At 55.0% G+C, this 126,299-nt stretch overlaps 11 protein-coding genes across 17 annotated transcripts; 4 read left to right on the forward strand and 7 right to left on the reverse strand.

Annotated features, from left to right (window-relative positions):
• The first annotated feature begins 2,969 nt into the window (after positions 1-2,969).
• SOX10 (SRY-box transcription factor 10) lies at positions 2,970-13,806 on the forward strand. Its single transcript, XM_076337902.1, has 4 exons — positions 2,970-3,032; positions 4,171-4,629; positions 10,640-10,905; positions 11,311-13,806. Exons 2-4 carry the CDS (start codon positions 4,220-4,222, stop codon positions 12,024-12,026), a joined length of 1,392 nt encoding a protein of 463 aa, XP_076194017.1. The 5' UTR covers positions 2,970-3,032; positions 4,171-4,219; the 3' UTR covers positions 12,027-13,806.
• Positions 13,807-16,981: 3,175 nt separating this feature from the next.
• POLR2F (RNA polymerase II, I and III subunit F) lies at positions 16,982-21,128 on the reverse strand. 2 transcript variants are annotated; one of them, XM_076337923.1, is made up of 5 exons: positions 21,067-21,128; positions 20,853-20,922; positions 20,542-20,672; positions 18,879-18,950; positions 16,982-17,169 (listed from the first exon to the last, which is right to left on the reverse strand). In XM_076337923.1, exons 1-5 carry the CDS (start codon positions 21,084-21,086, stop codon positions 17,079-17,081), a joined length of 384 nt encoding a protein of 127 aa, XP_076194038.1. In that variant the 5' UTR covers positions 21,087-21,128; the 3' UTR covers positions 16,982-17,078. The 2 variants fall into 2 exon arrangements, with proteins under 2 accessions (XP_076194038.1, XP_076194030.1); XM_076337915.1 differs by lacking the exon at positions 16,982-17,169 and adding an exon at positions 17,549-18,134.
• A 122-nt stretch (positions 21,129-21,250) lies between these two features.
• C1H22orf23 (chromosome 1 C22orf23 homolog) lies at positions 21,251-25,555 on the forward strand. Its single transcript, XM_076337970.1, has 6 exons — positions 21,251-21,431; positions 21,782-21,844; positions 22,238-22,414; positions 22,900-23,034; positions 24,222-24,322; positions 24,637-25,555. Exons 1-6 carry the CDS (start codon positions 21,251-21,253, stop codon positions 24,739-24,741), a joined length of 762 nt encoding a protein of 253 aa, XP_076194085.1. The 3' UTR covers positions 24,742-25,555.
• Positions 25,556-25,683: 128 nt separating this feature from the next.
• MICALL1 (MICAL like 1) lies at positions 25,684-46,969 on the reverse strand. Of its 3 annotated transcripts, none has more exons than XM_076337938.1 (16): positions 46,812-46,969; positions 40,609-40,657; positions 38,598-38,739; positions 37,371-37,474; positions 36,503-36,639; positions 33,553-34,133; positions 32,972-33,035; positions 31,473-31,864; positions 30,675-31,153; positions 30,055-30,189; positions 29,600-29,726; positions 29,163-29,253; positions 28,703-28,776; positions 28,268-28,382; positions 27,887-27,933; positions 25,684-27,565 (listed from the first exon to the last, which is right to left on the reverse strand). In XM_076337938.1, the coding sequence occupies exons 1-16, from the start codon at positions 46,955-46,957 to the stop codon at positions 27,444-27,446; spliced, it is 2,805 nt and encodes a 934-aa protein (XP_076194053.1). In that variant the 5' UTR covers positions 46,958-46,969; the 3' UTR covers positions 25,684-27,443. The 3 variants fall into 3 exon arrangements, with proteins under 3 accessions (XP_076194053.1, XP_076194071.1, XP_076194061.1); XM_076337956.1 differs by having other exon boundaries at positions 40,396-40,657; positions 46,812-46,859; XM_076337946.1 differs by lacking the exons at positions 40,609-40,657; positions 46,812-46,969 and adding an exon at positions 40,177-40,360.
• A 3,599-nt stretch (positions 46,970-50,568) lies between these two features.
• EIF3L (eukaryotic translation initiation factor 3 subunit L) lies at positions 50,569-60,830 on the reverse strand. The gene is made up of 13 exons (XM_076337983.1): positions 60,731-60,830; positions 60,591-60,639; positions 60,250-60,460; positions 59,305-59,384; positions 58,960-59,021; positions 57,521-57,590; positions 56,748-56,821; positions 55,569-55,740; positions 55,151-55,305; positions 54,183-54,353; positions 52,674-53,171; positions 51,567-51,647; positions 50,569-50,823 (listed from the first exon to the last, which is right to left on the reverse strand). The coding sequence occupies exons 1-13, from the start codon at positions 60,761-60,763 to the stop codon at positions 50,785-50,787; spliced, it is 1,695 nt and encodes a 564-aa protein (XP_076194098.1). The 5' UTR covers positions 60,764-60,830; the 3' UTR covers positions 50,569-50,784.
• A 390-nt stretch (positions 60,831-61,220) lies between these two features.
• ANKRD54 (ankyrin repeat domain 54) lies at positions 61,221-69,291 on the forward strand. 2 transcript variants are annotated; one of them, XM_076337995.1, is made up of 8 exons: positions 61,221-61,497; positions 61,948-61,995; positions 64,421-64,519; positions 64,983-65,054; positions 65,462-65,509; positions 65,634-65,758; positions 66,636-66,743; positions 67,428-69,291. In XM_076337995.1, exons 1-8 carry the CDS (start codon positions 61,221-61,223, stop codon positions 67,500-67,502), a joined length of 852 nt encoding a protein of 283 aa, XP_076194110.1. In that variant the 3' UTR covers positions 67,503-69,291. The 2 variants fall into 2 exon arrangements, with proteins under 2 accessions (XP_076194110.1, XP_076194118.1); XM_076338003.1 differs by having other exon boundaries at positions 61,429-61,497; positions 64,426-64,519.
• Positions 69,292-76,676: 7,385 nt separating this feature from the next.
• GALR3 (galanin receptor 3) lies at positions 76,677-79,526 on the reverse strand. Of its 2 annotated transcripts, XM_076328722.1 has the most exons (3): positions 79,155-79,522; positions 77,640-78,560; positions 76,677-76,966 (listed from the first exon to the last, which is right to left on the reverse strand). In XM_076328722.1, the coding sequence occupies exons 1-2, from the start codon at positions 79,502-79,504 to the stop codon at positions 77,669-77,671; spliced, it is 1,242 nt and encodes a 413-aa protein (XP_076184837.1). In that variant the 5' UTR covers positions 79,505-79,522; the 3' UTR covers positions 76,677-76,966; positions 77,640-77,668. The 2 variants fall into 2 exon arrangements, with proteins under 2 accessions (XP_076184837.1, XP_076184838.1); XM_076328723.1 differs by lacking the exon at positions 76,677-76,966 and having other exon boundaries at positions 77,547-78,560; positions 79,155-79,526.
• A 2,646-nt stretch (positions 79,527-82,172) lies between these two features.
• LOC143155755 (noggin-1-like) lies at positions 82,173-83,075 on the forward strand. Its single transcript, XM_076328724.1, has one exon. It carries the CDS (start codon positions 82,173-82,175, stop codon positions 82,947-82,949), a length of 777 nt encoding a protein of 258 aa, XP_076184839.1. The 3' UTR covers positions 82,950-83,075.
• A 2,719-nt stretch (positions 83,076-85,794) lies between these two features.
• GCAT (glycine C-acetyltransferase) lies at positions 85,795-91,573 on the reverse strand. The gene is made up of 9 exons (XM_076338040.1): positions 91,372-91,573; positions 91,163-91,293; positions 90,445-90,546; positions 89,784-89,930; positions 89,328-89,482; positions 87,666-87,748; positions 87,114-87,285; positions 86,564-86,685; positions 85,795-86,149 (listed from the first exon to the last, which is right to left on the reverse strand). The coding sequence occupies exons 1-9, from the start codon at positions 91,571-91,573 to the stop codon at positions 85,998-86,000; spliced, it is 1,266 nt and encodes a 421-aa protein (XP_076194155.1). The 3' UTR covers positions 85,795-85,997.
• Positions 91,574-93,166: 1,593 nt separating this feature from the next.
• Positions 93,167-94,058, reverse strand: H1-0 (H1.0 linker histone). Its single transcript, XM_076338089.1, has one exon. It carries the CDS (start codon positions 93,926-93,928, stop codon positions 93,350-93,352), a length of 579 nt encoding a protein of 192 aa, XP_076194204.1. The 5' UTR covers positions 93,929-94,058; the 3' UTR covers positions 93,167-93,349.
• A 5,538-nt stretch (positions 94,059-99,596) lies between these two features.
• Positions 99,597-114,084, reverse strand: TRIOBP (TRIO and F-actin binding protein). 2 transcript variants are annotated; one of them, XM_076338031.1, is made up of 14 exons: positions 114,039-114,084; positions 110,081-110,137; positions 109,656-109,724; positions 109,113-109,202; positions 108,159-108,268; positions 107,150-107,708; positions 106,393-106,503; positions 104,211-104,358; positions 103,688-103,799; positions 103,055-103,214; positions 102,591-102,704; positions 102,195-102,281; positions 101,119-101,282; positions 99,597-100,038 (listed from the first exon to the last, which is right to left on the reverse strand). In XM_076338031.1, the coding sequence occupies exons 1-13, from the start codon at positions 114,042-114,044 to the stop codon at positions 101,121-101,123; spliced, it is 1,785 nt and encodes a 594-aa protein (XP_076194146.1). In that variant the 5' UTR covers positions 114,045-114,084; the 3' UTR covers positions 99,597-100,038; positions 101,119-101,120. The 2 variants fall into 2 exon arrangements, with proteins under 2 accessions (XP_076194146.1, XP_076194140.1); XM_076338025.1 differs by having other exon boundaries at positions 99,597-100,400.
• Between the last annotated feature and the right edge of the window lie 12,215 nt (positions 114,085-126,299).

The raw sequence follows: 126,299 nt of genomic DNA on the forward strand, positions 1-126,299 counted from the left end.
GAAGACAAAAAGCAAGAACTGGAGAAAGGCAGAATGAAGGGAAAAAACCCTTCCCTGCCATTTAAATGTGAGCAGATACTGAGACTGCAGGTTGCAAAGACTGTGTGGCCGGTACACGCTCCTTTGAGGATGTCCCTGTCTGCATCTGAGGCACCCACAGCTCTTCCAACAAGGCACAAATGGGACCTTCGTGCAGCAGCCCCTGATGGGGATGGTGAGCAGTGGGACAAACACTGGTCCAAAGCCCTGTGGGTTACAGAAATCCCTTCTGGGTTTGATCCCTTTCTTGCCCCAGTTGGGAGTGGTGGGTCAGATACTCTTCTGCTCACCCGGACTCTGTGGGCATGCAGGAAGATGTGAGCCCCACCACTCACTGTCTTGGTGGGGTCAAGCACCGTCTCGTTCTCCCCACAGAGCCTGCCAAGAGGCCGCTGCATTTGGGGTATGAGCTGAGCAGGCTGTGAAGCTCCTCTCAGTGCCCTGTGGGGCTCCTTTGTCTCCCGATTGGGGATCTTATCCATCAAAGAGCTAGGAGAACCCCCAGCCTCTTGCTCCCTACCACTTGGTGCCCAGCACCCTGTATCCCCACTCTAGAGGGAAATAGAAATCCCTGCCCCATCGCCTCTTTCCCATGGGGTCCACAGGAACTAGCCACCTGAAGGGAGGGCAAATAAACATCCTTTTCTGGCCATTTTCTGTGGCATTCTTCCTCCCTGCCCCAGGTTGGAGGTTGGTTGAAGCCAGGGGAACAAGCAAGGCAGTGGCTATCTCCCTGTGGGACAGGAGACCAACCCTCCCCTCCCTCCAGTTCTCCCACACCTCATATGCAGGGTCCCTGCAGCTTGAGGATGACCCTTGCTGGCTGGGGGGAAGATGCCATGAGCTCTGCAGCATCATTGACTGCATCCAGTGGGCCATGGACAACTTTGTACGAAGCAACCTTGCCCCGTTAGTTTTTGCTGGTTATCTGTCTGCCAGACAGAAGGTGAGCTGCCAAACTGCCCCTGTCCGTGCTGCGAGAACCCTTCTCGTGACAACCACAACCGGGGTCTCTCTTGGTGAGAGAACTCATCCCATACTGCAAGACTTGAGGTTCACCAGCCACTGCTTTGGTTGAGGAAGCAGGGCCTCGATGCTGTTTTGCTAGACTCTCCATCGGGTTTTCTCGGCATCCAAGAGAAAGGCACCCACATTCCTCTCTTCCAAAGGGAAAAAGGCATCATGTGAAGAAGAGTATCTGAGCTCATCTTTTTTCTGGAATAGGTAATGCTGAAGAGAAGAAAGGTAGGAGATGATGTCTTGAGAGTTTTTTTTGAGGGATGCAAGAGGCACCTTTAAGCACTTCTGCCTGCTTGATGCCAATGGTATGCAGCCGTTCCCTCTCCCAGCTCTGTTCAGTAAATAATTCTCACTGGGCTCTAGTGAGGTTTTCCCTGCAGCCACCCTATGGTTTCAGAGCTTTACTTAGTCCAGACAATGGCAGATGTGCAGGGAAATGGTCCTATGCTGTCAGCCAGGTCTGCAAGGGCAGTGGCCAGCCCCACAGGTTTGCTCTGAGGGCTTTAGCTCAGGTGCTCAGCACCGTCCTTGGGACTGGTTCCCTTATGCTGCATGTGGTGAGAGCCAATGGTTTTGCTGGGTCTTTCTAACACAAAGATTCTGGAGAGTGAATATCTGCTACAGGAGTTGAAAAAGTTCTTGAAATCCCTTGAAGCTGGTTCCCTGGGTCGCATCCATTCATCTCTTTTCGTATTTTCTGACTTAGCACTGAAGCGTCTTCAGGTTGGCCCTCCAGCGAGGAGCTGGGGCAGGAGCTAGGTTTATCTCATTACTAACTGAGGAGGACATGGGAGGATCATCAGATTTGCTGTGGGTGACCTCTCATGGTTACAGAGTTGGTGTTGGTCTATACCAGCCCCAGTGACAAAGGAAACTGAAGAAGCCAACTACCAGAGGCATCTGGGAAGGAAAGTGAGCTAGAAAATGGAAGATGTGATGGAGAACATCCTAACCCATTGAGTGCTGAGATCCTCTACGTGTCCCAGTGCACGAGCAGCAAAAATGAGGGTGAGTATGAGAGACTCCTTCTCGTCAGGAGGCCTCCCTTTCCTCGTGAAAGACCCCTCATTTGCCTTCAGGAGCGATTCAGCATGTCAGAGGAAGCAGAGCCTGCTTATCCTGGCAAGACCCCACAGAGACAAACATGTTGTGACAAGTCCATCCCCAGGGTGCAAAAGTCCTAAGAAGGTTCAAACTGGTATCCGCTGTCCAGCAGCACGGTATTTTCCCTGGACCTGATGTCCTCCATCCTTGGGACACCTGTGACCTCCTGCATCCCCTTCCCCACCCTGCAGACTCAGGTCTGAATAAGGATGCCCTTTTGGCAGCGTCTTGACCCCGGGGTCCCCAGCCATCTTGTTGCAGCACAGTGGGGTCCCCATGAGACTCTGACGGGGACCAGGGACTCATTTGGCACAAGGCGGACACCAGACCCTGCAGGAGCAACCATGCTAGCAGGGGGAAGGAGGGGGATCCCAGTCCTGGGGTGCACACCCATCTCCCCAAACCACTCCAGACCACTTCCAGCACCCCACCCACTCTAAACCCCCTGGGGTTGAATCCTCCAGCACCATCTCTGGGGTGGCCACGCCGCCGAGAGCAGCCCAATGCCGGCGGCTCTTGTGAAGAAGCCGGCACCGGGGGAAAGCTGGGAATGTGCTGGCGGCCGAGGTGGTGTGGGGGGCTGCCTGCGTCCCCTCCCCGCCATCCCCGAATGACCGTATTCTGGCTCTGAGGAGTGCTTGGCTCCACCTTCCGCCCTTCCCTCCCCCGGTGCTAAGCAGCAAAGCCAGCTAGAGACATCCAGCTGGGGTATTAGTAAAAACCAAGCCTCCCTCTAGGAATGGCACTCGCCTGAGAGCCTCCCTGCGCCGCGCGCCCCGACGCCGCCGGGGCTGGGAGGGAGGACAGGGGGGCTATTGGGATACAAATCACAGCCCTCGCAGGATCTGCCCAGCACACCGGCCAGCAACGTAAGTTTTCCCACCTGAGCTCACTCGCACACGGGCACACATTCGCTTGCGCTTTTTCCCCCTACTTTCTCTTACTTTTTTTGATTTCCCCAGCGAGGGTCCGTCTTGCCCTCTGAAACTGGAGGGATAGCAGCCCTTGCTCTGCACTGGCTCTTTTTCAGCTAAGCCAGATGCATGCTTTTCTATCACTTCTTTTTTTCTTTTTTAATTTCTTTCTTCTTTTTTTTTATTTCTGGATGGGGGGGACAGTGAGGCCTTTATTTTTAGTGTTTCTTTCTCCAAGGGGGGAATTGCTGTATGGTGGCAGGGACTTTTAGAGGTGACTGCAGACAGAAGGAGAGAGGAGGAGTGCGTGGGGCAGGCAGCCCAAAGCCTTGGCTTGTCTCAAAGTTAAACTTGGTTTGTGTTTGTATCTGTTCATATATATATATATATGAATGTGAGTATGTATATGCATACATACACAGACAGGCGTGTGGGGGGATGCAATGTAGATGTATTTTAAGTCTTTGGTTTATGAGCTGCGAGAGGAGGGTGAGGGATGGGGTGTCCCCGCAGAGGCACTTTCCCACAGCCGGGATCAGGGTCTCCGGGCCGCCCGCTCAGCTTCCCCGGTAGCCAGGATATAGGTCCCTTCTGGTTTATCGATAGGGTGCCAGCGCTCCCCCTCCCACGCCTCCCCCCCAGGCACCATGCTGGCATTTCACCACACATTTCGGAAGAAAGGGACTCTTCCCCACACAAGTTTTGTGGCTCTCTCCCTCATCCCGCTCCCCGTTGGGGGCTGTGCCCAGGCAGGACGGTCCGTGTCTCTCTCCTTTCAGGTCCCCAACACCCCCTTATCGCTCTTGCCGCAGGCCCCTCTGCACATGTGAGCTCCAGACAATTGCAGAGATAGGGAGCGATACCCCAATTAATCAGGGGCCCTGACCCATCCCCACCCCCATCGATCACGGGTTTTGCGGTGTGCACGGCAATTTCTTTGCTTGCGCTTTTATCGAGCAGCCCCTGTCTCGTGGTCAGCTCTTCAGAGACCTTGGAGTCCCTTTCAGATTTGGTGGTTGCTTCTCCTTTTTTCTCTCCCCCCCCCCCTTTCCTTTCTTTCCTTTGTTTTTGTCTTCCTCCCTCCCCTCCCCAGTGAGAAGAAGGACACCAAGAAGGAAGAGAGAGAGGGCTCCAGAGCAACGATGGCTGACGACCAAGACCTTTCAGAGGTGGAGATGAGCCCGGTGGGCTCTGAAGACCACCACTGCCTCTCACCAGGACCCTCCATGACGTCGGACAACTCGCCGCACCTCGCCGGCTCTGGGAACGGGGAGATGGGGAAGGTCAAGAAGGAACAGCAAGACTCAGAGGCAGATGACGACAAGTTCCCGGTGTGCATCCGCGAGGCAGTCAGCCAGGTGCTGAGCGGCTATGACTGGACCCTGGTACCCATGCCCGTTCGGGTCAATGGAAGTAACAAGAGCAAACCCCACGTCAAGCGGCCCATGAACGCCTTCATGGTCTGGGCACAGGCTGCCCGGAGGAAATTGGCTGACCAGTACCCGCACCTCCACAACGCTGAGCTCAGTAAGACCTTGGGGAAGCTCTGGAGGTAAGAGCGGGCAGGCGGAGGGGGAGCACGAGGGCTGAGGTCCGGAGGTGTCCTGGTGGTCACATGGAAGGATGGAGACTTTGCTGGTTGGAAGGGGTGTCCCTTGAGGGGACTTCCTTCCCTGCGGGGAGCCCCCTCGCAGGAGGCACGGTCAGTGACTGGGGCAAGAGTGGTGGTCGGATGTAGTGAAGGCTTCCTCAGCAGAGCTCACCTCCATCCCAGGCGGCAGCCCTTTCCACGTGTTTCCCACTAACTTCCCCTGTTGTTCCTGACTAGGACACTCTCGTCCTGGTCCTCTCCTGCCTGACTGCTAGGGGAGATCCTGTTTTCTTGGCTCACCCGCTCTGTTGGGCCAAGTTGTGCACTAGCAGGAACCAGGCTGAGCCCCATCCAGCTTGACTCACTGGTGGCTGCCTCAAGCCTGTTTGAACTCGGGTCCCAATGCCAACAGGGGTTATTTTCCACATAGTGCTGCAGAGCAAGCGGGAAACCAAGTTACAGCTGAGGAGGAAGGTCAGGGGAAGGGAGCCAGGCGGTCGGAGCCCCGCACCCGTCCTTCCCAGGATGGTCCCAGTTTTGGCAGGCCATGCAGGTGCAGCGAGATGGACAAGGAGAGACCTTGCTAGAAAGGGGGGCTGAGGCTTAGGAGAAAGGAAGAGACCTGCAACAGTCCCAGCCTTAGCAGGCTGTCTTGCAACATGCTGGCTCAAACCAGCCCCATCTCCCTTTGCACCCAGAGAGATGCCCTCCCTTCTTGTTGGCACACACACGCTCGTCCTTCTAGCCCCCACCAGTTTGTTGCGCCCAATTTCATTTTGGCTTCGTGCAGGTCCCCAGGTCCTTTACATACCCTCCCCAACCCGCTCCTCTTTCCTCTGGCAGACCAACGGGCGGCCCCAATTGAGCGCAGCTGGCCCATGGGTGTGCAGAGAGCCCTCATGCCCAAGCCAAGCATGTCAGGCTGGCTATGCCACTTCTTTCCCATCTGACGGTCTCTGCCAATAACCCCATCAAGTGTTATAAACACTTTCTGCCACAAGTCCCCAGCACCATCCCCCCCCCTTGCCTTGCACCAACCAACGCAAACCAAGGCTTGTGCAAATGGGCCCTCTCATTCTCTCTCCTGCCCTGACGGCATTTCATGGAGGAAGCCCTCAACCTTGGGTGGGCCAAGAGACATTTTTCCAAGCAGAAGCAAAACACACCCCGTCCAGCAGCTGACGCCCAGGTCTCCTCCTGGCTTCAAACCTCCTTGCTCGCAAGGAACTGAGCCCTTGGGCATTAGCTGCTCCCTCTGCTATGTCAGCCCGTTTACCCTGACCCATCAGTGCCTAGCGTAACCCCAGCAAAGGGATTTCTTTGTGAAGTCGAAGGCAGGGCGTTGATTGCAGATGTCTCGTCTGATGCTCTTTCCTGCTTTGTTCCCCACTGCCTTCCCTTCCCTTTACCACAGCACTTGCTCCCGCCTGGGGCTTTGCTGCCAGCCTCTGGACTGTGAAGCTGTGCTGGAAGGGGTGTGTGTGTGGGGGAACCCATCTTTTTTGTTCCCAAAGTGTTATTTCAAGGTATTGCTCCTTTATTGCAAAATATTGCCAGATTTTAGAGCAACGGCCTCCGTCCGGACACGGCATTTCCCTTGAAAATATAGCAGAACAGTGAAACTCTCCATAGATATCGCATTCAGAGCGCAGGGAGACACAGCCCGTGGCCACATTCATGCACCCGACTGCCTCCCTGCTCCCAGGGCACGGCTCCCGCCGCCGGCCGCACGGGACTCGGAGCAGGGGGACACTGCCACCGGGCTATGGTCAAGGTCCCCAGGTGTTTCTTAGGGCACTGTGCAGCCAGGGAGCATGGGTCAGGCAGAGAAGCTTGCGGGATCAGGCCTGGGGCTGTGGCATGCTGCTGGGTTTGCCAGCCAGCTGCTTTTCTTGAACACATTTTTCTCTCCAGGTATCCCTAGTACAGGCTACAGCTCTCCAAGCCGTGTCAGCCCCTACAGGGACCGTACAGCAGAGTAAGCTGTGTTATGGGTGCAGTCAGTGTCTGGCCTGGGTAGGACCACATGCGTGTGTCTTTCTGTGAGGCTGGGGGGAAATATCAGCCCACAAAACTCCAGGGGAGTTGGCCCAAAGGTTACCAGGGTAGTAGCCCCGAGCCTCGCCTTCCAGCCACGGTAAGGTTGGGTCTTCCTCTATTGAGGTTTCCACTGCCCTCATCTATGCTGTCCCCAAGGTATAGCTCCTACACGTCAGTACAACTGCAAGCAGCTGGGTTTTGCTCTGGATGGCTTAGCCTCAGACATTTGACGAGGGTCCCTGCAAAGGGCCCTGGCTGTTCGCATATCCCCACCCTTACAAGGTGGCCACCCAAACCCTACAGCCTACATTGCTAGTCACTTTGGAAAATGTGGGTGACACATATTTCGACGTGGGCTGCTCTGAGCTTATATAGGTAAAAGGCACGTTAGGCAGAGAGACGAGCACTGGTGAGCACAGAGGCTGCCTGCAGAACACCATTAAACCAAGCATGTCCCCAGCGATTGGCGCTGAGTGGGGACGGCAGAGGCTGGGAAATCTTCTTGAAAGGCAGCTAGCAGATTGAGCGATAACCCCAGTGCCGTCCGACGTGCTCCTCTGCAAAACGGGCTGCAATGGCCTGGGCTTTTTTTTTTAAGCCCAGCGTTCGCTCCGGCTCTGTGCCACCGCCATGTCCTCCACGGGCCCCAGCCCTCGTTGGGAAGGGCTGCAGGACATGCCCTGATGGCCGCACTACCTGCCTGGCCCCAAGTGCAGTGCTGGGGGGCTTACGGCCCCATCCATCTCCCCCAGTCTGTACACACTTAGGGTGTGTGAGAGGTGCAGTCGACGAACTGAATGTACTAAAAAAGAAGAAGGGAGGGTTTCTGTGCTTGATGGTCATGAAATCTCAACTTGGCTGCTTTCCTTCCCCGGGGTGGGACAGGGAGCAGCTCTCAAATGGAGGCCGGCTGCTGAAAAAATGTCGGCATGACTCTCAGCCAAAATGCCAGCCAGCACCACCTCCGGGGCCGAAAACAAGTGAGGCATGGGACGAAGGGGAGGAAGGCTCGTTAGGGAGGAGTAAGGGGACCCAATGGAGGGATCTTTGCATGGGGGTGGCAGCACCCAGGGAATAGGGTCATGCCCACAAAATCCAGGGCTGTGGACGTGTAGGAGAGCCCGGCTGGCTGCTTTCTGCTCCCAGCCAGCCCTTGCCTTGCATCAGCCCCAATGCCCAACCCCATCACCGCACTGACTCATCAGCAGCTGAGTCCCGGCACAGGGTCAGGCCTCTGGCCGCCGAGCCAGTCGCCTGGCACGCAGCGCAGTGCAATGCCAGGCGGCAGAAGGGGAGGCTGCAAGAGGCGGGCAGAAAAATTTTAGCCCTTCTTTCTCCTCCTGGAGTGGGGTGCTGGATGCTTGCCCCTCTCTCGGCTCGGGGGTGAGCATTCAGTGTCAGGGAGGGTGGCAAGGGGTCGGTTAAGCCCCATGAAAGCTTTGCTCTGTGATCCATAACTTCTCTGTCCGTGTGAGATTCCTTTGCATTATGGCCTGGGGAGTGTGGGGGGCAGGAGGCGGGGGGGCAGGAAGCAAGTGAAATCCAAATCCCCCAAATCTCCTGGCCTTTGCCTGCTCGCACCAGTTTCACTTTGCTAAAGCCGATTTGAGCTCTGATCCCACTGGGAGGGAGGGAGCAGGCAGCCTTGGAAAAGAGAAGGCAAAGATGCGGGGAGTGGACTTGCCACTGTCCTGCTGGTGGCACTGCCCGTGGGCTGCTGTCAAGGGGAGAGGAGGTGAAGCACTCCGGCATAGCTCAGAAGGCAGGGATCTGACTCCTGCATAGCCTCGAATGGCTCTGGTTCATGCCATCCATGAGACAGATCTGGGAGGCTGAGCTTTGGTCTCCATGGGAGCCTCTGCTCTGAGCTCTCCATGTGGTACGCCCTGCAGATCAAAGCTGGGTGTGCAGCCTACAGCCCTCTCGCTCCAAAAGGTGCCCACGTAGAAAGAGATCTTTCATTCCCAACCACAGCATCTTATTAGCTTTAGCACCACCTGGGCTGGGAGTGCAGGGACGCCGGAGCCTGGCTGCCTTGTAGTGAAGTGTCCCGGGTTGCAAAGGCTGCAGGTTTTGCCTCTATTCTCTATCTCCCATGGAGATGGGGTGTTCTGCAAGGATGAATGTTTTGCCAGGGCAAGGTCACCTCCCAGTCCATGATGCCTACAAGGGTTGGCCATGATGTCCCTTTGGACCCCTTGGAGGGCCGTCTGGAGCAGCGCAGGCTGAGGGATTAAAGATCTCCAGGACGTGTGAGTGTGGTGTACGGTGGCAGGAGGGAGACAGGAAAGCTGGTGTTGGATTCACGGTGGCTCAGTTGCTTTAATCTCTGGGATTAAGGCAGTGGAGGAATGTGGTGTGCGGCCACGACCTGCTCAGGCTGCCTGGAGTGAACCCAGGTCAGCACCGTAATGGGCTCCAGCCCGTGCCACATACCTTCTGGCTGCTGGCCGAGGGGACGCACAAGGAGCAGGGGGAAAGGGGGTGCTTAGGTACCAACCCATTACTTGTCGGCGACCCCTTTGATCCCCTGCCAGATTTATCTGTGTGCTCCCTGAGCCATGGCTCCTCTTCGTCTTCAGTTTTTCAGGATAGTTCAGGCCTTTGTATCTTCCTCAGTGCCTACAGCTTAACAGAATTGGTCACATTTTAGTGCTAAGGGCTTCAGGGGTACGAAGGTGCTGGCACAGCCCCATCCCCAGGTAGTTCTTTTGTTGGGGAGAAAAAGGCGTGGACATTTCATAAATGGAATATTTTTTGCTGTTTGGGAGCCCTGCCATTTCTAACGACTGTTGGAGTTGCAAGTCATGGGAAGACTGGTCCCTTTTGAGAGCACTGGTTTCTGGTTGAAAGCAGGATGACCTTGAGCCACAAGAATATTTGAGGGGAAAAATCATAAAATGAAACTGAAGGGCTTCCAGCCAACATGCTGCTAAAGGCTTGAGCAATGAGGTTGATCTCATCTTCAAGTGCTCTGAGCCATCCTGCCCGCGTATTTCACCATTTCCTCGGAGAGCCTATCTTAACTAGAGCAACCCATGATCTGGCAGGAATACAGAGAAGGAGCTTCCATTTCTGCAGCGCCTTCCATCCAGAGACCAAAGCTCATCTATTTCTACAAGGCTAGCAACATAGCAGCTACATTTTTTACAACTGCTCAGCTAAGTTCAAGAAGGACTGGTCCTTTGTGCTTCAGCCTTTTGCATTACCCATGTCTAAGGTGAGCAGGAGCTCCAGGAATAGCAGAATACACTGTTTTCCCCCACTTCGAAATTTTCATTAATTCCCTTCTAGGATATTGCAAGATGCTTAAAGGCCCAGCAAGCTCCATGCAGCAACACGGGTACTGTGGAACCAACATCAATTGCTGCCATTTATGCTCAGTAGAGCCTCAAACTTGGAGCAGAGCCTATGGAAGGGCGGGAGGTTAAGCTGGAATAAATACAGTCTGGGGAAGAGCAAGAGACATGCGGGAGGCAGCACTACAGCTAGCAAGGGTGTGCCACACTGCCTTAGTCCGAAGGATGATCCCAACTGCCCTTAATTTGCCCAAAATCTTTGAAAGCGGCTTGTCCAGCCTTATTTTACATGGCTGTGAAAGGCTGCGCTTTGCCTTTGGGCAATGTAAGAAAGGGTGTTGAACTTACTGAGGTGAGAAGCATCATGCAGCTGGGGAAGGGGGACCCAGCACTGGCACCAACCAGTGTCAGGGCTTAATAATGAATGAGGAGGAGGAAAACATTGCTGTCTCCACTGAAACGCTTCCAAGCTCTCCCTTGTTCTTCTGGGAAACAACCCTTGATGGGACAACATCCTGACATCTGGATTTACACTGTGTCCCACGATGCTGTGTATAGGTGCTTTTTTTTTTTCTGATGTACCTGCCCCTCTCCTTCCCCTCTTCTCTTCTTTACCACCTTGGCCTCTGCAGGCTGTTGAACGAAAGCGACAAGCGGCCCTTTATCGAAGAGGCGGAGCGGCTGAGGATGCAGCACAAGAAGGACCATCCTGATTACAAGTACCAGCCCCGCCGGCGGAAAAACGGCAAGGCCACACAGGGCGAGGGTGAAGGCCAGGTGGAGGGGGAGGCTGGCGGGGCTGCCGCTATCCAGGCCCACTACAAGAACGCCCACCTGGATCACAGGCATCCCGGCGAAGGGTCGCCCATGTCCGATGGGCACCCAGAACACTCCTCAGGTGAGTCCCAGGTCTCAGTGAACCTACTGAGAGGTTACAGCCAACGCGGAGGCTCAAAAAAACCAAGTCATCATGGTGAAAGCCTTAGCGATGTGGCTTACACCTTGCTCGTGACCCAGCAAACTCTGCTGGAGTCAGCGGTATAGGGACGTGCCTGAGTTTCACAGGCAATTGCATTCCTCTGGTCAGGCAGGGTATTGTTGCACCCTCCCTCTTTTTCCACAAGATGATATAAAAAGGTTTGGTTTTGGCTGGCTATTTCTCTCTCCCTCCACCGAAGTCTTCAGCTAGACAGTTGCTGGCAAACTGGGAGGACCGCAGCTGGCATGTGTATAAAGCCCAGGCATAAAGCGGTAACTCACCTCTTCTCTCTCTTTCCTCCTCAAAATGTTTTTCATGTTGCAGGTCAGAGCCACGGGCCCCCCACCCCTCCTACCACCCCTAAGACCGAGCTGCAGGCAGGCAAAGCCGACTCGAAACGAGAAGGGCGTTCCCTGGGGGAAGGGGGAAAGCCACACATTGACTTTGGCAACGTGGACATCGGGGAGATCAGCCATGAAGTGATGTCCAACATGGAGACCTTTGATGTCAATGAATTCGACCAATACCTGCCGCCCAATGGACACGCGGGCCACCCAGGCCATGTCGGGGGCTATGCAGCAGCGGCGGCTGCTGGCTACGGCCTTGGGAGCGCCCTGGCTGCAGCCAGCGGACACTCTGCCTGGATCTCCAAGCAGCATGGAGTCTCCTTGTCCACTGCCACTTCATCGGTCGTAGACTCCAAGGCCCAGGTGAAAACAGAGGGGTCCGCCCCTGGAGGTCATTACACCGACCAGCCCTCCACCTCCCAGATAGCTTACACATCCCTGAGTCTGCCCCACTACGGTTCGGCCTTCCCCTCCATCTCCAGGCCCCAGTTTGACTACCCGGACCACCAGCCCTCGGGACCCTACTACAGCCATTCCAGCCAAGCCTCTGGCCTCTACTCTGCCTTCTCGTATATGGGACCTTCCCAACGTCCCCTTTACACTGCCATCTCTGACCCTGCACCCTCCGTGCCACAGTCCCATAGCCCCACACATTGGGAACAGCCCGTGTATACGACTCTCTCCAGACCGTAGGGAATGAGGAACGGTGACCGAAGCAGCGACGGAAAGGCTCCGAAGAATCAGCACAGGCAGAAGAGCCTCCGAACTCCGAGGTCACTCAGTGCCATCCAGCCACCAGAACCCACTGAGTATACAGAAGTGCCTTTCTTGACCCCGGCTATCGCTGGCTCACCCGCCTAGAGGAAGGTTTTTCGTCCTTTCGCCCTTTACCAATTTCACGCAGGCCACGCGACTGGCTTGCAACACCTTATTGGCCTTCTAGATGAGGAGGATTCTAGACATGGAGTGACTGGTCCATGGTGGGTTTCGTTGTGCGCACCCTGGACTGTACAATGAGAGAGATTGTCCTTTCCTTCCCCTCCCCAAACTGCTCCAGGGAGTTAGCAAGTGTTTCCAACAGGCCACAACGGCCAACACTTTGTCACCTGCTGTAGGTGAAGGGTGGTTGCTCAGCCTTGGTGAACATGTTATGGGAGGAGTAGTAGGGAGGACGGCATGGCCAGCTTCCTTGTGATCAGTGTTGTGCAGCAGTCCTGCCTAAGATTCACACATGCATGAATCTTGAACCCCACTGGAAGACCAACCTACGCTTGCTTCCCTGCTGATTTCCACAGCTGCGTCCTAGCTTTTCTCCCCACTTCTTCTCTCCATCCTGTCTCTGTTTAATCCCACACTCTTTCCTACATGGAGATTTTAAGGCTTGCCTGAACAACGCGTAGGACTCAGGAACCGTGTTGTTGGTCTTAGCGTTACTCATATCATAGCCTGTGTGTGCACGCGTGTTCACGTATGGAGGTGTAGGAGAGGTGGGGAAGGACCGGTGGATCATCAAAGTGCTGTGGGTGAATCCTCCCTTCTTACAATTATTCTATATCATTCATTTATGTCTGGCATTTCTGGCATCTCAGTCCTTTCTAATCTCTTCAGTATCCCAAACAACCTCTGAGCAAACTAGGTCCTTGCTCTTCCATGTCTGACTGTGCCTGCCTGAAATGAAGAGGCACCAAGAAAGCTACTATGCACTTGCCAATGCCCCAAGTTGATTCCAATACTGTCTTTGAATCTCCACTCCAATCTCAGGCTGATGGGGTGTGCATCTCCGCTTGTTTGTTCATCATGTCTTCCAGTCAGTCAACACCTCCCTCCTACCCACGCTGAAGATGGAAAGATCCTCCTGCAGCTTTAAGCAAGGCACATACGCACCCCATCTTGGATGAGCGTAAAGAAAACAAGCCTATTTAGGTGCAAAAGAATTTGTTTTCCCCTTTGGGTTTCAAACTGGAAACAACCAGCTCTCGCAGTCAGATCAACCTCCTTTTTTCAGCTCAACACCCGAGGACAGTCTGCTTACTTCTCCTTTGTCACCCCCAGGACTGGGGTGGTTTGTCGTGCCAGGGAGTGAACTGGCACAAAAGTTGTTGCAGGAAAAGATGACTCGTGGCTATTGATCGCAGAGACATGTGGGACCTTCCAATGGATATTCCAGCCTAAAAAGATAAAATACTTTGACCAAACATGGACTGTGATCAGTGCTGCTGTTTCCCACTGCTGATATGACTGTCAGATGCCCCTCCTGCCTCCCTTAGCTATGGATGACTTCTCCTTGTGGTGTCTGAAAAGATCATGTAGAATGTTTGCTCCCTGTACACATGTAACCTCTTCCAGCCCTGTCCCCTTATTTATGCAAGTAGCACCTTCCTTCCCCACCTCCCTTTCCCCAGTCTCTATGCTGTCCTAGCACCATTAACTCTGCATTAAACATATGGAATAATAAACTTAAAAGTTTCATTTTCATGTGCCTTGGGTTTTTGACTTCTTTCCTGAAAGTCTCTGTTTTTTCCCCAGTAAGTGTATGATGGGTCACACCACCACCACCCGGATCCTGTGCACAGCCTTCCTCTGCCTGTCATGGAGAGGACACAGGCAGAACTCTGACTGGCTTACCAGACTCCTTCACAGAGATGAGACTCATCTTCTGTTCACGCCACAGCTCCAGTCGTTTCTTCAGTGAGAAAAGTAGTAACACTGATTTCTGGTCTTCAGTTAAGATTCAGCACGTGCAATTAAGAAAAGTGCTGTTTTGCATGTGCTTCACCCAAGAATTTCTTAGTGTGACTGTTAATGCTCTCCAGAATAGGAGTGTGGGGTTTCTCATCTTGGTTTCTCATCACCAGGTGGCAGATACCATACCTTCAGAAAAAAAACTTCCCCATATACACAAACGTGTATTTTGGAAGCAACCATTAGTTTCCCTGTAGAAACTCCCCCCGCCCCGGTCCTCTTGCCTTCCACAAGCAAGAACCTACATACAAACACACACAGAGAGTATATTCAAGAATAGATGTATACACCTTCTTACTTGTTGAAGAAGACATCCTGGGTGTAGTCAGGTTCTGGGAAGCTATCTGAAGATGTTTGGAAAGAAAATGTACAGCAGATATCAGTCTGCTTAAGAACATCTCTCAAGGCCAATGGTAGCAAGATAGGACCCCAATTAACACAGAGACTCCACAACAATTACAAATTGATTCCAAAGGTTTCAATGCAGATGCATGTGATCGATCCAGTCAGTTTGTGTTCACTAAACGCTTTATGGGTGAGTAGAGTAAGCAGGACATCTAGGAACCGTGGAACACGTTCAAAGCTTTTTAAAACTCACAGCGTTATTTGGATGAAGTCCTGTATAGGGCCAAGAGCATCAGTAGCAGAATGGCTTAATGGATCTTACAATGGTGATGCCAGCTAAAGAGCTCCACGCAAAATAGGACTGTGGCCATTCACTGGAGAGAAGGAGAAATCTCTACCCCAAATTACAGGCTCTGGGAAGAGTCCAGAAGAAACTACTGCACTGCTGAGCAGGTCAGGAGCACACGTGAGGAAGAAGGGAAGCCATGGTGGAGTTAGGGGTAGAAGAGCTGATCACAGGGGTGGGAGAGAGAAGGGACATGGTGTGGAAGAACAGAAGAGCAGGAAAAGAAAGTTCTTAACCACACACAAGTACCTTCTCCAGCCCTTCAAAAAGCAAATTAAGAAAGTGAGTGGGCTCTGCCTCAACCATTCTCTAGTGGAAGAGGATGCCTCCTCTCATCTAGGAGGGTCCTGACAACTAAGGCAGGACTGAGAATACCACTGGTAACAGAGGGGTTAACCAGTCCTCCTGCAGCCTAGCAGGAGCTGGCCCGGCATCCTTCCCTATCCCTTTAATCGTATCTGATACAGATGCAAGGCTGGGGAGGGGAGGCGGGTAGGGAACAAAGAAGCCATTTAAAAAAAAAAAAAAAAAGGACAAGAAAACGACCCCCGCGCTCCATGGCGGACGCCAAAACCATTGCACAAAGGCACCATTTCAGGGCTGAAATTTCACCGCACCAACGTGATTAAAGGATTCCATGGAGGGTGGGGGGAGAAGGCTGAAGGCCACAGTGCTGCAAATTAACCTTTTCTTGGTAGGGATGGCCTAGACCAGGAAGCATTTGTGTTCCTCACAGTCAACCCCCTTCCCACACCTGCAAACATCTCCACATTCCCTTTGACCTGTCATTTTGCCCAGGGACCCATTCAGCTCTTGCATTCTCGCCTCCAAAACCAGCCCCTCCTGTGCACACCAACAGAGGAAGCATGGAACGGTGCTTTTACAGGGAGCAGTAAGAGAATGACATACATGGCTAGTTATGTGAGCTGAGTTCCCAGGCAGGTGGATATAAACTCTCTTTGGAACGTGGATGCTCATCCACAGCCACCAACCACACATACAGCACGGAGAATGCATGCTTTACATATAAGCACAAGCTTTAACACCAACTAGTTGGAAAGATTCTTCCTGGATCAGTGTAAAGAGAAAAATCAGTGTAAAGCAGAAACCATAGGTGCACCTTCCCTCTTCTTCTCTTTAAATAAACAAAAATTCCATGGGCACTTTTTAATAAGACAATTGAGAAAGACTCAATGTTTTCTGCCCAAGAGCTCAATCTTCCTCATGCAGAGCAAGAGCTTTGGAGTACACAGAAGATCAAGAAGTGGAAACCAGGTAGTGGCTGGCTGCAGGCCCTTGCAGATTGTAATGCCTCCACCCAACTCTTCTTGATTTGAGCATGTAACCTCCCTGCACATCAGAAGCAAGAGTGCAGGTGCCTTAAGGGGACAAATAACTGATCTTTCATCACACTACAGATTAAAGGAACTCTAGGATTTAACTACTGTTTTGCCACTGTAAGAACCACCAGAGTATGTACATCTGAGATGTCTGAAGAGCACCCACACACTCGGGACCATCAGTTCCAATCTCGCATGTCAGAGAACAGCTGGAAGAGAAACAAATGCAGAAAAAACCTACAACTGACGAGCTGGTAGGACTGCGAGTGGCGACCACGCTTCCGGCTGGGGCAGTGCCACTGAAAGGGGATCCCCACCTCTGATAAGCAGCAGGAGCAGGGAAACAATAGGTGATTTGATGAGAGCTGCTCTACGATACTCCTGAGAAGCCCCACAGCCAGCCCCGGCCAGAGAGGAAATTGGGGGTTTCCACAGCAACCTGCTCAGGGCACAAAGGCCCAACTGTCTAGAGGGAAGCAATGGAGGTGTCTCAGCACTCCCATTTTAAGAAGGAACAGGGGTGGAGGGCCGGAGTCTTTCTGAAGCCAAAGTACCTGCAAGAGCATTTTTGTACAGCAGGAGTTTAATTGGCTATTGGTCCTATAGCCGGGGAGGAGCAGTGCTGGAGGAGGAAGTAGTTACTGCAGTCTTTGGCCTAGCTAAAAGGTATGGCCTTCACAGGTGAAAAAAGGTACAAGAAAAGCATGGCGCTTGGCTCCCTAATCTTATTAATGTAGCCCATGGCACAGAAAGGATAATGACCAAGCTGGTAGAGATAAGTAAGGAAGTCTTCTCTTGGGCATGTAGGACTGAAATGAAAGAGAAGGTGTGAGGAAAAAAAAAAAACCACCCAACAAAAAAACCCCACACTTAACTTAAAATGGAGAGGTTTATAATTTATTTACACAAATATAAACAAAAATAGAAACATCTCTGCAGAAGGAAAGAACCAAAACAATGGCTGGAGGCTGATCAGTCTGTGATAATTAACTCATCCACACCCCAGTCTTCATAGCTCCCATCTGGTAGGTAACGACGGATGATTATGGGGATCTTGCGTGCTCTGAAGGGAGGACAGAGAGGTGAACAGAAATACCAGAGCCTTCACTATACCACTTCAGCAGGCAACGGGAACTGAGGGGCACTGCCTTAGTGGCTTCAGTAAGCTCATCAGGTTTAACTGAGATCTGTGTAGCACCTGTGATTTGGTATTACATAGCAGAGGGAAGTCCCAACAACCTCCTCTCTTTTGTAGGTGCAAAACACTGAGCGCCCTTAGACTCAAAACAACCAAAAACCTACAGAAGGTCAGCCCTCTGTTGCCACTGCAGGAATTGAGCCCCGTGATCTGAACCCACTATGAGACAACACCAAGCATCTAACTAAGATTGGGGGGGGGGGGGGGGGGGGGGGGGGGGGGGGGAAATCAAGGGACTCGAAGAACAAATCCACTTTTTATTTGATGGAAGATTTTTTCCCCCACAAGACACTACAAAAGTGGCAGAATTCTGAGAACCTTCATGAAAAACTGATATTTACAGAGTCTTTTGCACCCTGAGAGCAACAGTTACATTTCAAGAAGGATACATGAAATAAGGACTAATCAGGGACCAAAACCTGGTACAGCTGGGGTGGAGCACAGCATCTGCTAAGAGTGGTTCCAATTAGAAAGCAAGAAAATGCTGAACACAATTTAACCTAATGGAAGTAGATTTAAGTCAGCAGACTGTAATCAGACAGTCTGGAATTTAACCAGGGCATCAGGTTTCAACCGTATCATACTTGAAAAGTAATACAACTTCTTTAACGATCACTTTCAGGGCCATTGTTTTTCCAGTAGCAAAGTACCTCCCTCATGCCAAGAATTACAACTGAATTTTGGCACAGAACAGGATGCCACTACACTTTGTCACACCCTGACTTACTTTCTAGAGCTCACGCTCAGGCAGTGACCAGAAGCAACTCAGAGTGAGCTTGGAGATCTGACAGGAACATGACCTAAGGAGCTTTTGGCAATGATAACGGGAGCTGTAATAGATATAAAATCTGCAAGAGCAACTGCAACGTACTGAGAAACTGGGGGGGCAGAGGGACAATTCAGTTCAAGAACAGAGACTTAATCAGTAATGGATTCTAGTTGCTCCGCTTGAAGGATAACTCCATGTGATCTAGGTCACCGACCATGCAGGCAAACTGTGGGCCAGCAGGGAGCTCTGCTGTGGAAAGGTGGGCCTGTAAGTGGTCAGAGAGCTGCCTCTGCTAAAGACAGAAAGGATTTATTTATCTTTCTGTAAGCAGGGGACATGCCTCCCTGCAAGCACAATAAGCCAAGTGTGGAAGGGTATGGGAAAAGAACATTCTTAACAGGGTCTCCACACCACCAGCCTGACCCTTATTTTATTGTTTGCCAGCACTACATTTGAACACAGGTCAGTTCAGAAGGCTGCTTCAAATCAGTTCCATTCAGGGAATTACACTGATTCCAGAAAGATGAGGATCTTGGGTTCTCATCATAGAAATAAAGAACACTTGGACTCCGAAGTAAAAGAGGTCAGAGCACTCCTCATCATCAGTACTTTGCACAAGCAACGAGGATGGGAGAGAGCAGCTGTGGAGAAGTCCCAAGGTGAAAAAGGGGAAGGCAACTGTAGTGCTCACTGTTATTGAGGGAAGACAAGGTTGTCTTGGAATAAGCTGCTAAATGCTGGGACGAGGAGAGGACTGCTTGCTTTATGGAAATCAATATGCTCACCGTCAAAGTCTGGGACTTACTTGAGTTCTTTCATGGCAATCAGCAAGGGGTCTGTCTCTCCTTCCAACTCCACCATCACAGGGGCACACATCCTGGGACACAACAACAATCATTTGAGAGCGCGTACAGAGAAGGAAAAGGGACAGCTAGGCATGCGGCTACCTATGTCATCTGGACAACGGCCAGTAAAGTAGGAGGGTGGGACACCACCTTGGCAGGTCTGATTTGCTCTCTTACACACTTTGGGAAGAAAATTCCCCCAAATGGTTATGGGCTGAGCTTTTCCTTGCCTGTTCTTCTTGCCCCATCCCTCAGCCTCTGCTGACCAGCTGGCGCTTGAGAGCTGGTCAGATCCACACCCTTCCAGCCACCCTCTGCTGTACTTAAATGTAAGGAAGAGTGGTTCTAAAATGAATCCAATAAAGAGGGTGGAAAGACTGTAAAATGAGTGTGCCTCCTACAACTCCAGCACATCTCTTACATTCTGATTTGCTCACACCTTCCAGGCTTTGTTTGGGGGAAAGTGAGGGGCTGGATTTTACGACGCACGCTACCTCTAGGAAAAAAGAAATTAAGCATTTTGCAGAGGGTTGTAACAGCAGAGCAAACATGGTGATGATATCTGCCCATTAGACAGCAGCAGCAAAGAAAGTTCACGTTATGCGTGGATAAGGCCACTGGGGGCTGCTGCTGGCCTAGGTTCAGCACTGAAGGCAGAATATGTAGGTGAAGCAGAACCAGGCGCCAGAGTGTTTTGGATTAAAGGCCTGGCACGGGCCCTTCTCATCTCCCCCATTTTTCTGGCCTTCCACCAGTTGAAAGAATGTGCACAAAATAGCTTCACAGAGTGAAGACTGTGCAAATAGCTTGGCAAAGTGATGATTAAGGAAAGATCTGATCACCACCTATGAGCTTCTAAACAACATAGAGGAGAGGCATTATTTTGAGGGTGGACATAACCAAGATGAAACTCAGATGTGTGCTTTCAGACAAACCTTGCCACAGCCTAATAATCTCGCTCATAAGGCAGTTTTTCAAAAAGTGCAAAAAACTTTTTGATAGGTATTATTAAAACAAGTCTAGACAGGTAAATGGATTAAATTGAGAGCAGCCAACCTTAAGAGCACTTAAAATAGGATTTAAATGTTATTACCTATCATAAATGAGGCCCCACTATTCCAAATACTTCAAAAAACTTACAGCTTGCCACAATGCAACTTCATTTAAAACAGATTTCAGGTTGGTTACTCCATTCCCAATTCCTACAGCCCTGTGGTATCAACTGAAGACACTCTGGAGCATCCCTCGCTCCAACGTTGGCTTTTGCAAACTGGTTCTGAGCTTTCTAGCCCACACTGGCTCCCTTATGAAAGGCAGAAACCAGGATCAGCTTGTCACACATCCCCTACTCATTTTGCCTGTGACCTAGGAAGGTTCGTTGCAGCTGCTGAATGCCCCCCTTTCTAGGCACAAGAACCACAGCGTCAGCGAGGGAGAGAATCAGAGACTTCACACGCAACTAAGAGCTCCACGGTCCTGTGCTTCAGTGCTGACCAAGATAGTGATCCGCAAGCTCAGCAGTCACGTAAGGGATTACATGAGATCCAGGAGTGTTTAAGGAAGGAGGAAAGCAGCTTTAACAGGGAACGGAGGAGGAGCTGTGGCGATGCTCGGGATACTCACGCTATCTGGAGGGCACGAGTGCCCAGGACTCTGGCTCGCTCGTATTTGGTCATGTAGGGGGTAGTGATCCGCTTCTGGTTCGCCTGCTGCCGCTCTCCTGAGGGGAGGATTTCCACGTTCTCCTGTCCCTCCTGGGGAAAGCAGACCAGCGCTGCAGCCCGGCCGCGGCCACCAGCGAAGCCCCGCGGTGCCGGGAGCGCCCCTGAGGCCTCCCCAGCCCCAGCGACCGCCTAGTCGGGGCGCGACGCAGGCCTGCGGTACCGGCAGAGCCTGCCCGGGCCGGCCGGCGCGGCGGCCCGCGGGACACCCACCTCCTCCGCGTTCTCCAGATCCTCCAGGCCCTCATCCTCCTCCACATCATCGAAGTCGTCACCGTCAAAGCTGCGGGAGGGACACGCACGTCGCACACCGGGCCGGGCCGCCCCTGCCACGGGATCCCCCCGACCCGACGCCCCGGGACGCGATACGCCGCCGCCTCGCCTCGCGTCGCCTCCCCTTCCCACCCCCGGCCGACCCCGCTCTCACTTGTCCTCGTTGTCAGACATGTTGCCTCCCCGCCGCCTTCCTGCCCGGCGGAAGTAGAAACCACTTCCGGGCGCCCGCCGTGACGCCGCCGGAAGTGCCCCGGCGGCGCCGTTGCCGGGGCGACGCGACGCCGCGCCTCCCCCCCTCCGCGCCTCCGTCCCCTCCCGGGGCGCCGCTCGTCCCTATGGAGACGTCGGAGCGCCGCGACGTGACGCCAGCGCCCGCGGCGGCCGAGCCCGGCGGGAGGCGGGGAGGCGGCGGGGTGCCGGGCCGCGGCGGGAGCTCGGCCGCGGCGGGGGGAGGCGGCGGCGGGCGCGCCGCCGGGCCAGCCCGGTACAGCCCGGGAACGCGGGAGCTGCTGAGAGGTAACGGGGGAGCGGGGCGGGGGCCGGGCCCGGCCTCCCCGTACCCCGCGCACCGCCGGAGCGCCGGGATCCGGCCCGTCCCTCCCCCACGGCGGCCGCTGCAGGGAGGAGCCCCCGCCCTGGAGCGAAGCGTCCCACCGCGGTTCCCTCGGGCGGGAGCGGGGGAACCGGCCGGGCCCGGCGCTGGTGGCGCCGCCCCGGCTTGAGTCTTCTGAAGCTGCATCTTCCCCCTGGGGTTTGGGTTGCGAGGAGGGATTGGCCGCGGGGTTCCCCAGCCTGTCCCCGCTGCCGGAGGGGAGGCGTGGAGCCCCCTCGGGCTGCCGTCTTCACCCACACGTCATGTTTTTCAGCGATGATGGAGGAGTCGAAGCTGACGCGTTTCCAGAGGCGATACCTGATGGACTTCGTGAAACGTGAGTGACGGCCCTCTCGCTCTCCCGCCCGGCGCTGCGCTGCGGTGAAGAGCTTTTTCTGCTCACCGTGAGACGGGGCATTCGCCCACAGCCTGCTTGGATGGGCAAGTGCTTTAAAACAGCAGCATGGCTGCTGCTGACACGCGGGGACGCACGGGGCGAGGTGTCCCCAAGGGTCATCCAGGGAACAAGATGCAATGGCGTGGCTTGAACCACAGTCTGTGTCATGTCAGCGCGTACCAACAGCCAGGGTGAGACATCTGTGGCACCCGGGGTCTTCGCTTGTGGTGCTACAGTGGATCAACAGGCAGATCTTCTGCTGGTGGTAGCCCAGGGCTATCCATCCAGGCTCCTCTCTGTCTGACTTACCGTTATTTTTGGTTTGTTCTCCAGGAGGACATACCTTGCCCCTCCAGTGCCACCCCACACCCAGGAAAGAGCCAGCGCCTGCTTCCTCCCCACCAGTTTGTCAGCCGAGCAGGCTTTCAGCTAAACCGCATCTCCGACCTGCCAAGGTCTGCCAGGCCGGAGATGCCTACGCCAGAGAGAAATTTAAGCCACGGGCAAGGCGTAAGTCGGCAAACACCGCTGATAAATAAATGATGCCGTCCAGTCCCTCTCTTCCCCTTATGTCCATCCCCTGCCTGCAATCTCAGCAGCGGCAAGGGTTATCTTAATTGCTCTTCATCCTCACACGTCCTGTCTTCAAAGATGCTTTAAAAATGGATCTCTGAGGGAATACCTGCTGTAAGTGCTCGCTGACTTCTGCCTGCTGGCTAGGGGGGTGACAGGTGATAGGGACTCGCACAGTCCTTGTGAAAGAAGGGAGTGCTGTGTAATTTTCTAGTTTATAAACACGAATCAAAGCTCTGATGCCAGTTTGGTTGGCTCTTCACCATGGGTACACCTGTGCGGTGCTTCCACAGTTCAGTCTGGGGATGGGCTGTCGTCAACGTCACGCTTCCTCTAGCATCATTATCAGAGGAGTAGTGTGGCCAGGCTCCTCCCTGAGGAGATGGGCTGCTAATCATTTATTTTCCCCTTGGCATTCACAGGAGATTTGGAAAAGGAGAAGCAAAGGCTCCAAAACATCTTAGCAACAGGGAAGGATGTGGTGGAGCACAAGGTGAAGCAGACGCTGGTTCAGACAAAGGAAGAGGAGATAGCTGAGCCTGACCGGTTTGAAGAACGTATGTCTTTATGTACCCTGGAGGAAGGCAGGCAGGAACCCTGGGAGGCCGGCTCCCTCCGAGGGCTGGGGTGGCAGGCCGTGTTGCCGGTAACCTGAAGCCCGTTGCGGAAGGAGGCACAAAGCCCAGTTTCCAAGAGAAAGGACTGGCTGCTGTGACGCCGTGATCCAGCCGTCCTCGCCAAGCTTATACTGCAGAGGTTTGCTGGCAGATTCAAGCTCCCTGGGCTGCCCGCACAAAATGAACTCTGCTGGCAGGGGAATACCCTGGAGACGCGCAGGGTGACCTGGGCAGGCAGCCCAGGTACTGCGGGTCCTTTTTTCCAGCCAGCGTGACTTAACATAGACTAGGATGCTTGCCAGCCTGACCATGGTTTGGGCTGTTTTCTTTCACTCCAAGATCAGAGCAGTTACACTAGCAAAGCTTAAATGTCGAGCAGAATTTTAAACAGTGAGGGACTTTGGCCTGCAGAGTATTCTGGGATGGCAAAACCCTGCCTAATACCTCTCTGTGCTTGAATCTTCAATGTGCGTGTACACCCCAGCCAGCCCTTTGCTAGCGAGAACAGCACAAAGATGGACAACGCTAGAATAACGTGTAGAGAAGTGGTGCTTTGGTCCCTGCTGCAGGGAAGCCGGTGCGGCTGGCTTCACGCATGCTTTGTATCCTCTAAAACTTGTTGCAAGCTGAGTGTTGTCCTTGACACATCTGAAATACCCATGTACTTTGTACATGCCAAGATTTGGACCAGCTGGCTGCAGGTCTGTGCTGCAAAGCGGCAGCTAATACTCTGTGCCTGTGCTGGTCCTGGGAGCAGAGATGGTTGTGGTCACTGGGTGATGATGCATGTCAACGGCTTTAAGCAGGTTCCGTCTCCACCCACAGACCGGTTAAATTGCCCACAGGCAACACAGAATTGTCTATACAAAGAAAACTAGAAAGTTACCGTTCCTGCAAGATGAGGAGCGGTAAGAAGATGGGCAGGGGGGACATTTCTCATTGCGTAAGGCACTACTGAGGTATTCTGATGACATGCTCAAGAGGAGTGTTACAGCAGACATCACCCTTCCCCTGGTGGGACTGCTGTTCAAGCAGCGCTAGGAAATGGGGTTCAGATCTAGACAGAAACGTGTTTTCTTGCCTTTCGGCTGAATCCTGTTTCCACAGTGTTTTCTCTTATCTGTCAGTGGTGAATGAAGTTCAGGAGAGGAAGAAGTTCCTGGCAGAGATGGAAGCTCTAGGACAGGGCAAGAAGTATCAAAGGATCGTCCTCACTGAAATCTCACAGGTAAGCGAGGGCCCTGGCGACACTGGCCGTGCGGTGCGTGGAGGGAATCCCTAGTGTCAGAAACCTTAAAGCAGAGTCTCTCTCCACTACCTGAGCAGGGAAGGAGAAAGGGGGGAGAACCGTGTTTCCCTTCATGGCATGGGACAGACAGGAATTTGGGCAATGGGGAATAGAGGCTTTCAGCCTTTTTTTCCATGCCTGCATGTAACTTAATCAGGGAAATAGAAGCTTTGTTCTTGGGGTTGGCAAAAGAAGAAAAAAAAAAAAGCTGCCGGCATTCTCCCTGCTCAGTCCTTCCCCTTTGTACTTTGCAGAAAATGCGTGAGATGGAGATCATTGACAAGAAGAGAAGTGAGGAAATGAGAGAGGTCATGACAAAAGACATCCCTGGTGGGAACAAATCCGATCCCCACGACTAGGCCAAGGGAAAAACACAAGCGCAGTTTGTTCCCACCTCTTCTTCCCAGACTCTCAGCATCGGAGTCTCAAGAGCTGGTCTGTGCCTGTGCCCGAAGAGGGGGCAGCACCACCTGTTGCCTAAAGCCAGAAGGCAGGAGCAATTTGTACATAACTGGTAACAGAAGAAAGCTGTCGTAAAATCCATCCCATGCACTGGATCCCTTCTTGCTCAACGATATTAAAGAGATGAAAACACACAGCAGCGGCTACCAAAACATGACAAAGCAGAGCCTTCTTTTGCCTATGCAATGCCTCAGAGTACAGCAATCCACCAGTAAAAATGTCACTCCTTTTCATCCACCCAGAGGTGGAGATTTCTCATGACAGTACGATGGTAACAAACACGTGTGTTGCCACCCACATCTACGACCCGCTCCTGTCCCCACGACTCTGGGAATGGCTGCGCTGGCAGACGGCGGGGAGGAAGATGCAGCGGCGTGGCCTTGCGCAAACACGAGCCTCCAGCATTGCTGCAGGTCAGCACAATTGTGTGCATCAGCAAACTTCTTGTCAGCAGCTAAACTGGGCAGGCTTTCAGGAACACAGCTGCGCTGAGGAGGGAGAGGGGATTTCAGCCCAGCACATCCTGCTTTTTGCTGCGGGCTTGCTGTGGTTTTTTGGTTCCTGAAAGCATGGTATGCAGAACAGCCATCGGTCTCCCACAGAGCCTGGAAACGGCTGTTTGCTCACCTCATACATACCCCCACCTCTGTCCTCCAGCAGGCTGAAGCACGATGCCCTGCTATTCCTGCATAAAGCCCACCTCCCAATTTCCTTAAGATTTCATCATCTGCTTCTTAGCAATACTCAGCCACTCGGTCAGCCACTCCCCAAAGCCAGACAGCATGCCCTGTCCCCAGAACAGCATGGATACAGAAAGGAATCGGAAACCTAAGCCGCGATCGGTTTTTAAATCCAATGTCTCTTTTATTTCTGTTCAGGTGAATGGAAGTCACGGAGTTAGTACAGTATAATTTACAAATCAGAGTTCTGACCGGGCGCGGGGCCAAGGGGTGTCAGGCTGCAGCGATCCCGATGGCCTTTGGCAACAGTGACATGACTGCAGGCTCTAAAGCGGATTTGTTTCTCCTTGGAGAAGAGTTGTGCTTTGGGATCTCCCCTCCCCTACCACTGCTCCTCATCAGCCTGCTGGGGTATGGCAAGAGTGAGATGGCAACACCAGCGCAGGGCTGAGCTTGCCACCTCCCAGCCACGGGGGCCACGCTGGGATTGAGGAGGGGCTCGGGTCCCTCAGGTTTTGGGAAACAAGGGTCCCTTTCCAAGAATGCTATGCCAGCCACCTTGCAAGGCACTGCTCCAAAAGCGTTTTGGCTAAAGCCTGTTGGGTTTTTAGAAGGGACTGCAGCAGTTTGCTAGGGGCTGGTTATGTCTAATTTGCTAATGAGAAGGCATGACGAACAGCTGACCAACCAAACACCCATGAAACTCTAATTCGGACTGATCCAACAATTCAATAAATAACTCCTCGCCTTAGAGGAGAAGGCAGGAAACAAAAATGGAAGGAAGAAGGGATGGTTGGAAGAACATCGCCCCCCCCCATTCCTTCCTCCGTTGTACACACACGCACACACACATGACAAATAAAATAAGGGATTTAAAAAGTTTTAGGGTGGGTTTGAATTCATCTAGTAAAGGAGGTGTAAAAAATAACCAGCCAAACCCTGCACACTTTTAAAGTATACACAGATGAAGCTGGGTAAAGGTCAGTTGTGACCGTGCCTCTCTCCCCAGCCGCTCAAGGATGGCACTGGTGAGCAGGGGCACAAGCTTAGTGCCCCTTGCCGGCACTGAGTCAGTCTTGAGCTTTTCTGCCCTTGCCTGGAAAAGGAATGTTCCTCTCTTCCCCCGAAGGCAGCAGAGTCAGCGGTGTTTAGCAGCAGCGGGGAGTTAGATGTCCTGAGTAGGGCTACATCCTAGCAGCTGTACACTGTCCCCTTGGGTCCTCTCAGCCCTGTAACGGAGCCCACCCAGCCCTGGTGCTCGAGGGAGGGGACAGCTCAAAATAAATAGGGCACCAGTTATTTTTTTGGCTATGGCTCTAGAGCCTTGTGATGCGGGAGTGTTTTCTTAACGTTTCAGTTTAGGCCAGTAAAACCCAAAGAATCCCGATTCTAATGCCAGAGCTTTCTCCTGAAGTTTAAAGATGGGACAGGAAGGGGACAAGAGCGGGTGGGCAGGGAGGGACAGGCAGGCCCAGTCCCCTCCTGGCAGAGGTCAGAGGCACGTGGAACTGTCACAGTTAGAGCGGGAGAAGGGACGGGGGGGCAGTTAGTGCAAGTTTTCCCACAAACACCAAACTCCTTGGCTTGCTTCTCAGTTAATAGCAAGAACACGCAATGGGGTAACATATCCAAAAAGCAAATCCATCTTCTCCCCGCCTCGTTAGCAAGGCTTCATGGAGGGGACGGTCAGGCTCCTCCGCAGCCTTGGGAAGAGGAGCGCTTTGGTCGGACTCCCCCGCTCTGGGCAGAGGGCTGGCATCTCCCCGGGGTGACAGCTCCGTGCCTGGGGAGGGAGCAGGGGGAGAGGCAAGGGGAGCGGAGGGAAACAAGCCCCCTTTCCTGGCAGGCATTCCAGCCAGCTGTGGAGAGGCCAGGGCAGTCAGGCAGCACATCCCTCCCACTGCTGGTGTTCCTCTGCTCTAGCTTTTCTCCTTGGACGACTTGCTCTTGGAGTCATGCTTGTTGCCCAGCAGCTTAAGCACCTTCATGGGCTTGAATTTGCCTTTCTTCTTGCTCTCAGTCTCCGCCTCCTTGTGAAATTCTGGGGTTGCAAAGGGAGGTTGTTACTGCGGGATGCTGATGGTTGTATACACACACACACACGCGTGCGCAACGACAGGGGTAAGGGTGAGAGCCATGAATCAAAGCCCTCCACCGTATGCATGCTTCTTTCTGTGATAACAGGGGTGCGCAGCACAACTGTGCCCCAAACTTTAACAGCCCTACAGGAAAGGCTCCAGAGTCTACACAGAACAGATTCAATCTCTCCTTCTGCACACAATTTCATGAATGGCTCATGCTGCCCCTCGCTGCGGTCAGCAATGAAAACATCACTCCAAAAATCTTCCTGATTGATTCTTACCTTTTCTTTTAATCATGGCTTCCAACATTTTATCCTCCTCCTCTTCTCTGAAAGAAAGAGTGGGAAATAGGTCAGCAATTCAGCCCTGAAAACAGCTGCTGTATTGTTTAAGGCTAGAGAATCTCCTACTTATAAACTGTGGAGGGGCAGATCCATCACTGTCTTGTGAGCATTTGCTACCAGCAGGATAAATCCCACCTGCTGCAAGTACTGCCCTGTCCTTCCCACACAAGGCATTCAAAGAGACAAGAATTGGGAAGACTGGGAAAGGCGTCAGCAACAGGGACATCTTGGGACACCCCCCCGAACCGCTACTGTGGCACTGAGTCAGACGGGCCACACTTTTCCCCTCTCCCCCAGCCCACCCCACTCCTCACTCACCTCTGCCGGTCCTCGTCCAGGCAGTTCACAATGGCATTCCTCTGCTCAATGATGGTCACCAGCTCCTGCATCAGCACCTTCTCCCTCCCTCGGTCCTCGTCGGTCCAGTCCTTCTCTACCCAGCCAAACCCCGAGGAAAGACAGGCAATTGATCCCCTAGCACGATCCCCTGCTACCCTGCCATGGCTGCAGGGCCAGTTGGGCTAGCGGTGCTGTGGATGGGGAGCCCTGTAGGTGGCATCCCATGGGGATAAAAGGAGCACATCCCTGCACAAGGCTGGGGCATGCAATGAGGTGGGACAGCAGCTCTAGAGCCAACTGATTGCGCTGGCATCCCTAAAGATCTGTCTCTCTTCACCTGAGACCCACCTAGACAGAGGGGAGATGAAGCCCAGGGGAAAAATGGAGGTAACTGCACCCAGAAGGATGCTTTACCTGGCTTGTTGAGGAGGCAACGCAGTTCATACTCCACGTCTGACTGCCGCTGCTCCAGGTTCTGCTGCTTGAAGCTGCAAGGGAAGGGGGCACTGCCAGGAACCACTGCAAGGCTCCAGAGAGGCAGAGCATCATCCCAAGGTACAGGGTGAGCTTGGAAAGAACCACCGAGATGCTGGTCTTATCCTGTATAGCCAAAGGGCCAGGGAGCCAAGCGCCAGCAGGGACCAGCCCTGGCTGCTTAAGGCCTTCCTGGAGGAGATGCTGCAGGGGCTCTGGTGACTGGCAGTGGGTCAGTTCTGAGTGTGTTTGGATACATTTGTCCGCTTGGCCTCTTTCCCTCCCTTCTCCAGGCAAGGAGGCCGTGCCAGGCTCTCCCTGGAAGCACAGTTTCAGGAGGGCTGAGACAGGGATCCCCGCAAGAGCGTCAGTGCCTCCCCACATGCTTGCGCACACTTACATGTAGATGAGCTCCGATTCGTGGCGCACCAGCATGTGCTTCTCATGGATGAGTTTGAACCAGTCCACCAGCAGGCTGTCCTCAGGGCCGTCTGCCAAGCAAAGGGACAATTCAGAGCCATCCTAAGCCCTCCAGGATCCCACCACCCTGCATCAGGATGGGCTCTGCCAAGCCAGGAGACGGGCACTGGGCTGGAGCCAACCTGACCTCAGCCTGTTCCTGAGCCCCAGAGAGACCTTATCTCTTCTTCCACCTGTTTCCACTCTAGGGACATCTCCATGTCCAGGGTATGGCTGTTCTTGGAACCCAGCACAGCCCCTTGTGCTCTTCCAACACCAGCATCAGCAGGGAGGAAGTCACCACTGCTATCTCCTTGGACACAGAGCAGCCCTAGGGTCTGTCCTGCCCCACACCCACAGACAGCCCACTCCACATACCATTCTCAGCGCTGCGAAGTTTTTCCTCCAAGGCCACCCCACAGTGTTCCAGCTGGTCCAGCTGGTGCTCGATGGCATCCATCTCCCCATAGATGTCTTCCTCGGGGATGTACTGATCTGTCTGCACCTGCCAAACCACAAGGCAGAGACTTCCGTTACCATCAACCTCCAGTTTCCAGGGATAACCCTAAGGCTGGTCAACACTAACGGGGGTGGAGGGACAACAGACCACTCCACCTAAGCGTGGATCCAAAATCCCCACCCCACTCTGGAGCAAAGGGAGACCATGGTGCTGCCATCAATGGGGTCTAGCCTAGACACCATCCTCCCCAGCCACAGCCATCTGCTGCAGTCCCTACCCCCACATGGATTACCAAGGTGCATGTATACAGCTATGGCCCTGGGGGATAGTACAGAGCTGGCTTTTGCTCCCCTGCTCCCGAGGGCCCTTTTACCTTGCGTTTGATCAGTGGGAAGCCGTGACCCGGTGCGGGAGGACGCACTGGCTTGGAGCCCCTGGGAGGTTTCTTTGCAGAGGGGGAGGCGGCAGGCGATGGCTTCCGGTTGAAGGGGTTCTCTTTGCAGGAAGACTGGAGAGGGGGGACAAAAGGAGATAGGTGGGGGTCCAGGAAAGGGAAGGGATATAGCATCCCAACAGCTGGGACTGAGCAGACAGGGTTGCCCTAGGGTTTGTCCTGCCCCACACCCTCCTAGAGGAGGAACACAGCACTGATCTCCACCAGCAGCCTAGCCACGGGGCAAAAACCAGCTGTGCTCCTGTTTGGCATCAGTTCCCCAGCTTCTCTCTAACAAGCATGCTGAATTATTTTCCTTCACAGTTCCCTTCCTATTTGCTCTGACCACGCGACATCCTGCCTCTTCTCTAGCATGTGGGGCAGGCAGAGTAGGAGCAGAGCCACCATTTAATGAGCACATGCCTGAGGCTTGCTTTCAGGGGGTCACACACCAAACCTACCTAAGGGGCAAGCCTGGACTCATGATCCCCATTGTGACTGAGTGATGGACGGGGAACAAAAGCCCCCTGATCTGGACGGGAGGAAGGTCACCATCTCACCTTCAGCTGCGGCTTGGGCGAGGAGGGGGTCTTAGGGCTCCCAGCACCCCCATCTGAAGCCAAGAGGATGGGTGTAGGGCTAGCCCCAGCAGGAGGCTTGGGGGGCAGCCGGCTGGGGCTGGTCTTTAAGCTGCCAGTGGAAACGCTCCTGCTGGCATGTGGGGTGCTGGGCTGCGCCTCCCCACTGAAGCTGGCCAGCTCACTGGAGGAGGAGAAGGAGGAGTTGGTAGAGAGGCTGGCTTGGGCAGCAGGGCTTTCGCTGGAGGAGACGCTGGCCAGCGGTGTGTCAGTGCTAGAGGTCTTGGTGGCCGTCGGTGTGTGGACAGTGGGCTCGGAGGAGCTTTTGGGCACTGAGGCCTCATCAGTGTCACCCAGCACCTTGGCTGAACTCTCAGAGTTGATGCTCTCGAGGCTGAGGGCTGGAGATGGGGTGGAGGATGATGGCTCGGAGTGTGACAGCCTGGAGATGGGGTGCTGGGCTGCAAAGCAAAGGGAGAGCTCAGGGAGGAACAGGGGGGCAGCCGGGAAAGAGGTATATACTGGAGGCAGGGGCAAGTGCAAAGGGAACCAGTGTCTGTCTATCTTCAGAGAAGACAGAAGGGACCCTCCAGTGCAAAGGTCATGCCTGCAAATGCTGTGCTTCAGCGGGTAGAGAGGACATGGCTAACACAAGCCCCAGCACAACCATCACTGCATAAAGGCCTGGCAGGGTGATGCAGAGGCGCCTGGGAAGGGGAAGCCTCCAAGGGGCTGCACAGGGGTTGCGGAGGAGGGATAAGGGAGTGGGGAGAAGCTCACCTAGTGGGGAAGCACTGGGGGCTCGCGGAGCTGGCCGCTTCTTCGCCTTTGGGCTGCTGGTGGGAGTGATGCCGTACCAGGGGTGGAGAGACTTGGCAGCAGTCTCACTCTGCTCCTGCTCAGGTGTGCTCTTTTGGGTGGCAGCACTCTCCTCTTCCTCCTCGTCCTCCTCCTCAAAGGGGTTGTACGGTTTGGGCTCTGTGGCATCAGACCTGCTCTCCTCACTCCTGACTTTCCCCACCTCCTCCCCATCCTCCTCCTCCTCCTCTGAAGTCCTACTCGGAGTCTCATGGCTGCTGCCCGGGGGAGGAGGGGGAGCTGGCTTCTTCCTGGGCTCCGCTTGCACTAAGGCCATCCACGGCGGGTCCTTGGCTCTCATAGCAGCTCCAGCACTGGCAGAAGAGAGAGATTGAGGTGGCAGGGAGCAGAGACAAGCTGGGATGGTGAGGCACAGGAGAGGGACTTAGCCCTCAGGGGAAAGGACGGATGGAACAGGATGTCTCCCATGCAGAAACAGCTTTCTCATCCAAGGGTGGCCCTAGTCTTCCCCAGACACAAAGTGTCTTGTTCTCTGCAGGCAAACCTATGGGTCTGAGGGAAGTACAGCCTGCCTGACTTGTCCACTGGGCCTAGCGTTTTGGTTTCTGGATATTACAGCCTCCATCTGCTAAGCAGCGGTAAAGGCTGAGCTTTATGGGCACAGCTGTTCTCCCCTCCCCGACACCATTCCTACACCCAGCTCTGCTCCCCAGGCTGTGGACGGAGGGGGAGTTGAGACCAGATACCTGCCCTCTGTGGTCTGGCTCCCCTCCTACACTTCAGAGGGCTGTTCGTCACCTTATCATCCAAGCATCCCAGGGACAGACTCCTCTTTGCTAACTCCCACGGCTGGAAGCGCCGCTGCTCCTCTCTGGGCACAGCCCATGGCAAGCCTGCACCATGGCTCAGTGAATCACTGCTCATCAGGAAAAGTGGCTGTCACTTGCTGCACACACCCACTCCTTGGCCATTGCGAATGCGGGGTGCTTGTGCAACCTCTGTCCCAAGAGCAGGCAAGAATGAACTAATGCCAGCAGGCTCCTGGGTAAGAGCCCAGGAGGCGTAAAGGCTGCAGCCAGGCACTCACAATGTCCCTGCACTGGACCTTTCCCGGGACAAACCCTCCACAAGGCAGACAAGTGTCCCCTTCTCAGCACCCACAAGCAGGGCCATTTCAGAAGGCACTTGGCGGTCTGCATGTGCTACAGAAATGCTTTTCTGAAGCCCCCAAACTCTTTACAAACCCTAAGAGACAAAGACCCTGGGAGGTACGGACTAACACTATCAGCCTGACTGTACTGGGCTGGCACCCATTAGGTAAGGGAAGGGACCTGGTCATAGCCTACATCCTCCTAAGAGCAGGAGCTGATGGAGGTGGGAGAGGAGACCACAGCTGAGCCGTCCCCACAGCCCCACCTCACTATGGGGTGTGCAGGTGATCTGCAAACAGAAGGACGTACCGATCAGAGGAGCAGGGTCTCCCTCGGGGTTTTGGGACAGGGGGGCTGGGTTCAGGTACCCTACCTAGAAAGACACAGGGTCAGACTGTCACAACACCAAAAGGACATGAAGAAAGAGGTTAAATCAACACGAGGCACCTCTTACACATCTCCCCGCGGGAGGCTGCTATTCCCACTCTCTGAAGACCTCATGGCGTTTCTCCCACAGTTGGTGCAGTCAGTCAACCCCAAACATCCCCCTTGCCTTTTTCTCCCACCCCACCCTGGGAGCTGCACCTGGAGAACTCACATGCCCCTCTGTCCCCACAACTGCAAACTGCTCTAGCACTGCCACCTTCTCTCCACACTGGCAGCACCCTCTGGAGAAATACAAGGGAGCACGCAGGCGTTAAACCTAGTGCTGCTCTCTCCACTATGGGGATGGCTGACAGACGAAAGCTCATTGTCTGAGCCCGAGATCTGTTCGGAGGCAGAAGGGCGCCAGGCTGCAGAGAAGGAACGAAACTCATCCAACCTGCAGCCGACCACCGTGGCCGCTGCGGAGGTGGAGGGTAAACCTTACCGCCACTGTGCTCTCTTACCGTTCACCATGCCAGGGCCACACTCGCTGCCCTCGCCCTGGAAAGTGGACCTGGGCCGGGGGACAGGGTGAGAGGTCGGAGGGGAGAGAGCTGACCCATCAGTGGCCCTCCTTGGGGCAGGGGTGGGCCGCGTGTCTCTGAGCCGTCTGTCCAGTGAGTTGGCTTTGTCCTGGGTGAGCACCATGGGCTTGCTGGGAAGGGGAGGTCTGGGGGGAGTCTGGGAGACAGGCACCCCGCTGCCTGCCTGGGCAGGGGGCACTGCTGTCTCTGCTTTGCTGGGCATGCTGTCCTTCTCCGCTGGGCTGGCTGGCCCCTCTGCAGGCATATGGGTCTCTGCCGTGCCCTCCAGGGAGTCACCGTCATCTTTCCCGACCTCCGCTCCTGCGGGGAGGGTGTCCTCACCCACGCTGTCAGCCCCAGTTTCAGTTCTTAGTTCTGGCGACTGCCGGTCTGGGCTGGGCCTCCTCTCTGCCTTTCCGCTCATGGCAAATTTACCACGATGCTGCATGCAGATGAAAGTCCCTGCCTCCGACCCGGGCTTGTATGACCCCGGGAGCAGCGTGCTGGAGCACTCCTTACACCTGCCAATGAGAAGAGAGAGCCCCGTCAGATGGGGGACGTCATCCTGCCCTCAAGAAAGACAACGCATCTGGGAGATCCTTACAGGGCCATGGAGTTAGTTCCCACCCCTGCTACTAAATCCTAGCGCTGTCATGGGGAAGTCATTCGGGAAGGGAGAGGAACAGAGAAACATCACCACGCCACTGTGAGAACCCATGGGGAGTTCACAGCTCAAATACTGCATGCATTTGGGTTCCTCCTTCAACTTGGAAAGAATTTAATAGATGTGGAAGGGCAACAGTTGGTATTGGGACACAGCATGGTTTCCAGACCTGGAAAAGTAGAAACCCACAGTTTTCCTGGAAAAGATGCAGCTGGTGGGGGACAGGAGAGAGAATTACAAGATTGCAGGTGGCCCTGGGAGGGGGAGAGGGATCGACCATTCACAGACATGAAACAGGGAGTATCAACTGGAATTAGGGAACAGCTGGTTCAGAACCAGCACAGGGAAGCTACGGGCTGCCTTGCAGGGGCCAAGGGTCCAGGCGGGTTAAAGAACCGTCAGACACATTTGTGGGGAGAAAAAAAAAAAGTAACCTCTCCCCCCCCCCCCCCCCCCAAAACTCTGAGTATTAAATAAAATGACGCCACTTCCAACTCAGGAAATCCCTACACTGGAGGCTTGAAGAGTAGTCAGGAGAAGCAGCATACAAGCCTAGCCTGGTCTCGTGCTCACCCTTGCTGGTGCTGACCATGACCCCCACCAGGGTCACGGCATTTGGCTGGAAGGACCAGGGAATGACGCAGTAGGGCCATTCTTGCAGTAGGGCCGTGCTTACACTCTGCCTTGCCTGTTGAAACTGGGCTAATAGCTTCCCTGTCCTTTGCTGTCTGCCACATCTCCTTGGATCATCCACTCTTTCCCAGCTGAGCCTTTGAATCCTCCCTAATGAAGCCCTCCAGGCGCAAGTGTAATACACAGCACCGTCAACCACGTCAGCCCTTTTCCACCTGGGAAAGGAGGCGGATAGCATACATGAAAGAAAGCCAAGGGCAAGGGGCTGATCAAGCACTCCCATGAAAACCAAGCTTGTTCCTTCTTGTCTGAATACCTGGCGCTCACAGCAGCTGGCTGCCCTACACTGCAAGCAGATAATTTTGGTGAGGAATTCTGCTCTGGGTGTCCAGTTGACTGGGATTTCCTTTGAAATGAAGAGCAGAAGCGTGAGAACACAGGGGCTCTAGAGAGAAGGGGTATGATGAAATGAAGAGGTGGCAAGTCTGGACAAGGGGAGAAAGAGGCTTGTTTTGGTTTTATCTCCGTCAACCCACAGAAAACATTGCCACGGGACAATGCCCACCAAATAGCACCCATGAATCAGCCGGGGGGGGCGGATACAAGAAAAGCATAAGGAGGCAAAACACTTGGGATAAAATTATTGGGATCTCACTGCTCAGTCTGAAGGGCCATGAGCTGTGCCAAGGCAGGCATGGCACCTCTCCTACTCCTGGCCCATGAGCAATGCTGCACCTGCACCCCAAAGCTCCTGCTTTTGCCCCAGCTGCAGATGGGAAGTTTGATGGGCCCCAGCCCAGCTCCCCTCCTGAGACAGTTTCTATGATACATCCCCAGCTGGCTTGGGCAGGAACTGTTTATACAAGTGAATGAGGCCTCCTGTATCTTCCCAGTGGCTCAATATTTCTGTCCTCTGATGCCAGCTGCCCACTTGCCAGCTCTTGTCCTGTGGCCCACAGGAGAGATCTCATCCCTTCATTATCAGAGCAGGGAAAGCAAAGTGAAATGACTTCACAGGTGCTGCAGGTAAGGACCTGCACCCAGGGAGTAACCACAGAGTTGCTGACATCTAATCCGTCATTCTTTGGTTTGGTAACAGTCTGCAGCTCTCCACATGCTCCCCTGAGAGCTCAGCACCACCCCAGGCAGCGTGGGAGCCTGTATATCCAGTTGAGGATGTGGAGTGTAGGTGGAAGGAGGTCTGTAGGATGATGTCGTGGCTTAGACCTCATCAGAAGGTGGTGTTGGGGGTTCTGGGTAGGCAGGCGGTAAAGAGGCAGAGCATCCTGGTTTATGGAGGTGGGAGAAGCACAAGGGGCTGGGATCCCAAGTCAGTGAAGTGGGAAAATGCAATAGAGCAGGGGAGGCAGGGAGTAGGGGAGCCAAGCAGCACAGGGCTGGACACAAGGGGCTAGACAGACCCCTGGGACAGGGGGCTGGCAGGCAAACAGATGCTCTTCAGTACCATTTCGGGCACTGTCGATGCTCCATGTTGCCCAAGGACACAGACACACAAAGACGGGGTGCAGCTGGCCACAGACCTCCAGTTTGCCAAGGAGACCGGCCGCCCCACCAGGCCTGGCTACAACATACCTAAAGCACTGGCGGTGGTAGAGCTTGCCCTCAGCCAGGTAGCGCTGGACCAGATGGACGTGCTGCCGGCAGGCCGCGCAGGTACTGCTGAGCGTGGAGCGCTGGGATCGCTCCAACGGGTCCAAGGGGGCATCGTCCTGAGGCAGAACACACGGGGAGCTCAGGATGGGGGCCATGAGCCGCTCCCCAGCCCACAGCTCATCCAGAGCAGCTGCTCCCTGTGCAAGGCCCATCACTGAGTGCTTGTGGCAAAGCTCAGGAGCTGACCTCAGGGTCTGACAATGCACAGAACAGCTGTCCCCAAGCCCAGGCACAGGCAGGCTGCCTCTTCCCAAATTAGAAGGGGCCACTCCGAAAGGTGCCTTGCCCCTATCTAGGGCTGATGGGCTGTGGAAGGGACTAATCTAAACCCCAGGCAGCAGCAACCTGCAAGAGGAACCCCCTCTCTTTGGAAAATGTGCCATCTCAGACATCTGCTGAAACCTGAAATAAAGGGCCAAGAAAGAAAAAGGCATCTTTTCTGCTTTTCTAATCCCACATTCCTGCTCTTTCCTCATCTACAGGGTTATCCTCCCATAGGAAGGAGGGTGCTTGTGCCCTGGGTGGCTCAAGGAACCATCCGGCACAAATCCACGCAACCTCTTGCCTGCCATGGACAAATTTCAGTCCACAGACTCCTAGAGAGAAACCACTCTCTCAGCTGGGTCCCCCAAAGCACCAAAATCCCAAACACCCCTTCCACCCCAAAATACACAGGTAGCCCCCTGCAAAGATCTATCCCGGTGTGACGGGCTCTCTCCCGTCTCCTCACCCGCAGCGCAGGGAGCACCACTGCCTCAGGCCGGCTTTGAATCAAGAAATTAGGTACCTGTGGTGCTGGGGGACTCTCAACCACAGCCACAGGCTTCTTGTGGGACAGCAGAGGAGGCGAGGAGGCAGCAGCTGGGTGCTTCATAGGCGGAGGGACTCTGGCTGGAGGCAGAAGGCAAGGAGGATCAGGCACAGAGAGGAACAGTGACTCACACCACCCGTGTGGGGGAAGGGGATGGGAGGAAAAAAAAAAAATCATCTAGCCTTGTGACATAGGACAGGACTTGCTGCTCCTGACACTTCAGCGCCTATTTTAGGTGGAAGAGACAAACACAAACTAATAATGGGTTGGCTGCGAGGCTGCCAGAGAGCCTGGCACTGCTGTGGATCCCCTTCTATGGCCCAGGGACACCAGCCTCTCACTGTGATTTGATTTACTCATCAAATGCTGCTTGGCTTCCTTGGAATCAACTCCCTAAGCAATGCTTAAAGCCCAGAGCACCCCGGGTAGATGCTGATATATTGTGGCCCACTGGGCCCCAGGGCTTCCAGGCCATCAGCAGGTCTGTGAAGCATCCCTTGACCGTCAGGGCTGGCACTCACACACCAGTCCCCAGTGGGAGTCCTCAGTTGGGAGGTCAGCATCCCTGGAGAAGTATACGCACGTGGAAGAGATTTATCTGACGTTGTGGCTAGAAAGCGGAGCAGAGGAGACCTGGAGCCCTCATCCCCACCCAGGAGGGATGTCCTAGAAGAGCTGCCTCAGAGCAACACTCAGCTCAGGTTGCAGTTGCAAGGACAGATGAGCTGATTTGAGACACTCCACCCTGGCTCCCCTCCCTCTGTCCTCCAGTTGCCTTATGCTTACTGATGTGATAAAAATTAGCTGTGGTAAGCGGGTTGCCTATCTAGCTTTCTCCCATTTTAGTGGGTTAAAGCAGATCACAAAGGGGTCTGATGAGCACCAGAGGTGGTGGCCCAACCCAAGTGGTAGGAATGCAGCGCGGAGGGAGGAGAAACAAGGCGTTCTTCTTTCCGCAGCCTGAGCTGTTAAATCACTCCCCACCTCTTGTGAAACCTCGCCCTGCTCCACTCCTGGTTCCAAGCCTTCCTCACCAGCACCAGCAAGATCCAGGAAAGGCAGGTACTACCTGCTCCTCTCCCCTTCCCCACAAACACACACGGCTCCCATTTGCCATAGAAAGGAAGAAGCACAGTGTAACGCTGGATTTCCCGTACTCAAGTGGAGGCAAACTGGAAGCCAGAGGGGTGGGAGGACACTCACCTTGGCTGGGGTTGTTGAAATGGTTGTAATACTGAGACACGTAAGTCATGATGCTGAGGCAGTCGGGGACTCTCATGGAGACCATGTCATTGGGATCTAGCAGGGCTGGGATGCCCAGCTCCCGCTCTGCCAATTCAAAGGCCTGCAGGAACAGCAGAGAGAGGTGTTAAGGAGAAAAAACTGATGCTCTCTGAAAAATAACAGAGAAATCAGGTTGGAAGGGCCCTGGGGAAGGTTAAGTAGTAAACCTATGGCATCCCTTACAGACAGAGAGGCTCCCAGACATGCCGCTTGACTGGAAAGGTGGCATCAGAAGCAAGGGAACAAGTTGCTGCAGCTGCCCTTTCCTCCAAGTCATTTCAGCTGCCTGTGCCCCTGCAACTCCCACCTGAGGGGTCTTGGCATTTGGCTGCTGCACTGGGACAGGGAGGGTAACTCCCAGGACGATTCAGTTTTCACTGGAAGAAAACCCCAGTGTTTTTTCAACCCATGAACGGGCATACCACCAGTGCCCTCACGCAACAGCCCAGCAGAGCCACTGTGAAGGGCCTAGGGCTGGCAGATACTTCCAGCGACACAGCCAAACACCAGCTCTACTGAGCAGTGTCCCTGGTCACCCCAAATGCTCACCCCACAGAAACACAGACTCTGCCCGTCCTTTCATGCTCTGGGGTGCCACATCTTCTCCTCCCACAGTTAACATAGCCATCCCAGCTCAACAGCCAGCACCCTGCCACGCACAAGCCACTTCAGTGCTTTTCTGTGTCTCAGCAAGCAGAAATGACAAGGACATCGTGATAAGAAGCACACAGCTCCTACAGTTGCATACACGACTACTTGAAAGGAAGGCGTGAAGGAAGAAAATAGCTGTTTGAGAGCTTCCCACTTAGCAGTGTATGTGAATAACTGGCTATATATCAGCCATCCCGCTGTTGTGCTGAGGGCAGCGTACCCACAGTGATCTCCGAGGGAGAGGGGATGCAAGACTACAGCAGGGACTGAAGAGAAAGTGAGTCAGGAGGGGATGGGAGTGGTGTGGGCACTGAATGGTGAGGTACCAGGTGCAGGGTGTGGATAAACACTGAAGGTGCCTGGTCTCTGGGGCACAAGATGCTGTGCAGGCTGTGGGATCTAAAGAAAAGGAATGGAGAAATAAATGAAAACAGACATTTGCAGTAACTGGGGGTGTGAAATGCCCACTGTAGACACCCAGCTCTGCTCAGCCTGGCTTTAAGACGGTTCTCTGGACTGAGCCTTGCTGAACACAAGGCTGCAAGCAGCAGGGAGCAAGGAGAGACCCCAGCTTAGGGGTCACTAAAAGGACAAGAAACCTGTTGCGTGGCTCTCAAGTGGGAAAAGACAGCTGCTAATGGCTGAAAGGGGCCAACTGGTCTAGGAAAGGGCATGGCCAGGACCCAACTGGAGAGCCCCAATCCTGAAAAAACCCAAATGACCTAGCTCAACTCGTCTTGGGAAGGTGATGGCCCATGTCTCTCCACGGACTATCAGATGGGGCCTGCAGCAATTAGGTCTTTCTCTCAGAAAAAAACCAAGGCTATTGCTGCTCTGTCCTACCTACCCCTAGCCCCTGGGGTTGGGCATCTCCCCATTCCCCGCTGCCTGCTTCTGCTGTTGGCTCCAGCTGTCCCAAGCAGGAGGGGAACATTGCAGACCAGCCTACGTCCAGCATGACCTTCCTCTCTTCTTATGCCTGGAGTAAAACTAGCTTCCTGCTTCCACTGCCTGCAAGTCTGGAACAGCTGAGGTCAACAAGGTGTTGCACCATTTTAATCTTCACCTGAGATGTTGTCTTGGCAACTGTCAGGATAACCATCTTCTCTTCTCTTCAGTACAGGCTGGAAACTGATGTTTCAGATTCCCTTATGTTTCCAGAGAAGCTCCTGCCTGTTACTTACAAACACAGATTTTTCTCATGCCCTCACCACATGACCTCCATCAAGTCATTCTCATGTCCCTTCTTCCTTCTGTGCACTGCATAATGGGGACTTACCAAGCGGTTATTCTCATAGACATCATCCTTGGAGAGAGAATCAAAGTCTCTGAAATGAGAAAGCACAAAAAAGCCACATGATGTGCAGAGGAAAAATACCCCAATGCCACCACACGCAGGTTTTCAGGACAGCCAACCTTTCAACTCAACATATAAGACCCTAGATAAACAAAACCTTGGCAAAGCAGATTTCAGGTTGTAAAGGGACAAAGAAACCAAAGGGAAATTGCAATTAAAAAAAGAAAGCAAGTCCCAAATGGGTGGTGAGCAGGAAATTAAAATGTCATTCTCGTCTCTTGTTACCCGCTTCTTCTGCCCTCGCGATTAAAGGCTGCAGAAATACCAGGGCCACGTTCCGATTAGCACAACACACCGGTGCACTGAAGGGTGCATGACATCACCCCGAACTTGCCCCTCCAAGGCCACCAGCACAACAGCAGGAGGAGGATGGGGAAGCAGATCCCCTACCTCAAGAGAAAGAGCCCCTGCACTAGATCTCTCCCTCCTACGAGGGTCCTTAGACAGACCTCCCTGCACCACCTTCAGGGATTTGAGGTCACCCCAGGATTTGGGGTGACACAGAAGATCTTAAAACTACAATTCTGTCCTCGCTTGCCCCCCAACACTTGCAGTACACAGCAAACCATCCTCGGCTGCAGCCTTTACAGCGAGGCAGCTTGCTGAATGCAAGGCGCTCAGGGCACAGAGAGGAACCCCAGCAGTTCCCAACCCAGACATGTTGTGGCATTTCACTTGCTCCCCTGGATCCCTTCGGGGGATCAAATCAGCCCGGCCACAGGGATCAACTAGCTGCCTTTGTCAGAGGAGCAGAGGGTAGAGGGTTAAAGTGGTCTGCAGGTTTTCAACACAGGGGGAGAGATACAGGAAGGAGTTAGTTATGCCTTTTGCATGTGCGTATGGGTATAATGTGTGAAAACAGCATCACGCTAAACTGATTACAGACCCTTCCTGCCAAGGATCTCAGCTTCGTTACCAAAAAAACCTCATGCAGCAGCCCGGTGTGCCTGTGAGCTGGATTCACAGAGGAGGACACAGCCCAGAGACGTTTAGGGTCAGGCGAAGCCACCCCAATAGCCCAGAGAGAGGTGCCAAAACTTGGGAGGCCAACCCAGAAAGACAATTCAGATTAGAGGGGGGGGAGCATGTTCCCCACCCCAAAGGTGGTGCGCAGGAATCGGGCAAGACGGTGAATCCTCAGCCATGCGTCCACGGAGAGGGGCTCCGGGAGCCTCCCTTCCTCCATCCCCCTTTGGATTTTATTGCCTTTTCCTGTAAGAACAACGCAACCCGCCCCGGCACCGCACCGCGCGGCAACCAGCCCCTTCTCGAAGCCCCTCGCGCGCCTTTCCCAATGCTGCAGAGGAAGTCCGTGATAAGCTCAGAAAGATTTTACCAGCTGCCTGTGCCACCATAAAATTACACTTCCTCCATGCAAAAGCAAGAGGCTGCTGGTGCCGTTCCCTCCCAGATAAATGAAACTGCAGCCGCTCGCTGCTGCGGGAGCAAATGCGGCAGATAGGCAGAAGATGGGCTGGACGTTCAGCTCTGCGTTAAGCACCTTTCTGAAAGCCCATGCAAATACATGCACGGAGCTCAGCCTGTACAAAATACTGCAACTTTTCCCTCTCTACACGCTGGTGAGAAAAGACTTCAGCCGCAGCGTTCCCTTTGATGTGAAAACTAGCGCCTTTTTTGTATTTATGACTAGTTTCCACTGGGAGATGTTTTTTCCCTAAGTCTTTTTTCTTTTTTTTTTTTTTTTCCCCTAGAAAACCCCTTTAACCTTGCTGTATTTTTTTCCTTTTAAAGAAAATACCAGCTTGGGAACACAGGAGAAGTGATGACAGCAAAGTTATATATCAACTGCCTTCTAAACATTCATGACCTTCATTTTGAATGCCCTCACGTTCAGGATATGGGAGTGGTGCAGCTGGAAGCTTGAAGACTCCTTGGTGGCCTGGGCTGGGATAGTATTTTTTGACAGACAAAACAATGTCCAATCCACTCTGCCCCAGCGAACCAAACCTGTTTTAGTAAACCAAGGCAAATCTGCCTGGGAAAGCAGATGCCAGCAGAGAGGACGTGAAGCTCAAGAGGTAACAGGGGAGCTCCCAAGCAGCGAGGGGACAGAAGATTTTTTTCTTCCACTAACGTAGGATTGCAGACTCTCAGCTTTTACCCGAGATACTGAGGTCCATCACTACGAGGCCCCAGGGATCACAGTTTATTCAGTTCCTCTCCGCTGCATTTTCCAGCTCTCTCTCCGAACAAGCCAAGCAGGACTGCGCTGATCTCCGTCACTCCCGACATGAGCGCTCCCACGTGCCACTCTTGCCACACAGCATCCCTGCGGCTCCGGGCACATTCCTTGTACCAATGTGCAAGAAGCACGGCCTCCCAGGCATGGGAGAAAGTCACTCCATTCCTCTCTATAAACCGCCTTCTCTGCAGAAAGACCAGAACTTGCCATCCCACAGCTCCGTGACATGTGGCTGCATGTCACATTATTTCCTTGCCCTGATCTCAGCAGCCTTTCATCCAGCCCTGCTCAGGCTCCTCTCCTGACAACATACCAGTCCAAGGGATCGGATGTAAGAATAGGCAAGACTCTGGCTATCCCAGTTGAACAACTGTCTTGACTCAGCAAACCCCAGCGTCGTAGCATATCCTGGAGTAATGTTTCCATGCAAATAACATCCCAAGCGCTTACCTAATTAGGTACAGAGCCACTAAGCAGTCCGGGGTTTAGGGCAGCTGCCAGGGAGCACAGCAGACCCAGGGAAGGGGGAAGGGTGTGCCGTACAGCTAAAACCAGAGCAAATTCCTGGATTCCTCAAATATAAATCATGAGCACATTAACGGCAGTGCCGCATAACAAGCCTTCAGCTTTCCAGGCCTTGTCAGGGAAATGCAGGCAGTACATGGGAAGGAACAAATTAGATTTGTGACCCTGCCTGTAACCGAACCCACAGTTCCAGGTACACAAAACAGCATTTCTAGCGCACAGCTCATCTCCTGTTTTCCTCAAGCCTCTGCCTCTCTCTCGGCACTTGAAAGGCATGTGCCATGCTCTCCTATTCTTCTCATCCCCGGATGCCAAGAACCTCCCCTGAGCTCCGTGGAGGCTGCACAGCTTGGGACACTGAAAGATGCTTTTTGCTTCACTAAGCTGTGGCAAATGCCTTGTAAACACTGATTTCGTGCTTTAGATTTCCACAGCACTGAGCAAACAAACTCATTCATCCCCACAGTCCACTGCCAAATTTGGCTTGGATGCTTCCAGCTTAACTGACAAGGGAAAAGAAGAGATTAAATGTCTCACCCTGAGATCACACAGTCAGCGGCTAAATCCAGGTTTCGCATTTCCCCGATTGTGAGAGAGAGGCAGTGAAACCAAGCGATGCGTGTACAGTAGCAGAGCTAGAGTCAGGGACTTTCAGCTTCATGGTTCAACAGACAGGTCCCGCAGGTATGCACCTCATCCTTGGTGGTCAGTTCAAGACACCTTTAGCCAGATTCAGTAGACACTGAGCACTTCCAGTCTGCTTCTTTCAAAAAAAAACCCCAAACCAAAACCTCTAGTGTTTCCAAGAGCTCTGCAGGAGCTGCTTCAAAGCTCTCCAGGGGAGCATCCCTCTGATGCCACCTGCCTCATCCCAAGGCGATTGTGTTCAAATCAGAGGCCACGCAGAAAGCTGTCCTCAGCCTCACTTACCCGTATGGCTTTTCACGACAGCCTTTTCCGCAGTGTGTCACCTACCAGCACAGTAGTGCAACAAGGGGGCCTCTGGGCAGGGTCAGACAACTGGGACAGACCAACAGCCACCACAGAAGCAAAAGAAAGCCCGGAAGATCAGGGTGCCAGAGGAACGGTGCTGCACAGGTAGAGAAGAGAGGTCCAGCTTGGCTCTTGTATGGATGTGCTCATTCCTCCCCTCTGCGACCCAGGGAAGTGGGGAAGCAGCTGAATACGGAGGAACTTCAGCCTTCAGGGAGCAGCACGGCTGTCTCACGCGGGCCAGGACAGCCCCGCACAAAGGAAGACCACGCAAGGTCAGAAACGTACTCGCAGATCCCTGCCAAGTCCCATTATCGGGCTGACTGAAACCACTTTAGAAGAAAAGAAGGGCAACTACTTTTCCTCCGCCATCAGGAGATTTACTGCCTCTGATCCGATCTTCCCACTTCCAAATCGGGACAGGCTGAAGAAGCTGGAATCAGATGAAATGACGCTACTCTCCTGACCACCCTCTGAAAATCCTTCTACAACATGCCATGTCCTTGTAAGGCCCTGGGCTTTGTCTCTACACTACAGCTCGTGCAGAGGACCTGTGAAGCATTTAGTTAGGACATCTGCCAGGAGCAGATTTAAGCCCACTGACAACTTAAGAGCAGTTGCTGCTGCTTAATGGGATGGTAAATACGGTTAACAGGAAGCCATCAAGTGGTTTTAGTGGTGTTTATTGTAAGCTTTTGCTGAACCTCTCCTTTTCAGTTCCCAGTTACTGTGCCACTCACCAAAAAAAAAAAAAATTTCAGAAACACAGTAATTGCAAGTGTTCCTGTCCTTAATTTGCCTCTTCCCCTCCAGCAGCCTTGCAACTGGGAGTGTTTTCAGAGGCTCTATCCTAGCTGGTCAGAGCAAGCTACACCGCCCGGGAGCTGCTGGGACACAAGACCATGCAGCTTCCTTAAGACCCAGAGCAATGCAAAGCCATCGTACGTCTCAGCTCTCGGTGGTTCCCGAACGCCACGCTGAGGGTTTTGTGCCAGCCACCTGAAACACAGCAGGCAGCAGTTCGGTTTCTAGCCTACCTGGTTCAGCCTCTGCTTGTAAGAAGCAGGCCTGTTTTGCCCTCTTCGTGGACACCGCAGCTCCACAGTGGAGTCACTGTCAACCCTCTGCCTGCTAGAGGTTGATGCCATGGCAAAAGGCCGTCCTGGGGCCAGCTCAGAAAAGAGGATTTGGTCAATTCAGGCAACGTCAGAGGAAGAACCACCAGCCCCGGAGCAGAAAGCAACAGGGTACGCACCGCCGGGCTTTGCTGACAGGCGAGGAGCGCATGCATGCCAGAGGCACGGCAAGGTGGGGCGATGCCTACCTGCATTACGAGGGCTACCAAAGATTAGAGCAGACGGGAGGCAGATTCCCAGCAGCGCCGGGGCACGCAGGGTTACGGTGGCAGGTCGGGGCAGATTCCTTCCAGTAGCTCAGCCAGTTTCTCCAGCCTAACACCATGCCCCCGAGCAATCCCAAACTCACTGGCTGCCTCTTGAAACTCACATTCCCCCCTCAGAGTCACCCTGCAAAAGGGAGACTGACTGAGGAAACTCAACTCCAAGCCATTTGCCGGGGGAGGCTAGCAAGGATCAATATCCCTCCTGGTATTTCGTACCTCCTGCTTTCACTGCGGCATCCACAGCAAACAAGCTAGAAGCAAATACATGAAGCGACCTGGTCCAGGGCTCTGCATGTTTCGGAGTGGCGGCCTTTGGCAGCTGAGAATGTCCCTGTGCCAGGCAGGCCTCTGGTCCTCAGGAAGTGGGAATGCCCACCTCTCACAGAGGCAAAACACCCCCACATCCAGCTGCCAGCGCCATGCCTCTTCCCTGACAGGCACCGCTCCCAGTTGGGTGTACGGCAGTACCAGTACACTAGCTCGAGGCCAGACCTAGCCCACCTCCATGCTCTCCTCGGCCTTAAACCACACAACTCCTGCTAAACCTGACCTTGACAGGTCTCCGAGCTCGGGTCAGAAAGCCACTCACTGAAACGCAGCATCCTTCATCCCCATACCCAATTATTTCAGAAGACAACAGAGCCACTGCCCCACTCTCTGCTCCCAGCCCCCCCACGTCCACGCACAGGGAAACTGTCCCTCGCCGCTAGCCAGCCCGGAGCCGTTTCCTACGGCGCCTCCATCTCCCCCAGCTCCCTGCGAGCCCCCCGCCCGCCCTGGCAGCCCCCGGGAAAGCAGCAAAGGGGCACGGACGGCTCAGCCCCTCCAGAAACGGGGCTCCCGGCGCACCCCAAACCTCCAGGCCTCCCCTCCTCCTCCTCCTCCTCCCCCTGCCCCCGGCGACCGCGGGCCGGAGCCGGGCCCCGCGGCGCCCCGTCCGGCGCGGCGGGCGAGGCGAGGCCGGTGCCGCGCGGCCTGCACCGCCACCGCCGCTACACTCACAGGAGGTCGGGCCGGTGCCGGTGGAGGATGGCGCAGAAGGCCAGGCCGTCGCGGAAGGAGGCGCTGAGGTCGCGGATCTCCACGCCGCGGTACCCCTCGCACTGCCGGCGGCACCAGGCTTGCAGGGCGCCCCGCGGGCCCGACATGGGGGCGGCCGCTCCGACCGCCGCCGCCGTCGCGAGCCCAGGGGCGGGGCGGGGCGGGGCGGGGGCGGTGCTTGCAAGGGCGGGGCAGCCAGGGGGGCGGGGTCCCCATGGGGCGGGGCCTGCGGATCCCGGGGCACGCGGCGGCTGGGGCAGGCCGAGGCCCCCTTCCGCTCCCCGCCGCTTGCACGGCGCCTCGCCGGTGCCTGCCCGCTCCCCTCGCCGGGGAGGAGCACCGCGGCCTCTCCCCGGAGAGGAGGGGAAGGGCTGGGAAACGGGCGGCAGAGTCAGACCCCGACCCCGAGCAGCTGGCGGGGCGGGTAGGAAACACGGGAGAGAGGAGGGACAAAGCAGTCCCCCAAAAAGGGGACCTGAACGCTCCAGGGAGCAGGGCCAGACCCCAGGGCTCCCTGCTTCCAGGTGAGTAGGGCAGCAGCCTGGCGAGACGCACCCGCCCCGTGGCTCTCCCCAGCTCAGGGAAGGCTGAATTCTCAGAGAAAAGCCCTGAACCAAAGTTGCAGCCTTTTTTTCCCACTCAGTCCTTGAAGGAGGAGGAGGACTGCAAGCAGGAACTAAAAAGAGTTGGGACTGAACTCGAGCTTAACGTCAGCTAAAGGAAAAACAAAAACCCAGGCAACCTCATTTCTGGATCCTCTTCAGGCTTCGACGTAGGCTGCTCTAGGCAGAAGCAGTACTCGGCCATCCTAGGGGCAAAAGCTGCAGCGGCAAAGGACCTGGAAACATCAGTGGAGTACATGTGGGACGTAGGTGGCTCCCGGGGTAGGCACGGGGCCAGGGAGGGCTTTGAAGATAAGGACACTTGGAGTTGCAGGCGATACTTCACAGGAAGCCCTGGAAGAAGCGGAGGAAGAGTGCGATACAATCTCAGGAACCCACAACATCGAGGAGATGGATTGTCACGAGAGCTGGCTTGCACGTTTAGTGTGATGGTCTGACAACGAGGGGCTGGGGGGAAACACTATTAAATGTGACTTTATTTTGCTAAACATTTTTTTCACTTCCAGTTAGGCAAAGGGGGGCAATAGCTACCTCTGTGGAAGGCTGATCCATCACACAGATGTTTGAGTTTATTGCTGCCAGTCCCAAATTGGAAGGAGTCCCCTCTCTCCACTTTTTTTTTTTTTTTTTTAATGGGCTCTGTGTTCCTTTCTCCAGTCAGATCTCATGCTTAGCACCCTCCTTCCTCTATTCCACTGTTTCATTCTATCGCTCCATGGCCCCAGAGCTGTAAGAAGTGAAAAATAAATTCTCTTTGAATGGCTCGCGCAGCCTCCCCCTTCAGTGCCCGAGATAAGCTGTGGTATAAATCACAAGAAAAGCTACTACTAGAGAAAAAGGAAATGAAGTATTGTCTCGGTTTTGTAACGACCGAGCTGGCTGTTCAGGATCCCCCAGGCCTGCCTGACAGCGTCTTCCTGATGTATCCCAAGGGAGAGCAGGATCCGGGATCTTTTCTTGACTGTCTTTTCCAAGGTCCATAATCACACTCACCCCCTTCACAACTGTAGGTCAGAGTCAGAGACACAGAGTGGATAACCCTGTGCTGTGGTTCCCTCTGATAAAACCGTTTTGACCAGAACCACCTGAGAACGCTTCCACTAACTGAACCCTGCTGCGGCAGGCAAGGCTGGAGCTCTAACAAACCCACCCCGCCTCCCTGCAGAGCGCCTTTCCAGCAGCAGCAGGGCTCTGCTGATGCTGCTGAACGCCCTGCATTCCTCTAGCTTCAAGCAGTGCCAGGCACCGCAGCTCGCTGAGCCCGTCTTTCCGCCCCGTGAGAGAGCTGCAAGCTCTTCCTGGCTTCGTTCCACCAAGTGCCAGTCCCGCTCAGTTAACCTTCAGCGGTCCCTCAGACACGGCGTGGAGCCAGGCAGACCGGCAGATGGTCTCTGTACATCCTCTGGAAGCCGTTCTGGCAGACACAAACATAAGCAGCAGCATATTCACATACCTGAGAACAGCCTGTAAGCGTTGGAGGGTTTAAGATGATACGTACATGCATTACAAGTCTGTCATTCCAACATGCCAATCACAGATTAAAAACAGACCAAATCCTAGTAACAGATTGTGTTCCTTTGCTATGCTATGAACTAGAACTGATCATGCAGATACCGCCCTGCCAGAGGTTCTCCTGTTGTACATCACATCTGTCTTAGCACATGTTCTGTGAAAGATTTAGGCTTTGGATAACAAGTAGGAGGAGAGTTGCTGTTGACAGCTACGCTCACTGTGCTGCTGTTGGTAAATATACACAAGCAAAAGTGCCAGCCCTAAAAATAAAAAGGACCAGATTCTCTTGGTACGAACCCAGTCCCTGTGGGCCGCTGCAACGCAGTGGCATCTTAGTCCTTTAATTTCTTAATGATGTGGCTGCCTCAAACCCTTCAGAACTGGAGGTATTAAGTTCTTAGCATGCATAACACTAACGGCAGCAGCTAGAAGGCCAGCAGGAGTTGCCCATTTAATCTCACTCTGGGCTGCCTGTACTGTGCCCGCCCGAGTTACACAACTTTGGGATGGGAAAGAGAGTTTACTTTTGAGCAGTACCTAGGACACTAGAAACCTGACCCTCATTCAAACACGGTGTATAATCCAACAAAGGCTAATTATTCCTGACTTCTAAACAGAATCGCATACGAAGCCAAGCTGGACTGCCAGGACCCCTCTCCTCAGTGGAAAGGAATGAGAGGGAGGGGTACAAAGAGGCAGATATGAAGCATGCTTTGTGTAGCTTTCCTGTGACACACGCAGGTTTTCCTCTTGCACCTGTTTCTACCACTCAAACACCAAACTATTTAAAGACAGCCTGCAAAAGGAGACAGGAGAGAGGGTGTGGAGGGTAGATGAGATGGGGTTCATTCTTTGCATTCTTTTCCCCAGTATTTACAGGTCCTCGATTCCCCTTTATAGGACTAGTTTTCAACTGTTTTTTCTCTTTCAAGGCACTGCAAGTTTGCCTTGAAGAATCCAAAGTGGCTGGAGAGCTGGGAAAATTAGCATTTAAAGGGTTTTAATAAATTAAACACCCTTAGGGAGTTTTCTGGAGAAACTGAACTCCATTAAATTAAGGGCCAGGACTTGGGCATCACTTGTGCTGAAATAAAACACAACCTCCAGCAAGGACATCTCATCAGATGACCAAAGTTAATATTGGTTGAATGTTTACAAAAATCCTCCCCCTTCCTTTAAAAACGTGTCAATCCACTTTGGAGCATTTCTACTACATAGCAACTGAAAAAAAAAAAAGAGAGGGTGGGAAGGCAAAAATGCTACCTTCTAGGAAAGCAACTACAACCCAGGTTTATTCAATGTGTGGGGCAAGAGCTAAAAGGAATAATATTAGCTTGCATCTCCTTCCATATCCTGTGGAAACACTGTGGAACAGCTAATTTTCTCCCTGTTAATCAGTTCTGCAGCCTTCCCTGTTCACTGTGCGCAGTGCCTTTACAGAGCATGGAACGAGATCTGATCCCCACTGTTATCTGCAACAGCATGGACCAAAGAGAGCACAAACCAACAGCAGCTGCCCACGTCTCCAGATGCAATTATATTCTTCCACAGAGGAAAAATAAACGAGTACATCAGATACTGAATGCTCACCAGGAAAATTCCACTAATTTATTAGATGTCTTGTCCTTCGTAGGATAGTTTGAGCCAAACGAGTCTGCTTATTTAAGTATGAAAAACCTTCAGAGTCACAGGAGATTCCAGAAATGCCAGAACCACTGAGCTCCCCTCCCTCGCCACAAAGAGAATAATCTCTCCCACCCACTTCTCTGCTCGGGCCAATCACTGCATCCACAGAAGTTTTAGGGTCTTTGGCCCATCTTCTTCAGGGTTCGATTCAGCTGGAATTAGAGAAAGCAAAGGTCAGAAAAATACACAGTGATTAACATACACTACTGTTCCCCTCAGCAGCCTTTATCCAATGCCTCTACTCCTTCCTCTCCAACTCACTGACAAAAAGAGCTCTCACGCCAACTGCAGGCAGTGTGCGAAGTAGAAGGGGAACTAGTAAATCTCCCTCCTCATCTTCCCCTGCTGTCTTGGACAGTGGGGGAGAAGAGGGGGTGTTAACTTCTAGCAGTGGTATCGCAACCCTGTATTGCTCAAGTCTCCACATCTCAGGATTTTGGTTTCCAGTGCGCAGCAGCCTCTGTCAGGAGAGTGGAGCAGTGACAGAACGTCACCTCCTGGCTGAGCACAATGCTGAAGTCATCTATGCTCCAGAAATCTTTAAGGCCACTTTCTAGAGCCATAGTTATGAGGGTAGAGATATGATTTTGGTTGTGTTACTGATAGGAACACCACAATTGTCTAGGGACAATGGAGTCAGCACCCTTACACAGTAAAACCCTCCTCCTTTTCCACTGTAGCTCAAGTGAATGAGCACAAAACATACCATTCCTCAAAGGCCAGCAGCTGCTGCTTAAACCACCTGCCTTTGCCCAGTGCCTCACAGAGCTGGGGCTCGCCCCAGCAAGGCATCGCACAACTGTCTCGCCAAGCATGCCTCCTTCAGGCCCTGCACAGCCCAATGCTTGCCCCACTTTTCCTACAGAGATACACAGCTCTCCCGCCCAGGCCTCACCTCCTCGAACTTGTGGATCTGGCGGATGAAGAAGTCCCCATAGCGTCGAGCAACCTTTGTGTCCGCGATGTGGATCATGTCCTGGGGAGGGAACAGCATGAGGTCAGGAAAAGGACTGCGCTAGCAGGGAGACAGCAAGCACTGCCAAATGGGAAGAGCAACCAAAGGGGCTTCACTCCAGCCCTGATTCAGCATCACACGTACCTGACCAGTGCTAGTCCCACAGCAACCGTTCAGCTCTCTGTGGGCTGCCTTCCCTATACCTTTGCCTGGGATGGGTCCCAAATTCACATTGTATTCACCTCCCACATTCTTGCACCCTCTGCCTATTTTCGTCTCTCTTTGCAGCAGTTTGACAGTCCCAACCCCGATTCATGCTCTGCTTCCCTCTACCAGCAGCTAAGAGTCGTGCTGTCTACCAGGAGAGCTAGGCTGCAATGCAAGTCAGTCAGACGCAAGTCAGTTTGGTTCAGGTAAACAGGGAAGACAAAGCATGAGACCTTGCTGGAAGAGATTTGCTCTAAGGACAGGACCAAGATCAAGGGGCAATCTGGTCTCCTTCCCAGCAAGAAACCAAATGCTATCTTCTTCAAAAAAGTGAAGTCCTAGAAGACTCTTTCCAGCACTTCCTACTGCCTGGAGCTCCAAGGACAGGATGGTGAAAGGACCATACCTTGTGTTTAGATTCCTCCTAGAGCAGACAGGGCTAAATGCTGCCCCAGTGAAAAATGGACCTGTTACATGACTGAGCAAGATCCCTGCTTTGTCAAGCAAAGGAGAGATTTGGGGGAGACCTACAAAGCTGACAATCCCACCTGACACACTGACAGCACTATGTCACCCAACTGTCACCTCCCGAGAACACTGACAAACAGTTCCCTCTGTCCTGGGGAAGACGTTTAGGACCTTTGTTTTCTGGGTACGACAACTGTCAAAGCTGCTTGCGATATCCCATCGCTGTTCATTCACTGACACTTCTATTAAGCAGGGCTACAGCTTCACTGTGGGCAGCCAAGCCCTTCACATGGCAAAGAAGGAAGGGATGTTTTCACTTCCAGAATTTCCTGGGTGAAGGAATTTCCTAGCCGGCAAGGGGCAGATACCAACCTTATCAATATAGAAGTCGACCTCAGAGGCAGACTGGAACTCCCCGTCCAGGGCAGATATGCCACTGGTCCATACCAGGTTCTTCATCTTGTGCTTGAAGACGAGCAGCTGGATACGAAACTCCTGCTCCGTGAGGTCTAAGAAGCCAGCCAGCTTCGCCACGGGCATGGTGGTGTAGAGCTTGAGGAAGCTACGGATGGTAGAGAGCTGGGCTTGCTGCTGAACCTCATCAGCAAAGACCTTGAGCTGCTGCAGGAAGGGCTCCTTGTGGTAGTTGGGGTGCACGTTGTCATAATTGGGCACCACGGGGGAGAGGAACTTGGGGCAAGCGTAGCTGAAGAGCTCCTCATAGACTTGTGCGTCACCCTTCTGCATGCGCAGCATCTTATCCCCGTATTTCTCTCGTAGCTGCAGGTGGATGCTCTCGTCTATGCGCATGGGGTACATGGTGAGGGCGATGGCCAGGAGCGCATGCATCTGCTCGTTCTGCTTGTTAATCTGAGATAAAGAGGAGAACCTGTTAGCTTGTCAAAGTGCCCAGGCTTTACGGTGCCAGAGGGAGCTAGGAGCTGGATTTTTCAGACAGACCCTTTACCCAGAGCACTGATGGTCCTAATGCTCAAGGACAAGCACAAAGAAGCAGTGCCTCTGGGCAAAGCAGATAGATGAATGCTGTATCAAGGCTCTCATCAATGAAAAAGAGGGCTGGACAAGAGGAAAGTACAGAGTGAATGTATGCAGGGCCATACAGAACCTGGATGGCCAGAAGCAGGTTTGGCTGCTTTGGTGCAAAAAAGTGCAGAGGAGAAGGGAAGGCAGACAGTTTAACAACCATCTCCTGGCAAGGGACAGTTATCAGGGAGGCCAGTGAAGAAAAGACTGAGAAGGAAGATTTATCTTGAGTGTGGGATGAAATGGACAGCTGTGTGGCTGAAACAGATATACCAAATTTTTGAAGTGTCATGGAATTAGGAACGGCAGGATTTGGCTACACAAAGAGTTATAAATGAATAATAAGGGTGAAAAGGAGACAGCAGCAGCAGGGGGTAAAACAGGCACCAGAGACAGCTTAGGTGGAAAGAGAAAGGAGCTTTGTTTCAGCCATGCTGAATTAAAACAGTCTGTGAATGATTATCTGATAATGGAAATATAGCCAACAATGGCAGTAAACTGAATGCAGGACTGGACTAGGAACAGGACTGAGTTTGAAGAAGCATTGACAAGAATATCATTAGCAGCTGACATTCATTAACAACATTGCCTAGAAGGAGAGTGCAGATGGAGCTGCGGCAACTGTATGGTGAACAACCAAAGAAACTAGTAACACAGGAGAAAATATTGCCACACACAGCAAAGGGAGTTCAAAGGCTCCCCAGTCACCACCACCAGCATAGTCCAGGAAAATAAGGCTGGACTATTAGATGTAGGTTATCAGGTGACAGAGGAGGGGCAGGAAAGAAGACAGCAGCTTTTTCTTTTGGGAATTCTAGACCTATTGTATTCTCTTACCATCTCGTACTTGTAGGTCGTCCTCTGAAACATGCTCTTGGTCCTCTGGATGTAGAGGAGGATGTTGGCAAACACACGGATGGCATCCTGGTAACGCCGCATCATAAGGTATGCGAAGCCCACGTAGTAATAGGTGGTCACCTGGCACTCAGGCACCCGGGAGTACATGCTCTGAGAAGGAAGGATCAACACGCTGCGTTAGAGGGGAGACAACCACCTTTGATCCAAACAGCTCGTTACCCGTAATTCAGCCACCTCTGCTTTCACTCCCATCCCAAATACAGAAAGGAGAGGGTTAATTCAGGATACCTCACCTCCCACCCATCCCTGCAGCAGCTTCTTCACTGTTTATTAGATCATCCCATTTCCTATGTTTTCCAGTTTCAGCTTCCTGCAAGCAGAGGACTCTTGCACCGTGCCTAATACTGTTTTGCTCAGTTCTCTTTCCCCCTATTTCACTCCACGTCATGTGCCAGACAGCACATACACGGATCTGTGTCGAGCCTTGGGCCAAGCCCATGTTGCAGCTGGACTTTTGTTAGCCACTGTTACCACAAGTAGCACCCAATTCTAGGGCAAAAACATGCAAGGTGGGAGTGGGCACAGTGAGAATGAGAGTCAAAAATAAAAGAACGAGCCATTGACCAAGGTGGGAACGATGTGTTCAGCTAGCTACTGCTGTGCCACCGCTTACAGTTCAAATAATATTCCCTGTAACAACACTGCTTTGCACAACACAGCAAACCTCCTAAAAAAACAGGCATTTGTGCTGCAACAGCACCAGGCATTATCATATGGCTTGATTTAATGCCAAAGCTCCAGCTGTGTTCAACTACAAACTCTTGACAACTACAACAGCTACAAACAGCTCCTCAGCTGGAAGATTCGTTATGGCAATCTTTCACCAGCATGTTTGAATAGAGGCATTTGGAAAACTGCAACGGAGGGTTTAAAACATGTTGTATTACCTTCTTGTTGAGCTCAATGTTCTCCAGAACCTTGATCGCTTGGTAGTAATCCCCCAGCAGAGAGTGCAGACGCAGCAGCCCAACCAGGCTGAAATAGCCCAGCATCTTGTAGAGGGAGTGGCGACCATATTCACCAGCCACGCTTTCAGGGTCACCTAGGAAAAAAAGGAACCACGATGCTTTCCTCCAAGGAAGCAAGCTCCTCTTTCAACACCCCTATGTTTACAAGCACAGGGAGCAAGACCTCAAGTGTAATCACCAGCACTTCTCACATAACGCCAACAGAACCTGTTCCGAGTCGATCCATCCACTGATTAAGGGTTTGGTCCAGCTCCCAAACAAAGCTAACCGAGGTCGGTCAAATCAAAGCAAGGCAGCACGGACACCAGTCTTCCTTGGCATCACCCAGCTAGCTCACCTCCACTTGTATAGACCTCCAGCTGTCGGTTGATGTTGGATTTGTCCACCAGAGAGTGCAGCACATTAAGGACACTGTGGACGTTCCAGATCTTGGGGTTGGAACGAAGGAAATCAATTTCCTCTTCAGACTTCTTGGCTGTCTTGCAGCGGTACTGGCTGAAGGACTGGAACTACAGGAAAAAACAGAGATTTGATGATGAGAAGCTAGTTTGGAGATGTTCATTTAAGTGCACTAAGCTCGCAAGTTGATCACACAAATGCATCACAATAAGCTACAAGTCGCATGAAAAAAAAGAGAGTTTCATCTGAGATCACTTGGCAATCAAAATGGCAAATTATACCACCTTTAAAGCACCTAGGGAAAAAAATGATACAGTGCAGAGGGAAAAGGCCAGAAGACAGAACGAAGCAGAGAAGGATCTCTTAGACAATCAGGACAGGCAACTAAACACAAATTTGCTGTCTGCACAGGTAGCAAAGAGACCGACCAAGTTGTAAGATACGTCTGCATACACATACATCTTTTTCTATATATGCACACATCCTTTTTCATCCTCAAGCTTGACAAGACTGCACTTGAGGAATTCCAGGCAGCTCTATAATAAAAAGTTACAGTGAAAGGAATCTATAAAAAAAACACAATAGCATTTGAGATCTGTATTGCTGCACTCAGAACAGTAAGTGGAAAAATATTTCCTAACGTCAAGATCTTAGACCATAGATTATTTCAAATCAGGTCAGCAATCTCCCAGTGCAAGCATAAAGGCCCTACTGACTAAGAAATACAAAACTGAAGTAAAACCATAGAACACAATAAAATTAGTTTGAACAAGTATCTTCATAAGGTCTTTGTGATTATAGCAGACTTCAGTCAGGCTGCTTTGCACAAATCAGGCAGAAATGAAGGCGAGTTAAAGAAAATCCCCTAAGGGGCAACTGAAACAGAAATATCAATAGAAGTCCAGGACTCTCCAAAGAGCTCCCTGTAACTTAAAAATCTGCACATTTACAACTACTTCATCTACCTGGTGACCCAAGAGTAACAGTGCTCACCAAAGTTTTTTGACCTGCAATGGTATCCTAGCTATGAAAATCACAGAGAGGGAGGAGATGGAAAATTTATAGCACTAATAGAGGCAAGGCCACCCCAAAATGGCCCAGTCTTATAGTCATATACCTGGTATATGAATTCATCAATGATATCCCAGAGCCACTGGTTGGGCAGTTCCAGAGGAGCAGGGCCATCAGCATCTGCAGAAGAACATAAGTAATAGACGAGAGGCTTAATACCTTGAGCAAGAACAGTGGCAGAACTGGAGGAATAGAGAAATTAAAGAACACAAGAACTTCCCTGAAATGGGAGATGCAGCAGCAGACGAATGAAGCTTCCAGTAGGGCGGTGATATGTAACTTCGGCTACCTCAACTGCCTTCACTTTTAAAGAATACGAGCATGTGTGTGGTTAATCTCTAGCGTGTGACTGCTCAGCAGCAGTGATTCTCAGAAGCTGCGCACAGACTGTAAGGGTTTATCCTAACTGATCTGCTCTCCGCAAGAAGTCTGGCAGGGCATCACCAACACTAAAATTGGTTCCAAGCTGAGTCAATAACAGTAAGCAGTTGTGAAACACTGCAAGTTTTCTCTAGCTTACAGCTTCATTTTGCTTTTTAATAAAGATAGGTGAAGCAGTTCTCAGCAAGACAGAAAGCTAAATAAGTTTTATTCTTTACAGTATTTCAGAAAGCATTGGAAACTATTTGTGCTTTTTGTGGTTTTAAATGCATAGATGTAAAGTGCTCTTCATTCAACAAACTCAAACATATGGAAAGCTCGTAGACTACTTCACCCTATATGATCTATAAACAAACATGTTCTAGTTCTTCTGACCCCCTCTCCATCCACTCTCCCTCTCCAAAATTCACAAACCAGAAATGAATTGCAGCAACTCACTGAGGATGTAGTTGAAGAGATTGCAGTAGTTATAATAGGATTCAAATCTCTGCTCCAGTGTGGGCCCCCCCTGCAATGAGAAGTCAGCACAGTCTGTTAGTTTCAAGCACAGCAGGAGTGAGTTTATGGGCAACAGCTTACAAAGGACAGTCAATAGTCACAGCAGTAGAGGGTCTATTTCAGAAATGTTAGAGCCAATATTGAACCAGGACACCCACCAGCACCACCCAGAAAGCCTGAGATTGTATCACTATTGTCCCATAGAACAGGGCTGACTTTTCATGTACAGGTAGCTTCTCCCAGGACGACCGAGCATTCAAACCTTCCGTGAATAGGGTGCATCAACCTTCCGTGTCCTCTCTGCTGTCCGGACTTAAGAGCCTCCTATTACCTTCACCAGCTTTCCTTCCTTCTCCCCTCATGAGAGGCCTTAATAAATCAACAATTCTCCTTCTGGACAGTATTTCTAAATGCTTTGAAAGACCAGTAAACATAGTAGGGAATTGCTCCCTTCCTAGAATCATCTTCCTCATTTCACCTGGAGGCACTCGAGGGCAGTCTGAGAACCACTAACAGCACAGCTTGAGAAACCGCCCTCTCCTGTTAAAGCCTGACTTGGGTTAATACAGCAGCCTTTTTAAAGTGCCCATTTCTCCACCCTCTGGTCCGCACCAAAACTGCAGCTATTACGTATTTACCCCATAAGTCATGCCTCTGTTCAGCTTCTTTCCTTAACGAACCAAGAACTACTGTGATTTTCTCACCGATTTCAAATTAGCTTAAGAAAAAGAAGTGGGTTTGTTTTGTTTTATAGAGTGTTATTCCTTCCATTTCCTTCTCCTGTATTCTTTATGGTGCCCATGTTTCCCTCTCCGCAAGGCACTCTGACCCTATGTGGTTTTTTAATCACAAATAATGCACCTTCCCTCTTGTGACACCCCCTCTCATCCACCTGCTAATCTGAAGAACAAAGAGCCACAAAGAAACACACAAAACCAACTCATCTATAGGTCTTGCAATTACAGCTCTATCAAAAAAATAGTTCAATTACCTCCCAACACCTCCTTCTTCCCTACCTCACTAACCCCTACATGTGATGTCAGTAACAAACTTTTACGTAGCAGCCTCCTGAAAACTCAGACCAGGTCTTCTGACTCATATAAGTGGGCACTTACGACAACCAAGCTTGAGGAGACAGCTAACGAGCCTCAGAAAGACAGTCAAGTCTTTCTTGCTTTTCAGCAATCAGCAAATCCTTACTAAACTAACAAAAGGCAAGAATTTTTATTTCCCTTGACTTACAGCTCATAAACCTATCCAATCCTGTCTTGCAAAAATTATGGAACCACTGATACTGTGGTGGAAGCAAGATTTTGCAAGTTTTATGGCACAGAGGAGCCAGCATGCAACCAACAGGAAGACACAGGACAAACACTCACGCTGACTTTGGCGTAGATGTGCCTATAATACAGCTCCTTGTATAGGATGAGGAAAACAGCATCTGGAAAAGATGACAGAACCGGACATTAGCAAGCCACAAGGCCTAGGCAACTGGATCTCTCAGATACAACAGTGGTGCTCCTCCTGCCACAGTAATAAAGGAAGGCACAAAAGGATACTTCGTTCAAGTTTGACTTCTTGCCAGGCATCTGCTGAAGGAGTTGCCAGAGTGAACAAAGATGACTGACTCAGGCGGCAGGACACTGTGCACCTGCTCACTCATGTATCAAGAGTGATTTAGTTCCTTCTCTCTCTGACAAGCAAAAAGAAAGTAAAAGACTTACCGTTTCCAACCTGAGGGGCAATGGCCTCGGCCTCTGGCCATGGGGTATTCTTAAAAAACCTTTCTGTCAGCTTTGTCCAGCTGAAAGATAGACACACATGTGGTATTAGAAACCATTTGTCAGTATGACAGTGCTGGAGTTAGAGATTACATTATAGAGGCCTTGGACTTGGTTAAAGTAGAACATCACCACCATCCCCTTTTACCAAGTCCAGTGTTGAAACAAAGAATGAGAATTGCAAACTAATCAAAGTCTTCAATTTATCCCTGAAGTATGGGACAGTTGTGTATGTTACTTTCACATTCCCTTTACGGCAAGGTGACGCAGCTACAAGCAGGAGTGGGAATCATAGAAACATAGAATCATTGAGGTTGGAAAAGACCTCTAAGATCATCGAGTCCAACCGTCGACCCAACACCACCATGCCCACTAAACCATGTCCCTAAGTGCCTCATCTACTCGTCTTTTAAATACCTCCAGGGATGGGGACTCAGCCACTTCCCTGGGCAGCCTGTTCCAATGTTTCACCACTCTTTCAGTAAAGAAATTTTTCCTTACATCCAATCTAAACCTCCCCTGGCACAACTTGAGGCCATTTCCTCTCGTCCTATCTGTAGGGAACAGACAACAATTACACCTCACAGCGTTCTGCAAACTAACTAGCACTACTGAGGTCACTTTTTGCTGCCTCCATCCCTGTTAGGCACAGGACCGGTATTTTCCTTCAGACTGGTCACAACTCACCTATACTTACATAAGCCTAATGGTGTGGAAATATCTGGGTTTTTTTCCCCCAGTAATCAAATCAAACCTCATGCTCTATTTTAAAGAAAGCCCAAGTTTGGAACAACACGAGTAGCAGCCAGCCTTTTCTTTTAAGAGCAGGGTGCACTTTCATCACAGTTTAAACAGTGATTCCCCCTCGCAGGAAGGACGGCTTTGTACCTGTTTTCATAGATGTCCTGGATCTCGTACACCTTCTGGTCAATAACATCACTGGAAACACGGCTGGCCTGGAGCTCGTACACCTTCTGGTCAATGAGATCCGACACCGTCTTGTGAAAATACTGAATGAAGTTTTTGATCACTTCGGGGATCACCTGGTAGGTCTGCTGCTCGTACTGGCGCTCGTAGGCCAGGTCTTGCTTCGGGTCTCCTGAGGGGAAAGAGGAGCGGTGAGGCAGCTGCCGCACGGCCCGGCCCGGGCCTACCGGCCCAGCCGGGCGCCAGCCGGCTCGGCGCACCCGAGGGGCCACCCTGGCGGCGCCGCCGAGGCCCGCACTCACCCGTGTGCATATCATAGTCGTTGGAGTAGGCGTAGGGGTCGTAGGCGGCCTGTGGAGAGAGGGCGGCAGCCAGTCACCGCGACCAGCCCGGACGCGACCCCCCGGGTGCCCCCCGCCACCCCGGGACCCCCGCCCCGCACCTCGTTGTCGTAGTCCTCCCCCGGGTAGGCCATGGCGGCGGCGCGGCGCGGCAGGGAAAGGACTCCGGGCGGCAACGCGGGCCCGGCGCGGAGCGGGCAGGAAGAGGGGGTGGGACCGGGGGCGGGGCTCGGGCCGGCCGCGGCGGCGGAGCAGGGCTGCGCCCTCCCACTGGTTGAAACAACTGTCTGTCTTCAGCCTGCTGAGCTGCCATGGGCCTGGTGCGGCCTATGGCCTGCCCCTCCCTCTGATTGGAAAGGGTGCCTGCCCGTCAGACCTTCCTGGGCACCGCCTCCCCCTCCCGCCTCGCCTCTCTACTCGCCTTCCTTCTGCCCACTCCCTCTGCCTCCCTATTGGCTGCACACACAGGCGTGCGGCGCCTTCGATTGGTCGAGCGGACACGGCCCGCCCCGTTGCTACAGCGACGACCCTCCCCTACCCTCTGCCCCCGCACCCCGCGCGACAGCCCGGCACGGCACGGCCCGTGAGGGAATGGAGGGCGGCGGCGGCGGCGGGGCTGCAGCAGCGTCCGACGCGGGGCCGGGGCCGGGGCCGGGGCCAGGGCCGGAGCCGGAGCCGGAGCTGGAGCCGGAGCCGGCGCTGGCGCTGGGGGCCGGGCTGGCGCTGGGGGCGGCGGCGGACGCCCCCCTCGGCTACCTGCACGTCCTGTGGCAGCGGGAGGAGCCCGCGGGCAAGATTCCGGCCCGCCGCCTGCGCAGGGCCGCCCGCCTCCACCGCCGGTTGGGGCCTACGGGCAAGGAGAGCCACGGTGAGCGGGGGGCGGCGGGGGAGCGCCCCTTCCTGGGACGGCCCTTCCTTCGGCCGGCCCCGCGCGGGGAGCGGCCGTGCTGCCGCCCGGGCCTCGGCGGGGTGGAGAGCCTCCGATCTGGGGAGCCGGTAAAGCTTCGGCTTTCCCGTGTGGGGGGCTCCGGAAGGAGGTCGGATCTGCTCGGTGGGCGGCTTGGGAAGGCACCCTTGCTCCCGCCAGGGGAGGGTGCCCGTCAGGAGTGGGAGGGCCCGTGGTCGGCCTCGGGAGGAGATAAGGAGAGCACTTCTTACCTGGCATCTTGATCTCCTGCTTCCCCTTCTCTGGGCTGAGCCAGCACCAGTGTGGTTTGGGCCCTGCACCTGAGCTCGAGCACCGGGATGGGATGTTTTTGGTAGGGAAATGCTCCTTTTTCCTCTGTGCTTTCCAGTAATTGCTTTCTTTTCTCCATAGCTCTGAAAAGGCTGCGTGAAGCTGCCAATAGCAATGACTTGGACACAGGTAGGACTTCTGCCAATCCTACTTGGGACCTCTTCTTGGAAGGGCAGTTTTGTCGAGGACCTTTAGTTTAGGAGAGGAGGAGAAGGGTGCCGATAGTTTGTGGACATAGTGCTTTAGATACTGCAAAACTAGAAACCGCTTTTCTGGAGCCTTGTTTCGTTCTCTGAGCAGAGTGAGGCTGGTTATAATACTGACTTTTTCACTGCATCTGGTTCATAGCGTTAGTTTTCCAACTGCCTTAAACTAAATCAGCACTGCACTATTCCAGCTTTTTTGGTACGTAACTTTTGCCCAGTTGTAAGCAGCAAGAAAGTATTGTTTTGGTAAAGTGGAAAAGCTATGACTATCTAAGCCATACCCTGTGTGATGAGACAATGTGACCCAGTAGATCAGAACCAGGACCAGTGCTGGACTCTGCCTCTCACAGTGACTTTAGAGAAGGCTCGTGACCTATCTGTGACTCCCTTTACCTCTCGGTTCTGTAGATTAGGTGGGGTTTGATATGAAGTGTCCAGCAGCAATATTGGCCTATATTGTCTGGCCCTTATCATTGTCCCTCCTTAGACTATACTGTCCCCTCAGCTGTGCTGGCCTAACTGTTCATCGGGCCATTCTGTGAACAGAATTAGAAACTGATTTGACCTGTAGAAACTCCCAATATATCAGGATGGGGGTTTGTCTGGTGTGCTTCACCCTTCAGCTCCACAATACACCTTGTTTCATGAACTGATGGATAAGGTTCATCTGTGAGCTCTGTCAGTACACAAAGGCTTGGCTTCAGTCGCCAAGTCAAGAGGAAGAATGAAAGAATCAGGCTTTATGAAAGTCTTGGTTTCAATCCATCTTAAGAGTTTTACACCTGTATTTGATACACAGGTTCCCCTGTTTACAGTCCTGCTGTCTTTTGTGTGCTCTGCAACTTGAGGAAGTGTCTGATGATGAATTTATTCTTCATCAACAAATAAAAGTCTTTGCTGTTTCCTGTGGTGGCACTGGGTGGGAGAGGTTATGTCATTTCCTACTGACTTCAGGGAAGGACTAGGTAAAGTGCTCCCCATTGATGGTTCTCACTGGTGGTACTGTCAGTCTCCCCGTCTTTCTTCTGGAGTATCAAACATCCCCCGTTAATGCCAATTCCATCTTTTCAGGTGTTCCTTTCACTTCTGTACCACACTTAAAGCAGTAGGTGTACAGGAAGAAGAAATTCAAATGTGACTATAAGTCGATCTCTGGAAGCTGAGACCAATGGTGGCTTTCAGTGGTCTGAGCTATCTAGTTTCTTGTCTCCAATACTGGTCAGTCTTGACTGTTGCAGGACATGCTATTAAAGATCTCAAAATGTAGCGAATCTGTCAGTATTTTTAACAGCTACGGAATGAGCTTTATTTTACACACTGATTACTATATCAGGATAATCTCAAAACCACAGGAGTAATAGCCCTTACAGTTGCCCTTACGCATGTTGCTGTAGATGCTGCTTTCACTGAGGCTGATCTTTTCAGCCTTTACTGGTCTCTTTGCCTTTGTTATACCCAGTACTGGAGAGTCATACTGGTTTCTCTGTTTTTCTGTGTGAGCAGGTTTTTCCTTCTTATCTGAGAAAAGGAGGTAGTTCAGGTTACAAGAAGTGTCAGTGGTGGCATTGAAGAAGTAGCTGAGTGGAAAAGCAGGGGGAACAAGTGTGAGTAGATGATGGTATGGCTACTCGGGCTGTTCACTAGCTCACTTTAATACATTGTCTCCTAAGGGTATATTTGCACTGCTGCTGCCAGGTTGGTGCGCTCACCTGCCTGCTTCCCAATCAGTAGCCACCATTAGTATGGCAAAACCTAGGAGTTTCAGATGAATCTAGGAAGTGGCATATTCAAAACAAGTGTGAAGAGGTGTTTTTTCTCACTGCATGGAGTTACACTGTGAAACTTCTCACTGCAGGTCCATGTTGATGTGAAAAGTTTACACAGATGCAGAAGATGACTGTGCAAATCCACGGAGAAAGCCCATGGAGGGCTAGTAAGCACAGGATGCTATTTCTGGCTTGGGAAGTGCCTGAGATGCAGCTGACTAAAGGCTGTGAGAGTTAGCCCCGCATCCTTGCCGTCTTTTTATACTCTTCTGTAGGCATTTGCTGCTGATTGTCCTAGGAGCTTGAATATTTGTCTGGATGGATCCTTAGCCTTAGCCATCACAGCTGTTGGCTTGTCTCTGTGGCAGTACATGGAAGCTGGTGAAGGCTGTAACAGAGGGTGGAGGGTACACTGCCTAGGCTGGTTCTGCTGAGCCAGGATGCTGGCTGGAGCTGGTTCAAGTCCGGTTGACTTGACAGCTAGCAGAGTGTGTATCTAACCGCAGAAGAGTGGGTAGCGTTACGCCTTTCTGATCAGGTGCCCCTTCAGCTTACCTGCTTTCTCCTCCTTGGTGCTGTCAGTGCAGCAACTCCTGGAGGACGGAACTGACCCCTGTGCCGCGGACGACAAAGGCCGGACAGCCCTGCACTTTGCCTCCTGCAACGGCAACGATCACATCGGTGAGTGGGGAGGGGGAGTTCTGTCATCTGACTTCTCTGTGGCAGAGATTTCAAAGGATGCTCTTTATTTTGGTTCAGCACATGACAGAGACTGCTGTTTTCCGTGTGTTTTGTGGCAAAGTTGCCAGCTGAACTCTGGCTCCAGGGCTTGCCATGTCCCCCTGCTGAAGGGGCAGCAGGAGCTCCCAGCTCTAGGGCTGTACCGGTGCAGAAGGAAGGGTGTCCTTAGTCCCAGTTCTTCCCCTCAGGGAGCCCAGGGGCAGTGGCACTGCCTGGCTTTGTGCTGGGTCCTTCTGCATTGCTGCGCAAACCTCCGTCCCCTGTCTCTGGGAGGAAGCTGATGAGCTGAACAGGAGCATCCCTAAGGCAGCCTGGTGGCTGCCGCGTGGACCTGTGGCCCATGTGGGCCTGACCTGTGGGGCAAAGGGAAGGGACTGATGTGGCTCTGTTTCCTTGTTTACAGTGCAACTGCTTCTGGACCATGGGGCTGACCCAAACCAGAGGGACGGGCTGGGAAACACCCCCTTACACTTGGGTAAGTGCCAAACAGATGAGCTTTGCATGCAGAGAGGTGAGGTGAACACCGCCTTGCTGTTTCTTTCCTCTTCACCTTCCTCTTTCCTGTGTACCACAGTATGCATCCTCAGCTTTAAGGACCTAGGAGAGACTCTTTGCATTTCATTAGCTTCACTCGTCATGAAGGTTTAAGGGTCAGAGGTAGAGAAAATCCATTTCTCTCCCTCTGCCAGCCCCAAGGAGCATGACATTTGTTCCAGAGAGAGTACCCAGGCTTGCGCGTGAGGTTACCCTTAGCAGTTGGGCTGTTCCTCTTTCCCATGGCAAAGAGCCCTTTGGGAAGCAGCAAGCTCCGTGCTTGAGCAGAAACTCCCTTGTTGTTTGCTAGTACCTCTGAGTTGTGTGTCCTGTGTTTTCCCTCCCCAGCTGCCTGCACGAACCACGTTCCCGTCATCACCACGCTGCTGCGCGGAGGTAACGTTTCCTCTATAACAATTACAGCCTGTCCCTTTCCTGCCCTGCCCCTGTTGATACTCCCCAGGGACACTAAGCCGTGAAGACAGACCTCACTTTCTGTTCTTGCTCGTGCATCCTGCAGGGGCCAGAGTTGATGCCTTGGATCGAGCTGGCAGAACACCACTGCACCTCGCTAAATCAAAGCTAAACATCCTGCAGGAAGGACTCTCCCACAGCCTGGAGGCCGTACGCCTTGAAGTGAAACAGGTAAAAGAAACAGTCCCATGATCTGGTAAGGCGGTGCAGCCCCTGGCAGTTTCCTGCACCCTTTATTTAAATACCTGTCTGTAGGCTCTTAGCTGCTCTGGGGAGAGTTTGACTTTTTCCTTCTGTTTTCAGAGACCTTCCTTTTTCCCAACCGCTACTCTGAGTTTTTGCAGGGCCTCTCTTGGCTCTGGTAGGTCAAGGATGCATTGAATGTCTTAATTCTTGGGCTGTATGGAGCACTCTCTTTTCTTCAACCACCATGTAAGACAGATGCCTTGTGGCCGGAGAGGGACCACAGCATGGGGCTGTAACCATGGCTTGTATGCATTCCAGCAGGGACTTTGCATTCCTAGCGCAGCCTGCCCTGCTCCGATACATGGAGGCATGGGGTAGGAAAGCAGTCACGGGGCTGCATCACAAATGCACGAGGTGTGGGCCTCGCTTCAGGAGCCATATAGGAGCCACAAGAATGTTCATCCTTGGTGCGCAAGCAGATCCTGCTGGAGTGGGAAGTCCCTGCTCCTTGCAGTGAGGGAAGCTAGCTGGCCATAAAGAAAAGCTTGGTGCTTTCAGGGCTAGACCTTGTGCTTCTTCAGCTGGGCCTGTCTCTCTTCCCCGTTCTTAAACCAGGCACAGGGATCACGACTAGTCCATCTGTGGCTGATCAACGCCTCTGGTGACTCACTGGGCTCTGATGCTGCCATTAGTGCTTTCTTGTTGCTTTGCATGTGTTCTTTTCTGTGGGTCATGTATTCTGCCATGTACCACAGCGTCAAGGCTGTGCTTGGCAATTTGACCATAATTTAATTTTTCCTGTAAAAACATCCCAGCCTGGTGCAGCTGTCTGACGTTTGCCTCTTATGCCTGTTGGTTTCAGATTATCCAGATGTTGCGGGAATACCTGGAGCGTCTGGGGAGGCATGAGCAAAAGGAACAGCTGGATGACCTCTGCTCCAGGTTACAGATGACTAGCACAAAGGAGCAGGTAGGCGGCGTTGAGCTATGTGACTCACCTACTTGTGTTGTGACTTCTGTGCTTAGGGGAATGCAACTGCATGAGCAAGGTGACATTGAAGACACGGTTATGGAAGTGTTCTTGCTCACGTTGGGTAAAGTGGGCAAGTTATGTGATGACTCGTGGTACTCCTTTGGGTTGGAATTCAAAATGCAGAAAGCATCACTGTGCCTGGCAGCTCAGCAGAGAAGCTGAAGATCAGATGGGCCGAGGGCACAGGCATTTTAAGGCCAGGATCAGCACAACCACACAGGGTTGCAGGGCCTGTTTGGGTTTTTTCTACAAAAGGTTGGCCCTTAGAAACAGGCTTAGAGGAAACAGCCGTGATACCACTGTTGAGTTCTGGGTAATGCACCAACACACTTCTCTTTTACGGTCTGGCTAAATCACGCAAGGTGGAGGTCAAGCATCGACCTCTTGAGGAATGGGGAGAAGCTCCCATTGCCTTAGATTAGGACTTGTTTGGTCGTGAGGACAGGAGCCCTCCCACACGACTGTGGGACCAAAGGGATCGTGTCCTAGTATAACCTCAGCGTGGGCATTCCTGGCAGTCTTGGTGCAAGGGTGGTCCCTGCTGCATGGGGGTTTCTTCTGTGTCGGTGGTCAGCTGCGCAGCTGCATTCCTTTGCCTAACGGCCAACTGTATTCTGTCAGGTGGACGAGGTTACAGACCTCCTGGCCAGCTTCACGTCGCTCAGCCTGCAGATGCAGAAGATGGAGAAGAGGTAATGGGCTTCCAAATCATCTTCCTGATGCAGCAGGAGAAGCCTTAGAGAGAGAAAGAGGAAGCTGAAGCTTGCTTCTCAGATCGCTGAATAAACATTGCTGCCAGCAGCCGTTCCTGCCAGATCCACTCTCCAGTGGTGCTCAGACTGTCCCTGTGGGTGCTGCCACAGCTGCCTCATGGGGAGGCAGCAGGCTTTGGACAACAGAGACGACAGAGTGCTGCAACTGAGAATTTTGGAAAAAAAGAGTTACTCTTCTTTTTGTCAGATGGGCTGGCACTGAATAGGGTACCCCTTCCAGAGATACTCTGCCTTCTCCTGAGCACTTCAGCTCGATGTAGGTGGTGGCTGATGCCATGTGCAGTCACCAGCCCTGACTAGTGCCCTCAGCAGCTGGCCAACATCACAGAAATGCTTGGAACAGGCACCTTTTGCCACCTCTGCAGTACTTACTTGCATGGGGGAGAAACTGGATGATGCCTTGGACAACAGAAGGCTTTGCGCTGTGAGAAGAACACACACTTAATTCTGCATGCTAGCAGCTGAGCAAACATACTGCCTTGAGAAACACGCACCGAGGCTTAATCCTAACCTTCCCCAGAGCCTGCGGTCAGAGGGCAGAGAATCTGTCTGGTTACAAATGGGATACAAAGCTTTTAATCAGTAGACTAACAGCTTTCACTGGCCCTGGTTTTTAAATCACTGCTGCAAGTTAGTGCTTAAATACTACAGTGAAACACTTGCAAAAAATACCCAGGTAGACAGCTAGCAGGTCAGAGCTGCCGTGATGCAAGAATAAAGTTTGGGGGGTGACTTAATCCTAGCGCAGTTTTAGGCGGACATCTACATCTTGCAAAAAAACTCACCATAATTGACTGACTTTTGTGTTTCCTATTACTGGCGGTCTTGGGCAAGAAGTCCAGTTGCAGTAGGGGGTGTTGTGTATTCAACCGTATTATTGGGCTGGGATGGAGGTGGATTTACAGCTGCCACAGCAGCACCAAACCCAGAGCTGACCCATACTGTGTTTCTTGCTTGTCATGGAGAGGTGCTGCTCCAGGACCTTAAGTGCAGCATGAGGAGCGAGTTGTGACCTCTCTTGGGAGCCTGAAGTGATGCAGCTATGAAGGATGCAGGGAATTGCCCTTGCTAATCTCTTGCTTCTGCACCACTGTGGTTGGTAATGAAGATGTAGATAGCTTTGTTTTGGAGCAGGGATCCATAAATCTTGTTGGTAGGGCACGAATAGCAGCAGGGTGACAAGAACATGCCCAATAACAATCCAAGTTCCCACCTGTGTGCCACACCTAAATGACATTGACGGTTGGACTTGATGATCTTAGAGGTCTTTTCCAACCTCAATGATTCTATGATTCTATGACATGGTGTGCCAGTGGCAATACCCATCCCACAGCTTGGGAATCGCTGGTTTGGAAGTGTCCATTCTTACGATTCAGCTTAACCATGCAACAGCCACAGTTTGGAGCATTCTTCAGAGACCTTCAGGTCAGCGTGTTCTCTAATATCTGGCCTCTTGTCCAGGAAAAGGCTAAGTGGACCTCCATGTTCAAAGCTGAGATACCAGAAATACGCATGGCTTTTAGATAGGTTCATCTGTGGGGTGCTGGAGGCCGTGACTGGGACTAACGGTCTTGCGGTTTGGCTGGAGCTGTCACTGTGAATACTGATACTTGGTTACGATATGCTGGATGCGAAGGATAATGAGGGGGTGGGAGACAATATGACCTTTTTGTATTTTGAACTTAAATAAAATTCTGTCAGCCTTTTCAGACTACTCAGCCAAGTTCTCTCTTTTTTCAGAGCGGCTCGTTCCGTTTTCTTTACCTATGTTCCAGGCCCCAGGCACAGCCCCGGATTTGGTAACTGCTACCCTCATACCGGGTACTGAAATTAGAAGCGACAACACAAAGTTGTTTGAATTCAAACACCAGTCTGTTTGCAGGTCGAAGTACATGGTTGCTGACTCACCACCTGATCTTGACTCCCACAGCCAAGAAATCCAAACTTTAAATCTAGTTAGTTGCTGTGAAACCGTACAAATAGAGGAAAGAGAATCTCAGCGGGATTGTTTCAAGCTGGAAGATGGGATGTTTTGCAAAGAAGAAAAGCAGCCTTGCCCAGTCTGCACTCCTGCATAAGTACGGAGCTGGTGGGGAGAAGGCGGCTGAGCTCGTGCCTTGCCCCATGCCAGGTAAAATGGCTGTGCTGTGAAGAGACAGCAAGGGGATGAGGGGCTGGGGAGGGACGTCTGGGCAGGGCAGAGAATTTCCAGGGTGGTCCCTGTGTGAGGGGCAGGTGACCTTCGTGTCCAGTCTTTACTTCTCTTGTTTCTTCCCATCTTCACAGCCTAGTCTTGGTGTGCACATACACCCAGCTGTCAACGCTTCTGCACTCAACAGCCTTGTTGCTGAGGAGACCATTAAGGTGCCCGAAGAGCAGGCAGCTGAAATGCTCTTTATCGCTGCAGTTACCTTAGTTGCTGACATTGTCTGCTAACTAGACGCAGCTTAGAAGCTTTCCTCAAAACCCAAATACACCTAGCTGGGGCTCGGAGCAAAGCTTTTAACCTGAGCCCACATGATATTGTTGTCCACAGCTCTTCAGGCCTTTGTCTTGCCTGGTGCTGGAGTTTTTAATAACTGCTCCTGACTGTATGCTCAGAGGGGAAAGGTGGGGGTGCAGCAGCCAGCTGAGTGTTTGCCTTGCCTCTTTTGCAGCACTGCTCCCTCTATGAGAGGTGAGGCAGCACTGGTAGTCCCCCGGAGACTGGTACAATGAGCTGAGGCAAATAAAACAAGCAGGCTTGTAAGAAGTAAGTTTTGCCACTACTTTAGCGATAATACCAGATAAGAAAGAGAAAAGGGGATCTGGTTTTCGGGGGTGGGAAAAGCACCATGTAGGAATCACCACACTCAGTTCTGCTTTCCTGCCTCAGGGCTGAAGCACTGGGCTGCTGAGAGCCATGTCATGTGTTTGGCACTGGACTGAGAAAAGTTTTAGGTTTCTTTGTTTCTGCTGGTCATGCCAAAGCCTTGACTACCCTGCTGTGTCCGGCAACTGTATCTCAAAAGACAGTTAGGTGCTGGGGAGGGAAGGAAGGAAAGAAAAGGTTCCAGGGGAGGAGGAGAGTGCGGCTTCATGCTGTGCCGAGAGCTGTTCACTGGCACTGTTTGCTTTTTCTGCTGCTCCTGGTCTGGAGTCTTTGGCCTCTCCCAGCAGCTTTTCCCCCTGCCCTTGCATCCCGGGCCACATATTTCCCTGCACAACCCATAGATGTGAGGCTGGTGGGAGCTTTCCGCATATTCCAGAGGTCTCTGCTGCAGTAACAAAGAATGAAAACAACAGCACAGGTTTCCCTCTGCTATTTATTTTGCCATTAAACTCAGGCCAACCTCCTCGTTTTTCTTGTGCTACACCATCAAACACATTCCAGGTCCCTTCCTGAGTGGTGGTGCATCCCCCTCCTTGGGGCTGTGGCGTCAGGCTGCCAGCATGCCGTGCCAACCAGGACTTGACCCAGGGCCCTGCTTCCCCCTCACCGCTGCCTGGCCTCCAAATACACTCCATTTCCCCTCCTCATTCAGAGCACGGCTCTGCAGTGACGCGCTGAATCCCCAGCCACTGAACCCAGCAGCAACCTCCCCGGCTCTGCAGCCGCTGCTGTGCTGTAAGACGCAACCGAAACCAGACAGGTTGAGGATCTGGATCATCCAAGCAAGTGAAGACTGAAAACCTGCTTGTGTCTCATCAAGGACCCACAGCAGCAGCAACAGCCCTAAACAAAGCCTCCTAACAAAGCTGCATGGATGTTATTAAGCAAAAGGCCTTTCTCTGAAGCGGCCACTCACCCATGCAAGGGAATGCAAAGTGCACACTGCAGTATGTGCAAACATCAAGAATCTGTTCAATTCTTCAGCAGCTGAAATAATTAAACTCCAGGGTATCGAGCCAACATCTGAACTCCATTACTTCCTCCACCTTTGCCTTTCTAGCAGACTCCAAATCCATCATTGTAATTATCTGCACTGCTAAAGAAGCCCCATGAAGCATCTCTGGCAAACCTCCCACTCTTTCGCCTGCTTCCTCTGCTCGTTCCGTGAGCAAGACAGATCTCCCCCATCATGGAAAGCTGCTTGCAGAAAGATGCCTTTTTCATGCACTGTGCCTGGCCAGCATGGGAGAGCAGCCCTGGGCAGCTCAGGGCCCACGGGGCGACTAGGTGGAAGAGCCAGCAGTTTTTAATCAAAACTGTAGCTGATAAAGGAGATACGGCAAATAGCATTTCTCTGGGCTTTTCTGAAAGCTCTGAGAGGGGAAGAGAGCACGTGGTTGTTGGAAGAATTAAAATAATCAACTGGCAACCTGCTAAGGCTGGCCGTGGATTAGGAACCAGCAGCTAAACCCAAAAGCAAATAAGCAGAATTCCCTATAGCTGATAGTGCTACGTGCCCTGACCACCCCTGTCACACCGTTACCTCTCTGGCCGGCAAGGCTGTCTTGCCGCGAGATGCATTTGCAGTGCTGTCCTGGCTGTTTGCAGAGTGTCTGTACAAGGTCCTGTTCCCACGAGTGCAAGGGCAGTGCTTGAGCCCATTGCCCTGCCAGGGAATTAGGAGCTGTCCTTGTAACAGCTTCCCCTGGCCTTCTGCCTCCCCCAGCCACATCTGTCTGCCGAGAGGGAAACTGCCACCAGGGCTGCCAGATTTGCACATGAGCTTCTTGGTACCTGGGTCTGACATCTCCCAGCAGCATCAGGCTGACAGCACGCACGCTGGGGAGATGTGTGGGCACCAGAACCGGCACACAACTGGCAGGACTAAGTTGCTCCGCAGAGGACAGCTATGCTCGGCTTGCAGGGGAGCTGGTGCCGACCACTGGCCGCAAAGCCCTGACCTGCCCTTGCCTCTCCTGTTCCCTCTGCCCTGTGCCAGCTCCTGGCGTGGCTGCGCTCAGTGGGTTTGGCAAACCGGCCTCTGCAGGGTTAAAGCCAAGCTCATCAGCCCGAGTGATGACAAGTAGGAAAGAAAATATAAGCAAGGAGTCATTAATTAAGGCGAGAAGCTGGGAGCAGAGACTGCAGAATGCTAATCAGTCTGGAGGGGAGGCTACGTGGAAAGCAGCAATCAAGCTCCTTCAGTTTTAATTAAACCCAGCTCTATATCAAGGACATGACACCTTTTCTTTGGCTCTGCCTTTGAGCTGTGAAACCAGTTGGAGCGTGCACGCTGTTACTGGGCAGACAGGAATTCCCTTCTGGCTCCAGAGCCTCCCCAAGCCAGGCTCAGCATCTGCCCTTCCCACTCATGTGCTCCCCAAAATCAGGGCTTAACACCAGGCAGAGCTTAGGGATGGGAGCTGGGGCTTGCAGATGCTTGCCGTGCTAAATGCACCTTCTCCCCCAGGTTTTCTCCCTGTCTCCTCTGTCCTGTTTTATGTAGGCTTCACCCCAAAGTGCAGCAGTCAGTCCTGATCTGATCCACTCCTTTTGCAAGCCAGGACCAGGAGGAGCAGGGGCAAGCAACAGCCTGGCCGCAAGCGGGCAAGAACAGGCAGCGTCTGGCTGTGCCAGCATCACTGCTCCCGACCACTGTTCCCTTCTCCCTCCAATGCTTTGGGCTGTGAAGTGGGGCCTCAGCCCCAGAAATGATGCAGATATTCATGTTACCTGGAGGCTGCTTGTGGCCATGCGAGCTGGCCACCAGCCACAGCATCACATGCAAAGGGCAGCTCCAGGACTAGCCATCCCCGGGAAGGTAGGCAAAGCATGCTGGACATGTTGCCAAAAGGCATTGGCTACAGAGGTGCGGCAGCCACTACAGAGGAGGGGGAGCCAGAGAAATCAGAAACAGGGATAGGAGACGAGGGAGGCTCAAGGTGCAGAGAGCAACATCAAATACTTGAATGGAAAAAGAAAAATAATTCCCAGTGCAGCACTTCAGCTGGCCTCCACACGGGGAAAGGGGTGTCCTTGGAGCTAAGCTCTAGCGAGGCATGCAACAGCTTCAGCGAGGGTTAGAAATAACACCTCGCCTGGGAATTTTAAGAGTGGGCAGGACAAAGCAATAAGGGAAGGTTTACGCAAGCAGAAGCAGGGGACGGAAAGAGAAGAGAAATAAGGGGGGGCTTGTGGCTCTGCTCATGCACACCACAGCTCTGTGAGCCCCTTGCTGCCTGATGAGCCCCTTGCTGCCTGATGTCCCCCATCCCCACTGTACAACGCCTACAGCACTGAGAGTGTCGAAGGGCAAGGATGGGGACAAAAACCCTTTGCTTTGGATGCAGCCTCCAGCTGCCTTGATGAGGTCCCACCGTGCATGGGGACAAGCGAGGACACCAGTGACTTCCGCAGCCCATGTAGGGCTCAGGACACCACCAGCGGGGCTGCACAGCCTCCAGCAACTTCACATTTGCCGCAGGCTCACGTTGGCAATCGGCTCCTGACGATCAGCGGGCTGGCAGTGAATGGCTCCTCTCTGCCGGCTGGGGCTCCCCAGCGTTAGCTCCCTTGCTGTTTTAATTAGCTAGAAAGCGAGCAGTGTGGTCCTGGCAGATTTCCAGGCTATGGAGACTGACAGAGCACTCAGCCCTTGCGTCTCCACCTTGCATCAGCCCGTAGGGCTTCGCCAGGAGGGATATCTCCATGCACATGCTGGCTGTGGGCAGCGGGGCTGGGGGAAGTGAACTGCCGTGGAAGGAGAATGATCTGCCTCGTTCAGGGCAAACATGTTCACTCTGAAACCTACTGCTGCCATGATGATGTGTAACTGCTTCCCAGCTTCAGCGTGGAAGTCTGGAGTGTCCCTCAATGTCACTGCTTTCACTAAACACTTTCTGCCTAGCTTTGCCTCTTTCACCTGCTCTTAGGGCATTCTGGGTGAAGATCTGCTTCACGTTAAGAGTTACACATTCAGGAGCCACACAGCGCTAATTAAATGCCATATGTAATTAAGGAAAAGGAGGGCTGTTGCAATCATGTAAAGTTTACTGTAAATATTGAGCTGGGACAGTGGCAGGTCTGATGATTTGAGGCCGAGGCATCCCGCTCCCGGCTGCAGGATTGCGGAGGAGGTCGCTGAGGAGCTCTGTGGGGCTTGAGCTCAGTTTAACGGTCCTGAATGAGCAAGCTCATCTCCTTCGCTGCCAACAGAAAACTGTCTCAGTGGGGATAAGGTGTGGCCCTGATGATCCTGACCTCTCCCAGAGGAAAGCAAAGTCCCTGGGATGTGATCAGGAAGTGTGATGCTAACGGAGATTTCTCCCTCACCTCTCACCATGGAGGTCCTTCCACGGGCTGGTCCCTTTCCCTTCCTCAGGGCTTGCCTGGCTGGCAAAAGCAGTCCCTTTCCTCCTCCCAGTCTCTCAGGTGATTTGTCTTTGTCCCCTTCCTAGGGCTTCTTCCTGGGCTTGTCCTACAGCATCACCAAAAGCTCCCAAGACACAGGACTGATACTCAGGGGCTACGCCTGTGCTGGCAAACAAAGCAGGATCTGTCCCGCTTGCACTCACAAGCCAGGTGGCATCACAGAGTTTACGTCCCCATGGCGAAGCTGTCTCATCCCCGCAGAGGATGGCCTCAGGCGGCTGTGATTACCTGTGACACATGGACTTGGCACATTGGGGAAGCCGAGTACCCCGCTCGGCCCCTCTCCCTTCTCCACTCATGTCACGCCTACATGACAAAACTGGAGCTGTGTGAAGTCAGCCATGTGCCCAGGCCTAGCTCTGCCAGGCACCGCGGCAAATCACGGCATTGCAGCAATGCAAATCCCACCGGCTCCCTCCCTCCCTCCCATATGCACTAGCCTGATCAAAGGCCTTGCTTGGATGGTGTTTTTCTGGGCTTCTCCGGCAGCCTGATGATGCAGAAAAATGCTGGAGAAAGCTGCTGTGGGGCTGGGGTCCAACACAGAGAAGCGATGCTCACCGCAGCTCCGGAGAAGTGTGACACTGCTGGGGTGGGGAGAAGGCTCCTGCCAAAATGTGGGTGCTCTGCCAGCACATTACTTCCCGCCTCCCTCATGCCCCCTCGTCCTCCCTTCTGCCCTCTGCTTCTAGCCCCTCCCTTTGCCCTGCCTTCTCACTGCCGTTTTCTGTCCCTGTGGATGGTTCCCGCCACACATTTATCACTTATATTGCCCCCCCCCCCCCGTCCTCTCACCATCCCTCCTTTTCCCTCTCTCTTCTTCTGTCTCCCCCTCTCCTACAACTTTCTCTTGAACACCAGCAGTGCTGTATCCATCTTAAAACCCTCAGCTTTGCTTCTTTTGTACACTTCTGCAGTGTCTGCAAAGTCAAATAAAACAAATGACGCCCTGCTAGTGACTTGGGAGCACCAGGCTGTGGTCAGACAGCTTGTACAGCCTCCACCGCCTCCAGCCCAAACTGCAGAGCCCCATGCCGGGCAGAGATTGTATCCAGCACACAGCAAACGTGGCAGGTGAAGGAAATTAGTGGGGTTTATTCAGGTCAAGCAGGGGAGAAATTCCAGCACCTTCTGGTGAATGTGATTTTTGTCCCACCGCACCATCTCTGTGGCACTTCCCATCCTTCCCATGGTCAGGCCGGGGGGATGCTTGGCCCTGCTGCGAGGTGTCTTTGAGCTGCTACCACAGCCAAAGGCTCCTCCACTGCTGCTTGGGGCAGCAGGGGACAGACCAGGGGAAAGTTTTGCTCCCAGGCAGACATGGGTCCCACAGCAATCCCACAACAGTGGCCGTCTTGGAAGATGTCCCAATCTACTGAGCAGTGTTGGCCTCATGCTCTCCTAGAAACCCTCTCCAGCAGGTAGAAAGGGGCACTGAGGAGACAGGATTGAACATGGGTCTGTTTCTTTCTCCTTTGCCTCACCACAGCTGTCACCTGGCTCCACAGCTCATTTTGCAGCTTAGCTACTTTCTTCTGCTTTGGTGACAGCCATCAATTCACTCACAATCATCACCATCAAGTGGAAAACACTGTCTGGCCAAGTCAGTAAACCACACACATGGGGCTAATAGCAATGAATCAGAGAGCAACAGGTCCTTCAGCCCTAGAAGGAAGGGATAAAACTCTGAGTAGCAAGCAAAGATCAAAGAGGAGCCAGCATCCCTCAGGAATTTGCAAAAGGCAAACAGAAAGTAAGCAGAGGGGCGGATCAGGTGGAACAACATGGTGGAAGGAGGAGTTACCAGGTTTCTTTAGGAAGAACTGGGGATGGCTATCAGGAAATATTTCTGAACTGCAAGCGGCATTAGGAAGTGGGACAGCGTTCTGCAGGATCTGCTTGCAAGAGCTAAAGCCAGGTGGGACAGAGCTCTAGGAAACATCCTCCAGCAAGTACTTCTGGTGGGGCAGGGTGGAGGGAAGAGACTGGACAGATGGTCCTTTCCTCCTTGAACTTCAGAGAAGCCACAGGTGCAGAGGGGAGGCACGCAGAGGTGTCAGCACACAAGCCTTTCCAATCTTCACCTGCCGTGACATAAATCGTTTGAGCATGACTAGTGACTGCCGCAGAGTTTGCATCATCGAGCTGTTGGCACAGACAGCTAGCTTCCTTGCACGTAAGACAGTGTGGCAAAGGCCCTCTGATCTGGATGCAGGGGCTAGGGAGAGGGATGGAGGTGGACTAGGGCTGCCCCTGGACCATGGGAAAAGGACATGTGGGCAGGGAACAGCGTTTTACTGCTTGGGGCTGGGCACAGCACCCCAGCCCTGCCAGGGAGAGAGGCTGCCAGCTACCCCATTGTCACTCAGGTCCCTGTGCACTCTCTCCACCCTTCCCACCCATGCTCTGATGTGCCTTTAACAGCCTGGGCTTCCTACCAGGATGTTTTCATTTTGGTTGCCTCCCTCTTAGAGTTTCAAGGTACTGCACAAAATTAGCAAGTTAGGAAGTTGGGAAATGGAGGCCTTAAAACCTGTTGCAGGAATGCCACTCTTGGCATCACATCAAAGTGTCCCTCCACTCTGCATTTGTATGGGTGGATTGTGCCATTCCTATATGAATGCTGTGGGCCAGTGAGTGAAGGTGAGTGGGGACAATGGGTTAACCACTGCCACAGGAGGTTTCGGTGGCTCTGCTGTGTCCATTCCCCTCTGCCCCACATTGTTCTGCCCGTTTGGGAATGGAGTGGTTACTCACAGGCTGGAAAACAGGCTTCTTCACTTTGCTCATCTGTAATGAACAGTCAGAAACTCCTCAGTTCCTCTTGGAGGGGTCATGGCTAGGGGATGGCCAGCTGTTGCCAAACTTTCCTCTTCCAGCAGCTCCTTCTGCACAGAGACCATGGCATCTTGTAACTGGTGAGACCATGCTCTCGCATCATGACTGGCACCTTCAGGGACCCTCTTCCTGGTGTTCTCCTCTGGGACCTGGGTCACCTCAGTGTTGCCTCCATAGAAACCTCTGGTGCTGTTGGTGAAGCCTTTGCCCACATTAACCACGTGGACTTTCTTTTCAACTCTCTTCTTCTTCTTCTTCCTGGTCTTGTTCTGGAAGAAGAGGCAGGTGAACACCTGCTTGAAACGCTTGCGGAAATGCTTGGAGATGAGGGCATAGATGATGGGGTTGAGACAGGAGTTGGCGTATGAAAGGCAGTGGGAAGCCAGGCGGCAAGCATAAGTGGCTCGGTTGAAGGGGAAGTGGCCAAACCAGAAGCACAGGATGACCAGGTGGTGGGGCAGCCAGCAGAGGCAGAACAGGATGGCCACAGCCACAATCATCTTGGTGACCTTGCGCTTGGCCTTCCGGGACTCTGAGATCCTTTCTATGGGGTCTACGGAGGTCCACAGGAACTTGATGGTCCTGGCGTATGCCAGGCTCACCACGGTCACAGGCAGAAGGTATCCAAAGACAAACGTGACGATGTCCAGAATCTTTCGGCGCTGGTCCTCCCAGATGGGGATGCAGATGGGCACCCTGTGGTAATGGACAATCTGGTAGTAACTGAGGTAAGGCCCCGCGAAGAGCAGTGACAGGGACCAGATCGCTACAATGGCCACTCCTGCGTTTCGGGAGGTACGGACATCCCGGGACTCCAGCGGATAGCGAATGGCCAGGTACCTGGCGAGGAGGGGATGGAGAAGGAGAGACCAAATACAATATACGTGAGGTGATACCTTGTCGCCCCATGGAGCTGCCATCTGTGCACCCCTTCCCACGCAGCCACCCATCTCTTCCCCTCCCCACCTCTTGGTAGGGAGGGTTACGGTGAATTCACATAGAGATCAGGGTCATCCCAACAGTGGGTCTGGGATCTCTGTTGCCCACTCTGCTGTGCTAGCTTGGGAAAGGCAAGCAGCATACCTCTTGAACCAGGGAAGAGAAGGACAGGAGCAGGTCCCAGAGGGCTCCCTCTTTCTCCTCTAGTGCACTGCTGCCCTGGGGTTTTGCTGTTCTTGGTTTTGCATGGTGGACACCAAACCTCAGCATGTGCCTGTACTCCTCCTTCCTAAGTGAGGGCTGGGTAACCAAGCCAAGAGCTTGGCTTGGTGCTGGAAGAGGGCATGGGGAGATAGGGAGGCTGGCTCTGCCTCTGGGGACACCCTACCTCCTCCTTACAGGACACTCAACAGACTGGCCTTTCTCCCACCCCTGAGTTCAAGGGTGGCAAACATGTCCCTGAGCTGAGGGACTCAAAGTGGAGGGGACACTTGCCTGTCAACGGAGACGGCGGCCAGGGTGAAGCTGCTGGCGTACATGGTGAGGTAGATCAGGAAATGCACAGCCTTGCAGGCAAAGGCCCCAAAGAGCCACCCATCCAGGGTGTAAATGGTGGCCTGGAAGGGGACGCAGCAGACGATGAAGCACAGGTCAGCCATGGCCAGGTTAAGGATGAAAAGGTTGGTGGTATTGTACTTGACTTGGCCGTTCCGCAGCAGCACAGCTAGCACCAGCCCATTCCCCACAGTGCCCAGGAGGAAGATGAGGGAGAAGATGATGGGCACAATAATCCCTGCAGCTCGCAACTCTGGGCTGTCAGAGGAGGCGTTCCAGCCTCCCGGCATCTCCCCATCTGACTACAGGGACCTGCGAGGGGAAAAAGGGAGACACAGCACCTGTGCATGGCTGTAGGCAAGCAGGTGCTGCTCGGTGTTGACCACAGTGGCCACCAGAGCTCTGGCCCTAGGGTGCCTGATCCCAGCCTTTGTCTGATGCCCATGTTTCTCCCAGAGACGCCAGTCCCAACCAGCTGGTTAAATGATGACATCAAGATCCTCATGACGTCACTGGCAAGAATGCTGTTGGGATCAGTCAGCCCACATCTGCCTGGCTTGAGCGGAGCCAAAGCCCCTTTCTCCTGCCTGCATTCATGTCCCCACCACGGCACCTCCTGTGCTCCCAGCCCCCCGAAGGACACCCTGCCCTGCCGCCTGGCCTCCCCTACATTCCTCCTACAATCCCCAAGCCGCTAAACCTCTTGGGATTGCTTGCTTTGGCAAGTCTAAATCCTGGCTGGTGTTCAACAGGGCTCAACGAGGGACACAAGGCCACAGGAACCGCAAGAGGTTCTGGCACCCTCACCCCAGGGCTGTGCCACCTCTGGCAGCAGGGACCTGTTGCCTGGATGACACCCACAGCAGCAGCACCCCGCCGCGCTCCTGCCTCAAGGGAGCTCCTTCAGCTGGGACCACCTCCACCCTAGAGCTGGCTGCCCCTTGCTCCCTTTGCAGTAGTTGTGCTCCACAGAGGAGGGGTGACTCAGGGCAGCTCTTCCTGATGCTGAGAGGTGGTCATGGGCTGGACAGTGGCGGTTAGGAGAGGAACAGGGGAGACCTTGCAGCTGCCTGAAACACAACATGATGATCATTGTGAAGGAGCGTAATTATTACTGCAGCTCAAGGTATTGTGGTTTGCTGCAAAACTTCTTCCAGCCCCGAGTAACACTGTGCTCAGGCGGGGAGTGCCAACAGCCTATCTCCTAATGAGCCTTCCCCATGTTGTGCTATCATTAGAACAAATTGTCCTTCGCTGAGCAGCAACCAAGAGGGAAAGACACTGTTATCTAGCAACTGTTGACATGCAATTAACTCTTTTTTTGGGTCGTGCAAGCTCCTTCGCCCCATGCTCCCCTATCCCTCAGCTCATGCCACTTCTCCTTCCCAGCAGCCTCTCTGTATTGCATCGAAAGGTCGTCCCTGCCTCTCTGGCTCTGCAGTCCCCTCTGTCCTACTGGTAACGACCTGGCTCCTCCATCCCGGCCCCGTGGGATCTCCTCACTCGAGCAGAGTACCCTGGTCACACTCTGGGCACGCACATGTTGCCCCGCTGCCTACGTGACATCTCTGGGCACTGTCGTATCCCTGCTCAGCTGCTCCTTGCTTGGGAAGCCAGCACTCACCTCTGTGAGGAAGGGCCTGCAGCTTCACCGCTTGCTCGGGGGAGACCTCTGGTCCAGGCCAGGCAGCAGTGGTGAGGAGGATGCAAGCCACCGAAGACTTTGTCTGGGCAGCGCCGTCACCCCTGCCCAGTGCTCCACTGCTTCCCCCTGCCCGCCACCAGCTCTGCTCTCTCTTCTCCTGGCTCCCACACCGTCTCTCTCCTTCTGGAGCTCCTCTCCTCTCTCTCTGTCTCCCCCTTTTCCCTCCCTCTGCTCTTGCTGCTGATCCATTGATCTCTGGGTTGTTTTTTTTTCCCCTCTCCCTGAGGTTGGGTTTGGAGTTAACTCCTCTCTGCCCAGTCTTCCAGCAGCCTCAGCCGCTCCCCGCTCCAGCGAGGAGGGGGCAGCAGAGAAAAAGCCCGCTAGTCTCCGGTGGGAGAGGGAGGATGGAGGGGGGCAGGGTCCCACGGACCCTGGTGGGCCTTGTGGGCACCCCTTGATGCTGGGTGTTCAGGACATGTTGCCCAACACCTCCGGGGAACATGAATATCCCAGCAGGGTGAGCCTGGCCTCTGCCCCATCCTTGGGATATGGGTCCAAACCCTCTGGAGCATGAGCAATTAATTGCTATTACTAGCTGTTATTAATTGTTAGTAGGAAGGGACAGAGTAGATCGAGTCTCTCCCACAATGTCTGACCCAGGGAAGGAGGGGAAAGCAGGTTTTGCTTTCCATCCAGTCCAGATCTGCCCTCCACCAGCACTGCTGGGGCACTGCAGTGTGGGGAGGAAGGACAAGCCATCCAGGGAGGCTTGTCATCCAGGTTCAGCTCCTTCACCGCTGCCCAGGACAGCACATGTGCCGGCTGATGTGCTGAGAGGCGACAGTGACCCACGCAGCCCTCCTGCCCCACCGCCCAGCCACCGCATCCACCCCCGCAACGGGACCTGTGCCCTGCGGACTTCCAGGTGTGCTGAGGCCGAGCACAGCTTGGTGGTCCTTTCCCAGCAAGACCCGAAAGCCACCAGCTTCCCTTTGCTGGGAAGGTCCTGGATGCCTCTTCCAACGATGGGGTAGGATGCGGAGGAGGAGAAGGAGGCACCAGCCCCTTCACCTTCATGGCAGCCCTGATACCCCCGTCAGCGGTACCCCTCAGCCTGGCGGGAGGGACGATGTGTCCTCTCCTCCCTGCCTGCCCCTCCGGCGGGAGGGAGCAGGGTGCCCCTGCCCACTCGCTATCAGCCGCTGTAACCAGGGAAAAGGGGAAGGCCATGCCTCGGGACACAGCGATAACCTGGGGGATGCGGCGGAGCGAGAACCCACAGCCCGGCACAGCCCGCCGCAGCGCCGCTCGCCATGGAGGGACCACGCTGTGGCTGCCTCCTCCTCCTCCTCCTCCTCCTCTGCCTGCTCCCACCGCTGGGTGCCCTGCGCCTACTGCCGCTGCTGGAGGAACCCAGGGAGCCACCACCGCTGCCGCCGTCTGGCACCGCTGACCCTGCCGCCCACCTGCTGCGCGGCCGTCCCTCGGCCCCAGTGCGGCCCTACAGCCTCTCGCTCTCCCCTGAGGACTACCGCTACTCTCCCAAGCCCCGGCACCTGCGGCCTGGGCGGCTGCGTCGGCTGCTGGGCTCAGCCTTCGACTCCTTCTGGATGGCGACCGAGGAGCCCCGGGGCCGCAACAACAGCGTCCCCGAGGAGAACCTGGAGTCCCTGAGCTGGGACCTGGCGGAGGGGGCCGGGCGCTACCGCCGCAAGCTGTGGCGGGAGGCGGAGGGGCTGGAGCTGCCCCCCCTGCTGCCCCCCGGCCCGGGGCTGCCCCCTGAGCTGCCGGGGGCCCTGGCCCACCGCCTGCGGCAGTGGCTGGTGGAGCGGGCCGCCTGCCGCCTCACATCCACCTGGGTTGACCTGGGACCAGTCTTCTGGCCCCGCTGGGTGCGCCACACCGCCTGCGAGACCGGCCCCCCCGGCTGCTCCTGGCCCCCCGGCATGACCTGCCGCCCCGCGCAGCTCACCCACATCAAGCTGCTGGCCTGGCACTGCTGGGCCCCCCGGTCCCCCGGCCCCCCGCACTGTGCCTGGCGGCAGATCCCCTACCCTGTCGTGGCTGCCTGCAAGTGCTCCTGCCGCTGAGGGGGCTGCAGAGGGACCCCCTGACTCCTGTTCTTGCAGCCAAATGGCCTGAAGAGGTGAGTGGCCACCTGGGCTCACCCCTGGGGCCAGGGAGCCGGGGGGATAATCCTCCAAATGGAGAAATAAACCTCCAGAAATGAAGCGGGGAGCGGCTGTGGGCATTGCTGTTTCTCGCCAAAGCCCCCAAGCCAGGGGGGACACAGCTACTTCGCCCCTCACTCGCCAGCGCAGAGAGGTTGCACCACTGGGGGCCCTTGCATGGCATTTATCTCTGGTGAAGGATGCGGGATGGGAAAATCATGGCACCTGATGGCAGGTTCAGACCCCGTTTGCATCAGCCCCGGCAGGCTCAGTCCAAGCTGGGGCATCCCTGCCTGCCTGGGCAGGGCTGTGGGCAGGGAGAAAGGGCAGAGGGATGCTGGTGGGGAAGGGGTAGAGGGAGGTGGGTCGCCGCTCAGCATGGAAACAGCGGTGTGGAGAGGGGCTGGAAGGTGTCAGCAGGAAGGGGGGCAGGTTTGGGACTGCAACAAGGCAGCCTGGCGAGGGTGGAAGAAGTGTGGGGTGGGGAGGGACTCAGGGCTGGAAGCATCTGTAGGGGTGGGTGTGTATGGAAACGGGATGGGACAGGACAGTCCCCTACCCTGAGGTACAATGGGTGAGATACGGGGATCCCACGTGGTATAGAGGGTGACGGCTTGAGACGTGGGGGAAAGCCTGGCAGAGCAGCATATGGGTCTGGGGTGGGTCAGTGAGCCCGTGGTAGGAACTTCATCCTCGAAAAGTGGCGTCTGCCTCTACATCTCACCCGGCAAAAAGTCCTCTGCTTTCTGGGCTAAAAGCTGCAAATAGCTGCAGATCAGACCTAGGTCGGGAGGCCTTGAAGAAATAAAGAGCTGGAGGCTTCGCCTGGCAATGCAGTATTAACATGGTGCCTGCAGTCAATGTGCGCTGCATTATTCATTTTCACTGTGCCATGGCCTGACCCTCCTGCCTTCCCCGGGCTCTGGCACTCCCCGTGCCGCCATGCAAACCGCAGTCGGCTGCAGAGCTCAGCCTTGAAGCAGGCGGAGAAGCAGCAGGAGCACGGGGGTCAGCTGCCAAGGGGCCTGGGAGAGACGGAGGGGAGAGGGAGGTCAGAGCGCCTGGCGAGGAGAGGAGGAGAAGGGGGGAGCTCATGTGTGCACGCAAGAACAAGTGTGCGCGTCGCAGGGGAGGGAGGCTGCTGCTGCTTTTGCTTGCAGCTGAGCAGCGAGGCATCTGTATGACTGCTCTCCCATTGACGGAGGACTTGAAAGCTGGAGCAGGGTTAAACTGCTTGGGTTAGTTGCCCTGAATGGAGCAGAGACATCGGCAGGGCTGCCTGCAGAAGCCCAGGGGAGAGGGGGAAGGCTGGGTTGGAGACCAGCAGGAGGGAGGTGCAGGGGGAGCATGGTACAGGTGTGCAAGTAGGGGGGAGCAAGGGGGTGCACACACATCGGGCTCAAGACAGCAGTGATTCGGTTTAGGGACTCAAACCCCCTGTACCAGAGCCCATCTGGCTGAAGCTTCATCTCTTCCAGGTTGCAAGAGAGGCCTGAGCGCAACCCCCTGCCATTTCCCCATTACATTCCCCATTCCCAAAATATTGCCCTTTTATAAGGGGGAAGAGTTTGCAGCACCGTGAGGGCCTGGCACCACACAGAGGGAACTCCGTATCATACTTTATCAGCAGGCTGAGCTCAGGGCCCTGCAGAGACGGAAAATTAAATAAAATCGGCACACAGTTACACTACCAGGTGCTCTAACAAGGTCTGGTGGCAGCCCCATAGCAAATATGTTTTTCCCCTGCCTTTTGCATCCCGTAAAGCGCTGCAACCCTCGATTAACTTCTATATTCTTCTGCAGTTGCTCTGGTTCAGGTCAGATGCGTTATCACCCCATAGTTCGCTCCCTGACTGCCTAACGGCAGGTAGCATTTTTGGAGGTCTTTGCTGACATGACCCAGTGCTCTGGCACCCAAGCACAGCACAGCCCCATTTCGCCTGGAGTCTGTTCTGGGCTGCAGGCAGCTGGTACTCAGTTCAGCACGTGGGCAGACAGCAGGACACACGTGATTTCTCATCTGGAGCAAAAACGATGCAAACAAAGCAATCCTGAGAGATGCCCAGGACCCACTTGTTCCTGCTCGAGTGCTAAATCGCTACCCCAGCACAGCTTGGAAGAACAAATCCAGAGATTCCAGCCTGCTATGTGTTCTCTACTGTGCGAAAATTGCAGCTGATGGAGGAAAATTACAGGTTTCTGTCACCTGCTCTGCCCCCGGCCTCAGCCCCAGGCAGACGCAGGCCCTCTTGCCAAGCTGCTGGCCTCTGCCACCTCAACTTGCCCGACAGCCTCTCTGGGGTGAGATGCAGCTCCCAGGGCAGGTTTGAGAGCACCACAGCAATGGGCAAAGCCTTAGAGCTGGCCCTGGGGACCAAGCAAGCCTCACACCCAACACCCGAGAGTGAGAAGGGGAGAAAGGAGCACCGGAGCTTCGGCTGGCCCATGTCCTCTTTCCCAGACCAGCTGCCTGTGGCATGGGTTCCCAAGGGTTTGGGAAACCCCCCTGCCTCGGTGGGGAATTACAGTGGGCAGATCTGCCGCGGTGACGCTGCTGGACCCGCAGGAGAGCGTGGAGGAAGCAGGCAACCTCGGGCGTACCAGCAACGCTACATTTCCATCGGCAGGAAAGAGCAGGAGCTTCAGCGCTTCAGCGCCCAGACTGAGGCTTCAGGGAAGACACAGCAGAGTGTCCGGTCACAGCGAGAGAAGATGGGGATGGGCTGCAGCTCCTGGATGAGAAAACAAGAGCTGGACAAATATCTGCTGCACTGGACACCTTTAATGACACAAGAGCTGGTTGGCCAGTGCCACTGCCAGCACGCTGCAACAGCCACAGCCTCCTGCAGGCTGTGATGCCTTGAGGGCCGGTCCTGCTTTCGGCAGCGTGCTGCTCAAGCCTTTTCCCCCAGCACAGGCACTTGGTCATGGGCAGGGAGGGTGCCAGAGGAGGTGTTTGCTGGCCCCTCAAGGCAGTGCTCCGTGTTTTCGTCCCACCTCGGTGAAGGCTTCCACGCAGCGGTCGATGTCCTCGTCGCTGTGCACGGCTGAGATCTGGACCCGGATGCGGGCCTTTCCCTTGGGGACCACGGGGTAGCTGAAGCCAATGACATAAATGCCTGGGGAGGAAACACAGGGAGAGTCGGAGCTGGCTGGGAGGGAGGGAGGCTGAGGTGGTACTGGGTGATAGAAAGGCTTTTGGATCCTCCCTCCCCTCTCAATAACCATTTCCAGGCTTCAGGGTTTTCAAGTGGCATCTGCTGCCAAGCATGGAAGTGAGGGTTAGGGCCAGTGATGGGGATGGAGTCCAGCACGGCAGGACAAGAGGGCTAATGTAAACCCCCACAACAGAGAAAGGAGGTGATGCCAGCAACATCTGGGGGAGACCAGGAGGACATTTGCAGTTGGAGGATACTGAAGAAACAGATTTCATGCAGGAACATCCTCTGGAGGAGGGATGGTGGTGGCACCACCATCAGCTCTCCCTTCCCTCAGGGCATGCGTCTGCATCCAGAGCTCCCTCCCCAGTTCACCTCTGTTCAGCATGTCCTCAGCCATCACTGCAGCCAGCCGAGCGTCTCCGAGCATGACAGGACAGATGGGGTGGTCTTTCCCCGAGATGGTGAAGCCAGCTGCCGTCATCTTGCTTCTGAACCTGGTGAAGAGAACAAGAGGATGAGTAAAACCTCAGCACCCCTGTCCTTGGGGACCGATGCCTTGCTTTGCCCTGGGAGTCCTGGCCACTGAGGGCTGGGTGTAGTTCTGCTCCACCATGCATCTCCTGTCCAGGGAAGGGATGTCTCTTTTTGGAGTGACCTCCTGCCATTTCCTGCTCAGCTCCATGGGACTGCAGCTGCTTGAGGGGAAGATGTGTCCCAGCACACAGAGCACCCAGATGTGACACATCTGCCCGCACATCTATCTGACACACACAGGCACATCCTGCGGTTTCCCCTGAGCACCCCCCGGCCACGACTTCCAAACTACCTTCACGGCTATCACCAGAGGGTGAATAAACACACATGGACAACTCATTCCTAATGAACCTCTCCCCCTGCTCCCACCCCAATATGGCCCCCTCACCGCTGGGTCTTGGCAGCCATGGACTGTGCAATGGCATTGCTCTCCAGGAGGAGGTCCAGGGCCTTGGATGCACAGCCCACCACGGCGGGGGGCAGGCTGTTGGAGAAGAGGTACGGGCGGGAACGCTGGCGGAGCAAATCGATGAGGGGTTTAGGGCCAGTTGTATACCCACCTGCAGATGGAGGAAAGAGAAATGGAGAAGGCACCCCAGGGTGACCTGTTCAGAGGGGGGCCCCTCTATAAAGCCAACCTGTCACCTACAGCAGGAATTTCAGTACAAACCAGGCCTAAAAAAATCACAGCTGATGCCTTTTACCAAGAGTTTCCACCTTGACCCTAAAGGCAAATGCATGGGGAAGATGACAGTGGAAGGAGCACATGGCAGGACCTCCCTTGACCCTGCAGCAGGGTCCCCAACTGAGCCTCATGCCACCAGTAGAAGAGGACAACATGCATTTGTTGCTCTATCATTAGGCAGAGGAAGGAAACACCAAAGCAATGCTGTGGAGCTCTTTAGGGCATGGAGGGCATTGGACAGGAAAATGCCTTCACCTGCAGCTCCTCCAAGAGCTTTTCCCAGGGTGGAGTTGATGATGGTGACTTTGTCCATCACTCCCAGCAGCTCATCGGTACCCCTGTAGAAAAAGGAATGTCACGTTATCAGCTGTGCCAGCACGCACCAGGGAAGCTGCTCTACACCTGATACCTCAAGGGAAACAAAGCGCCACCAGCCAGGTCTCTGGTGTCCCCCCTTCTGGTAAAGGAAGAACATCCCCCTGCGGTAGTTCAACCCAAGTGCTGACCTTCCCTTCTCCTGCAGAAAGGCTAAGCTGGGATCTCCCGAGGTAAGAGCACGGGTTCTTCATCCCTTACAGATGGGAGAGCACTCAAACTTCCCACACAGAAGTTTAATAGTCCAAAGAAAGCACTACCCGTCGATGTAGGTCTTGCACACGCCTCTGACACACCACACCATCAGCATACACCAGGGAAAAACAGTTGCCTGGCTAGAGTAGCCGATGTCCTCTGAGGTGGGCTGTGCACATCACTGATGTGCTGCCCTAAATGCACACAGGCCTAAAGCACCCATGTCAAGGTCTACGCTAGTGGAACCAACTGGACGTGGCAAACATGCTCTGCAGCTTCACATCCTCCAGCCCAAAAAGGCAGGATGGGGCATGGCCACCCAGTTTCTCTGTTGGCTCTCTTGAAACACAGTGTTATAGACAACAGCATCAGGTTCACGCTGAAACTGGCATAACTCATGAAGCACTCGGTAACCGTTCTCTCTTCCTCAAGCTCTTGTGCACTTACACACCTCAGAGCAGTCAAACAGTTGTTTTTGCAGTGCTGGGACCAGAGAGCCCACTGGGACAGAGTGACAAGGTCTACCTTAACCCATAGGATGGCTACCATGCCTCAAGGAAGGAGGGGCTTAGTTCCCACTTCTCACCCATTTCACAGCTAGATGTGGACTTGCCAGCTGCCCACATGAGAAGTGTCTAGAGAGGAGAGAGCTGGAAGGGAGCTCTTCATAGAGCAACTTTTGGCTTTTTCAGAGATGGCTTTCTCCTCTTGTCATCTCCTGCTCTATCCCTCCATCTGAGGAGGGACCCATTGCTTGTTCCTACAGGTGTTGCCTCACGCGGCGCTCTACCTTTCAGTAGAGAGCAGGAAGGACCACGCAACAGAGCGCTTGGCACTCGTGCCTGAACAAAACAAGCACATGAAGTGTCTGTTCTCAGCAAAGCACCTCAGCAAGTGCACTGCTTAGCACCTGGAGGATCTCCAGGGGATGGAGGAAAAAGCTGCTCCGAGGGAATTATCAAACTGTGCAAGCTAACTCCACAGAACCCCCAAGACCCAAGCATTTCAAAATGATAGCTGAGAGGAGAAGGATTCGGAAATCAGGAAGTCCAGCTGCTTGCCAGGAGAGGCAGATGAGATGGTCACGCCATCCCTTGCACGCAGAGAAGTGTCTGTTGCGTTGGGATGGGTCAGTGCTAAAGTATCTCCCTTCAATCACCTCAGGTGCCCCAAAAGGGATATATCATCAGGAGGGGAGGGCTGAGGCAGAGGTGGGGTGCGAAGCCTTCAAGAAACGGTGGTTCCAGGAGTCCCCACACAAAAACACATTGGCCATCACCACCTTTGGCCTTGCCTCAGAAGTACTTTGGGTTGGGGGCGAGAAACAGGGGTAAAAGAGCCCCTTACCGGCCATTGGGTCCCAGGAAGCCTGTGGCATGGCATTCGTCAACAAAGACCAGGGCATCATACTTCTGGGCCAGCTGGCAGATCTCCCGCAGGGGTGCGATGTCACCATCCATGGAGAAGGCACCGTCGGTGGCCACCAGCCGCAGACGATGTTTCTGTGGGAGGGAGAGTGGCATCCCCAGGGGTGAAGATGTCACCCTGAGGAGAGGGGCTGGCGAAGGAGACCGGGACATAGTACAACTCCTGTAGGGAGTGGATATATCTAACCGAGACAGGGGGTTTGCATTGCAACCAGCTGCTTCCCCTCCTTGCCCATCCATGCCTACCTGTGCCTATCGGCAAAAACGATGCCTATTGCACAGGAAAAGACAGAGCTCACCCTTTGGGGCTGGTTACTGCGTAGGCAGCACAGCTAAGCAAGCACCCTCACGTTGAGGTGGGAGCAGACCTCTGTACCTGCGCGTCCTGCAGCTTGGCCTCCAGGTCCTGCATGTCCATGTGCTTGTAGCGGTACTTGTTAGCCTTGCACAGGCGGATCCCGTCAATGATGGAGGCATGGTTCAGCTCATCCGACAGCACCGCATCCTCTGGGGTCAGCAGGGCCTGGCCGTGCCAAACAGAAAGGATCTTCCTTTGCTCCAGGGTGACGACTCACTAAGATCTTCCAGCATCTCAGTGCGGAGGACAAGGCTGCATTCGATTGCAGCTGCCACGTCTCTCCTGGCACTGCTAAACCTTCCGCTTTCCTTCCCAGCCACCTTATCCCCCAATTTCCTTATGCCAGGCTTCTGAGCTCAAAACCTCCCTCCCCTTCCCTAGCAAGCCCGGGGGATCACCCCTTCCCCCTGCCTTACGCTTCAAGGGGGAGTACAGACCTCCCCGGAAATGGGAGCCCTCCCCAAAACCTGGAGCTGGCTGGGGAAGGGGGAGGTGAGGGCTGATTAAACAGCTCCGCGTGGCTCCCCCAGTCCAAGGGCACCAAGTCACGGTTCTCCACCACCAGTCACTGCTATCTTCTCTGTGGCACAGAGCTCACATCAGAGCCTCTGGAAGGCACGGCAAGCACATCGCCGTCACCTCCCTCCTCCACGCACAGCACAAGGAAAGCCCTACGAACCTCAAAGATACCAGCGTTGGCATCAAAGCAGCTGGCATAGAGAATGGCGTCTTCCCGCTGGTGGAAATGCGCGATCTTCTCCTCCAAGTCCTTGTGTATGCTCTAAAAAGAAGAGAGGAGCGAGCGTCACCGGTGGGGCAGCACAAGTTCTTGCTTGCCCACTGCTGTTAGACGCTGACCGCAAGGGGAGGAAACAGCCAGGTTTTATGCAGAAAAGGTGTGTGTGCGTGGGAGAAGTTAGTTGTGTTCAGAAAGTGTTTGCAAACGCGGCCCTAAAATGCGGTTATGGGTTTGGACGCCAAAAGCGCAGCAGGGAGACTCCAAGCTCCCCACCCACGGGGGAGCAGCTCTGAGTTTTCTTTGCACTTAACCAGCCGGGGCTCTGAAAGGGCTCCAGCGGGGATAAACCAGGGTGGGTTTGACAGAGCCGTTTCAAGTCAGGCTCGCTGTAATTTTGACCCTTAAGGGAGGGAAAAAAGACATTCACCTTCTGAATTCAGAGGGGTGTTTAATTTCTTTGCTCTCTGAGGGGTTGTAACGGTTTAAGTTGGCGTATTTCCAGATCTTTGGCTAGCGGGGGACTCACCAGGCTTTTTTTCTGCCCGGCCACGTGTACCTTAGCACTTGCGCACGCATGCGAGTGCCGAGATGGGAGCCTGAGCGGAGCCCCTGAGAAAGGCTACCCTGGAGCAGGGGATGCTGCCCCAGTGCCCGGTACCTGGGTACCACAGATGAAGCGGACGGAGCTGAGCCCGGCGCCGAACTTCTCGAGGGCCTCCACGGCAGCACGGATCACCTCGGGGTGGCTGGAGAGCCCCAGGTAGTTATTGGCACAGAAGTTGAGGATCCCTGCGGGAAGAGAGAGAGAAGCGCGGGCGTCGCACCGGGGAAAGAGGCCGAGAGCCCTCCCCGCCGCCCCGTACGCACCGGCTCCGCCACCCGCCAAGCGGAGGTGGGGACCTTGGCGGGAGGCGATGACCCGCTCGCTCTTCCAAGTGCCGGCGCCTCGGATGTCCTCCAGCTCGCTCTCCAGCCGCCGGCGGAGCTGAGCCGCCGCCTCTCCCGAAGCGGCCCGGGGGCTACCGGCCCCGCCGGCCCGCAGCACCCTCACCGCCGCGCCGCGCCACATCCCGCTGCCCCGCCCCGCCCCGCCGGCGAGGGGGCGGGTCCCCGGCGGCCAATGGCCATTGGCCGCCGGGGACCCGCCCCCTCGCCGGCGGGGCGGGGCGGGGCTGAGGAGGAGCGGGGCGCCGGCGTGGCTCCGCCCCCCTTCCCTCCCGCCCCCCCCCCCCCCCCCCGCCGGGCTCCTGCAGCTTGAAGGGACTCGGGCACCTTCTCTGGGAGGTGTTCAGGCCTTTTTTTTTGGGGGGGGAGGGGAGGCTCTGTCCCGAAGGGTTTAGGCACCCCAAAACCAGGTGATTTGGGATCCCTGGAGTCTGAGGGATTTGGGGGAACCCCATCCATGGGATTTAGGAACTGTGGGGAGGGGGTCATGTACTATAGGGCCCGAGGGATTTTGGAGCAACGGGCCATCACGGACCTTGAGGATCAACAAGGCCAGGAGCATTAGGTGACCCCACCTAAGCGATTTGGGGTCCTCTGCGCAGGTGACTTGGATCTTCGCATCTAGGTGGTTTATGGGTGCCCACCACAGGGGGTAATGAACCATGGGTCTATAGGATTTGGGTGCATCCAGCTGAGGTGACCAAGGATCCTTTGGTCTGAGAGATTTAGGATTTACCAGCTTAAGGAGATTAGGTACCCGAGCCCAAGGAATTTGAGCGCCTTTGGCCCAAGGGGTTTGTGACCCACAGGCCCACCGTGTTTAGACACAAAGAGTCCGGCTGGATCAGGCATCTCCATCCTCCACTGTAGCTGACTGGGGAATCCTGTTTAGGCCCCTCATGTCCAGGAGGATTAGGCACCAGGCTCTGTCGGGGCCGCCCAGCCCTGCCTGGGGAGGGGCTCTGGCAGGGCCAGGCAGGCCCTGCAGTCGTGCCAGCCCCCCCTGGGCACAAAGCCGGAGCCGCCGGGGTGATAGCGGGGCCGTGCCCAGCAGTCCTGCCTCACCCTGCCCTGGCTGCCCACCCCAGCCTGCCTGCAGAGCTGCCCGCTGCTGTGCTCGGGCCCGTTCCTCCCCAGGGAGGAAAGCCGCTCACAGCCATGTTTGTCCTTTCTCCCCAGGGATCAACCCCTTCCCGCTTGCTGGACACCTCCAACTCCTTGAAAGCAAACGTGGACAGACCCTGGCCCCGCCCCACCTCCTCCGTCCCGTCCCTGCCACCACCCAGCTGCACCACGACAGCTCCGCAGGCAGGCGGGCAGTCCCATCGCCCGGCCGGCCAGCCGCTTATCTCCAGCACCAGCCAGACCTCACACCCAGCAGCCCAGCAGACTTCGCCTCGGCCGCGTGGTTGGGAGCCAGGGTGGGGGAGGAGGGAGCAGGGAGCCCCTTTTCCTCCTCCAGGGAAGGCTGTGTCTCTCACAGCCGTATGTTCCCGCTTCCCCCCCAACACAGGCAGAGTCTTTGCCTGGCCCCAGCAAACACACAACCTCCTGGGAGCTGGGGCAGGATCAGGAATTGAAATCCTGTACGGCCTCAACAGACCCATGGAGTCACCATCACTCCCAACACACAACAAGCAGCCCAGCGTTAAAAAAAGCAACAGACACACGCAAGAAATTTCTGAGACATCGAAATAAAACCCCAGACCAGTAACTCTTAAAAATGGGAACTCTCCATACCAAAGGTGTTCCTTTTTTCTTTCATTAACTGCCTTGTTTTAGCTATTTCCAGACAGGAATAGATCAATTCTTTATAAAATGCAATAGAAAGGGGTAAAAATAAATGCAAAAGCTATTTACAGAAACCAACGGGGAGAGTACCGAAACGCCTCTAGACTTCTCACTTCTTCTTGGGTGATTTCCGGGCACTGGAGTTGGCTTTGGGTTTTGACCGCTTTGCCTTCTTGGGCTTGGACGCCTTCAGCGACTTGACCTTAAAAGTCTTTGTCGTCTTGGCTTTCTTCGGGCTGGCCCTTGACTTCTTCCTAGCTTTGCTGGCGGCAGATTTGGGCTTCTTTGCCGGCGACTTGGCTTTCCTGGGCCTAGCCGCTTTCCGGGGCGACGTGGATTTCCTGGCCGCCTTCTTCCTCTTCCTGGCCGGGGACTTCTTCGCCTTGTCCGTCTTGGCCAGGCGGAAAGAGCCGGAGGCGCCGATCCCTTTGGTCTGCTTGAGGATGCCGGCAGCGAGCAGGCGCCGAATGGAGAGCTTGATCTGGGCGTCAGCGTGCTGGCCCACCTTGTAATGGCTCTTCACGTACTTCTGGATGGACTGGCGGGAGGAGCCGCTGCGGCTCTTCTCGGCCCGGATGGCCGCCGCGATCATGTCTGAGTAGGTGGGGTGGGCTGCCGGCCGCCGGGCCGCCCTGGCCCGCTTGGGCTTGGCGGCCGGAGCCGGGAGCGGAATCGGGCTCTCCCTCATGGTTAGCGCTTCGCCCCGCGAGGCCCCCGCTATCCCTTCACGGCGGGAAGCCTGGCCCGCCCGGCCCGGGACCCCCGCCCCTGGGCGGGGAGAGGCTGAGAAAGGAGCGGTGGGTAACGACCGCAGCGGAGCCGGTGCACCCCCGCTCCCGCCGCTCCCTCTGCGGCCGCGCCCGCCGCAGACACCCTTTAAAGGCGCGGCGCGGACCGCGGGGAGGACTGCCCCGCGCGCGCCAGCCGCCCGCCCGCCCGCCCGCCCGCCGCCGGTGGCCCCGTGTGTCCCCCGCCACGCCCCGACCCGACCCGCCGGGCTGGGACAGGGAGGGACGCTGGGGACGAGGAGCGACGCCTGGGGAGGGACACTGGGGGACAGGGAGGAGCACTTGGAGGGGACACTGAGGGGGGGCACTGGGGGACAAGGAAGAGTATTTGGGGGGACACTGGGTGGGGACAAGGAGGGACACCGGGGGGGGTCACCAGGGGACAAGGAACAGCACTTGGAGGGGATGCTGGGGGGCAAGGAGGAGCATTTGGGGGGATATTGGGTAGGGACAAGGAAGGACGCCGGAGGGGACAACAGCAGGACAAGGAGGAGCACTTGGGGAGACAGTGGGGGGGCATGGAGGAGACACGGAGGGACACTTGAGGGGACGCTGAGTGGGGACAAGGACGGACACTGGGGAGCGCCTGGGGACACTGGGGAGACAGGGAGGGACATGGCAGGGACACTCGGAGCAACATCAAGACATGTGAAGGGACACTTAGGGGGGCACGCTGGGGGCCAGGGAGGGACATTTGGGGGGGACACAAGGGGCAACACAGGGAGAAACATCAGGGGACAAGGAGGGACACTGGGGAGGACATTAGGGGGGCAAGGAGGTACACTAGAGGAGACACTGGGGAGGGACACCAAGGAGAAAAGGGGGAGCACCGGGCTCAAAATAGGCTCAGCAGCAGTACCCCACAGCCCAATGCCTCTGCCCCCCTCTTCTGCCCTCTTTGCTCCCCACCAGGTGCTTTGGGGACATCAGCTCAGCCCTCGCACGTGTGTGACGGGGGTCACAAATAACAGGCTGTCCCCTTTTTGGGGACTGACACACAACTCTTTGTGAGGGGACAGAGCAGGGACATAGAACAGTGACAATCAGCCATCCTTTCCCAGCTGGGTGACTGGTCGGCTGTTCATGGGAGATTAAATGTAGCCGCTATCATCATCTTGCCCGTAGGATTTAGATGATGTTTTCCCCCTTATTTCTTAAAAACACGCGGGCGCAGCCGCCTGGTGCCCACCGACACACTGTGCGGTCCTCGGAGGTGAACCCCGGCACCTCCAAACCCCCCAGTGCTTCCGCAGGGCATTAAAATACACAGCGAGCACCTGTCTGTAACCTCGACGTGCCCTGGATGCCCAGGGTCATGAAAACCACCGGCCAGGGACACACGGAAGTATACATAAAAACAGATATAGGTACGTAAATACAAATAAATATAAATATAGAAATAGAAATAACAGAAATAGTAGAAACAGAAATAATTAGAAATAGAAATATTTGATGCCCCCTCCCTGACATACACACGTACTACGTGAGGGTGCGGCGTGTCCCTGTCCCAGGAGGAGGCCCTCAGCCCCCTGATGCTTTCCCACTGGTGGAAGGGCCGCCGGGGGCATCCCCTTGTGCCTCCCTCCCTGGTGCCCCTCTTTCACGTGCCCCGCTTCATTTGGGGAGCGGGAAAGGTTCGCAGGACCTGCAAACCACTTGATTTCATTAAGAGCAAAGAGCTCCTAATTGCGGAGAGGAATAACCACCCTCCCACCTCCCCTGGGTTTTTTTTTTTTGCTTAAGACCTAATGAATACATCGCTTTCCATCCCGTATGGAGCGCAGGGGCGGTGAGCTCTGGTGGCCTCTGTGTAACGCTTTGACCGGCCGAAGGACCTCTCATTTTTCCTAGCCGGGAATAAACCGCCGTCGCTGGCTGCCTGCACGTAGGCAACCCAGGTGCGTGCAGATAAGGCACCATCTGCTTTTATTTGCATCCAAGTTTTTAACTGTCAGAAGCGGCTCTCCCGTACGCCAGGCTCTGAGGGTAGACGATGAGGCGGGGGGCGGTGTAAGCATCGGCCCCGAACCCCCGGGGTTGGCACAGCACCGCAGGCTGACCGCAAAGCCTCCAGCCTTAAAAAGTAGGCAGCCATTATCAGGGCAGTGCAGTGACGGGGAGGCAAGAGAGGGGGGGAGGCAGGGAGGGAGAAGGGCAGATGCTTTACCTAACTTTAGCCAGCTGAAAATTAGGGGTCTAATCTCAGCTGGTCACCTGGGCAGCTCCTGCAGCCAACTGGGGCTGCTCAGCCTCCTCCAGCGGGTGCCGCTGCTGGCAGGCAAACACCTTCTCCCCTATACGTGGGGGCTCTGACCCTTTCATCCAGACTAGCTCCCTAATTTTTAGCCAGTCAAAACAGGGGGAAGATCCCGTGCCCCCAAGTGACTTGGTGGAGGGAAGACATACAGGTGGTCACAGACCATCATGCTCCTGCTGGCCTTGCGCAGGGGGGGGAACCCAGTCAAAGTAACCCCTAAGCGCCCCACTTGATACTGGAAAGCACCCCTTGAACCCTGCACTGTTATGCCGATGCATCCTTAACATGAGCTGGCCAGGACTGAGAGGGGTTTTCTGGCCTCTGGTGGGATGCCGGGGCTGGAGGCGGGATGCAGATGCTGCAGGGCAATGCAAGCCCCGCTGCCTCTGGGAAGTGGGGTCCAGCACCCCACTGCAGGCAGCATGGGGGAGCTTATACAGAAGGAAAAATTATTCCCATGGGCCACCCAGTCCCCCGTGCCCAGCTTGGACCCATGCCTGTGTTTTTGGCCACAGGAACCTGCCACCATGCCCAGGGTGGGGTCGGTTACCCCCTGCACCCCCTTTTCTCCTCAAGGAGAGCTACCCAACTGATCCAAGCCTCCTGTGCCTCCCATTTCTGGCATTAGGCAGCAGAGATTGGGAAATACTCTTTCTCCAATGAACCCCAGAAGACAGAGCGTGGCAGAAGAATCCTCTCCGTAATCCCATTTACCTTCCCCTCCCTCTCCGTGCTGCATTCAACTGGACCCTGTGGGGATTTATGCACTTCCAGCTGCGGATTTCATCTTAAATGGTCAAACTGCGCCCATTGCGGACGTGCTATGGATCCGCCGGGTAACAGCCCCTGCCTTGTAGGGGCAGGACAGCTGTTTGTTGGCATCCGAGTGCACCGAGGCAGTTCTGGCAACTAATGCCAGCGACATTTTATTTCACCTGGTTTCCATTTTCAAAGAGGCTAAAAATCTCCAGCAGTGGGACTTGGCCTTGCTGGTACTCAGATCCAAGTGCTTCAGTGCTTTTTTAGTGGCAAAAACAGGGAAGTTAGCTGATTTTCCAGCCGTGCTCATCAGAGCTTCAGCCCCGAGCCCCCGGCATGCAATGCAGTGTGGTCAGCCCGGCACAAAGCCGCTTAGCCTGGCTGCCGCTAACAGCGGAGCGGGCTTTAATGATGCCAATAAATGGCGAAGGGGTATTGTCTCTGGCTGCTGGACCGATTACCACTGTTTTAAAAGATTCACGAGCTGGTTTTTAAGGACAAGCTCCTTATGCGAGCCGGGATGCTGGCTCTCATGCAGCCAGGGTGCTGCATGGCTGTGGGTTTTCCCTGTGCTTGAGACTGGGACATTTCTTGCAGCCACAACCCAGCTGCGAGCAAATGGATGGAGTACAAAGCATTGCTTTGGGATGCTTTTTGGGCTCTGCCGGCCATTGCGCCTGTTGCCCAGGGGCATTTCAGTTGTCTCCTCTCTCTACTGCTCTCCCCCCACCCAGCCCCCCTGCACCCAGGAGATAGCAACGCGGAGACGACGGGGTGACCGTATCGCCCCGCTGCAGGGGAGAGAGGGGCCGCCCGATTAACGCCATGCCAGTTTGGGAGGCGGCGGTCCCCCGTCACCCCGGGGATGATGGGTTGCTCCTGCCCGGCCAGTGGCTGATCTGCAGCCACAGAGCCTCGAGGAGGAGTGGCTTGACCGCATGTCATGCACCCACACATTTCACCCGCGCTTATGCGACACGTTTATCAGGGTCAGCAGCCCCCGGTCAGGAAGGGAAAAAAAAAAACCACCACCACGCCAACAAACCAACCCAAACAAATGCAAGATACCAAACCCCTCGGGGAAGGGGCCGGCGAGCTGCACGCACCAGCAGCCTGCGGTTCACCCCTCACTCACCCTCTGCTTGCCCTCAGTGCCCCTCTTTTGGAGGTTTCCTCCCCCAGGGGTAGGTACAGCCACACAGACCGTTGCTTCAGCAGTTGTTTTTTCTTAAAACCATGCACAGATCCCCCAACTTGCAACACCATGCCCTGAACCCCACTTTTTTTCCTCCTTTCTTGGTCCCTACCGATCCCCCATGGCAAGACCAAGCCCTGTAGCCTGGAAGCAGCTGCCTTGAGCTGCTCTGTCGCCTCTTGCCTTCCTTCCCATCTCATGCCCCCAGCGTGCTGAATGCTCGCCCCGTCCCAAACTCGACAGCAACAGCCATGTCCTGCTGGGAGGCAGAGGGAAAAGCCTGGACCTTGGGCAGCACACAGACGGGTTTCTAGGTCGGAGGCAGGAGCCCAAGCACCAGCGAAAGCAAGCCCTGCCTCTGCACAGGCACAACGGGGAGCCAGCTGCTGAGCTCAGTGCCTGGCCTCTTGCACCATCCGCTAGGTTGCCCAAGGGCCTCGTGCGCGTGACGAAAGCCTGCAACCCAGTTTTACCGGAATTTGTGACTTAGGAAGCGGCTTGCCTTACCTAGGGAAAGCAGTCACCGCAGCCATGCCCATGGAGGAGTGGGTCTGTATTTGCCTGCACCCCCCTGCCCCAGGGGCCACCAATACCATGGTGAGGTTATCACACGCCGAGTGAAGGTGTGCTGCCCTAACTCTCCTCATTGCGGCTGCCACCATGTCCTTACACCCCGCTCCCATCCCCACGTCTCGCAGTACTCCAGCCTCCCAGCTGATGCATCTGTCACCTCCATCCGAGGGTCCTCCTTGAGCCCTTCACCTTCCCCTCTTCAGACAGTGCCTCCAGTCCCGGCACAAGCCCACAATTAGGGCTCTTCTGTAATTGCCAGCAGCCTCTCTGCAGAGCCACAGCTCACCTTTACATTGGGATGGGGCTGAATGAGGAGCAGTCACCCCCAGGTCCTCCATCCTGCCAAAAAAGCAACATGCTTCACCCAAAAACAGGAGGAGGAAAGCGTTTGAGATCCCTCTGATCTCCCCCAGGATCTATATATACTGTTTACTCTGCCAGTAATTTGCAGTGCCATCTGCCCCCCCCCAATACTGGATTTACTGATGCAGCCCAGGCTCAGCTCTTCCTCCGTGGGGCTGAGGGTCCATGTGGGATTTTCGGAGTGGTGTCATGGAGCAGATTATTTCCCCCCCAAGCCCCAAGGTGGAGCAGACAGCTGGATAAGGGCACTGCAGGGCTCCTCTTGCTCTCCAGCCGGGGGTGCTACCACTGCTTTCCCTCCCCAAATCCAGAGGGAGGAAAGCGATGGGTCAGAATGCCCCAAAATCACACAGGAACCTGGAAAAATGAACCCCCCCCACCACCACACTGGGTTAGGGACACGTTCCCCTTGACAAACCCATTTTTCTCAGCGAAAGGGGAAGATTTTATTAAGTTAAAAGTTGAAGGGCACAGCAGAGCAGCAGCAGCTGCCACCTTAGGGGGGGTTGGCTCCGGCGGGTGCAGTAGCAGCCTCACAGCTCCTCTTCCCCAGAAAGGAGAGACCCCGTGGCTCTGGGCTCCTGCCAGTTCGGGTTCTTGAAGGAGCCAAAGGACACGGAGAGAGCTCGATCATGCGGACTCTTGCCAAGGTCTCCTCTTTCAAAAGTCCCAGGAAAGCACGTCCATGGCAGACTGCCCCGGTGGCTCCCTCCTATGGCTTGCATGTCTTCTCCGCAGGTCCCTGGGGGTGGCACAGGGTGGGGGGAGCATGGTCCTCGCCGTACATCCCAGGGGGGCCGCGGAGACATTTGGAAGAGAGGGAATACATGCCGAAGGTGGCTGTGTGGCCAGGAGCAACAGGGCTGGGGAGGGGGGGGAAAAAACCAGATTCTCTTTTTCAGGTTAGAAAATGCTGGTGATGTAGTAAAAGTTTTCCCCCTCCTCTTCCCCCTCTTCCCGGGGGAAAAAATTCCTCTATAAAATATAATTTTCACATATAAAATCCTGAAGAAGGTGCATGTAAGGAGCCAGTCCAAACAACGTGCTCAGGTACGCAGGCAAAAGGGGTTCATCAAAAAAGCTTTGGGAGGGGAGTAAGAAGGCTGGGGGGTGGGTGGGATTCCTTGCCAAGGCGATTAACGGATGGGATTCAACCTCCCCCTCCCCACAAGTGAGGAACGGAGCAAATACAAAACAAGAACAGATAAACAAACGAAGAGCAGACCTACAGAGAGACAAAACCAGAAATGGTTTAGAAAGACTCCACTGAGCGCAGAAACGCCACCCCTTCTGCTCCCCCGAGAGATGGCTGTCTGGCGCCCTGCTACAGACCCACTGTAGCAAGCGCTGGTGGAGCAGGGTGACCCCAATCCCAATGGCCTTGGCATCCAAGCAAGAAGAAGCAGCGCTCCGGACAACGGGATCCCCTTGTTCCTGTCACCCTGCTTCCCTCCCCAGCCGCAGCAGGGATGCCTGCAGGCGAGTGTGGGAGGAGGGCTGGGTCTAGTCAGGGCTGCTTCGATGCAGACCTAAAATTTCCGTGCTGTGATAGGGAAACCACTTCAAAGGCGAACGCAACAGAAATATCACCTATGTAGGTAGCGCATAACTGCCCCCATGCTGTCATCCAAGCCACGGGGCAAAGGACAGCATGTGGCTGGCTCCCACCTCCAGCCTGATTGAGAAGCACTTGGTGCTGGCCGCATCAAGAGCAGCACGGTGAGAAGGGGGCTGGGGGCCTTGGGAGAACGTCAGGGACAACAGGAGGGCCAGGGGTGCAGGACGAGAGGATGCAAGAAGCAGGGAAGGAAGAGTTTAAGCCTAAAGTTTCGGCACCGAGTGGAGCAGGAGGAACTGGCAGCTTCCATCCCCCTGTCAAAGCAGGGCAGCTGGTCTCAGGCACCTGCACCCGCAGGGGATGTCACAGCATCCCCGATGCTCACCGTTACTCGCTGACGCTGTTGCACAGCGACTCCTTCTCCTGCAGAGCCGCCATGGCCAGGCGCAGGTGCTCCTTCAGCTGCTCGATCTCTCGCTCCGAGCGCACCTTAATGTGATTCAGCTCTGCATAGACGTCTTGGTATTTCCCTGAGGCAAATCTCTTATCCTGCCAGGGGAGGGAGAGGGGTCAGCAGGTTTTAGGGCTGATGTTAGGGAGGGGGGTGGCAAGGTGAACCCAGCAAGGCGAAGAGCCAACAGGTGAGGATGGGAGAGCCAGCCCCGGGTTTGAAGCCCATCCCAATCTGGGCCACGCAGAAACCATTCAGAAGAAGAGCATGGAGGCAGTGCTTCCCAAACCCTGGGCCGGGCAGGAAAGCAGAGTTGCTGGTCCCGCAGCAGCAGAGATCTGCAGCATCAGATTGAGGAGGTGATGTGGGCTTTACCATGGCTCGTGTGTGTTTGGGCCAGCCGTATGGGAAAAATAAACCCCACCAGAGATGCAGGCTGCTGAAAGGGCTGGTCCCAGCCACTTATATGGCAAAAAGCTTAAGTGAGAATGTTATGAACTCCTGGAGCATCACTGAATCTCAAAGCCTTCTTCAGGTTCCCCTTTGGCAGGGGTCTTTGAAAATCCCTCTGAAGGAGCTGCTGCCAGCGGAGGGAGCAGCACACCCAGCAACGGTGCCCAAGGAAACATGTCCACCCAATGAGAGGACAACTTGGAAAAGAGAAGGTGGCTGGGGAAGTGGAGTGCCAGGCAGGCTTCATCCAGTCTTCCCACCTGGGAAAGAAGGGCTCCTGGCTTGTCCACGCTTATATGTACACACATCTGGGGAAACCAGCAGCAAAGTCTCCCTGACATTTCCCTTGTACAAGGTAACTCTATGCCAGCCCGCGCTGTTCGGAGCACGTGGCTGCTATGTGCTCAGGAGCGAGCAGGGATGAGGAGTACAGGTAACAAGAGGGTTTAGCCTGAGCATCCCATCAAACCCAGCCAAACCCTGCTGACAGGCAGCCCTGCTGCTCCCCTCCCTCCCCTCTTCTGCTGCTTTCCCAATGGCTCCCAGAAAACACCAACCTTTTGCATCATCTGCAGCTCCTCCCGGAGGCACTGAACCTCTTTTTTTAGGTACTGGAGCTCATTCTCCTTCACCCGCAGCAGCACCTAGGCCAGGGAGGGGGAAGAAAAACCAGAGGTGACTCAAGAGCCACCGCCTTGGAAAGGCCGGCGGGCCCCAGCGCAAGCGCGGCGGTGGAAAAGGAAGGAAGGGCCAGGAGGGCCGGGGCAGGAAGCGGCGCGAGCGCCCCGGGAGAGCGGTGGAGGGGAAGCTTGCGTACCTCCTTCCTGCACCGGCCCCGCTGCTCCATCCGGCACCCCCTTCCCACCCGCTCCACGCCAAAACCGCTGCGAGGGAGACCCCCGGCACAGGGTGGGGATGGAGGCAGCGGGGCAGCCTGGGGGGCACCCCCGTACCTCCAGCTCGCAGGAACTCCGCTCGTTGTTGTGCGGAGAGCGGTCCCCAGAGCCCCGCGATGAAATAAAGCTTCGCAGTTTCCCGATCTCATCTGAGAGGCGGGTCTGCAGCTCCTGCGGGAAAAAACAAAAGATGTCAGGGTAGCCAAGGCACGGGCCTCTCCGCTCTTCTGACCTCTCCATCTTCACGCCAGCTCCAGCTTAAAGACCTCCTTGTAACCCCCTGCCCATACACGACAGTGGCACCTACAACCAGTAGCAAAGAATACACTCGCTGTATTTAACACTATAGTTAAGACAGGCCCATCTGCAGCCTCTAACTCTTAATTTTTTTTCTTTCTGATGATAAAATCTCAGAAGGGAAGAAATATGAACAAATAGGGGAGTTTTAACAGAGGGGCTGTGCTGTGCGAGGGAGGAATGCTCTCTGTGGTCTCTGCTGGCAGGGAAAGCCCCTCTCTTGCCTGGTTTTTCCGGAGGAGCTCCTTCCCCTCCTGCTGACAGCGCAGCAGCGTCTGCTCCCGCTCCTCTGCCTTCTGGGTGAGCTCCCCAATTTCCAGGCACTTTTGGGAGTACTGTTCGGAAAGCACCTGCAGCTCCCGCTTCAGGGAATCCACATCCAACCTGTCAAAGTGGCACCAGATCATCGCTGCCCCGCAATCCTTGCCGGCCCCTGGCCGCCGGCATTGCCTTCCCCCCTGCCACGGGCAGCCTCTGCCCACATCAGTCATTGGCACAAAGTAATGACTCCTGTGGACCAGGGCTTCAGTTCCCACCCTCCCGCACACGAGTGTGGTGCTTCTAGGACCTTCAAGCCATGCAGGAGAAATGGAGGAGCTTTCCGTAAAGAAAATAGAGGGAAGAAGCTATAGGGAAAATGGAGGTGCTATAGGGAAGATAGCCAAGCGGGGGATAAACCTCCCTGCCCTACAGCTCCAGCAGCCCTGGCAGTCACCACTGGGCACCCACCGCCCCTGGGGAGGGAGCTGGGGAGGTGGCAGGGGGACAGCTGGGGGCTATGGCCGCAGATGGGGTGCGGCGACACTGGCAAAGGGCAGCAGCATCGGGCAAGGGGAGTGGGGGAGGTGGTTTCTTACTGGTGCTGCTTCTGAAGGGCATCTGAGACCGAGCCACACTGCTGGAAGCTTCGTGTCCTGCCCAGCTCCTTATCCATCTCCTCCCGATGGGCTTTCTTCAGCGCCTCGATGGCTGCGGAGGGGGACAATGGGAGATGGGGGATCAGGCTGTGCCAGCTCTGGCACATCTGGGGAAAACCAAGCCAGGGAACCAGCAAAGCTCTTGCCGCTGCAGGCTCCCACACCTGTCTTTGCAGGCTCCCCCTCCATCCCTTCTGCCCTTGGGGCATCCCCCACCTTCTCCACACCCCAGGATCATCCTGATGCACCAAGTGCTGCCAAGGAGACTAACACAGTGTGGGAGCTCCCTGCCACCTCTGCCAGTCTTGCCTGCCTACAAGAAGGTGCTGAGCATCCGCCTCACACCAGCAGGGTCAGCAGTGTGGCTCCAGATGACTGGGATGACTGGTTTCTCGCAAGAGACATTTGGGAGAGGTGGGAGGGACCCCCCTGAGCAAGGGCATGGTTTGGTGTCCACTCCTACCTGCTGCCGTTGCCGCAGCCTCCTCTGCCAGGAGCCGCTCCTTCTCCTGCCGCAGCCGCTCAAGCTCCCGCTGGTGGTGCCTCTGGAGCTCCTCCATCACTTGCTGGTGGGATGACTCCATCTCGGCCAGGCTGCGCTCGCAGGCCTCCTGCCATGCCGGGGAAAGGAGGGGTGAGAGACGCAAAGGTCCTAGGCATGCAGGGGCTCAGGCTACGACAGGCACCTGACTGGGCTGATGTTTGGCTTTGCAAACCTCACCCAAGTCCAGGGTCATTTTGAGAGAAGCAAGATCGCTTCAGAAGGAAAAGACCATCCTGGGAAAGTGAGGTGGCACTTTTATCACAGAACACAACCATTTGACAGGGCCATACACCTTGCAAGCCCCACGTGCTTTGCGGAGCAAGAATGTTCCTCTTGCTCTTCTTAAAACTGAAGCAGCAAGACAGGAACGTTTCTCTTGGGCCAAGATCTGGGAATAATGTGCCCAGCACCCCAGCCCAGCCCCCTCCACCAGGCTGCACTGCCTGGCTGGAGGAGATCAACAGCAGGAACCACAGCTCAGTATCTGCCTTTTAAATGAAGCAGCATCCCCGGAATCAATGAAAACTGAGCCTCTTCTCCTGAAAAGTGACACCCTACATTGCCCTGAGGCCTGACAGAGGCTGCCAAAGAGCCCTCCCCAAAGCCTAACGGTTAGGGATCCTCCTCACACAGCTCACTCTCCTTTCTGACGGCTCTGAGACCAAGGGGATGGTTCTTTCAACACCAAGCGCTGTGGTTAACTGGTGTTACAGCAAAGCAAGCGCTTCCCACATCGGAGCTACGCCTCCACGCTCCCTGCAGACCCTGGCAGCACTGCCGCAAGCCCCTTGGAAAGGACTTGTTACCACCAAACTGTGCCAGAGTATTATTTTAAAAAGCCAAGGCCTCTAAGATGTCAGCAAAGAGCCAAGAAGCCATCAAGTCCCCCAACAGCCCCTTGCCGTCCCATTCCTTCCCCTGGTACTAAGGCAAAGGCTGATATAAAGGGCACTGCAACACGCTGTGGGAATGCAAGTCCTTGCTGGCTACTCCTCCTTGCCGAGGCGGGAAGCTGGGAAGCTTCACAGATCAACCAAAGGAGAAGAAAAGGCGAGGGATCAATTTGGTGATCTGCCCATGGGCTGGCTGTGAACCTCAGCAGACTGAGAGAACAAGCCCTTTGGGGAAAGACCAAGTTTAGCCTCAGATGTGAAACGCTGGCCTTTTGAGCCAAGTTATTAGGGAGATAAGGTGCCATTCCTCCCCACTCCTTTTGCTTTTTTTTGACCATAAAGAGGCCTGTGAGCTGTAAACATCATATCAAGATGACACAGCGACTAGTAACCAGCTGGGCTGGGCGCCACAGGACTCGTGGGTTTCTTTCTCTGGGCTAGGTACAGCCAACCCGTTGCAACGGGCTTCGCCAGCCCTAATTTCCTTCCCCCCCTGCCCCGCCCCAGTATCTTTCAACACGTATGGCACATCCTGAAATCCCCACAATGTGGTGGAATGGCAGCCTCCCCCCAGGAAATCCCTGCGGGATGTGACCCCGCTTGCTTTGGATGAGTCCATGGTGGGGAAAATAAATAAACAGAGAGAAGTGAGAGGCCGAAGCCTGAGCAAACTCTGCTTTGCAGGCTTTCCCATGTGCTGCCCCAGCAAATGAACAGGCTGTGCAGACAAAGTGACCTTCAGGGCTCGGGCTACTCTGGCAGGGATGGGAGCTCCCCAGGGCCTGACAGACTGCTTTTAACGAGGGATTTGGGAGCCCCTGTTAGCAAGAACCGCACGTGGCAAGCTGCAAACTGCTGGGGAACGCGCGGGCAGCTCAGCAGAAAGCTGCTGACCCACTGCGGAGCAGGGGCACGGCTCACCACCCCAGGCCAGGCCAGGCCAGCATCATGCCCACACACAAAATGGGACACAGGTCCTGCACCTCTTCCCTAACGCTCCTCCTCCCCATTTATACTCTGGCTCCTCTAAGGCCAGGCAACACACACCAGCCTTTATGTAATTAACATTGATTACAAGTGGGCCCAGTTAGGGTCACCATGGCAACCCAATGATTAGCAATACCTGCTCGGCAATGAGCTGAGTCCTGGCATTTCCCTGTTTGGAACTGGGAGCGACCCCAGGGTCCTGTGTTTGGTGCCCCGCTCACCTGTGAGATGTATCCCCGGGGCACGTGGCCGTCTCCCTGGGATTTCGCCACCTCCCGAAGGCTCTCATTTCGGGCCCGGCAGGACTCCAGCTGTGCCCGCAGCGACTGGACCTGCGCCAGGGAGGGGAGAGAGATGCTCAGCCAGGGGTGGAAAAGTGCCACGACCCGACCGATGTGCCGCATCTGAACCCCAGGCTTAGGGATGGGGAGGACCATGCACGGCCAACGGAGATGTCTGCTTCCCATGGGAATGGCAGCCTGCCAAGGGACCAAACCAGCAAAGGCAGCCCCAGACTGGTAAGCGCTAGCAAGGAGGGGAGGAGACATCCCAACTTCCAGAAGTGGATCCATGCTGGAGGAAACCACTGCTGCACGTGTAGCTGGGACGACAGGCAAGCGCACGGCTCCTTTCAAAGGCTGGCAGCTGAAGCGCTTGCAGGCTTGGGAACAGCCAGAGAAGAGGGGCTGCGGATGTACTCCTGGGAAACACAGACTCCACGCAAGCAGTACCACCAGCTAACTTATCCTGGACCAAAAAGTGGCCTGGGGAATCCCTCCAGGCAGGTGAGAGCAGGTCTCCAGCCTTGCATTACCCAGTTGCAAAAGCTCCCATGCACTTGAGGGGTGGCAAATGGAGTCAGAAAGAATAAACGTCTCCCTGCACCTCTGCCTTGCTCTTCTACAGAGCCTCCTGCTGCCAGGGAACACACTAAGCAGACACCAGAATCCCAGTTTCAGAGAGGAGGGATGCTCTTACCTCCTTTTTCAGCGCCTCATTGGTGTCTCCATGGCCCCCCTTGCTCTGGTTCAGCAGTGCTGTCAAGGGGATCCGCCGCGAGTCCTTCAAGGGCAGGCGTTCCAGCTCCAGCCACTTCTTCTCTATCTCTTCATTCAGCCGAATCCGCTGGTCCTCCGAAAGTGGGGGAGCAGGGAGGTCCTGCTCCCCGGCCTTGCGGGAAGAGTCTCCCACCAGGCCATCGCTATTTGGGACCCTGCCATCGGGGGTCTCGAACCATTTCCGCCTCTCCTCTGAACGGACGGCCAGATCCCGCTCCAGCTCCTCATGCTTGGGCGTTCGGTCAGAGATCCTCAAGCTCCCTCTTGTCCTCTGTGGGGACCCCTGATTCCCGGGGTCCTGTGGCAAGGGAGACAGCTCCACGTAGTCAAAGGCATGGCGCTGCCCATCCGCCTTCCAGTGACCACCCTTCGAGTTCCCCTCGGAGCCCGAGCTTGGCCGCTGCTGCTCCTCCGTCCGGAGCGAGCTCTTCTGGGGGACACAGTTACGGAAGGAGTTCTCCTTATCGCAGTTGGAGAGTCTGAAAGCAGAGCGGTGGCCGGTGAAGGAGAGGCGCCGCACGGGAAAGGATGCTGGCGGAGGCACCGCCAACTGCCCAACGCTCAGCTCTTGCTCAGCCTAGCCTTATAAAACCCCACTCTGAGCGTGTAGCTGGGCCTGAGGCATCCCATCCCTTGGGGAAATGGGTTCCTCCTCAGGGCAGGGAGGATTCTCCCCCAGTTCCAGCCATGCTGGCGGAGAAACCGGGCTAAACTGATGTGGCGAGGCAAAAAGTGGGTGCAAGAGTGGAATCATCAGGCTCTCAACCCCTGCCACCAGCTGATGTCTCCAGGCCATATTCAGGAGGAGTGGAGGGCAGGGCTGATCTGGAAGTGGCCGGATTTCCAGAGGGGCCTTCCCGATCTCTGCCTGCCAGGGGAGAGGGGCAGCAAGAGAGGGAAGAGGAGAAGCGGCGCGGGGCAGCTCTTACTTGGTGACGTCCGGAGCACTGACTGGGCGCACGTTCTTCCTCAGGGCCTCGATCCAGTTGCGCCGGATGCCCGAGGTCATCGCTGACAGGGTGAAGACGGCATCCTTCGTCTGCAACAGGGAGGCGATGGAGGCCCTGTCAGTGCCCGGCGGAGATGCAGGCAGCTCCCACTCGTTCCCCAAGATCCCCGGGCACCCGCTCGCAAGGGTGGTGGACAGCGCTAGAAAGACCACGTGTTGTCTTGAAGACTCCCGTGCTCTTGGGATCAGGTGGAGGGGTGGGAGTGGAGACACATTCTTTGCGGGATTACACGTCCCCTGCAAGACCATCTCCAAGCAAAGGCAAAAGAAACTTTGCCGGCACATTTGGCCAAACATGAGCTGGTGCCATCAGTCATTCAGGTGCTGGGAGCTGGGCACCAGTGCTGGGGCACAGCAAGGAAACCCAGACCACAAAGTGCCCAACCCTGCACACCCACTGGGTTTTGTGTTGCCTTAGCAGCCATCTCCCGCTGCTACAGCAAGTAGCTGAGGACAGGATTGTACTGGGGCCAGATCCAAGGTACAGGTTGTTATTCAGAGCACAGTCAGCCAGGCTACACTGAGATCTGCTGTGCTCACCACTCCCTCCCCGCAGCTCTAGAGAAGCCGCCTTGGCCAACAGGTCAAGTAAACACTCCTGGCGTTTAGCTTGGCTCCTGGGCTGCCTCCAGCACAACCTTCGGCCAGCCCTGCAAAGCCCCCTCCTCCTCCTGCTTTTGCAGGCAGGCAGCACTCGTGTTCCTGAGCACCACCACCCATGTGTCGCCAGCCAGCCAGCCCTGCCGGGCCACCATCCCGGCACAAGGTTTGCATAGCTTGCCTCTCGGCATCTCGGCATGGGGAGGGAGCATGCATTCCCACCCGGTGTCCCTTGGTACTGCTGCTCCGTGTCCACATGGTGCCGGACACTCACGTGTATCTGGAATCCATAGTTGCGCTGCACTGCAAACTCCGTCACATCCGTGCAGGAGCGGAGGTCGATTTCTCCGTCGAGGTCATCAGCCTGCAAGCACAACCACCCACTAGGACATCAGTGCAAATCCAGCTTTGAAAAAAGCCCCTGTCACCTGCCGGCACTCTAACTGAAGCGCAGGCTGCCTCTGCCTTCACCCCACAGCTCTCCGGGAGCCAGTCTCAGCTCCCTGGCACAGCGTGTCCTCTTTTAACCTGAGGGGCAGCCAGCAGCACGGATGGAGAGTGTCAGAGATGCCCAGCCACAGGACCAGCCCTTCTCCTCACTTCCCACCACTGACAGCCCCTCCCTAAGCTTCGCCAGCCTGCCTTCAGACACCCATCCTCTTTGTCAGCCCTTGGCAAAGAGCAGCTCGCCACCTCCGGTGCCCTTCAGGAGAAGAGTACGCTGCTGCTTCTCTTGGGAGCGCGCTGGTCATGCCAGGGCTGTGCTCCTCTCCCCCCTGGCCGGCAAGGAAGAGAGGGCTGGAGAAAGGCTACTTACCTCCTCCGCATTCGAGTCCCGGTAATACCTCAGGCTCGAGTCGGTCAGCACGAACCAATGTTTCTTCCACTGCGGGCGGATCGGGCAGGGGGAGGGAAGGGAAAAGACAGGAGGGAAACGGATAGGCAGTTACCGGGGGAAGCATAGGAACAGGGAGGGACGCTCTGCACCACGACCTCTTGGCCTTCTCTTCCTCCTCCTCCATGTCCCTTCCAACTCCCCCTCGTGCCCCTTGTCTGGGAGAGGGGTGCTGGGTGAACCTCTGTGCCTGCACGCAGAGCGAGGCACCTCCACCAAAGGCTTCTCGCTGCCTTTCCCAGTGGGAGTGACCTCAGCGAGGGAGGGGGAAGGAAATCGGCTGCTCGCCAGAGAATCTCTAGCAGCAGGGGCTGGGGGAAGAGGCAGACCCCCTGCCTCAGGCTTACCTCTCCCGGCTCGTCCAGGATGGACATCCATCCCTTCTTGAAATTCAGGAGATCCGGCTGGAGAGGAAAGGACAAAACAGAGGGTTACTGTCCGGGAGTGACCCACAACAGGGCTTTTCATGCCAGGGGGTGGAAGTCGAGTCCCCAGCAGCAGAACAAGAAGTGGGAATAGCCTGGCATCACTTTTAGGAAACTCATGGGGCTGTAGAACCTGGTAGCGAAGGAGGACTGGATTTAGCTCTCAGCAGCAGGCAGTCGTTCCTGTAAGAGGAAGCAGGAGATAAGGAAAGAGGTTTAAAAAAAATTAAAGGAAAATATGCAGCAGGTAGGTTTCCACAAGGTGCCTCAGAGGTATTTATTCAGAGAGGGGGAAGGCAGGGGCAAGGAGAGCGGGCAGAAGGGAGTGCTGCACTCCTTGGCTCGGAGATGGAAGCAAAGTCGCAAAGAACCAGACGTGCCTTGTCCAAACCCTGGCCATTTGTGCCTCAGAGCTACGTCCCTCCGGTAACTTCACCACTGATCATTTATTAAAGACACGAGCAGCTCTCTATGAAACAGCCCTCACCGCAAACTTACAGGAGGCAATTTAACAGCTGTGAAAACATGTTGCCTTTAAACGATGTGCCCCAGGGTAGAGATTAAATCAGAGCGACAACCAGCGCTCGATCCTCTCTGAGACTCGACCCTCTCCAAGACTCAATCCTCTCTGAGATGGTGGGGGCTTCTCTCTTACCGCCCAGCTCTTTCTGCTCCCTCCCGCTGCAGAGCCTGCCCTCTGCCCAGCCTTGACCACAGCTACCAAAGATGAGGATGAACAGAGTTTCACCCAGATCACCCTGTGCTAGGAAGAAGTTTCCCCCCACTCCCCGCCTCCTCCTAACCTCACGCCATTGGTGCGGCATCCCAACCAGTTTATCTCCTTCCCAAGGTGGAGTGCCGGAGAGCTGACTCAGGGGAACTGCTCTCCCTGGCTTTGCCCTCAACCAAACAGGCTCGAGCCGGTCCTCCTCCCAACCCTGCTGGCTCCGGAGAAGTTGCACCATCAAATAAATCAGCCCAACGCCTCTTCTCCCTGAGAAGCCAGAGTTTGCCGATCTGCCCCTTCCTCCGCAGCCAAAACAGGTGGGGACAGTGCTGGAGGGGTGACGGTGCGAGAGCTGGACCTCCCAGTGGCCTGCACCAGACCTGCCAGTCCCAGGGAAGCCACCAGTGATCCCCACGTGCCACAACCACCACCCGAGACTGAGCTGGCGAGAAGGAGTGGCTTGGCAAGCCAACGGCCACTCCATGCTCCCCAAACGAGCCCGGCGGCCGGCTGTGGCTGCCCCGCAAGCTCAGTTCCCTGGCCGCCCAGCCGGGCCAAGCGTTCCCCTGCTTTCATCTCCCCGAGCTGCCGCTCTTGGGTTACACCCAAGGTTATGGGGTGGCAAGAGCCCAGTACATGCCAGCCCACCCCGGTGCTCCGGCTATTGGTTCATGCAGGCACGGGGGGGCCCGCCAAGGGGAGGGTCACTGGCTGCTACAGCTTCAGGCCCAGCCAGAAGCATCTGACAGCAGCCCTGAGCTGCCTGGGAAGGGAGACAGGCAAGGAAACTGGAGCAAAAAGGCATGGGGGGCTCCCATGCCTAACCTCCCGCAGAGGTGATGGGCGCTGCCGGTGGCGGGGGAGACGAGGAGGACGCGCACATCCCCATCCCTACAGACCTGGATGTCCCACTGGCCCTGCTGCCGCTCTGAAAAAGTGCCCTGAAAATTAATTCCTTCCCCATGGCAGCAGCTCCACCCTTTTTCCCGTTATCCCTTCCAATCCGGTGACTTCAGCTCCGACTCTGAACTGGGAGCGGCGGGAGGGAAAGAAAGGAGGCGAAACGTCAAAGCGCAACCTTCCCCCCTCCTGGGACGCACGTGCGCTCGGCAGAAGAGAGCCGGGCAGCCTCCGCGGAGGCGGAAAAACACTATGGGGAGAGAGGGAGTGAAAAGACTCCTGGCTGGGGCTGCTGTATGGATCAGCTGGGTCTCGTCTTATTGAGGATTTACAATCTCAAAGCATTAGGTGCCAAAATAATGAACATTAATGGGACGTACGCCGCTGGGAAAACCAGCACAACATCCTGCCAGAACCGCTGCCCCCAACGCAGTGCTGGGGCCAGAAAATCCCCCCAGAGGGCTTCTCCCAAGCTTGCGAACTGCACAGGGCTCCTGTTTTCCTTGCTGGCCTCATTTTTCCTGCCACCCCCAGATGCGGAGCCGCAGCTCTGGAATTGGCTTTGAACTATTCTTGTCATAGTGGGGCCAGTACCATAGGACGAGGCATCAATTGATGCATGAAGTGCTTAAAGCCACTTTTCTCCCCTTCCCCACAACCAAATCCAGCCTCCTCATCTGGCATAAAGAGCTCGGGATACCAGCAGAGAAGAGAGCAAGGTTCAAACCGAACCCCCCCATCCAGAGGAAAAGGCCCGGCAGCCAGAGGAGGAAACGTCCAGGAAAGGCAAACCGCTGGGAGAGATCCAGGTGCCAGGGATGCAAGGATGCGGCAGGATACACCCCCGGCAAAATGCGTGGCCCTGCAGCATAGCTCGGGGCTGTGAATGGCGAGGCTTTGGCTCGGGAGGTGGCAGCAGCAATTTTGCCTGGTTGCATCCATACCCACCAGAGTTACATGTTCAGCCCCGCAGCTGGCCAGGCAGAAACACTGGAGGGGGTCCCAAGCAGCCGGGGACATAGGAAGGACTGGCTTACAACAGCAGGTTAAGGAGAGGCAGCTGCCTGCTCTGGCTGAAGAAGGGCTACAGGGGAGGTGATAACAGCCTGCAAGTATCTGAAGAATGTAAACACCAAAGAAGGAAAGGGGATGGGGTGGGAGCAAAGGAATGGCTCCTGGGTGGTACAGAGGCGCCAGGATGGAGAAGCAGAGAAGAGGCTGCAGTAGGCTAAGAAAACTCAGTGTCCGAGGGGAGGGACGGGATGGTCAGGTGTGCTCCTTCCATCACCAGCCTCTGCCATCACTGTGCCTCCTGCTCTTCCCGCTCCCAAAAGCTCCTCAGGACCGCAGGTCCTGGAGCACTGCTTCCTCTCACCTCCGAGAGATGGTGCGAGGGACTCTCAGCCTCCCAGAAAGCACAATGTCTCCTCTTCTCCAAAAAGGGAACCCGCTCCACAAGGCGTGGGCCCCAGGCCAAAACACAAAGCAAAACCGCTCCAGCTCATTTTGGTGGAAGCAAAACTGCTCCCAGGCTGGAGCACAGCTCCCAAATCTATACGTGCTTCAAAAGCAAGCGGGCAACACGCTCTCCCTTTCCCACCACCCCCGTGCGAAACGCCAGCGGGCACAGCCCAGCCTGTCACCTCCATTACCCCACTCTGCTCAACAGCCTTCCTCTCGGGGCCGGCAGACGCCCGCACGGAGTAAGGCTCGCCCCAGGGGTGGGACGCTCCCTGCCCCGAAACCCCATCTGATTCCCACAGGGAGCAGGAGCTACCCACACCCAGGGGCATGCAGATTTTGCATCCGACTGCGGTCATCGGTGTGGCGAGCTCAGCAGGCCTCAGCCCACTCCACGCTTATGCACGGCATTACCGATGTCTATCTAGGTGGGGTGGCGCCTGCCGCTAACGAAGCGACTCTACCGAGCGGCCACGGGGAGCCCTGGAGGGGAGCCCGGCGGTGATGGGGAAGGGAGCCAAGGAGGCACCGAGCCTCAGCCACAGCCTCGGATACCCGGCGGGGCCAGAGTCCCCGGGGGAGCAGCGGTGCCGGGGGCGGGTAGGGAGCGGAGGGACCCCGGGGAGGCGGCGGCTGACAGCTGGGGGCCCCGCCGGCCCTCCGGCCCTTCCCAGCCCCGCGGGGTTCCGCCGGGCACCCTCAAGGCCCGGCCCGAGGGAGAGGAGAGCTGCCGGGTAGAGGACCCCCCCCCCGCCCCCAAACTCCGAACCCTGCGGGCCGGTCCCGACTCACCGTCATGGCGGGGGCGCCGCGGCCGGCGACGGGGCCGGGGCCGGGGTCGCGGCGGGGCCGGGCGCTGGCAGCCAGGGCGGCGGGGCGGCTTCAGCGGCCGGGCGGCTTCCGCGGCCCCACCATGCCCGGCTCCGCCGCCCGCCCCGCGCTCCCCGCTCGCCTTTTTCCTCTTTTTTTTAATTAAAAAAAAAAAAAGAAAGAAAAGGAGGAAAAAAAAAAAAAAAACCCACCCAAACTTTTCTTTCCTCCCCCCCAAACTTCCTGGGAGGGCCCGGGCAGGCCAATGGCAGCCAGCCGCCACCGCCCCGGCCATCCGCAGCCAATGGAGCCGCCGGGGCGGGCGAGGCCGCCGGGCCGCACGGAAAGGGGGGTCGGCCCCGGGGCGAGGGGCGGCGGCGGCCGGCGGGACGGGACGGGACGGGACGGGACGGGACGCGGGCGGTGCTGGAGCTGAGCCGCGTCCCCCTCCCTCGCCGCTGGCCCGGGCAAAGTTGAAGCCCAGGGAGGGACGGGCTGAGCCGCCCCTGCCCCAGGAAGGGGCCGCCGGGACCCCAGCCCTTACCCCAGCAGGGTTTTTTTTCAGGCAGGGATTTTTTACAGGCAGGGATTTTAAGCAGTCCCGATGTGTGTGTGCACGCGGCGGGGTCCTCACCTTCGCTCCTGAAGCTGCTCGATTTTATCCCCCGCCCTCACGAATGAATCCCTAAAGCAGTGATTTGCAATCTTGGCAGAGGTGGTAGCAGGTCCAGGGGGAACTACAGCACCCCTGGAAAGCCAGCCCGCAGAGGGAGGGGGAATTGCTAGAGAGGGTCCCGGTGGAAAAGGGGCAGGGGGCTGCGCATCATGAAATGCCACGTTCCACTGCACGATTGCACTGAGGCAATGCTTCTCGCTGCAAGCCAAAGCACAGGCGCCTGGCCCAGAGCTTGGTGCCGAAGAAAACTGGGATAGCTGGGGTGAACCAGCCCCAGCTGTGCAGGGGGAGCTCAGGGCTTGGGCTCCCCTCAGGCCTGGGGCAGGGAGGTGAGGGAAGGGACATCACCAGTTTCAAGTTTCAGAGGCCTTTGGGAGTCTCCTGCCCGGCTGCAGTTTGTCCTTGAATAAAGCACAAAGCCAGGCCCTATAAGGGGACAACCTGGCCAAGATGACTGACGCACACGGAGGGGACGGAGGCAGGGAACTCGGGCACAGCTGCCAGCTACACGGGCTCCCAGGACACTTTCTGCAGCCCTCCAAAGCCGCTCTCGTGCCATTTTTGGTATCCCAGGAACGCCAACACAATTGACCGTATCTTCTTTCATGCTACTAAAGCCCACTTCATCTCTGTAAAACCCTCAGTGCCATCTTATCACTGGGCAATAATAAAGGGAAGGAAAGCAGCTACGCTGAGATTTTAGTCCCAGGTCTACTGCTCATCCCTCTCTGGCTTTAAAAAAAAGGCTCTGTGCTTCAGTTTCCCCAACTGAGAAATGGGTGAAGGATGAAGGGAAGGGGGGTATTAGTGAGCATGGTGCCTAGGAGGTCACGGGAAGGCAGCACCACGCTAAGCCCGCTCAGATCAAGTGCTGGAGACCCAGGTGCTGCCCGCAGTGACCTCTGGGGAAGGGCAGCGGCCCTTCCTCACCATTCCCAGGGCCTGGCCCCTACCTTGTTGCACTTCTCACTGGCATTCAAGCGTGGCTGCGGGCTTCCCAAGGAGCTGGCGCCGCTTTGGGGTGGGAAGGCACCTCCACCCAGCTGAGGCTGCAGGGACAGAAAGCAGGAGCTGAAGCCACGGGGGTTTAGTCCTCACCTCGGTTTCCCAGATCTGAGCATCCACCTCCTGGCACTGGCCAGAGGGAGAAGCATCCTCTCTCCTCCCAGTGCCAGGCAGGCAGCATGGCTTCCCTGGAGAAGCAGAGGATCCGGGGGAGCTGGAGTGCGCAGAATTGCAATCCAGGGGACCCACCCACTCTATGCTTGCCAGTTTTACATCTGGCAGGGTCCCCATCAGCTCTGGCTCCTGCCATACTCACGTGATAAATGAGAAGCCTCTTGTTCCCCCAATCACTTTCCAATAGCTTCTCTGGGTTGTTCGTGTCTTGGGCGTGCTCGGGACCCTTCCAGTCGTCCTCCAGCCGCTGTGCTGGACTCTCAGGCCTTCTCCAGCTGTCATCTGGCCGTAGTCCTACATCCAGACATCTAGTGGGGCTTTTCCAGTCCCTTTCCAGCTGGCGCATCAAGTCCGCATGGCACACGGGCTTCTCTTGGCGCTTCCAGTCCTTCTCCCACGCCTGTGCTTGGCGGGCATCCCCCCGGCCCCTCCAGTCCTGCTCCAGTGGTCGTGTTGGGCTCGCAGGGCGCAGGGGCTTGCCTCGGCCTTTCCAGTCACTGCTGGCACCCTTCCCAGGGTGGGAGGATGGCAGTTTTTCCCGGAGGCTCTGCCAGCCGCATTCGGATGGCTTCCCAGGTCCCCTGAGGTGCTGCAGCCCCCCTGGCTTCACTCGTTGCCTCTCTGCCCGCTGCACCAGGCCAGGAGGGGAGATCTCCTTTTGGCTTCTCCACGTGCTCTCTGTACGTCTCCCAGGACTGAGGGACCGCGGCAGTGGCCCTGCCCGGCTCAGCCCGCTGTTATCCAAGCCCTTCCCAAGGCCTGCGGGGTGCAGGGAGTCCCCTCGGCTCTTCCTCTCCAGGGCTTGCCCTGTACACCCTGCCTGCCAGGCGGCTCGGCCCCTCTCTGAGTTCGGGGGGCGGTTGGGCTCCCCTCTGCTCCTCCAGCTTTTCTCCGAGTGCCAGGGAGGGCTCACAGGCTCCCCTGCCCTCCTCTCCGACCGGCGGGCTGGGCTTGCGGAGCGTGGGCTCCGGCTGCCTCTCTCCAGCAGCTGGCCAGGGCTGGTGGGGCACAGGGAATCCCCCTGGTTCCTGCTGGCCCTCCCTGGGTACCGAGCTGGGCTGGGGGAGCACACAGGCTCCTTGGGGCCTCTGCTGCGCTGCTCGAGGTGGCAGGAGAGCCGCTGGCCCTAGGGACACAGGGGAGAGAGAGCAAAGAGTCCTCTCAAAAAAAAAAGCCAGTGAGCAGGAACAAGACAGGATTGGGGCTGGGAGACGGTTTGGTTAAATAATTCCGCAGACAGCAGTTGCATTCCCGTGCACAGAGCCAGCCAGCCTGTATTGAAGAGAAGCCTCTTGCACCCAAAGGGTGAAGAGGCTGCTGCCGCTTAAGAGCAGAGAGTCCTGGTCCGTGGCAGGGGGAGGGCTGGGAATATAGGGAAGGGGGAGCAGGGGAATGGAAGAGAAGCATGGGGCAGAAATAGAGGAAAATGTGGCAGGGAAAAGCAACCCAGCTCGGGGAGTTGGGATAGGGTCCCACCATGCAGGCAAGCCTCACCTCCCTGGGCAGGCTGGGGCTGGACTGCCTCCAAACTAGGCGGCCTTTGCTGGGTGGCACTGGGGTCTTGCCGTCGAGCCGGTCCACACGGCCTTCCTCCAGGGCCTGGAAGGCCTCCAGGGTCTCTGATTTCCTGTGGTCACACACAGTCTGTCTGGCTGCCACCAGGCTCAGCTCGGAGGCAGAGCCCCCACAGACCCTGCTCCTGCTGAGCCTGACCCCGCAGACCTCCACCAGCCCTGGACACCGTGTGCGACATAGCCTCTCCCTTGCCTGTCCCCACCACTTCAACCACCCCAGCTTTCGTGTTCTGCTGCCTCACACGTCTTCTTCACACTATTTCTTAACCTTCCCTCCATCTGCTCCTTCACATCCCACCCATCTGCCCCAGGACACTTCCCTGGTCCCTGTTTATGTCCCCTCCTGCCCTGTGCCACCAACACTGGAGCCACTCGTGCTTCTCCAGCCAAGACCCAAGCAGCACTGGGGACTTCTCAGCATCCCCGATCCTTTCCTGAGTGGCTCCTACAACAGACCCTGGATCCCTGTGGAGCCACTGACTCTGGGAGCGGGGACCACCTCTCTTCTTCCCCCTTTCTGTGACTTGCCCTCCTCTGCAGCACATCCTGTGGCTACCAGGAGGTGGCTAGGAGGATGAGGAGGGTGGGCTACTCCCTCCACTTCCAGTGGTGCAGCTTTGCTCCACTTTTCCAATGGCCTCTGCTGCCTGTGTGCCGCAGTGAGGGAGCTACCCAGGCCAGGAGGCGCTGAGCCTAAACCCAACCCTTGCCTTAAGAGAAATTTAAACACAGCTGAAAGCTGAGCTTTGCCATCTAGCCCTGCTCTCTCCCTGAAGCATGGTGATTCGGAGGTGGGGGCCCCCCAACAGCACAGGGGGGCGATCCCCCACCTCTGACCACTGCAGAGACCCGTTGCTTCTTACCTGCGCTCACAGCCAAATATCCTCTCCACCTCCACCCGGCCGGGGCTGAGCGTGCGGGAGCTGCAGCGGTCGACAGCATCCTGCTGGCTGAGGCGCTTGGGCTTGGGCAGGTCTGCCAGCACCGTGTACTCTTGCCTCTCCAGCCCGTGCCACCCCTCTGCACCCCCGCTGCTGGGGTGCCCGCGGGGCTCCCGAACCCGGGAGCCGGCGAGGCGCCTGCCACTGCCCACCGGGTCGCTGTGGGCTGGTGAGGAACCGGCAGGGGCACGCGGCGGGGTGGATGCCCAGGGAGGGTTGGTTTTCTGGTGCTCCAGAGAGAAATAGCCGCTCTCTATGCAGTGCTTCGGCCAGCTCTCCTCAGGCTTCTGGCTGGCAGGATGGTGCTCTGGGACGGGGAGAAGGCCGTTACTGGGGGAGGCACGAGTGACGTGGGATGCCACCACGTCCACAGCAAAGCAGGTCTTCGGAGGAGAGCTAGAAATGGTCCAGGAGGGCAGAGATAAAACCCAGACTCCCTCCAGGTGGGGTGGGAGCGCTGGGACACAGTGCTGCGAGCCAAGGGCATGCCAAACCATGCAGACAGAGAACACCCAGGAGACCCATGGTTCATGGTCAGCACACACAGAGATGCCATCTCCTGGACTCTGGGCCTCATCCCTTCGCATGGTGCCCACAGAGGTGTCGAACGCCTCCTGGGACCAGAATGGGGTAAAGAGATGCTAAATCTAAATAGAGATCTGCCGTGAACTTCAGAGACCCCCGGGTGGAAAGCAAACCAGAATGAAGATCTCACATGGGAGCAAACCAAGTGTACCTGCTTTCAGCGGGCAGATTTCTTTCCTAAAGCCCTGGGCCTCGGTTCTCACCCAGGATCCAGAGGAAACGGGCTGAGCCCACCTGGGTCTGTCGGCCTGCGGGGCTCGTGGCCGCACCTCCTCCTTGTGGCCTGCGTAGCTCATCATGTCCCGTTTGCCCGATCCCAAAGTGTTGTCCCACAACCGGGTCATTTCCCCGTCCTGGGAGACAAGATAGGGCAGATCTCTGCAATGGGGACTAGTAGCTTTTGTGGGCCGGAAGGAGGTAAGAGCATATATCAGAAGTTACAGCCCATTCAGCCCAAAGCTTCTGGTAAAAAGGAACCTGGAAAGGAGCTGTGTGAGCATAAGATGACCCCAGCCTAACGTCAATGGGCATGGCAAGAAACAACATAGGAAAGTCTGCATGGGGTAATCCAGGAGCGAATCTCATGTGCTCTTTAGGGGGAGAGCCTCCTTTGTGGGGACTAAGGGTCTCAGCTGATCCCCCTTGCATCTCAGGACCTTCTGAATGTGCCCAGGAGAAGTGGCATTGAAAGGCCAAGGGGGCTGGGGAGACCGAAATAACCCAAACCACGAGAGATCCCCATCTCACCCTGGCGAGCGTGGAGTTGGCTTCGGCACAGGCGCTGGGGTTGGTGCCGGTTTCTCTGTGCTCACCCTCAGCTCCGGGGCTGAGCGGGGGATATCCCCTGCTCTCTTGCCAGCTGTGGGGCAGGGAGAGAGGACAGCTGGTGGTCAGCACAGCCCACAGAGCTCAGGGGCGGGCGGCAGCACCAGCAGCCCAAGCCACACTGGCTCTCCCTCCACTGGATGGGCACAGGCTGGCAGAGCCCATCCTGGGGCCACCAGCCTTGCTCTAGAGGCAGTGAGGAGGAAGGAGACTCTTTTGGTGGCCCCCTGACCTCTCCTGGGACAGCCAAGAGGAACCCGGTTAGAGGGCAAGGCGTGGGGGTTGCTCAGCCCTTTTTCCCAGGCACCGGTGTGCAGAGCATCAGGGAGAAGGTATCTGATTTCCCCCTGCTTGGCTCCCTGCTCCCCCTCCTCCATTTTTCACACTGAGGGGGCTTGTTAAAGCAGCACAGCTCCCGGCTGGTACTCACCACTCTGTCCCCTCCGCTGGGCCCACGCACACGTATACTTCGCACTGGGGGGCTAAAATGCGGAGGGCGTCCCAGGGCCCACCTGGGTCTGTGTCGCTGCCAGCATCACGCCCTGCGACCTCCACGGCATGCTCCTGCGAGGAAGAAGGGGATGCAATGGTCCTGTCAGCATGCTGAGGATGAGAAGAAAGGCTGCCTTTCGGAAATGCCTGCTTCTTCTCCCTCCTCCGAGAGCAGCCTGGCCTCCGGGGCTCTTGATGCCTCACCCAGCCCACTGTTGAGATTTTTCTCCTACTTCAGGAGGCCAGAGAGAACTAGCATGCTCCTATTTGATGCTGAATGCTGCAGGCATCCCAGAGACAGCGTGTGTGGATGACGGCTCAGGGAACCCCCCCCGGCATTGGCATTGATGCTGCTGGCGGCCGTTCTTCTTTGCCACCCAGATAGTCCGGGGAAAGGCAACGGAGCCAAGAGGGAGGGCAATTTTTGCAGCGAAGGCTGCAGCCCCAGCCTCTCTCTGTCAGGGCTTGCAGGCATCTCAGCATCCTCCCCAGCCCTGTTACCTGTGGGGCTTATGAGCAGCAAGGGGGGAGGCTCCGGGGAGCCGTCTGTCCGTGTTGCCTTCCCTCCAGCATCTCGCCCGCACCAGGATTCGCTCAGAGCCGACAGCTCTGAGCAGATCGCGGGCGAAGGGCTGAGGTAACCTTAGAGGGCCCGGGGCCAAGGGGAGAGAGGGAGAGGGTGAGAAAGAGAGAGGGAGGCTCATTACTATTTCATCATCCCAGGCCAGTCGCTCCTGGAGGACAGCGAACAACACGAAACCCTCCGTGAACATGAAACCGGCTGTTGCCCGGTCAGAGGCAACCAAGCGGCTTGTGCATCCGGCCCTGTGCCGAAGGACTGTGTTGGATCGAGGTATCCAGAGCCCAAAGTCCTGTGAGATTTATCCCCCTCTTGCCTTCCCCTCTGGGAACAGCTCACTGCAGGTGCCCCAGGGACAGCATTCAGCCCTGGCCCTAAGCTGACAGCCAGGGGCCACAGGGACGTCCCCCAGAACTATATTTTAGGTGAGGCAGGCTGTAAATGCCAGCAGGCATCAAGCAGAGATTAATCCAGGGTGGGTCCCTGCTCTGCCAGTCCCCCCTTCCCTCCTTGTAGCTTTGCATCTGCAACACCCCTACTTTCCCTTCCAGGTTCTATCAAGCCCCTCGTACCCGGTGTCCAGCCCTTCCCTGCTAAGGTGGCTCCCAGCCCAGCCCTGGCCTGGGCATGGTTAAATGATGGATTCCCATGCCTGGGAAGACTCTCTCCCCATGGAGCCTTCCCCCAAAGACATCTAGAAAGCCCGGCTGAGCCTTTGTCTTAGGGATTTCCATCTCTACAAAGGCACATGGAGTCCCAACATGGAACAAAGGGGCCCTTAATGAAGTATTCATAGCCTCCAGGTGGGATGGACGAGCTCACCTGGATAGCATGCTGGTGAGCCCCTGCAGCTCGGAAACAGTGCTGGCACAGGCTCTTTGCAAATATGTTGGCTTCAAAGTTCATGCAGGGCACGTCATCTACTGAACCAGACATCGTTCATAGCAGGGACGAAGATCTTTGGCTGATGGGCTGCTGGCAGGGGGCAGCCAGGAGGAAAAGGAAGAAGGAACAGCAGCAGAAGACCAGAGCTTAGGGTTCCCCAGCCTAAGGCTCCTGTAGAAGCAGGAATGTTATTCCCAGATGGAATTTTGCTGCTCTCAGTTGGCAATACTGGAATCGAAGGGCATCCTAGTGTGAGGTGATCAGTATGATCCATATAATTATAGACAATAAAAGGGTATGGTCCAGCAGGGACCTCTTTTAGAAGGGGGCACTGCACTGCACCCTCTAATGATTGCTGACACCCCCCAATTTGGGAGTCCCTGCGAACAGAGGGGATGATGCTCACGTCCTGCTATTTTGTTTGATGGAAGTTTTCTTCCTTCAAGCTCTCTTAAAAGGCACAAAAAGGAAACCTTTCTTCTTGACTATGTCGCTCATAAAGGGATAGCTATAAGCAGCTTAGGAAATTTGGAAACCCACTGAGACTCTTCCTAAACTTGTTGATCCCACTAAAATTTCTGAGACCTGTAGGACAGTCGATTGCAAAACTGTGAAGGGCAACAAGCATTGCTAGCACAACAGCTGGGCTCCATACTTCTGTCCTGGCTTTTCGCAAGCATCCTGTCCACCATCACCTCCTCTGTCCCGCAGGGTTTGAGAGTGAGTCCTTGGATTTGACGATGTGATCTGTGCTGGGAGGGCTCTGCTTAATTTTTCTGGAGGAGGCACCAACAGAAGGACAGGAAATCAGTGCGGGATGAGTCCAGCATCCCTGAAGTGAACATGCCACTGCTGCTCTATACATGGACACTTGAGTCAGAGCAGCTGATCAAGGCTATGGCTGCTCCCCAAAACAACCAGGGCCAACTGTCAATGCCAAAGGCAAGCTATAATTTTTTTTTTGTCAGTGAACTCATTTGCAATACAGCAAGTTGCACTAGTGCCAACCTTACAGCCTCCCTTCCTTGCATTGGGGCATGTTTTCTTGACTCGTTCATGCAAAATGCCAGACAGGACCCTAAGCACTCACCTGCCAGGGATGCAGCACGAAACACCCCAACATCGCTACCCACCCCTGCCCACGGAGTGCCACCCGTGGCTGGAGCCCATGGCACCCCACTGCCTGATGGGCAAATCATTGCTCCCCACATCCCTTGGGGCCTACTGCCAGGATAACGCTGTGATCCCCAGGGCCTCTGGCACGCACGCACGCACGCAGCCAGCCATGCCCAGTGCTCCCAGTGCCTCCCGGTGCCCCCAGTACCTCAGCTTCCCTATGGCTCCCAGCACCTCGCCGCCCGCCGAGCTCCCCCCTCAATGAAGCTCGCCGTGGGAACGGCGGGGCGCGAGGCCCCGCCTCTCCCCCCTCATTGGCTGCCACCGAACAGCGATTTGAATAGCGCCTTCTGAGTGGCTGGCGGAGGCGCGGGGCCATGGCGCCCACGGGTGCGGGCACCCACGTGTCGGTGTCAGCGGGCGGGCGATCGACCCGGCCGGGCCGGACTTGGCGGCCCGGGGGCTGGGGGGAGGCTGGGCCCGGGGAGGGGGCAGCGGGCTGCGGCTCATCCCCCCCGCCTTGCCTTCTCATACCTCGGCCTCCTCCCTGCCCTTCCTCCCCGGGACCAGCTCGCTGCCTGCTGAAGGTCTGCCCTCGCGCTCCTCCGCAGGTATCACCCCCGGAATTAGTCAACTTGAACCCTAAACAGGTGCCAAAGCAGTGGACTCATCTGCAAGCACCGAGACAGCCCAATGTCACCGTGTCCCCAGCACGGGTCCAACGGGAGGTCACCCCCACCCACAGCACTCCCCAGAGAGGTTTGTCTAACCTGGGCTTTACCTGCCAAGCACAAGCCCTGCCTGAGCCTCGCTATTCCTAGTGAAACCTGCTCAACATCTGTCCTCCGTTGCCCCTGCTGCAGTTCAACTTCCTTCTCTTCCCGGTCCTGGTGAGCATTAACAAAAGAGCTTAATTTCACTTTTTGTTTACCAATTGAAGGCAGTCCGCAATTCACTCTCCAGCCCTGTCTTTGGCCAAACAACCCCAGTTATTCAGCTCCATCAGTCCCCAAAAGCTCTTGTCACTCTCCCAGTAACTTTTTTCCCCAGTTCCTTTCTAAGCAGCAGTGGGACTGTACTGGGTACAGCCTTGAGCTTGATATACTACTTAAGAGCAATAAATACAGTCCACCGATTACCACACAGCTCACATAGACGCTGCAGCCATGCCTCCTTTGCGCTGCGCTCCTATTTTTCCCCAACTGTCTGACCTTTTTGGCTCCCAGTCTGGTTTTGATCCTCTGTAATCCCAATTATATTTTTGTGCGTGCATGTGTGCGGAATCGCAGTCTAGCCAGCAAAAGCCATCATGCATGGAAACCCCAGCATGGCAGCCCACGTCAAATCCTTGCATCTCTCTGTACGAGCCCTCGGGCACAAGCACGAGTAACGCGCAGGTGCCTGAGGTGGCCTAGCTGCAGAGCCAAGCATGAAAAGTGTGTGCGTAGGCTGTGGAATGGGGAGCACACAGGGAACTGCCAGTCTCTGCTTTTCCTTTTCGGAGCAGCGGCTGCACTAGCATGTTGATTTTTGCAGGTACCTTATATTCGGAAGTGGCTTCCTCCTGAACAGCTGGAACTTGTTTGTGAGCAGCTGGGGGGGGAACAACAACAAAAATGCTCAAATCCATCTTGAAAACAAGGGGAAGCAGCAAACAAGAAAAAATTTAAGCCACAAGCCTGGTATGAACTGTGATGTGTCTGGCAAACACTTAATGCACTAACGTGCACGTGGGAGCTCATATCCTTGATCCAATATATCCTGGGGTAGCCCGACTGCACACCCTGTGTGTAACAAAGACAGCAGGCTAGGGCTGAGTCAGTAATTTACATTACAAAACAAAGCTTTAATCGATCAAATGGAGAAATCAATAGCGCAATGAGCAATCCTGATGGTTAATGCAGTATAGTTCTGTTCTCAGTTTTTCCGTATGCTTTTTTTTTTTTTTTAAATGTGAAAACACAACTTCCAGCAGGAGCTGGAAGTCTTCAGAGCATGGCAGAGGCCATTGCAGATTTCAGCTGACACTTGAGAAAGGCTCGGAAGTAATTAGGGCCAGGGAAACAAACTAAAAGAGAGATTCTTCTAAATCACCTGGCAACAAAATAACAAACGCTGAAGTGCTATTGAGGTCACTCTTAACATCCCAGCGGGATTATAAAGAGGTAATCCAGCGCTGTCCCAACTACTGTGCCAGGCCGTCTACAGGCTGTAGAAGGCAACCCAACCCACAGTTCACACTCCACACTTCAGCAGATTTCGCAAACACACGAACTGTACATTTCCTTAACAGCAGCCATTCCAGCTCCAGAGCAAACTCCTGGGGTAGGGCCAAGCGCAAGTCACCTTCTGTCCACGGTCACTCAACAAAGCACTGTGTCCTGGAGAGAAAGCTGCTGTACAACCCAGACCAAGGGTGTCACACGCTGTCCTCCAGCTTTGAACCGCAGTCCCCTTGGCGTGGCATACCACTCCAAACAGAACTTCCCTCTCCTTCCCTCCTACATCCCTCTCAAACCCAACTACTGCAGAACGGCTCTGGAGCACGTAACTCCCAAACCAGAAGAAGAAACGCTTTGTGCTCTGCACATGGCACCACTTGGACACTTTGGATGCACCACTGTCAGCCTTGCCCCCAAGTTGTGTTTCTGCAGCTCTGAAACGCCCAACACCCCGAGGTGAGACAGGAAGACAGGCAAGGTCACGCATTAAACCCCATGAGTTTTTTGGAGCGGCCTTTAAGGCAGAGCAAGAGAAGATCACCACAGCTATTTTGGAGGTGAGGAAATCACACACACTGCACTTTTATGATGTGACCAGGGTTATTCAGAATTAGTGCCTGAGAGCACCAAGCCTCGGCTCAGGATGGGACTGAGAGTCCAAGCACACAAGGCACTGGTGGCACATGGGATAACAATATCCGCTTCCCTGCCATTTACCTTCTTCTGAAGGGAAAGGGAGATACAAAAAGACCCCATTCCTCACCACAAGCACGTGTCACACAACTCCCTCCAGAGGAACATGCTCTAGCAGAAACTGTGTAGCTGCGCTCAGTCTTGAGATCAGACCCCCCCTCCCCACCACACTCTGAAGAATTTCTGTGTGCTTGCGTGCGCATGCTCCAAGAAATGGTGAGAGATACATCAGGCTGGTGCTGTTAGCTTTAGCAGCTGGTGGCCATCAGCATTGCTCTAATGTTCCTCCATGAAGCCTCAGGCACTGGTTTACTCTTCCCCCTCCCATTTCTGGCAGGAGGAATCTATGTACTCACCCATTGCCGGGTTGCCAATTTTCTGGTGTGGGTTTTGGCCACGCAGGCCTTTCCTCCCTTCATCATTTCCTCGCCAGTACATATGCAGCAAGGGAGAGGGCCTGGCTGCCAGAAGCAGA

Source organism: Aptenodytes patagonicus, chromosome 1 (assembly GCF_965638725.1).
Source record: "Aptenodytes patagonicus chromosome 1, bAptPat1.pri.cur, whole genome shotgun sequence".
Lineage (NCBI taxonomy): Eukaryota > Metazoa > Chordata > Aves > Sphenisciformes > Spheniscidae > Aptenodytes > Aptenodytes patagonicus.

What these genes read in the sequence shown, in the direction of transcription:
- C1H22orf23 (XM_076337970.1), top strand. Translation starts at nt 21,251, where the DNA reads ATGGAGACGTCGGAGCGCCGCGACGTGACGCCAGCGCCCGCGGCGGCC. An exon ending in AACGCGGGAGCTGCTGAGAG is followed by an intron (nt 21,432 to 21,781) that starts GTAACGGGGGAG and finishes CATGTTTTTCAG; the next exon opens with CGATGATGGAGGAGTCGAAG. An exon ending in TCCTCACTGAAATCTCACAG is followed by an intron (nt 24,323 to 24,636) that starts GTAAGCGAGGGC and finishes TGTACTTTGCAG; the next exon opens with AAAATGCGTGAGATGGAGAT.
- MICALL1 (XM_076337938.1), bottom strand. Translation starts at nt 46,957, where the DNA reads ATGTCGGGCCCGCGGGGCGCCCTGCAAGCCTGGTGCCGCCGGCAGTGC. An exon ending in GAATCGGAGCTCATCTACAT is followed by an intron (nt 28,777 to 29,162) that starts GTAAGTGTGCGC and finishes CTTCCCTTGCAG; the next exon opens with CTTCAAGCAGCAGAACCTGG. An exon ending in CTGGACGAGGACCGGCAGAG is followed by an intron (nt 27,934 to 28,267) that starts GTGAGTGAGGAG and finishes TCTTTCTTTCAG; the next exon opens with AGAAGAGGAGGAGGATAAAA.
- POLR2F (XM_076337915.1), bottom strand. Translation starts at nt 21,086, where the DNA reads ATGTCTGACAACGAGGACAA. An exon ending in ATGTCTGACAACGAGGACAA is followed by an intron (nt 20,923 to 21,066) that starts GTGAGAGCGGGG and finishes TCCCTCCCGCAG; the next exon opens with CTTTGACGGTGACGACTTCG. An exon ending in ATTGCCATGAAAGAACTCAA is followed by an intron (nt 18,135 to 18,878) that starts GTAAGTCCCAGA and finishes TATCTATTACAG; the next exon opens with CTCCCGTTATCATTGCCAAA.
- SOX10 (XM_076337902.1), top strand. Translation starts at nt 4,220, where the DNA reads ATGGCTGACGACCAAGACCTTTCAGAGGTGGAGATGAGCCCGGTGGGC. An exon ending in ACCTTGGGGAAGCTCTGGAG is followed by an intron (nt 4,630 to 10,639) that starts GTAAGAGCGGGC and finishes TGGCCTCTGCAG; the next exon opens with GCTGTTGAACGAAAGCGACA. An exon ending in GCACCCAGAACACTCCTCAG is followed by an intron (nt 10,906 to 11,310) that starts GTGAGTCCCAGG and finishes TTCATGTTGCAG; the next exon opens with GTCAGAGCCACGGGCCCCCC.
- TRIOBP (XM_076338031.1), bottom strand. An exon ending in GGCTGCGGCAACGGCAGCAG is followed by an intron (nt 103,800 to 104,210) that starts GTAGGAGTGGAC and finishes CCCCCTCCGCAG; the next exon opens with CCATCGAGGCGCTGAAGAAA. An exon ending in AGCTGCAGATGATGCAAAAG is followed by an intron (nt 101,283 to 102,194) that starts GTTGGTGTTTTC and finishes CTCCCCTGGCAG; the next exon opens with GATAAGAGATTTGCCTCAGG.
- LOC143155755 (XM_076328724.1), top strand. Translation starts at nt 82,173, where the DNA reads ATGGAGGGACCACGCTGTGGCTGCCTCCTCCTCCTCCTCCTCCTCCTC.
- H1-0 (XM_076338089.1), bottom strand. Translation starts at nt 93,928, where the DNA reads ATGAGGGAGAGCCCGATTCCGCTCCCGGCTCCGGCCGCCAAGCCCAAG.
- ANKRD54 (XM_076337995.1), top strand. Translation starts at nt 61,221, where the DNA reads ATGGAGGGCGGCGGCGGCGGCGGGGCTGCAGCAGCGTCCGACGCGGGG. An exon ending in TAGCAATGACTTGGACACAG is followed by an intron (nt 61,996 to 64,420) that starts GTAGGACTTCTG and finishes TGGTGCTGTCAG; the next exon opens with TGCAGCAACTCCTGGAGGAC. An exon ending in CAACGGCAACGATCACATCG is followed by an intron (nt 64,520 to 64,982) that starts GTGAGTGGGGAG and finishes CCTTGTTTACAG; the next exon opens with TGCAACTGCTTCTGGACCAT.
- EIF3L (XM_076337983.1), bottom strand. Translation starts at nt 60,763, where the DNA reads ATGGCCTACCCGGGGGAGGACTACGACAACGAG. An exon ending in GGGAGGACTACGACAACGAG is followed by an intron (nt 60,640 to 60,730) that starts GTGCGGGGCGGG and finishes CTCTCTCCACAG; the next exon opens with GCCGCCTACGACCCCTACGC. An exon ending in CGACTATGATATGCACACGG is followed by an intron (nt 60,461 to 60,590) that starts GTGAGTGCGGGC and finishes CTTTCCCCTCAG; the next exon opens with GAGACCCGAAGCAAGACCTG.
- GCAT (XM_076338040.1), bottom strand. Translation starts at nt 91,573, where the DNA reads ATGTGGCGCGGCGCGGCGGTGAGGGTGCTGCGGGCCGGCGGGGCCGGT. An exon ending in CCAACGCTGGTATCTTTGAG is followed by an intron (nt 89,931 to 90,444) that starts GTTCGTAGGGCT and finishes TGGCACGGCCAG; the next exon opens with GCCCTGCTGACCCCAGAGGA. An exon ending in ATGGCTGCCAAGACCCAGCG is followed by an intron (nt 86,686 to 87,113) that starts GTGAGGGGGCCA and finishes TCTCTTCACCAG; the next exon opens with GTTCAGAAGCAAGATGACGG.
- GALR3 (XM_076328722.1), bottom strand. Translation starts at nt 79,504, where the DNA reads ATGCCGGGAGGCTGGAACGCCTCCTCTGACAGCCCAGAGTTGCGAGCT. An exon ending in GCCGCCGTCTCCGTTGACAG is followed by an intron (nt 78,561 to 79,154) that starts GCAAGTGTCCCC and finishes CCTCCTCGCCAG; the next exon opens with GTACCTGGCCATTCGCTATC.